The sequence below is a fragment of the Choloepus didactylus genome, chromosome 7 (genome assembly GCF_015220235.1).
Source record: "Choloepus didactylus isolate mChoDid1 chromosome 7, mChoDid1.pri, whole genome shotgun sequence".
In the NCBI taxonomy this organism is placed as follows: Eukaryota; Metazoa; Chordata; class Mammalia; order Pilosa; family Megalonychidae; genus Choloepus; species Choloepus didactylus.
This window is the reverse complement of record NC_051313.1, coordinates 124275269-124419447: the sequence shown is the minus strand read 5'-3', so window position 1 is coordinate 124419447 and position 144179 is coordinate 124275269. Positions and strand designations below refer to the sequence as shown.

Sequence of the window (144179 nt, the reverse complement as noted above, 5' to 3'; positions counted from 1 at the left end):
TAAAACTCTTAGAAGAAAATGTAGGGCAATGTCTTAAAAATCCTGTGATAGGAGGTGGTTTCTTAGACCTCACACCCAAGGCGTGAGCAACAAAAGAACAAATAGACAAATGGTATCTCCTCAAAATTAAACACTTTTGTACATCAAAGGACTTTGTCAGAAAAGTAAAAAGGCAACCTACACAATGGGAGATGATATTTGGAAACCACATATCAGATAAGGGTTTAATATCCCGAATATATAAAGGAATCCTGCATCTCAATAACAGAAAGACAAACAATCCAATTAAAAAATGGGCAAAAGACATGAACAGACATTTTTCTGAAAAGGAAATACAAATGGCTCAAAAACATATGAAAAAATGCTCAACTTCACTGGCTATTAAGGAAATGCAAATCAAAACCACAATGAGATATCATCTCACACCTACCAGAATGGCCATTATCCAAAAAACAGAAAATAACAAGTGCTGGAGAGGATGTGGAGAAAGAGGCACACTTATTCATTGTTGGTGGGAATGTAGAATGGTGCAACCACTCTGGAAGACAGTGTGGAGGTTCCTCAGGAAGCTAAATATAGATTTGCCATATGACCCAGCTATTCCATTGCTAGGTATATGCTCAGAGGAACTGAACCTTAAGACACAAACAGACATTGGTAAACCGATGTTTATTACAGCATTATTCACAATTGCCAAGAGATGGAAACAGCCCAAATGTCCATCAAACGATGAGTGGATAAACAAACTGTGGTATATACACATGATGGAATATTACGCAGCTGTAAGACAGATCAAAGACATGGATCATGTAGTAATGTGGATGAACCTTGAGGACATTATGTTGAGTGAAGTTAGCCAGAAACAAAAGGACAGATTCCGTATGGTATCACTAATATGAACAGACATTAATGAACAAACTTTGGGAGTTAAAAGCTGACAACACAGGTGACCAGGAGATAGAAAGAGGGCAGGGACCAGCCATTTGATGCCAAAGGAGTACAGAATGTTTAGGATTGATTGCATAGATCCAGAAATAGATAGCATAATACTGTGTGATGGTAGCACAGTATTGTAGGTACCCTGAACAAAGATGCCTGTGAGTAAAGCTGAAAGAGGTGGGATAGGAGAATGTATGACACCAGAGGTAAAGATAGATGATAAAGACTGGGACTGTATAACATGGCAAAAACTGGAGTGGCCAATGACTGTTACTAAATATACAAATATAAAAATGTTTTTGCATGTGGAAAAGCAAATGAATGTCAACCATGTAGAGAGTTGAAAAGGGGATGGTATTCAGGAAAAAACATAATCAAAGCAAACTGGAGTCTATGGTCAACAGTAACATTGTAATATACCTCCATTAAATGTAACAAAGGCAATATGCCAATGCTAAATGTATATGAGAGGGATATAGGGGAGGAATACGGGATTCTTGGTAGTGGTGTTATTTGCTGTCCTTACCAGTATATTGTATTGCATGATATGTTATTTTTTTAATCATTTTTTCTTATTGCTAAAAAAAAAAACTATTTTTCTTGTAGTAATCAATATGTTCAAGTGCTGATTGTGGTGATAAATGTACAACTTTATGATGATACCATGAACAACTGATTGTACACTGTGGATAAATGTATGGTATGTGAATATAACTCTATAAAATTGTAGGAAAATATATATATAGGAGTAAAAGTGTTGGAGAAAACATGGTGAGAGGGATGATGCCTCACCAATATGGACTAACTACAATGTGTAAACTCAGAATTGAATCTTAGAACATAGCCTAACGTGGACAAAATAATTGTAATAGTCCCTAGATTGTAAGCTCTTACAGCAGTTAACTCTATGCCTGAATTGTAATGCCTATCTCTAAACTTTGAGATGCTGATCCCCTAGCATATAACCTGATTGGTCTCTGGAACAATGCATATCTCTGAGACACCTGAAACTCAGAGCTAGAGCTCGGCAGATATGAATGTCAGTATTAGTGCATACAGCCACTGTCAAAAAAAAAAGCTGAAAAAGAGCCCAGACTTCAATTAGTGATATGAATGAAGCAGGTCTGGTTAAGACCAGGGCAAGCCAGGCCAAAGGGTAAAGGTTGAAACTGATTGTGTTTTAAAACTTCAAATTCCATATGAGACCAAGGGAAGAGATATCTATTTGGTATAGGATCTAAATTTTCTAAATGATACAACTCTACAGTCGATTTGTTCAAACACCACAATTGCATGGAACTTTGAATAGGAAGTGAGATATGGTAGGTTAGTTTAGGCTGGAGTGAAATAGTGACACATCCCAGAGTAATTTGGGCAGATAAAAAAATAAGTATTTACAGCCTCCCCCTCCCCAGCCCCGAGGATCTGGGGGAAGGTGCGGATGTGTTGGACATCCTCACCTGGACTGGTGTTGATGTCACAAACATTGGGACTGGTGGTTTGATGTGCTGAGCCCTCGAGCATGGGACTTGCCCTTATGAAGCTCGTTACTGCAAAGGAGAGTCTAAACTTGCATGTAATTGTGCCTAAGAGTCTCCCCCTGAGTACCTCTTTGTTGCTCAGATGTGGCCCTCTCTCTAACTGAGCCATCTTGATAGGTGAACTCGCTGCCCTCCCCCCTACGTGGGACCCAACTCCCAGGGGTGTAAATCTCCCTGGCAATGCAGAATATGACTCCCGGGGATGAATGTGGACCCGGCATCATAGGACTGAGAGTATCTTCTTGACCAAAAGAGGGATGCAAAATGAGATGAAATAGTTTCAGTGGCTGAGAGATTTCAAATGGAGTCGAGAGGTCACTCTGGTGGACATTCTTATGCACTATATAGATATATATAGATATTGGAATAGCTAGAAGTAAATACCTGAAACTACCAAACTCCAACCCAGCAGTCTGGACTCCTGAAGACAATTATGTAATAATGTAGATTACAAGGGGTGACAGTGTGATTGTGAAGACCTTGTGGATCACACCCCCTTTATCTAGTATATGGATGAGTAGAAAAATGGGGATAAAAACTAAAGGACAAATGGGGTGGATTGGGGGGATGATTTGGGTGTTCTTTTTTCACTTTCATGTTTTATTCTTGTTCTGGTTCTTTCTGATGTAAGGAAAAGGTTCAGAGATAGATTGTGGTGATGAACGCATAACTGTTATCATACCATGGACAGTGGATTGTATACCACAGATGATTGTATGGTGTGTGAATGTATTTCAATAAAACTGAATTTAATAATAATAATAATAATAAAGCAATGCTGGGGCTTCATTTTCCTGAATTTGAATGAAACGTCTCAATGGAGACTTCCCTACAATTAGAAATCTGATGAGTTCTTCGTAGGATTTATATAATGTTGGAAAAATAAGAATTCAGGGGATAATGAGAAGACTTAAGTAGATAGATTGAGAAGCTTCTTTCAAGAGTATGATTTAAATATTAAAGTAACCTTTAATTGCTTAAAGGTTTGTTTGCCTTTATATCAATCAAGTACAATTCTCCTGCATAAAATTGTGCAAATCTAAATTTGATGAAGAAGATATGAAACTTTATTTGTGAATTATTTTTAGTCAATGACTAATTTTACCTTGTGCATTTTTTGCACATTCAGTTTTGTCTTGTGTTGACTATTATGATTTCATAAGACCTATGACTTGCGTTTTTTCTGAGCTAAATAATTAGAGAATTGTGAACAATTTATTGGAGTAAGAGTCTAAGAAGACAGGGCAAGGGACGAGTGGGTGGGGTGTGAATACCAGAGCTGAGAGTGGCGGGGAGCTGATAGAGGAATAAGGAGGAGGGAGGGAGAAATAACAGATAAAAGTAGATCAATGAAACCAAGAGACCTCATAATTAAAGCTCACTATTATTGATGCTTGCTACATGTCCAACCTTGTTTTGAGCATTGTATATGTATTAGGTCATTTGGTATTCACAAGTGCACTGTAAGTCAAGAATTACTAATGTTATTGCCCCCATTTTACGATGAAAAACAGGCACAGAGAGCTCAGAAACTTGCCCTAGGTCACACAGTCAGTAAGTGGCAGTCAGCATGTGTACCTAGATAGGTATCTAGACAGACCAGCAAGAGTGAATCAGAGATTTTGTTTCTATTCATGTGTTTCAACCCCTACATGCAGTGCACTGTTAAAGTATCTTCAGGGCTTTCGGTGCTGTGGCGACTGCGCTGAGCCAGTGGCCCGACCCTCCCGGCTCTCCGTGCTTCCACCGGATCCTACCCTCGCTCTGCCACCCGCGCCGCCACCATGACGCAACAGGCCATCTTCGCCAAGGACTTCCTTGCGGGCGGTATCGCCACCGACATCTCCAAGACAACGGTGGCCCCCATCGAGCGGGTCAAGCTGCTGCTACAGGTACAACACGCCAGTAAACAGATCGCCAGTGACAAACAGTACAAAGGCATCGTGTATGTATAGTCCTCATTCCCAAGGAGCACAGCATCCTCTCCTTCTGGAGGAGTAACTTGGCAATGTCTACCGCTACTTGCCCCACCGAAGCCTTCAACTTTGCCTTTAAGAAAAAGTATAAGCAGGTTTTTCTGGGCGGTGTAGACAAGCACACGTAGTTCTGGAGGTATTTTGCTGACAACCTGGCCTCCAGTGGGGCGGCTGGAACCACTTCTCTCTGCTTCTTTGGGAAAATCTGGAGCACAAATAGAATCCAAAGGCCTGGAAGACTGGTGAATATCACAGTCTTACTGCATCCGAGGCCTGTACCAGGGCTTCAACGTCTCTGTGCAAGGCAGCATCATCTACAAGGCAGCCTATTTTGGTATGTATGATATCGCCAAAGGTATGCTCCCCGACCCCAAGAACACACACATCATGGTGAGCTGGACGATCTCCCAGACTGCGACAGCTGTGGCTAGTTTTGTTTCCTACCCCTTTGATACCGTGAGGCAGGGCTTATTATGATGCAGTCTGAGTGCAAAGGAGATGACATTATGTATAGTGGGACTGTCGATTTCTTGACAAAGATTTTCAGAGATGAAGGTAGTGAAGCCTTCTTCAAGGGTGCATGGTCCAATGTTCTCAGAGGTATAGGTGGAGCCTTTGTGCTGGTCCTGTATGACAAGTTGAAGAAAGTCATCCAAATGTGTCTGTCTTACTAGAAATGGTAACCAAGAGAATCGTGTTTCTCTCCACCATTAGGGACCATTGACCTTCAAGAAATTCCTATTGTTTTTACCCAGGCAGATGAAGTCTGTAGAGGGCTAAGGAAAGCTGTAGAGAAGGGGATCATTGTGATTGCATTTGGCTATTGGCACCTCTGATTCCATGTATTCATTATTGGGAGGAGGAGAATCATGACCATCATTGTGGGTCCACGGATGAGGCATCTCAGCTACACAGACCTAGAAACCCTTGAGTCCAAATGCTTGTAGGACCCTCAGTTGTGTGTAAGTATTTATTTAAAAAGAAATCATGTCTCCCATTTGTACTTAAGTACTATCTCCTTTTGCATAGCTGGATATTTGCAATTATGTTTTATGTTGGGCATTCTGCTGCAAAACAGTAACTAAGCAGGACACATACACACACACATTATATATATATAATCAGGATCAAGACACATCAAAGTGTCCACCAGTATTGGTTACATTGCAGTGCATCTGTGAATGAATTGAACATGACATCTGCATTTACTATTTAGTAATAAAAGACAAAGGTGTCGCTATGAGAAAAGCAAATGGAACAGTTCCTGACACCAAGCAGGTGCTTTGTAAGTGTTTTCAAGTGTAATTTTAATCATCCTCACCATTGTCATTGACACCTTTTGTCATACTTATCATTATAGGAAATGGTTTGTACCAGAGTATTGAATAAAAATAAAGCAGAATATAAAAGTACAGACTTCGTAAAATTAAAGCCATACCAAAAAAAAAAAAAAAAAAAAAAGACAGAAAGAAAGAAAAGAAAGAAGAGAAAAACTAAAAATATCCAAATGAAAACAATTCATAGAAAACAAATGCCTGGAAAAAAGCATACCAAATTTTAACTGTTTTTCTCTGAGTATAATACTCTAGATGATTTACAAATAATTAGTTTTCTTTTCACATTGCATATTCTTAGCTTTTATTAATTAGCCTGTTTTGTTTACACTTTAACAAAAATAATATTATTAAGGGCTCTTTTTCTTTTTAGCTCTCTAAATGTTTCTGCAAGTAGATTGTTTTGACACTCTAACAAGAATCTAACAAGGTTAAAGACCAAAGAGTGATCAGAGATAGTATTTACAGCAGACCAAAGATCTTTGGGTTTGTAGAGAGGGGCAGTGTGAGGAAGCAGAGTAGCTGGGAGGGAAGATCAAGAGAAGTCCCTTAATGTTCAGAAAATGCAGAAAGCAATAGAGGCAAAACACACATTCCTGAGAAGAGACTATACTGTGGAGATACACATCTTCATTTATGCCTCTCAATATCATCAATTGGTTGGTGTGTGGTCCTTGGAGAGCAGCATCTCCTTTGAATAGTATTGACCACAAGAGTTTGACCCTCACCTGCAGCAGTTTTCTTGCTTTCTGGAAGATCACAAATTCAGAAACAGAGAAGAGAAAGAAAACACAAAGTGAACTAGACTTCCCACTTCCCCACACCACAACATCTGTGAAGATGTCACTGGAAGGTGTCATACAGAGCTGAATCAGCATTCATGAAATTCTCCACCTGCCACAATGACAGACACAGGAAGCTGCTTGGCTCTGACGAGCACAGACGCAGTCTCATCTGGATCTGAAGACGCACTTCCTTGCCTGCCCAAGTTCCTCTTCTGATCAAGGTACCCAATCACGACGCCTGGAGGTGGAAAATCCTGTATGGGTCCACAGCTGTTGGGGTTTACATTTCACATGACCCCAAGGATAATGTAAACAGAGGTGAGATAAGAGGGAAGAGAAGAGGTGGGATGATTGAGAATGGGGAAAGAACATACAGAATTCAAGATAAGGCACCCTGGTAAAGCGAAAATTATCCTAAATTTCTAATTGTTGGGGTGAGAAGCTTCCATATACTATCTATTAACTTAGGAAAAGTAATTCACTTGGTTTCCTTGTGAATGTTATTTAATTCTAAAAGCTTCATGCTCTGTAAAATGAGATATCTTACAGTATTATTTAAAATATTGAACATGACAAAAATAGTTGTTCATTGATTACTAATAATGATACAAGTAGTAATAGTGAATTTATTGCTTGCTTATTATGGGTCAGGTTCTCTTTTCAGCAATTTACATGTATTTCCAAATCAAATTCTGCCATCAACTCTTCAGGCACGTTTTATTATAGCTTCCATTTTACATGTGAAAAAAGTGAGATCCAATGAGTTTAAGTGACTGTTAAGTGGCATATAATACGGGACAGGCGAGACTGAGTGAGGGGATGAGCAGCGGGGAGGTCGCACAGAGGAAGGGAGACTCGGGGACCCTTAGCAAACACAAACTGATCCCTCCTGAACTTTGGGAATGAAGACCATGAACACATTCAGCAAAAAGTAGAAGGTCTGTTTGCACAGACCTCCCTTCTACGCCTCTTACAAAAAGAAATCACACAGACACACACACCCGGACTCGAGTTCCTAGTGGGTGGGGATGGGTGCTCCTCTGTGTGTGGTTGCAACATTAAAAGTAACTTCCCTCTGCAGACCCCCAAACACAGCCACAAATCGGAGACTTCATTTGAACGTAGTTAGACCCGGAGCTTCTTCAGTTTGTGAACGACTGATTCTCCTTGAGTTTGATCCGTGTCACGCATTGGCTGCCTCTCCTTTCACCGTCGGGTATTTGGAACAGAGCACACGAGGCAGACACGGATTTCCTATCTGTAGGACAAGGAGCCATGATTATGAACCTGTTTGTAGACTTCACAGGTAGTTAGGACCATTACTGAGCAGCACCTGTAAAAATGTCTTACTAAAAAAATAATACATTGGAGACGTGTTGTGTCTTTTAAAACAGTAAGAGCACATTTTTAAGTACAACTTAGTTTGGCTGTGCCGGTTAAGACCTTGGAGTGGGGTGTCTTTTTGGTGTCATGCGTTCGAGTCCCATCGCTACCAAATTCCTGGTAAACTTAGGTTTAGCAACCACACACAGAGGAGCACCCATCCCCACCCACTAGGAAGTCGAGTCCGGGTGTGTGTGTCTGTGTGATTTCTTTTTGTGAGAGGCGTAGAAGGGAGGTCTGTGCAAACAGACCTTCTACTTTTTGCTGAATGTGTTCATGGTCTTCAGTCCCAAAATTCAGGAGGGAAAAATTTGCTAAGAAGCCTGAGTTATTGAGAAACCAATACAGGAAGAATTATTTGACTACAAGACCATCTATCACTGAAGGCATGATTGGTACCTCTAGTCATCAGACTAGGATACAATCTTGTATCCAAGGAAAAAACTTACAAATTTGTAAGTCAAAAAATGTAACGCTTTTCCGTCTTCCCCCAACCCATTCCATTCTGGCTCCTCGGGCAACCATATTGGAGTCTGGGGCTACCTTAAAGGGATAACTTTTGCATATACAAGCAGTAGATAGTGATATCCATATCAATACAGGAAGAACTTCTTTCCTCCCTGTTTTGTCTCCATAGTATTCTGTTTTATGGATAAATGAATTTATTTCACCAGCCATTTTAATGATATAAACAGTTTTGCAATAAAATAATTCATATTTGGCATTTTATAAGTTTGTAATCATTAGAGAACTTTCTAAAAGTGCAGTTACTAAGTCAAATCGTATGTGCAATGGTAATTTTGGTGATTCTTGTTTTAACCACCTTCCCTAAATGTTGCTAATTGACCTGTCCACAGCTCCCAGGGAGGGCCTGTTTCCTCCCTACTATGATCAGCACAGAGCATTATAATAAAGACAATTAATACCCATTTAGTGCCTACTAAGCCCCATGTATTGCCATAAGTTCTTTACATGTATGAAGTCATGTAATATTTTCAGCAATGTAAACCCAAAGTCAAATTATTATCCCCATTTCAGAGAAAAAAACTGAAGCTGTGGCCAGTTAACCCCTTACCTGAGGGGTTGTAGGTGGAGGAAGCCTGTGTAGACTGAAAAATGACCCCCCAAAGATATCCAAGTCCTAATTCATTGAACCTCTGAATATTATGCATGGCATAATGGCCTTAAAAAGAGGCAGTGGGGGGAGGCGGGGCAAGATGGCAGACTGGTGAGCTGTATGTTTTAGTTACTCCTCCAGGAAAGTAGGTAGAAAGCCAGGAACTGCGTGGACTGGACACCACAGAGCAATCTGCCTTTGGGCATACTTCATACAACACTCATGAAAATGTGGAACTGCTGAGATCAGCGAAATCTGTAAGTTTTTGCGGCCAGGAGACCCTTGGCTCTTTTTCACTTTAATTATTATTCTTGTTATTTTTGTATGTGGGGTAATCAAGGTGTCAGGTATTGATTTTGGTGATGAATGTACAACTATGTAATGGTACTGTGAACAATCGAATGTACGATTTGTTGTGTATGACTGTGTGGTATGTGACTATATCTCAACAAAATGAATATTAAAAAAAAAAAGAGGCAGTGGGGTTGGCATGCAGGCAGAGCTCTTTGCAGTTGTAATTAAATGAAGGCTCTTGAGAGAAGGAAATATCCTGAATTATCCAATCATGAATGTCTGTATAAGAGAGAAGCAGAGGGAGATTACACATAGAGAAAAGAGGAGGAGGCAATGTGGCACCAGAAGCTGGAGGAGGCAAGGAATGTGTTCTTCCTGAGGACCCCTGGAGAGAGTGCACCCCTGCCCAAACCTGGATTTCAGCCCAGTGGAAGTGATTTCCACCTTCTGGTCTCCAGAACTGTGAGAAAACAAAACTCTGTTGTTTTTAATATCTGAATGTGCCATTTACCCAAGTCCTATGTTGACATGAAGTTCAAGCATGAGGATACAGTGTAGTCTGCTGTGAGTTTGCAGTTCTATTTACAGCACAGTAGACTTAACTTCAAATGCATTACCAGTCCCCATTTATGTTTGCATATTATAAAAATATTTCTTGCTTTTTCAATTCTAAAAGTAAAATATGGTTGCAATCAATTTAAGCTTTTATTATTAAATTAATCACACTGTTGACCACAGATTTTGTTGTTTCTATTTTCAAAATAAACTTAGTTACTTCAGCCACCCTTAGCCCCAGGTTAGGCAACAGATCGAAATGGAAGTGACCTCTGATCTTCACCCTTGAGCTCTGTAGTTATAAATCTTTGTAAGAACTCATGTCAGCCCTAAATATATTCCCTAACCATTCCTAATCCAGAGGCACACACAAATGCAGTGCCAGGTCTTTGCAGATACAGACCAGGGAAATAAAACAGAAGCTAGGTGGTTCTGAGAGTCTGCTGAGACCAGGCCTAAAGAAAAACAAGCTCAGATGGCAAATGCTGGAGTGAGGTTCACACTGGAGGGGGGCTGATGCCGCATTATCTCAACTAGTATTTCTTGACCCTTTCTCATGTCTGAGGCACTGGGCTCACTTTTCTAGAGATGTAAGGATGATGGCTATTAACTCAAGAAACTCACCATTTTGGACAGTGGTTCTCAACCCTTATCAGGCCTAATGAAAACTTTTTCTAACAAATATTGGATAATGCTTGATACTGGTTCTTTTTAAATTTTAGAACACATAAGAATCACATCAAGAACTTTTTAAAACAGGTGTATTGGGTTCAAAACCCAGACATTCTGATTCAGTTCAGTACAAGACCAGCATTTTATACAATGTCTGGCATTTTGTAAGCACTATATACATTTTAATTGTCACTATAATACCCAGTGGTAGTAAAAGTGTGGGGAAACACAGCTTGCTGCTGGGAATGTTTTTAGACAAAATAGGTCAGAATTACCATTATACATACACTTTGCTTTATCAATACCACTTCTAGAAAGTATTCACACCCATTTGAAATATCCTTTATGCAACATTACTTATTGCAGCATTGTTAGTATTGGCAAGAGGTGATAGGTCAAATATATTGATATATCCATTCAATAGAATACTCTGTTGCCAAGCAAAAGAATGAAGAAAATTTATTGATCAGGAAATCACTACAACATACACAAAGTGAAAAAACCAAGATGCAGTGTAATGTGTTCAGAATACCCTTATTTATAATATGCATGAATTTTTTTGTATGGACAAAATAATATCCCTGGGAGGAGTCCCAAGAAACTAACATGTTGCCTGTCTATGTGTCTGTGTGTGTGTGTATGAGTGTGTGTAAGGGGGATGATAATTGGGGAGGTTGGGGGAGGGTCAAAGGATGGACTTTTTGTTTTTGAAATTTTGATCCATGTAAAAGTATTACCTATTTTAATATAAACGTAGTTTAAAATATAAACTATTGACTCTTGATTTGACATGCTCTCCTTAGATGGAAGTAACAGGAAAAAAATATGATAGTCTTATTACTTAAAAAATGGCTACCACTCTGTTCATGAGTGGGGGGAGGGGAGGGGGCAGCTGGCATGGGCGCCATTTCCAGTCATTTCCAAAGCACCTCATTGCTGATTCTCAGAGTCCAGCCTGTCAGCCTCTGCTCTGCCTTGCAGAGTAAAATGGCTAATCAGGTGAACAGTAATGTGGTAAGTTAAAACAATAGGAAGAACCAGTGGATCCTTCTAGTGTAACACACAGAACACTACAAGACACTGATAGAAATAGGCCTCCCACAGAACATGGCAGTGAGACTTGAGGAAATATTTCAGGTGGGATTGGTAGTTTATGCAGCTCTTGATGAAACAGCAATTGATGCTCTCAGGGAATTTTATGAAGTGTTGGGGACGATTAAGGTAGCATGTATAAAATCCACCCTCAGCGATGCCGGAGATATGCAACATGACCGCTAGGGCTGATGCAATAGCGGCTTAAGTTGCCCTCAGCCTTCTACGGAAGTGATAGCCGTTGGTGCCTAAGATTTGCGCCTAGAGTGCTAGCTTTACTACCTGCCTTCTACCCCAGCAACAATAGCCACCAATCCTGTGCTAGCCTTACATCTGCCATCCGCCCTAGCAACAGCAGCAGCCAATCCTAGACCGCCACCCGCCTTTGCACCACCAATCCTAGGCCACCACCCGTTCGTACTAGCCACTCCCTCTACCTTAGAGTATATATACCCTGCCTCTTCAATAAAGTTTTGCAGCTTGATCAGAAACCTGTCTTGCTGTCGTTCCTCGCGTCTCTTGTCCCATACCATTCCTCCCTCACAGGATTTGGAGCTTCCGTTGAACGTCCCGCCGGCCGGGACAAACTGGCGCCCAATGTGGGGCTCGAAGTTCTGTGAGAGACGGAACACCGCACTCAAGGAGAGAGAGGCCTCTCACACTCACCGCACCCGGGATCGCCGCGGGGAAGCGCGCTCGCGAGACAGATCCGTTCAGCAGTCGATCAGTGCCGGCGAAAGGAAAGAAGAAGAAGGAAAGAAAGCAACGAAAGGTAAGCCCCCACCCTCATCATGGGACAAGGAATTTCCCAACACGAATTATATGTTAGTCAAGTTAAGCAATCACTCAAGGCACGAGAAACACGAGTTAAGAAAAAAGATCTCACGCGCTTTTTTAATTTCCTGTTACAAACCTGCCCTTGGTTCCCTCGAGAAGGTACTATAGATCACCAGTGCTGGCTAAGAGTTGGAGATTGTTTAAAAGATTATTTTCGAACCTTTGGTCCTGAAAAGGTCCCGGTTACTGCCTTTTCTTATTGGAACCTAATTAATGAAATTCTGAAAGTCCACTCTTCAGCTCCAGACGTTCAAAACCTCTGTAAATTAGGAGAGGAAGCTTTAAGAGAGCACTCTTGCCCTGCTTCAGCATGTGGCTCAGTAATTATTAACATGCCTGAATATCCCTTAAACGAAAATTCTGACAGGGATAGGCCAAATACCCCAACCAGTCAAGTCAGTTTGTCGCCCGATCAGCATGAAATCGAACCAAAGGCTAAAATTTCTCCCTCTTTGGAGGAACCGGAGGTTAGAATTTCTCCCTCTTTAGAAAATAACTCCCTTCCTCCGTTTCGGCCACCCCCTTACGCACCCGATTTTCTCAAACCATATTCTCATTCTTATCCAGTCACGCCCTTATCTCAGTTTCGCGCTTTAGAAGAAGCCACAGAAAATCTCCGGCTACACGCCGATAATTTTAGAGAAACTTTTAAACAGGAGCAGCAGCATACCGCCGATCTGCTCGCCGACCTCCGGTCGGCAACTCAAAGCATTGCAGCCCTTTCGCTTCCAGAAAATGCCCGCTCATCACGCCTCCATTGTACTCGCCGCGCCTATGCTTTTCCGGTTACGCGTAGTCAGACTCGAGATTCTCAAAATGGCGTCGCCGGCTCCCAAAATGGCGCCGCCGGTTCTCAACATGGTGTCGCCGGCTCCAAAAATGGCGATTCTGGTAGCGATAGCGAGGAGAGTAATAAATTAGATTCCCCCGACTCTAGCGAAGGAGAGCAGGAGGAAGCTAGTTCCACCTCAACAGCTAAATATAAAAAACTTAGTCTAACATATCTAGAGAAATTAAAAAAGGCAGTGAGTGATTATGGCGCTACCGCTCCCTTCACGCTCGCCCTGCTGGAAAGCCTTAATGAAAAGGAACTTATTCCTAACGATTGGTTCCAGCTAGCCAGAGCTGCCTTGTCTGGCGGTGATTTCCTGTTATGGAAATCTGATTATGAGGAGCATTGTAAAAAATATGCCACCCGCAATGCCCGTAAGGCCACTTCTAAAACTTGGACCTTAAATAAATTTTTAGGTCAAAGTCCCTACCATCAAAGTGATAAGCAGGCTCAATTCCCCCCAGGTCTCTTAGCGCAAATACAAATGGCCGCGCTTAGAGCATGGAAAAAACTTCCGCAAAAGGGCGCCGCCACTGCCTCTCTTGCTAAATTAAGACAGGGGCCTGATGAGCCATATACCGATTTCCTTAGCCGCCTGCAAAACATGGCTGAGCGCTTATTTGGGGCTAGCAAAAACGAAAGTGATTTTATTAAACACCTGGCCTATGAGAATGCTAACACTGCCTGCCAAGCAGCAATCCGTCCCTTTCGTAATACTAATCTTAATAATTATATAAAGCTCTGTTCTGGCATCAGGCCCACTCAAACCCTTGGAATAGCTATTGGCGCCGCTCTTCAAAATTTTGCAGCGCAGCACAAAAATTTCGCGGCACAAGCAAGGTCTCCAACATGCTATAATTGTAAGCAACCTGGCCATTTCTCAAGCTAGTTTGCAAACAGGCGAAGCTTCGAAGCATGTTATTTCTCATTTACTACACTGCTTCGCTATTTTAGGCCAACCTAAAATCATTAAAACAGACAATGGGCCTGGATATACTGGAAAAAATTTTCAAACCTTCTGTCAACAATTACAAATTAAGCATATCACGGGAATACCGTATAACCCCCAGGGGCAAGGAATGGTAGAACGAGCACATCGCACCTTAAAAAATGCCCTGTGCCGTTTAGCCGAAAGTACTCTCAATCTCACCAAACAACGACCTCGAGACCTTTTACATCAGGCTCTTTTTGTTCTTAACTTCCTAACTCTGGATGATGAAGGACAATCTGCAGCTGACAGACATTGGCATCCCAAAACGCAAACGCAACAAGCCACTGTTATGTGGCGTGACCCCTTAACATCAGAATGGAATGGGCCTGACCCCGTGATTATTTGGGGATGAGGCTCTGCTTGCATATACGATCAAAAAAGGGAAGGCCCTCGCTGGCTTCCAGAACGGCTGATAAAACATATTAATTCTTCATTGCGGAAACAAACCCCTGAAACACTTCCTTCCCCTCCTCTTAATAATAACCTTTCCAGGGTAGAAGCCTCTCCCTGAGAAAAATGTCTTTCTTTTCTCTTCCAGTGCATCAATAACTCCTGCTATAACCCATCCGGAGACGACCAGCCCGCACACAACCGGAAGTGGAAAGAAATCCTGCTTACAGGTTTATTCCATCACTAATCACATGAATTACCACTTGAATTACTATTGGCTTTTCTTAATTGGTCTTCTGGCTTTGCTGTTTGCAGCCGGATTAGCAACCGTTGCCCCAAAAGATTGGAATCCGTTAGAAAGATCCCTGCTTGCTATAGCATATTTGTGCGTTGTAGGGTGTATTACTTTGCTAGCTTGTCTCCCTTAACAGGGAAGAACCTATAGCCTCTATTAGTATGGCTTTGTTATGCCTACTGCCATTTAAAGTTGCCGCCTTATATTTTCTCCTGCAAAGTGTGCATGCCACCTTCAGCAACTCCAACCCCCATCAACCTTGGAAATGGACCTTGGCACGATGGGAAGATTCCACAGTTATACAAACCCAAGTTACAGCAGGGCGACCTTCCTTTCTTGTCAACGCAACTGATCTATTTCCCACTCCTTCCGTATGCCCCACTGGTTGGAATCAAGCCCAATATTACATGTGCCCATCCTCAAACCCCGGAAAACCGTACTGTAATGCTCCCAACCAATACTACTGTGCATATTGGGGATGTGAAACATTAGCCACTCATTGGAAGCCTTACGCCACTGATCATTACCTAACTCTAAAATGGGCCCCCTTGAACTGCAAACCACCTGAAGAACCCATTACCTGGGGTATCTATGGAAGTCATCACCACATTGCACCTACAGGTAGCTGCTCACATTTAAATCTCACCGTGCAGCTCCCTGCTGATCCCTCTTGGCTCCTCGGTCGAACTTGGGGCTTTAAGATTTACATGAAAGGGACCGACCCAGGAAGCCTTATTCTAATAAAGAAGGAAGCAGTACAGCAAAAACCTTCTGCCATTGGACCAAATATAGAACCCACGCCTCCAGCTACCCCTCCTATCCCGAGCACGCCAAGCAAAAATCTTTCCAAAATTCACCCCACTACTCCCCCTTTTATTAGCATCCCAATATTATCGCCCTCAAGCCCGTCCATATCATTTGACAGCCCGCTTTGGCCACTACTCCAAGCCACCTTTCTCTCTCTAAACTCCTCCCAGCCTAATTTTACTCGTAGTTGTTGGCTGTGTTTCTCTGCCAAGCCTCCTTATTATGATGCTATAGCTCTTAATGTTACAGTTAATACTTCTAATGAAGACAATCCTTCCCAATGCCCTTGGAATGCAAGAAAAATCGGTCTCACTATGCAATCCGTTCTTCACTCTGGGCATTGTATTGGTAATATTTCTGCCTCCTTAAAAACAGTCTGTGCACAGTCGTTCTTTCCATCGCCTGGTAAATTCTATATCCCCCCAACAGGGGCAAAATGGCTGTGCTCTTCTACGGGGCTTACTCCTTGCGTATCAGCAAAAGCCCTAACTGAAACAGGGGAAATGTGCCTCTTAGTGGCTGTGTTACCCCATGTCCTCTTTCATACAGAGGAAGACCTTTATCACCACTTGGTCGCGCAATCTCCAGCCACGCTGAGAAAGAAAAGAGAACTTGTTACGGTTGTTACTATTGCTTCTCTTTTAGGTATTACTGGCCTAGGCACCGGAATTGCCTCTATCGTTCTCCAAAACCAAGGCTTCTCCCACCTAAGAGCTGCTATAGACGAAGATTTAGCCCACATTTAAACCTCCATTACCCATCTTGAAAAATCCCTTACGTCCCTATCGGAGGTTGTTCTCCAGAACAGGAGAGGCTTAGATCTGCTTTTCCTTAAGCAAGGAGGGCTTTGTGCTGTGCTAGGTGAGGAATGTTGCTTTTACGCTGACCATTCTGGCATAGTTAAGGATTCCATGACCAAACTTAGGGAAGGAATTGAAAATCGCAAACGTGAGCAAGAAGCCCAAGGGGGTATCTCCTGGGGGCTTAATGGAATCCTCCCTTACCTCCTCCCTATACTAGGCCCCTTAATAACCATAATCCTTATAATATCTTTTGCTCCTTGGGCCATAAAAAGAATAATACAGCTAGTTAAGGATCAACTTGACTCTGCCCTAAGCAAGCCTATTCAAGTGCATTATCACCGGCTTCACCTCGCTGACCAGGGTTTGGATCCAGATCATCTGACTGCTACCCACCCTTACGGGTAAGAAACCCCCTCCTACGGGAGCAGCATATAACTCGAAAATATGCTTCTAGCGTATGCTATGATTGGTACCGCTGGGTGCAAGGCAAAGCACTGCAAAGGAGGGCCAAAGCAATTAAAGGCCATTTTCGAGCTCCTTGAGAAATATGCCTCATTTGCATAGGGGTTTTGCTCTGCCAAAAACTCCCCTCCCCAGAAAAACAGAGCCACAAACAACTTGGGGAATGAGGCCTCTATTTCCCCCAGCAGGTTAATGCCAAAAGAGTGCTCGATCAGCATTCTTCCTCCATCCTTTTGAAAAACAAAGGGAGGAGATGTTGGGGACGATTAAGGTAGCATGTATAAAATCCACCCTCAGCGATGCCGGAGATATGCAACATGACCGCTAGGGCTGATGCAATAGCGGCTTAAGTTGCCCTCAGCCTTCTACGGAAGTGATAGCCGATCGCGCCTAAGATTTGCACCTAGAGTGCTAGCTTTACTACCTGCCTTCTACCCCAGCAACAGTAGCCACCAATCCTGTGCTAGCCTTACATCTGCCATCCGCCCTAGCAACAGCAGCAGCCAATCCTAGACTGCCACCCGCTTTTGCAGCCACCAATCCTAGGCCACCACCCGTTCGTACTAGCCACTCCCTCTACCTTAGAGTATATATACCCTGCCTCTTCAATAAAGTTTTGCAGCTTGATCAGAAACCTGTCTTGCTGTCATTCCTCGTGTCTCTTGTCCCATACCATTCCTCCCTCACAGGATTTGGAGCTTCCGTTGAACGTCCCGCCGGCCGGGACAAAGAAGGAGCTCAGGGAATTTTATGAAGAAGGATCTCTGTCTGTACTACAACCAGTTCAAGGAAAGTGACTTATCACATGTTCAGAACAAAAGGGTATTTTTATGTGGAGTTTTGAAGACCTCCAGGCAAAAGGAGAAAGTGGAGCAAGGTACAAGTGTCCACAAGGGGATCTGAAGAAGCAACCATCAAGGACTGGTTATACTCTGGATGTAACCACAGGACAGAGAAAGTAAGGTGGTCCTCCACCAGACAGTGTGTTCTCTGGTGTGCAACCCGGAATTAGGACAGAGGTCTTCACAGGTAAGAGACCAAGAGATTTATACTAGGGTAAGTTGGTGGGCTTTTTGTGGTCATTTGGTCCCAATTGGGATCTATATATTATGGTGGATCCACCATCTGGTCAGAAGAGAAGGTATGCATTCATCACCCTCTTTGGTAAGGAAGCTGAACAGGAAGCTGTTAAACTTGAGACAGCTATGAAATTCACCTGGTAAACACGTTGGAGTGTGTATATCTATGGCAAACAACAGGCTTTTTGTTGAGTCAGTTCCAAAGAATAATACTAAAAGCATCTGGAACAATCCAATTAAGTAATGGGGGGACACTTCAATAGCCCCCCTCATTCCACCCCTCTAAGACCTGGATTCATCATGATTCTGGAAAAGGGCTGAATTAAAGCTGTCAGAGAGTAACTATTCAGGTGAAAGAGATAATAGCCTAAAGTGCATATCTTTAAATGCTCTATACTGGGACTGACAAAATTGGGGGCTGGGGAAAGGACTTGAAAAGAGATTTTTTTTTATTTTTTTAAAATAACTATTCTAAGTAGCTCTTTACAGAAAGCCTCAGATATTTGCAACTGGCCTCTGGACCCAGGCAACAGAAAGCTAAGATAGGGCTGACAGACAAAGCAATGAATCTATTGAGGGATACAATACCCTAAAGGGCATAACTTCCACAAGAAAAGGGGGTGTGTTCCAGCTCAAGTGGCAGTTCTCCTTCAAAGAACTCAGATCCCAGGGGCTGGAAAACAGAAACCAGATTTAGTCACCCATGCCCCTGGCAGGGATAGATTCTGTGGACAATTAAAGACACCTATGGCACCTCTTTACACTGGTGGGGAGCTGTGGGCTGACAAGCACCACCTGCTGGACAGGAAAAGAAAAGCACAGGGTCAAGAGGCTTCACAGGGGGATCTCATTCTCAGGGAAACTCCATACCCTCCTCCTAAGACTTGGGATTCTCTGGACTGGGAAAACCTGATTGGGGTTGACTGTACCTGGGGAGACCCTCTCACAAAAAGGTTACATAGAGGCAGGGCAAGAACCACAAAAACAAGAGGTGAAAAATTCTGATCAAATAAAAAGAAGCTAGGTTAGAGGTCTAGAATAACTTGAACTGAACACCAAAGGATAGAGGACATAGCCAACCAACAAGAGAACCTTAGGTAAAAGAGTGAAAACAAGCTCCAGAATAAACTAATCAAGAAGATCAGCTGCATAGACAGCTTAAAATAACAAGCCATACTAGGAAATATGAAAATATGGACCAGTAAAAGGAACAGTTCAACTGAGATACAGGAATTGAAACAACCAATTAAAGATGTTCAAACAAATCCCCTAAACCAAATCAATAAGCTGAAGGAAAATGTGGCAAAAGAGATGACAGATATAGAGAAGACACTGGATGACCATAAAGAAGAATTCATAAGAATTCATAAGCTTAAAGAAGAACTTATGGGAATGAAAAGCACAATAGAAGAGATGAAAAACACAATAGAGGTATACATCAGATTTAAACAGGCAGAAGAAGGGATCAGTGAACTGGAAGACAGTATATTTGAAATCATACACAGAGAAGAACAGACAGGGAAAAGAATGGAAAAATACAAGCAGAGTCTCAGGAAGCTGAATGACAACATGAAGCACACAAATATACATGTCATGGGTGTCCGAGAAGTAGAAGAGAAGGAAAAAGGGGCAGAAAGAATAATAGAAGAAATAATCAAAGAAAATTTCCCAACCCTTATGAAAGACATAAAACCACAGATTCAAGAAGTACAGTGTATCCCAAACAGAATAGATCCCAATAGACATACTCCAGACATCTTACTGATCAGATTGTCCAATGTCAAAGAAAAAGAGAATTCTGAAAGCAGCAAGAGAAAAGTGATCCATCACATACAAGGGAAGCTTGAAAAGAGTATGTACACATTTCTGCACAGAAACCATGAAGCCAAGAAGGCAATGGTATGATATACATAAGATATTGAAAGAGAAAAACTGCCAACCAAGAAATCTGTATCTGGCAAAACTGTCCTTCAAAAGTGGGGGAAGGCAGAAGGTAGAGGGCAAGGGACCAGATCACATAGGCCTACTGCTCGGAATGAGACAGGAGTGAAAAGATCTCGCTGCTACTAAAAAAACGATCATGCTAGCTGTTGAATTAAGAATAGAATGTAAGAGGACTCGGGCAAGATGGCGGCATAGAGAGGAGTGGAAGCTAAGTAGTCCCCTGGAACAACTATAAAAAACCAGAAACAACTAGTAAATAATCCAGAATAACTGCGGGGGGACAAATGAGACCATCCATTCATCATGCACCAACCTGAATTGGGAGGAATGCCTGAGAACACAGCATAAAATCTGTAAGTAAAACCTGCGGAACCAGGTCAGGAGACCCCCTCCCCCATAGCCTGAGCTGCGGAGCCACGTGGTGCCACAGAGAAGCTCTCTCCCAGCAAGCGAATACAGCTTAGCTGAGCTCCAACTGGGGTTTTAAGTAGCGAGTGTGAACTGCTCACTACAGGTATGCAGCCCCAAAAAACAGACAGAGGCTTTGGGTGACGACTGAACTGGGAGAGCCGGAGGGATGCCTTGGACTGGGTCTGAAGGGGACTATCTGTTTCTTTTTTTGGCTCAGTGGAGAAAGCCCCAGTCATTTTCAGTTTCCAGGGCTGTGACTCTGGGAAGGGTGGAGACACCACAAGCAGAGAGCAAGACCATTGAAATGCTAATGACCTCCACCTGAGGGGTCTGTCTTCTCTAGGAGGAAAGGGGTGGGGCCCTTTCCATTCAGAACCAGACCCCAGAGCCTGGGGGAACACGGCCATTCCTCCTCACACCAGGCAAGAATTATAGGCTAACAGGCGTCACCTGCTGGGCAGAAAAGCACAGTGACCCGAGGCATCAGAGGGTGGAGCAATTTTCTAAGATACACCCGCAGGGAAACCAGATACTGAATATTTCTTCCCTCTGGGACCTGAGCCTGTTCTGGTCTGGGAAAACCTGATTTGGATAACCAAGGAAACCATGCCTAGACAACAGAAAATTACAACCTACACTAAGAAAAACAAAGTTATGGCCCAGTCAAAGGAACAAATGTACACTTCAACTGAGATACAAGAATTTAAACAACTAATGCTAAATCAATTCAAAAAGTTTAGAGAAGATATTGCAAAAGAGATAGAGGCTGTAAAGGAAGCACTGGACATGTATACGGCAGAAATCAAAAGTTCAAAAAACCTACTAGTAAATCTATGGAAATGAAAGGCACAACACAAGAGACAAAAGACACAATGGAAACATACAACAGCAGATCTCAAGAGGCAGAAGAAAACACTCAGGAACTGGAGAACAAAACACCTGAAAGCCTACATGCAAAGGAGCAGATGGAGAAAAGAATGAAAAAATATGAGCAACGTCTCCGGGAACTCAAGGATGAAACAAAGTACAATAATGTACGTATCATTGGTGTCCCAGGAGAAGAGAAGGGAAAGGGGGCAGAAGCAATAATAGAGGAAATAATTAATGAAAATTTCCCATCTCTTATGAAAGACATAAAATTACAGATCCAAGAAGCGCAGCATACTCCAAACAGAAGAGATATGAAGAGGCCTACGCCAAGACACTTAATAATCGGATTATCAAATGTCAAAGACAAAGAGAGAATCCTGAAAGCAGCAAGAGAAAAGCAATCCATTACATACAAAGGAAGTTTAATAAGACTATGTGTGGATCTCTCAGCAGAAACCATGGAGGCAAGAAGGAAGTGGTGTGATATATTTAAGATACTGAAAGAGAAAAACCACCAACCAAGAATCCTGTATCCAGCAAAGCTGTCCTTCAAATATGAGGGAGAGCTCAAAATATTTTCTGACAAACAGACGAGAGACTTTGTGAAAAAGACACCTGCCCTACAGGAAATACTAAAGGGAGCACTACAGGGTGATAGAAGACAGGAGTGTGTGGTTTGGAACACAATTTTGGGAGATGGTAGCACAACAATGTAAGTACACTGAACAAAGGTAACTATGAATATGGTTGAGAGAGAAAGATGGGGAGCATGTGAGACACCACAAGAAAGGAGGAAAAATAACGACTGGGACTGTGTAACTTGGTGAAATCTAGAGTATTCAAGAATTGTGATAAAATGTACAAATATGTTCTTTTACGAGGGAGAACAAGCAAATGTCAACCTTGCAAGGTGTTAAAAATGGGGAGGCATTGGGGGAGGGATGCAATCAGCATAAACTAGAGACTGTAACTAATAGAATCATTGTATTATGCTTCCTTTAATGTAACAAAGGTGATATACCAAGGTGAATGCAGATAAGAGGGGGGGATAGGGGAGGCATGTTAGACACTTGACATTGGTGGTATTGTCTGATTCTTTATTCTACTTTGATTTAAGGTTATTTTTCCTTTTGCTGCTTCCTAGCTGTCATTTTTTGTTTCTTCTTTCTTTTGCCTCTCTACCTTCTTTGACTCTCCCTCCTGCCTTGTGGAAGAAATGTAGATGCTCTTGCTTAGTATGAGCAGAATGTTCAATTAGGATGAACTTAAATGTTTGGAAATGAACAGGGGTGTTGGTAGCAAGATGTGAGAATAACTAACAGCGCCGAATGGTGTGTGAATGAGGTGGAAAGGGGAAGCTCAGAGTCACATATGTCACCAGAAGGAAAGTTGGAGGTCAAAAGATGGAAATGTATAAAACTGAATCCTATGGTGGGCAATGTCCATGATCAACTGTACAAATACTAGAAATCACTTCATGAACCAGAACAAATGTATGACAATACAATTAGAAGTTAATAATAGAGGGGCATATAGGGAAGAACTATATACCTATTACAAACTATATACTACAGTTAGTAGTATTTCAACATTTTTCCATAAACAGTAACAAACGTACTATATCAATACTAGGAGTCAACAATTGAGGGGGGTTGGTTAGGGATAGGGGATGTTTAGAGTTTCCTTTTCTTTTTTTCTTTTTTCATCTTTCACTTTATTTCTTGTCTGGAGTAATGAAAAGTTTCTAAAAATTGAACAAAAATTAAGTGTGATGGATGCACAGCTGTATGAGGGTACCCAGGGGCAACTGATTGTACACTTTGGATCTTTGGATAATTGTATGGTATCTGAACAATCTCAATAAAAATGAAAAAAAAAGTGGGGGAAAGATTAAAGTATTTTCAGAGAAACAGACATTGAGAGAGTTTGTGAATAAGAGACCTGCATTTTAAGAAATACTAAAGGGAGTACTACAAGCTTATAGGAAAAGATGGGAGAGAGAGGTTTGGAGAAGAGTGTAGAAATGAAGATTAGGAAGGGTAAAAGGAGAGAGATTAAAAAATAAAATAAAATATGACATATAAAATCCAAAAGACAAAATGGTAGAAGAAAGGACTGCCCTTACAGTAATAACACTAAATGTTAATATATTAAACTCCCCAATAAAAAGACATAGACTGGCAGAATAGATTAAAAAACAAGACCCATCTATATGCTGTCTACAAGAAACTCACTTTAGACACAAGGACAAATAAAACCAAAAGTGAAAGGTTAGAAAAAGATATTTCATGCAAACAACAACCAGAAAAAAGTGGAAGTAGCTATATTAATATCAGACAAATTAGATTTCAAATGTAAAACAATTAAAAGAGATAAAGAAGGACACCATATATTAATAAAAGGGTCAATTCATCAAGAAAACATAACAATCATAAATATTTATTCACCAAGCCATAGTGCCCCAAAATGCATGAGGCAAACAATGAGAACACTGAAAGGAGAAGTAGATAGCTCTACAGTAATAATTGGAGACTTTAATACACCACTCTCATCAATGGATAGAACATCTAGACAGAGGATCAATAAGGAAACGGAGATGTTGAATTGTATGATAAATGAACTAGACTTGACAGACATTTATGGAACACTACACCCCACAACAGCAAGATACATATTTTTCTCAAGTACTCATGGAACATTCTCTAGGATAGACCCCATTTGGGTCACAAAGCAAGTCTCAACAAATTTAACAATATTGATATTATAAAAAGCACTTTCTTGGATCATAATGGAATGAAGTTAGAAATAAATAACAGACAGAAAGTTGTAAAATTCACAAATATATGGAGGCTAAACAACACACTCTTAGAAAACCAGTGGGTTAAGGGAGATGGAATTAGTAAATGCCTTGAGGCAAATGACAATGAAAAGACAACATATCAAAACTTATGGGATGCAGCAAAGGCAGTGCTGAGAGGGAAATCTACTGCCCTAAACACCTATATTAAAAGAGAAGAAACAGCAGAAATTGAGGAATTTACTGTTCACCTGGAAGAACTAGAGAAAGAACAGCAAACTAACTAACCCCAAAGCAAAGAGAAGGAAAGAAATAACAAAGATTAGAACAGAAATAAATGAAATTAAGACAGGAAAACAATAGAAAGAATCAACAAAACCAGAAGTTGGATCTTTGAGAAAATCAATAAAATTGACAGACCCTTAGCTAGGCTAACAAAAAAAATAAATAAATAAGAGAGTGGGTGTAAATAAATACAATCAGAGATGGGAAAGGAGACATAACTACTGACCCTGCAGAAATAAAGGAGATAATGAGAAGATACTAGGAGTAACTATATGCAAATAAGCTAGACAACTTAGATGAAATGGACAACTTCCTAGAAAAGCATAAACAACCAACAATGACTCAAGAAAAAATAGATGACCTCAACAAACCAATCACAAGTAAAGAGATTGAGTCAGTCCTCAAAAAGCTCCCAGAAAAGAAAAGCCCAGGACCAGATGGCTTCACATATGAATTCTATCAATCATTCAAGAAAGAATTAGTACCAATCCTGCTCAAACTCTTCAAAAAAAGAGGAGGAAAAGCTACCTAACTCATTCTATGGAGCCAACATCACCCTAATATCAAAGCCAGACAAAGATACTACAAAAAAAGAAAATTATAGACCAATCTCTTAATGAATATAGATGCAAAAATCCTCACCAAAATACTCACAAATCAAATCCAGCAGCACATTAAAAGAATTATACACCATGACCAGGTGGGATTTATTCCAGGTATGCAAGGGTGGTTCAACACAAGACAATCAATTAATGTAACAGAGCACATCAATAAATCAAAGTGGAAGAACCACATGATCATCTTGATCAATGCAGAAAAGGCATTTGAAAAAATTCAACATCTTTCTTAATGAAAACACTTCAGAGAATAGGAATAGATTGGCACTTTCTCCATACGATAAAGGCAATATATGAAAAACCCACAGCTAACATCATACTCAATGGAGAAAGACTGAAAGCTTTCCCTCTAAGATCAGGAACAAGACAGGGATGCCCACTGTCACCATTGTTTTCAACATTGTGCTGGAAGTTCTAGCTAAAGCAATTAGGCAAGAAAAAAGAATAAAAGGCATCCAAACTAGAGAGTAATAAGTAAAACTTTCACTGTTTGCAGATGACATGATTGTATATGTAGAAAATCCAGAAAAATCTACAGCAAAGCTAACAGAACTAATCAGTGAATACAGCAAAGTGGCAGGCCAGAAGATCAACATGCAAAAACCTGTAGTGTTCCAATACACAAGTAATGTGCCACAGGAGGAGGAAATCAAGAAAAAAAATTCCATTTACAATAGCAACCAAAAGAATCAAATATTAAGGAATAAACTTAGCCAAGGCCATAAAAAATCTACACAGAGAAAACTACAAGAAACTGCCAAAAGAAATCAAACAGGACCTTAAAAAAATGGAAGAATACACCATATTCATGGATTGGAAGACTAAGTATAGTTAAGATGTCAATTCTACCTAAACTGATTTACAGATTCAATGCAATGCCAATTAAAATCCCAACAACTTACTTGGCAGACATAGAAAAACCAACAACCAAATTTATTTGGAAGGGCAAGTTGCCCCAAATAGCCAAAAATAACTTGAGAAAGAGGAACAAAGTGGGAGGTCTCATATTACCTGACTTTGAAACATATTGCAAAGCTGCAGTGGTCAAAACAGCATGGTACTTGCATAAGGATAGATATACTGACCAACGGAATCAAATTGAGTGTTCAGAAATAGACCCTCACATCTATGGACAATTGATCTCTGATAAGGCAGTCAAACCAAAGCAACTGGGACTGAGTGGCCTCTTCAATAAATGGTGTTTGGAAAACTGGATATCCATATCCAAAAGAACGAAAGAGGACTCCCAACTCACACCTTATGCAAAAATTAACTCGAAATGGAACAAAGACCTAAATATTAGTGCTAAGACCATAAGACCCTTAGAAGAAAATGTAAGGTAATATCTTAAAGATCTTGTGATAGGACGTGGTTTCCTAGACCTTACACCCAAAGCACTAGCAACCAAATAACAAATAGACAAATGGAATCTCCTCAAAATTAAACACTTTTGTACATCAAAGGACTTTGTCAAAAAAAGTAAAAAGGCAGCCAACACAATGGAAGACAATATTTGGAAACCACATATCAAATAAGGGTTTAATATCCCAAATATAAAAAGGAATCCTACAACTCAACAACAGAAAAGACAAACAACCCAATTAAAAAACGGGCAAAAGACATGGAGAGACACTTTTCTGAAGAGGAAATACAAATGGCTCAAAGACATATGAAAAAAGGCTCAACTTCACTGGCTATTAGGGAAATGCAAATCAAAACCACAATGAGATATCATCTCATGACTACTAGAATGGCCATTATCCAAAAATCAGAAAATTACAAGTGCTGAAGAGGATATGGAGAAAGAGGAACACTTATTCACTGTTGGTGGGAATGGAGATTGGTGCAGCCACTCTGAAGGCAGTGTGGTGGTTCCTCGAGAAGCTAAGTATAGATTTGCCATATGATCCAGCAATTCCATTACTAGGTATATACTCAGAGGAACTGAAGCTAAGACATGAACAGACATTTGTAAACTGATGTTTATAGTGACATTATTCATGATTCCCAAGATATGGAAACAGCCCAACTGTCCATAAATGGATGAGTGGATAAACAAACTGTGTTATATACACATGATGGAATATTATGCAGTTGTAAGATGGAACAATGTCACAGAACATATAACACTGTGGATGAACCTTGAAGATCTTATGTTGAGCGAAGTTAACCAGAAACAAAAGGACAAATGCTATATGGTCTCACTAATATGAACTAACATTAATGAGCAAACTTTGAGAGTTAAAAGCTGAGAACACAGGCTATCAAGAGAAAGAAAGAAGGTAGAGATTAGACATTTGATTCTGAAGTAGTATAGAATGTTCAACAGGATTGATTGTACAGATCCAGAAATGGATAGAATAATACTATGTGATGGTAGCACAATATTATAAATACACTGAACAAAGATGTCTGTTAGTAAAGCTGAAAGAGGTGGTCTAGGAGCATGTATGACAGCAGAGGTGAAGATAGATGATAGAGACTAGAACTGTGTAACTTCGTGAAAACTAAAGTGGTCAGTGATTGTAACTAAATGTACAAATATAAAAATGTTTTTACATGTGGGAGATCAAATGAATATCAACCTTGAAAAGTGTTGAAGGAGGTATGGTATTGGGGGGAAAGTATAATCAAGGCAAACTGGAGTCTGTGGCTAACAGTAAATTGTAATATGCTTCCATTTAGTGTAACAAAGGCAATATACCATAGCTAGATGTGTATATAATGGGGATATAAAAAAGGGATATGGGATTCTTGGCAGCTGTCTGACCTCATTATTATACTATATTATATGGTATTTTATTTTTTATTATCTTTTTTATAATTCTTAAAAAATGTTTTCTCACGGTTATGAATATGTTCAAGTGTTGATTGTGGTGATAAACGTGCAAGTATATGATGATACTATGAATACTTGTACACTATGGATGATTGCATGGTATGTGAATATATCTTTATAAAATTGTAAGAAAAAATATAAATAGGGATAAAGTGCTGGAGAAAACATGGGGAGGGGGATGTACCTATTTATTGTTGGTGGGGAAGTAGAATGGTGTAGCCTATCTAGAGGACAATGTGGTGGTTCCACAAGAACCTAAGTGGGTGCCATAAGGTCCTGCAACCTCATTAAGGGGTATATACTTGGAAGATCTGGGAGGGACATGAGTGGACATTTGTACACTGGTGTTTATGGAGGCAGTATTCATGATTTCCAATGGGTGGGGGTGGCCTAAGAGTACATCAACTGATGAACAGAATTGTGAACTGTGGTATATGCATACAATGGAATATTGAGCAACAGAGAAGGAGTGAAGCTGTGAAACATGCAACAAAGTGATGGATCCTGTAAACAGCATTTTGAGTGAAGTACACCAGAAACAAAAAGACAAATATTGTAACACCTCACCAATATGGACTAACTACAATGTGTAAACTCTGAGAATTGAATCTTAGAGCACAGCTTATCAGGGGAATGCTTCTTTTAATGGTCCCTAGATTGCAAGCTGTTACAGCAGCCACATCTATTCCTGAATTGTAATGGCTATCTCCAAAGTCTGAGATGCTGATTTCTTTGTGTATAACCTGGTTGGTCTCTGGAACTTTGGGTATCTGTGTGCCACGTGAAACTCAGAGCTAGACCTTGGCAGCTATGAATGTCAGTATTAGTGCATACGGCAACTGTTAAAAAAGCTGAAAGAGAGTCCAGACTTCAATTAGAGAGATGAATAAAGCAGATAGGATCTGATTAGGACTACAGCAAATCAGGCCAAAGGGTAAAGGACGATATTAATTGTGCTTTATAACTTCAACTTCTGTGTGAGACCAAGGGAAGAGACGTTTATTTGGTACAGGATATATATCTTTTACAGCACACTGAATAATTTAACTTATATGGTCAATTTCTTTAAACACCATAATTACATGGAACTTTGAATAGGAAGTGAGATCTGGTGGGGTTGTACAAGTTAGTGTGAAATAGCAATACATTCCAATGTAATTTGGTCAGAGAATAAAAATATATTTGTATGGCCCCCTTGAGGAACAGAGGGAAAATGAAGAAATGTTGGACGTCCCCACCCTGGGTTATAACTGATATTCTCATAAACATTGGGGACTGATGGTGTGGTATGCCAAGCCCTCTATCTTGGGGCTTGCCCTTATGAAGCTTGTTACTGCAAAGGAGAGACTAAACCTGCATATAATTGTGCCTAAGATTTTCCCCCCGAGTACCTCTTTGTTGCTCAGATATGGCCCTCTCTCTAGCTAAGACAACTCAGCAGGTGAACTCATTGTCCTCCCCTCTATGTGGGACCTGACTCCCAGGGGTGTAAATCTCCCTAGCAATGCAGGATTTAACTCCTGGGGATGAGCCTGGATCTGGCATCATGGGATTGTGAAAATCTTCTTGATCAAAAGGGGGAAGTGAAATGAAACAACATAAAGTTTCAGTGGCTGAGAGATTTCAAATGGAGTTGAGAGTTCACTCCAAAGGGCATTCTTATGCAATATATCAATATCCCCTTTTAGTTTTTAGTGTATTGGAATAGCTAGAAGGAAATACCTGAAACTCAAACTGCAACCCAGTAGCCTTGATTTCTGAAGATGATTGTATAGCTATGTAGCTTACATGGTGTGATGGTGTGATTGTGAAAATCTTGTGGCTCACACTCCCTTTATCCAGTATATGGATGGGCGAGTAGAAAAATGGGGACAAAAACTAAATGAAAAATAGGGTGGGATGGGGGGATGGAATGATTTGGGAGTTCCTTTTTACTTTTATCTTTTATTCTTATTTTTATTCGTTTTGGTGTAAGGAAAATGTTCAAAAATTGATTGGGCTGGTGAATGCACAACTATATGATGGTACTGTGAAAAGTTGATTGTACACCATGGATGACTGTATGGTATGTGAATATACCTCAATAAAACTAAATTTAAAAAACAAAACAAACAAAAAAAAACAAAGCAAAGAAAAGTAAATGATTAATAGGGAAGGATGGGGTATGGGATGCTTTGGGTGTTCTTTTCTACTTTAACTTTATTCTAATTGTTTTTTGTGTGTGATAATGAAAATGTTCAAAACTTGATGGTGGTGATGAATGCACAACCATATTATGGTACTGTGAACAACTGATTGTACACTGTGGATGACTGTATGGTATTTGAATATATCTCAGTAAAATTGAATCATTAAAAAAAAAGTAAAATCATGGGAAAATATGGTTAGTGTTGAATGGGCTGACCCTGTGGAAAAACCAGATCCAGAAGTCATGGCTAGGATGAAAGTTTTATTTCTGAGAAATTTGGCTACTACAGTGACAGAAGAAATATTGGAGAAGTCATTTTCTGAATTTTGAAAACTTAAAAGAGTGAAAAAGTTGAAAGATTATGCATTTGTTCATTTTGAAGACAGAGGAGTAGCTGTAGATGAAATGAATGGCAAAGAAATGGTATGGGAAGAAATTGAAATAGTCTTAGCCAAGCCATTAGATGAGGAAAGAAAAGATTGCCAAGCTGTTGGGCAGGCCTTGAGAAGCTCTACATATGAAGATTATTACTATCAGCCTCCTCCTCACATGTCACCTCCAGTTAGAGGCTGGGGTTGTGGTGGGGGTAGGAGGGAGAGGTGGACATGGCAACCCTCCAGATAACAATGGCTATGGTGATTACAATGCTGATTACTATGGTGATGGGTATCACAACTTTCATGGAGGCCATGAAGATCCCTACTATGGCTATGATGATGGTTAGGCAGGAAGGGGAAAAGAAGGAGTAAGGGGAGGGTGAGGTACTACACTACCATCAAGGGGGCAGGCAGCACCACCTCCAAGGGGGTGGTGAGCACAACCTCCAAGAGGTAGAGCTGGCTATTATTAGAGGAGGGCACCTATAGACAACCAAGAGTCTCTCAGGGTAGCACAGGGGCTCCTGCACACAGCATAAGGGCTGTGGTTCCCATGGAGCTTTGGCAGTCATGGGAGCAATGTAGGAGGCAAGAGTAAGGCAGACTATTCTGGTGACTATGGTTACAGTAATGACAACCAGGAATTTTATCAGAATACTTATGGGCAACAGTGGTAATAGGCCAGAGAGGGCTTGAAAATGATATTGGCAGGATACCTTTGGCTCTAGATCTACATTATTTGTTTTTAATGGCTTAACCCTTTCATGTTAGCAACTTGCTGCCATTTGTATTGGGCTGAAGAGTCACTATCGTGTATGTACTCAAGTCTTTTCCTTTTTTTATAAGTGCTCTTGGACATTCCTTGGCTGGCAGAATTCCCTTATCCTGGGAGTGAAATCACATTCTAATTCACTAGAATAGCCTCTCTTTTACCAACTTGTTGAAGTTTTTTTTACTCTTTTTTTCTTCTAAGCCCACTGCCTTGTATTTTTAATAAGAGATTACATCACTGGTGGGACAAGTTCCTGCTTTCTTTTTCCTTCACTGAATTGACTGACACTAGTTTTAACTATTGAATCATATAACTTAAATTGACCCCAGAACATAAAATACCCTGAGAACAGAATTAAAATTAGCAGGAGCAAAAGGAAAGAGAAACACCAGATCCTAAAAGAAAGCAAGAGGTCCCACCAGCAACATCACAAACCCACTCCTCAAAATAGAGAACCAATCAGCAATAATGACCAACTTAAAATCCTCAATTTGAATGTTAAATGGCTAGTTACAATGTACCAAGTTCCTATCCCTTTTTCCCTTTATTTAACCCAATAAAAATCCCTCATCCCTCCAGCTCAGGAAAGTGGATCTGAGGATTTTCCTCCTGTCTCTTCTGGGCTAGGCTTTGCTAATAAACTTTCTCAAAATCCTGGTGTCACTGAATTGGCTTTTGTGTGCAATGGCAAGAACAAACACGAGTATTATCATTTTGGCAACCCAGATGGGGCAGAGGATTTAAAGACCCCTGCCTGAGGCTCCACGGTCCCTGCAGGATGAGGATTTCCAGCTGCTGACTGTACATGGACACTTATATCAATTAGTCTAGAGGCTATGACTGGGACTCACTCTCATTCCTGCTGGCATCATCAGCTCTATGGCACAGTTTGATTTTGAGAAGAGAAAAGTACTGGGAACAGATATTTTCTGGGTGAGTGACTTTATATACTATGCCTACTCTTTTGCCAATGTCTGTTAATTTGGTTTCTGGTTGTGGACTAGAACAGGAACTATTGATTAAGATTTTGTGTTTGAGGCCCACCTTAGTCAAGCCCCTCCTGTCTATTGGGTGCAGACACTGAGGCTAATAAATGTTAGTCACAAAAGTACTCATACTGAGTTGGTTTCCTGTTCAGTTTTCTTAGAAGTTATCAGTTTTCCTGGAATTTGGCTTGTTAGTTATTTTTTATTTTTTTGAGGCTCCAGAAAGAGAAATTATAAATACAGAAAATGTTGATAGTACTCCCAATAATAGCTGCAACCCCCTGAAATGTATTCTTGATAATTGGTCAATGTTCAAATATGATCTCAGAAAAAGAAAGGACTGATATTCCTCTATACTAATGTCTGGCCTCAGTATAAATCAGAATATGGAAAACAATGGCCAAAGGATGGTTCCCTTTACCACAAAACCATTTTTCAGTTAGAATGGTTTTGTAAAAAATGGGGAGAAATGGGATTAAATTCTGTAGGTTCGAGGAGGCGGGGCAAGATGGCGGACTGGTGAGCTGTATGTTTTAGTTACTCCTCCAGGAAAGTAGGTAGAAAGCCAGGAACTGCGTGGACTGGACACCACAGAACAACCTGACTTTGGGCATACTTCATACAACACTCATGAAAACGTCGAACTGCTGAGATCAGTGAAATCTGTAAGTTTTTGTGGCCAGGGGACCCGCACCCCTCCCTGCCAGGCTCAGTCCTGTGGGAGGAGGGGCTGTCAGCTCTGGGAAGGAGAAGGGAGAACTGCAGTGGCAGCCCTTATCACAAACTCATTCTACTGATCCAAACTCCAACCATAGATAGACTGAGACCAGACACCAGAGAATCTGAGAGCAGCCAGCCCAGCAGAGAGGAGACAGGCATAGAAAAAAACAACACGAAAAACTCCAAAATAAAAGTGGAGGATTTTTGGAGTTCTGGTGAACATAGAAAGGCAAAGGGCAGAGCTCAGGCCCTCAGGCTCATATGCAAATCCTGAAGAAAAGCTGATCTCTCTGCCCTGTGGAGCTTTCCTTAATGGCCCTAATTGCTTTGTCTCTTAGCATTTCAATAACCCATTAGATCTCTGAGGAGGGCCCTTTTTTTTTTTTTAATCCTTTTTTCTTTTTCTAAAACAATTACTCTAAGAAGCCCAATACAGAAAGCTTCAAAGACTTGCAATTTGGGCAGATCAAGACAAGAGCAGAACTAAGAGAGCTCTGAGACAAAAGGCAATAATCCAGTGGCTGAGAAAATTCACTAAACACCACAACTTCCCAAGAAAAGGGGGGTGTCCGATCACAGCCATCATCCTGGTGGACAGGAAACACTCCTGCCCATCGCCACCCCATACCCCAGAGCTGCCCCAGACAACCCAGTGTGACAGAAGTGCTTCAAATAACAGGCACATACCACAAAACTGGGCGTGGACATTAGCCTTCCCTGCAACCTCAGCTGATCATCCCAGAGTTGGGAAGGTGGAGCAGTATGAATTAACAAAGCCCCATTCAGCCATCATTTCAGCAGACTGGGAGCCTCCCTACACAGCCCAGCAGCCCAGAACCTCCATGGGGGGATGGCACTCACCTGTGACATAGCACAGAAATCCCTCAACAGAGGACCAGGGGGTGCACGGCCTGGAAGAGGGACCCACTTTCAAGTCTCAGGAGCCATACTCCAATACCAAGGACTTGTGGGTCAGTGGCAGAGACAAACTGTGGCAGGACTGAACTGAAGGATTAGAATATTGCAGCAGCTTTAAAACTCCAGGATCACCAGGGAGATTTGATTGTTAGAGCCACCCCCACTCCCTGACTGCCCAGAAACACACTCCATATACACGGCAGGCAACACCAACTACACACGCAAGCTTGGTACACCAATTGGACCCCACAAGACTCACTCCCCCACTCACCAAAAAGGCTAAGCAGCGGAGAACTGGCTTGTGGAGAACAGGTGGCTCGTGGATGCCACCTGCAGGCTAGTTAGAGAAAGTGTACTCCACGAAGCTGTAGATCTGATAAATTAGAGATAAGGACTTCAATTGGTCTACACATCCTAAAAGAACCCTATCAAGTTCAGCAAATGCCAAGAGGCCAAAAACAACAGAAAATTATAAAGCATATGAAAAAACAGACGATATGGATAACCCAAGCCCAAGCACCCAAATCAAAAGATCAGAAGAGACACAGCACCTAGAGCAGCTACTCAAAGAACTAAAGATGAACAATGAGACCATAGTACAGGATACAAAGGAAATCAAGAAGACCCTAGAAGAGCATAAAGAAGACATTGCAAGACTAAATAAAAAAATGGATGATCTTATGGAAATTAAAGAAACTGTTGACCAAATTAAAAAGATTCTGGACAATCATAGTACAAGACTAGAGGAAGTTGAACAATGAATCAGTGACCTGGAAGATGACAGAATGGAAAATGAAAGCATAAAAGAAAGAATGGGGAAAAAAATTGAAAAAATCGAAATGGACCTCAGGGATATGATAGATAATATGAAACGTCCGAATATAAGACTCATTGGTGTTCCAGAAGGGGAAGAAAAGGGTAAAGGTCTAGGAAGAGTATTCAAAGAAATTGTTGGGGAAAACTTCCCAAATCTTCTAAACAACATAAATACAGAAATCATAAATGCTCAGCGAGCTCCAAATAGAATAAATCCAAATAAACCCACTCCAAGACATATTCTGATCACACTGCCAAACACGGAAGAGAAGGAGCAAGTTCTGAAAGTAGCAAGAGAAAAGCAATTCACCACATACAAAGGAAACAGCATAAGACTAAGTAGTGACTACTCAGCAGCCACCATGGAGGTGAGAAGGCAGTGGCACGATATATTTAAAATTCTGAGTGAGAAAAATTTCCAGCCAAGAATACTTTATCCAGCAAAGCTCTCCTTCAAATTTGAGGGAGAGCTTAAATTTTTCACAGACAAACAAATGCTGAGAGAATTTGCTAAGAAGAGACCTGCCCTACTGGAGATACTAAAGGGAGCCCTACAGACAGAGAAACAAAGAAAGGACAGAGAGACTTGGAGAAAGGTTCAGTACTAAAGAGATTCGGTATGGGTACAATAAAGGATATTAATAGACAGAGGGGAAAAATATGACAAACATAAACCAAAGGATAAGATGGCTGAATCAAGAAATGCCTTCACTGTTATAACGTTGAATGTAAATGGATTAAACTCCCCAATTAAAAGATATAGATTCGCAGAATGGATCAAAAAAAATGAACCATCAATATGTTGCATACAAGAGACTCATCTTAGACACAGGGACACAAAGAAACTGAAAGTGAAAGGATGCAAAAAAATATTTCATGCAAGCTACAGCCAAAAGAAAGCAGGTGTAGCAATATTAATCTCAGATAAAATAAACTTCAAATGCAGGGATGTTTTGAGAGACAAAGAAGGCCACTACATACTAATAAAAGGGGCAATTCAACAAGAAGAAATAACAATCGTAAATGTCTATGCACCCAATCAAGGTGCCACAAAATACATGAGAGAAACACTGGCAAAACTAAAGGAAGCAATTGATGTTTCCACAATAATTGTGGGAGACTTCAACACATCACTCTCTCCTATAGATAGATCAACCAGACAGAAGACCAATAAGGAAATTGAAAACCTAAACAATCTGATAAATGAATTAGATTTAACAGACATATACAGGACATTACATCCCAAATCACCAGGGTACACATACTTTTCTAGTGCTCATGGAACTTTCTCCAGAATAGATCATATGCTGGGACATAAAACAAGCCTCAATAAATTTAAAAAGATTGAAATTATTCAAAGCACATTCTCTGACCACAATGGAATACAATTAGAAGTCAATAACCATCAGAGACTTAGAAAATTCACAAATACCTGGAGGTTAAACAACACACTCCTAAACAATCAGTGGGTTAAAGAAGAAATAGCAAGAGAAATTGCTAAATATATAGAGATGAATGAAAATGAGAACACAACATACCAAAACCTATGGGATGCAGCAAAAGCAGTGCTAAGGGGGAAATTTATAGCACTAAATGCATATATTTAAAAGGAAGAAAGAGCCCAAATCAAAGAACTAATGGATCAACTGAAGAAGCTAGAAAATGAACAGCAAACCAATCCTAAACCAAGTAGAAGAAAAGAAATAACAAGGATTAAAGCAGAAATAAATGACATAGAGAACAAAAAAAACAATAGAGAGGGTAAATATCACTAAAAGTTGGTTCTTTGAGAAGATCAACAAGATTGACAAGCCCCTAGCTAGACTGACAAAATCAAAAAGAGAGAAGACCCATATAAACAAAATAATGAATGAAAAAGGTGACATAACTACAGATCCTGAAGAAATTAAAAAAATTATAAGAGTATACTATGAACAACTGTATGGCAACAAACTGGATAATGTAGAGGAAATGGACAATTTCCTGGAAACATATGAACAACCTAGACTGACCACAGAAGAAATAGAAGACCTCAACCAACCAATCACAAACAAAGAGATCCAATCAGTCATCAAAAATCTTCCCACAAATAAATGCCCAGGGCCAGATGGCTTCACAGGGGATTTCTACCAAACTTTCCAGAAAGAACTGACACCAATCTTACTTAAACTCTTTCAAAACATTGAAGAAAATGGAACACTACCTAACTCATTTTATGAAGCTAACATCAATCTAATACCAAAACCAGGCAAAGATGCTACAAAAAAGGAAAACTACCAGCCAATCTCCCTAATGAATATACATGCAAAAATCCTCAACAAAATACTTACAAATCGAATCCAAAGACACATTAAAAAAATCATACACCATGACCAAGTGGGATTCATTCCACGCATGCAAGGATGGTTCAACATAACAAAATCAATCAATGTATTACAACACATTAACAATTCGAAAGGGAAAAATCAAATGATCATCTCAATAGATGCTGAAAAAGCATTTGACAAATCCAACATCCCTTTTTGACAAAAACACTTCAAAAGGTAGGAATTGAAGGAAACTTCCTCAATATGATAAAGAGCATATATGAAAAACCCACAGCCAGCATAGTACTCAATGGTGAGAGACTGAAAGCCTTCCCTCTAAGATCAGGAACAAGACAAGGATGCCCGCTGTCACCACTGTTATTCAACATTGTGCTGGAAGTGCCAGCCAGGGCAATCTGGCAAGACAAAGAAATAAAAGGCATCCAAATTGGAAAAGAAGAAGTAAAACTGTCATTGTTTGCAGATGATATGATCTTATATCTGGAAAACCCTGAGAAATCGACGATACAGCTACTAGAGCTAATAAACAAGTTTAGCAAAGTAGTGGGATACAAAATTAATGCACATAAGTCAGTAATGTTTCTATATGCTAGAAATGAACAAACTGAAGAGATAATCAAGAAGAAGATACCATTTTCAATAGCAACTAAAAAAATCAAGTACCTAGGAATAAACTTAACGAAAGATGTAAAAGACCTATACAAAGAAAACTACATAACTCTACTAAAAGAAATAGAAGGGGACCTTAAAAGATGGAAAAATATTCCATGTTCATGGATAGGAAGACTAAATGTCATTAAGATGTCAATTCTACCCAAACTCATCTACAGATTCAATGCAATCCCAATCAAAATTCCAACAACCTACTTTGCAGACTTGGAAAAGCTATTTATCAAATTTATTTGGAAAGCGAAGATGCCTCAAATTGCTAAAGACACTCTAAAAAAGAAAAACGAAGTGGGAGGACTTACACTCCCTGACTTTGAAGCTTATTATAAAGCCACAGTTGCCAAAACAGCATGGTACTGGCACAAAGATAGACATATAGATCAATGGAATCGAATTGAAAATTCAGAGATAGACCCTCAGATCTATGGCCGACTGATCTTTGATAAGGCCCCCAAAGTCACTGAACTGAGCCATAATGGTCTTTTCAACAAATGGGGCTGGCAGAGTTGGATATCCATATCCAAAAGAATTAAAGAGGACCCCTACCTCACACCCTACACAAAAATTAACTCAAAATGGATGAAAGATCTCAATATAAAAGAAAGTACCATAAAACTCCTAGAAGATAATGTAGGAAAACGTCTTCAAGACCTTGTATTAGGCGCCCACTTCCTAGACTTTACACGCAAAGCACATGCAACAAAAGAAAAAATAGATAAATGGGAACTCCTCAAGCTTAGAAGTTTCTGCACCTCAAAGGAATTTCTCAAAAAGGTAAACAGGCAGCCAACTCAATGGGAAAAAATTTTTGGAAACCATGTATCTGACAAAAGACTGATATCTTGCATATACAAAGAAATCCTACAACTCAATGACAATAGTACAGACAGCCCAATTATACAATAGGCAAAAGATATGAAAAGACAGTTCTCTGAAGAGCAAATACAAATGGCCAAGAAACACAAGAAAAAATGTTCAGCTTCACTAGCTATTAGAGAGATGCAAATTAAGACCACAGTGAGATACCATCTCACACCGATTAGAATGGCTGCCATTAAACAAACAGGAAACTACAAATGCTGGAGAGGATGTGAAGAAATTGGAACTCTTATTCACTGTTGGTGGGACTGTATAATGGTTCAGCCACTCTGGAAGTCAGTCTGGCAGTTCCTTAGAAAACTAGATATAGAGTTACCGCTCGATCCAGCGATTGCACTTCTCGGTATATACCCGGAAGATCGGAAAGCAGTGACACAAACAGATATCTGCACGCCAATGTTCATAGCAGCATTATTCACAATTGCCAAGAGATGGAAACAACCCAAATGTCCTTCAACAGATGAGTGGATAAATAAAATGTGGTATATACACACGATGGAATACTACACGGCAGTAAGAAGGAACGATCTCGTGAAGCATATGACAACATGGATGAGCCTTGAAGACATAATGCTGAGCGAAATAAGCCAGGCACAAAAAGAGAAATATTATATGCTACCACTAATGTGAACTTTGAAAAATGTAAAACAAATGGTTTATAATGTAGAATGTAGGGGAACTAGCAATAGAGAGCAATTAAGGAAGGGGGAACAATAATCCAAGAAGAACAGATAAGCTATTTAACTTTCTGGGGATGCTCAGGAATGACTATGGTCTGTTAACTTCTGATGGATATAGTAGGAACAAGTTCACAGAAATGTTGCTATATTAGGTAACTTTCTTGGGGTAAAGTAGGAACAGGTTGGAAGTAAAGCAGTTATCTTAGGTTAGTTCTTTTTCTTACTCCCTTGTTATGGTCTCTTTGAAATGTTCTTTTATTGTATGTTTTTTTCTTAATTTTTTTTTCATACAGTTGATTTAAAAAAGAAAGGAAAGTTAAAAAAAAAAAAAAGAAAAACAAGGAAAAAAAATATGCAGTGCCCCCTTTAGGAGCCTGTGGAGAATGCAGGGGTATTGGCCTACCCCACCTCGATGGTTGCTAACATGACCACAGACATAGGGGACTGGTGGTTTGATGGGTTGAGCCCTGTACCATAGGTTTTACCCTTGGGAAGATAGTTGCTGCAAAGGAGAGGCTAGGCCTCCCTATAATTGTGCCTAAGAGCCTCCTCCTGAATGCCTCTTTGTTGCTCAGATGTGGCCCTCTCTCTCTGGCTAAGCCAACTTGAAAGGTGAAATCACTGCCCTCCCCGCTATGTGCGATCAGACACCCAGGGAAGTGAATCTCCCTGGCAACGTGGAATATGACTCCCGGGGAGGAATGTAGACCTGGCACCATGGGACGGAGAACATCTTCTTGACCAAAAGGGGGATGTGAAAGGAAATGAAATAAGCTTCAGTAGCAGAGAGATTCCAAAAGGAGCCGAGAGGTCACTCTGGTGGGCACTCTTACACACACTTTAGACAACCCTTTTTAGGTTCTAAAGAATTGGGGTAGCTGGTGGTGGATACCTGAAACTATCAAACTACAACCCAGAACCCATGAATCTCGAAGACAATTGTATAAAAATGTAGCTTATGAGGGGTGACAATGGGATTGGGAAAGCCATAAGGACGACACTCCACTTTGTCTAGTTTATGGATGGATGAGTAGAAAAATGGGGGAAGGAAACAAACAAACAAACAGACAAAGGTACCCAGTGTTCTTTTTTACTTCAATTGCTCTTTTTCACTTTAATTATTATTCTTGTTATTTTTGTGTGTGTGCTAATGAAGGTGTCAGGGATTGATTTAGGTGATGAATGTACAACTATGTAATGGTACTGTGAACAATCGAATGTACAATTTGTTTTGTATGACTGCATGGTATGTGAATATATCTCAATAAAATGAAGATTAAAAAATAAATAAATAAATTCTGTAGGTTCAAAGTTTTATGTATCTGTGCCAGAATAAGAATCTACAGAAATGTCATTATGTTTCAGAAAGACAACAATTCTTATGATCCATCTGTCAAGAAAAAATATATTAAAATCTCAGGATAAACAAGTGTTGCCTAATTCCTATCAAGAAGAAGACATTTCACTGTTAACATTTAGAGTATCCCTTTGCTCCTCCACCTCCCTATGCAGAAGAATAAGAGTAGGAAGAGGACCCCTTGCCTCAGAGCAGGATTTCATCAAGTCCCTCATCACCTCATCAGAAGGAACTGTTCTCCCCACCCCATACCTATCAAAGCACTCAACTTGGCTGGGGGCCTATCCAATCCCTAGCAGGGCAATTCCCATCAAGACAAGTTCCAGCTGGGATTGATGACCAAGGTAATCCAAGAGGATTTATATATGTACATTCTCCCTTCTCCAATTGGAAGAAGAATATGACTTCCTATTGGGAGAATCCCAAAAAGATGGAGGATCTCTTTGCTTCTTCCTTTCCAATTTGGATTCCTTTTATTTCTTTTTCTTGCTTAATTGCTATGGCTAGAACTTCCAGTACAGTGTTGAAGGTGGATACCCTTGTCTTGTTCCTGATCTTAGGAGAAAGTTTTCAGTCCTTCACCATTCATTATCATGTTAGCTATAGGTTTTCCATATATGTTCTTTATCATGTTGATTCCTAGTTTTCTGAAATTTTTTTTATCAAGAAACAGTGCTGGATTTAGTCAAATGCTTTTTCTGTGTCAATTGAAATGATCATGTGATAATGTAATATATTAAATTAATTGAGTTTCTTATATTGTACTACCTTTACAATCTTGGGCTAAATCCCACTTGATCATGGTGTATTGTTCTTTAACTGTGCTGTTGGGTTCTGTTTGCTGGTATTTTTGTTGAGGATTGACTTTTTGCATCTATATTCATAAGGGATATTGGTCTGTAATTTAGTTTTCTTCTGATACCTTTATCTAGCTTTGCTAGCATCATTGATTGAGTTAGGAAATGTTCCCAACTATTCAATTTCTTGGAAGAGTTTGAAGAGGACTGGTGTTGATTCTTCTTTGAATGTTTGGTAAAATTCAACAGTGAAGCTATCTGGTCCTTGGCTTTTCTTTGTGGAGGGGGTTTTGATTACTGATTCAATCTCTTTACTTGCTATTGGTCTGTCAAGGTCTTTTATTTCTTCTTGAATCAGTTTAAGAAATTTGTGTGTTTTTAGGAATTTGTCCATTCCATCTATGTTGTCTGATTTGTTGGCATACAATTGTTCATAATATCCTCTTATAGTCCCTTTTATTTCTGTAGGGATGATAGTAATGTCCCCCTTTTCATTTTCTGAAATCAGTTATTTGTGGTCTCTCACTCTTTTTTTTTTCTTTGCCAGTCTACCTGAAGTTTTGTCAATTTTATTGATGAATACCAAGAACCAACATTTGGTTTTGTTTAATCTATTTTTTTATTCTCTACTTCATTTATCTCCATTCTAATCTTTGCTATTTTCCTCCTTCTGCTTACTTTGGGTATAGTTTGTCCTTTTATTTCTGTTTCTTCCAGTTTTGAATTTAGGTCTCTGAGTTAAGTCTTTCTTATCTTTTAAAGTAAGCATTTAGACCTATAAATTTACCTCTCAGCACTGCCTTTACTGCATCCCATAAATTTTATTATGCTGTATTTTCATTTTTGTTTGCTTCAAGAAATTTCCTAATTTCTCTTATGATTTCCTCTTTAATCCATTGGTTATTTAAGAGCATGTCATTTAATTTCCACCTATTTATGAATTTTACATTTCTCCCTCTGTTATTGATTTCTAGCTTCATTCCACTGCAGTTGGAACAGCTATATTGTATGATTTCTATATTTTTTAATTTATTGAGACTTGTTTTGTGACCTAAGATATGGTCTATCTTGGAGAATGATGCATGTGCACTCAAGAATAATTTGTATTCTGTTGTTGTTGATTGAAGTGTTCTATATTTATTTCTGTTAAGTCTAGTTGGTTTTGAGCAGCATTCAAGTCTTGTATTTCCTTATTGATCTTCTGACTAGATGTTCTATCCATTATCGAGAATGGTGTATTAATGTTCCCTACTATTAATGTAGAACTGACAATTTCTCCCCTCAAACTATCAGTATTTGCTTCATATATTTTGGGCTCTGCTGTTAGGTGAATATATATTTATAATTGTTACATTTTCTTGTTGAATTGACCCCTTTATCAACATATAATGACTCTTTTCCCTTGTAAATGTTTTTTACTTTAAGTCTATTTTATCTGATATTAATATAGCTTCTCCAGCTCTCTTGCATGGAATATTTTTTCCATCCTTTCACTTTCAGCCTACTTGTGTCTTTGAATTTAAGGTAAGTTTCTTGCAGACAGCATATAGTTACATCAGGCTTTTTTATCCATTCTGCCAATGTCTGCCTTTTGACTGGAGAGTTTAATCCATATATATATATATTTTTTTTTTTTTTACCATTTTGACCATTTTTAATTGTACAATTCAGTGGCATTAATTACATATACAGTGTTGTACCATCACCATCATCCATTACCAAAATTTTTTCATCACTCCAAACAGAAACTCTGCACCCACTGAGCAATAGCTCCCCATGGTAGAATGGATTATGTACCCCATCAAAGGCATGTTTTTAATCCACGTTAAAGGCATGTGGAGCCTTTTGAAGATTTTATTTTTAGTTACGGTGTGGCCCAACTGAATCAGCATAAGTCTTAATCCATATTATTGGGGACCTTATGTTCCAGTTTGCTAGAGCTGCCATTATGCAAAATACCAGAAATGGATTGGCTTTTATAAAGGGGGTTTATTTGGTCACAAATTTATAGTCCTAAGGCCATAAAAGTGTCCAAATTAAGGCATCAACAAAAGGGTACCTTCACTGAAGAAAGGCAGATGACGTCCAGAACACCTCTGTCAGCTGGGAAGGCATGTGGTTGGCATCTGCTGGTCCTTTGCTCCTGGGTTGTGTTTCAGTTCCTCTCTCCCAGCTCCTGTGAATCATTGCTTCTCTCTCCCAGGGTGTTTCTCTGTAAGTATCTGGGGTTCCTCTCTTAGATTCTCTGAGGCAAACTCTGGGCTTTATCTCTTAGCTTAACATCTCCAAGAATCCTTCTGTCCATATCTCCAAGCATCTCTAAGCATCAGCAAGCACCTGGGTCTGTGTTGGCTCTTAGCTTCTCTCACATACTCCAGTGAATTAATCAAGACCCACCCTGAATAGGCAGGGCCACATCGCCATGGAAATAATTCAATCAGAGTTATCACCCACAGTTGGGTGAGTCACATCTCCATGGAAACACTCAATCAAAGGTTCCACCCTAATCAACAGACTAATAAATCTGCCCCCACAGATTGCATTAAAGAACATGGCTTTTGTGGGGGAAATAATATATCCAAACCAGAATACCTTATAAAGAGAAGCATCCAGAAGTCATAGGCAGTCACACAGAAAGAAGCCTGAAGTCAGTGGAAACCCGAAAAGCAGACACCATGTGACAGGAGGCAGAGGTACAAGCCAAGGAACCCCAAGGATTGAGGCAAGCCAATACCAGAAGGCTACAGACTTGCCAATGTCTTAATTTTGGCATTCTAACCCCTGAAACTATGAACCAGTAAATTCCTATTTAAGCCAACCCATAATCCATTTATATTTAAAATCACTACTGATAAAGCAGGACTTTCTTCTGCCATTTTTTTATTTAACCTTTGTAAACGTTACACTTTTTTGGCTCTCAATTCTTCCATTAATGCCTACTTTTATATTTAATTTTTTGTGGTGTATCATTTTGAGTTCCTTTTTTCTGTCTGGATATATTTTTTTTATATATTTTCCTTGTGATTACCTTGGGGTTAAAATAAAATTAACATCCTAAATATATAACAATCATATCTGGTTTGACACCAACTTGACTTCAATAGCATACACATACACTTTCCCTATACTCCTCCATCCCCCCATCTTTTTTTGTGCTGGTTATTACTTATAACTTTGTACATTGTATGTCCAAAACCATAGATTTATCATTACTTTTTTATGCATTTTCATTTTAGCACCTGTAGAAAGTAAGAAGTGGTGTTACACAAGAAACAATACAATACAATAATACTGGCATTTACAATGACCCACATGGTTTTATTTACCAGAGGCCTTTATTTTTTTTTTTAATGCTGCTTTGAAACACTGTCTAGCATCTTTTCCTTTCAGTCTGAAGAACTCCTAGCATCACTTGTAGGTCAGGTCTAGTGATGATGAACTCCCTCAGCTTTTGTTTATCTGGGAATGTCTTAATCTCTTCCTCATTTTTGAAAGATAGTCTAGCCAGATATAAAATTCTTGGCTGGCAGTTGTTTTCTTTCAGCAATTTAAGTATTTCAGCCCACTGCCTTCTTGCCTCCGTGGTTTCTGTTGAGAAATCAGCCCTCAATCTAATTGGTATTCCCTTGTACATAACACGTTGCTTGTCTCTTGCAGCCCTCAGAATTCTTTCATGGTCCTTTGCATTCAATAGTGTGATCAATATATTACAGGATGTATTTTTCTTCATGTTTATCCTGTTTGGTATTCTCTGGGCTTCTCAGATGTGCATATTTACATTTGGTAACTTCTCTTTTATTATTTCTTTGCATACTACTTCTACCCTTTTCTCTCTTTCTTCTCCTTCTGGGACTCCCATAATGCATATATTGGTATGCTTGATGGTGTCTGTGCTAATTTGAATCTATTATGTCTCCCCACAAAAGTCATATTCTTTAATGCAGTCTTGTGGGGGCAGTTTTATTAGTCTATTGATCAGGGTGGAACATTTTGATTGTTTCCATGGAGATGTGACTGACCCAACTGTGGGTGATACATTTGATTAGATTATTTCCATGGGGGTTATCACTGCCCATTCGGCATGGGTCTTGGTCAGTTCACTGGAGTATTTAAGAGAGAAACTAAGAGCTAACACAGACCCAGACACTTGCTGATGCTTAGAGATGATTGGAGATGCGACAGAAAGACGTTTGGAGATGCTAAGCTAAAGAGATTAAGCCCAGAGTTTGCCCCGGAGAAGCTAAGAGAGGACCACCAGATGCTTAGAGAAAAATGCCCTGGGAGAAAGAAGCAAGGACACATAGGAGCTGAGAGAGAGAAGCTGAAACACAACCCAGGACCAGCAGACACCAGCCACATGCCTTCCCAAATGACAGGTGTTCTGGACATCATTGGCCTTTCTTTGATGAAGGTATCCTCTTGTTGACGCCTTAGTTTGGACATTTTTATGGCCATAGAACTGTAAATTTTTAGCCAAATAAACCTCCTTTATAAAATACAATCCATTTCTGGTATTTTGCATAATGGCAGCCTTAGCAAACCAGAACAGTGTCCCAGAGGTGTCTTAGGCAAATTTCACTTTTATAATTAAATGTTTTTTCTGGTCCTCAGCCTGACTCATTTCAATTGTCCTGTCTTGCCTTTGAGTTCACTGATTCTTTCTTCTGCCAGCTCCAAAATGCTCTTGAAACACTCGTGGGGATTTTTTATTTCAGTTATTGTGGTCTTCAACTCCAGTAGTTCTGTTTGGTTCCTTTTTAAAACTTTTAAAATTTCTATGTGTTTATTGAAATTCTCTCATTGTTCATTCATTGTTTTCCCTGATATCCTTTAGTTCTTTCTCTGTATTTTCCTTCATCTCCTTGAGCACTTAAAGGAACATTTTAAGATCTTTTTTTAAAAGTCTTTGGTATGTCCATATTCTGGTCTTCCTCATGGGTATTTTCTGGATTTTTATCTTCTTCCTTTAGATGGACCATCATTTCCTGTTTCTTTGTCTTGTACACTTTTCTTGCACAGATATTAATAATATATTAATTATATAATATAATTATATAATATAATTAATTATAATTATATATATATTAATATTATATATATTAATATATTAAAATGTTAACTTTGGGATTTATTTCCTGAGGTCTTGATTTTGTAATTAGCTGGTGATAAGACTGTGATTCTTTTGAGCTTCAGCCCTCCTATCAGAAAGGTGTACTCAAGGCAAAGTCTCCCTGTCTTTTCTGGGCCTGTGTCTTGGCCTGAGCTTGTGCTTGTTAGTTGTTTTGGAGTTCCCCTATTTACAGGAGTTAGAGTGCTCCTTCTATTTCCCAAGAGATAGACCTCCTTCTCCAGGATGTCTAGAGCAGACACACCTTTGCCCAGGCTGTCCACCTCTAGTTTCTTATACTTCTTTCATTGTCTCAAGCTGCTTTTGCCTGGAGGACAAATTCTTGGAGGGGGGCATGCCGGAGAGGAATTTCCCAAGTCAATATTCCCCAGCCACATGAGGGCCATGGACTCACAAAGAAGTTGCAGACTGGATCCAAACTGTCCTGGGGACGGGATCAGGAAGGGTGCCAGGAGTTTCTTCCATGGCTCTCCAAAGCTGAGCTTTCTTGACCTGGTCAGCAAATGCAGCCCTTGAACTTATCCCCCACAGCCCTGAGGAAATGTAGCATCTTTAGGTCTCCCATGCTTTGCCTTTGTCCTTGGTCTGGGGCAGGTTGAGATAATGACCACCCTCAGAGCCAGGACCCCAGTGATCTGAAGTTGCTAATCAAGTGATCAGTGATTGGCCATGCCCACCCCTGGTCTTTGGGAAGAGGATTTTTATGTCCTTTTCTGTCACAGTGAGCTAGCCAGGAGCTAGACCTCATGGAGGCTTGCTGTGAGCATTGAGATGGGTACCAGTAATACCACACTGATAGAGAACCTTACTGGTCTTTACCATAATTTACCATCTTCTTCTTTGCTCTTACCCAGATGCTGAACAGTGCCCTAATGTCCTCCAGAGTTTCCAAATAGTTGTTTCAGACAGTTTCTGTATGTCTAATAGTTGTTCTGCTGGAAGAACTGTATCCTGGCACTCCCTACTTTGTCAGTTCCCACAATCCTCTTGTTGGAAGGCTTCTGAGAAATACTTTTCCTTACCAGTGGAAGAGACTTTGAAAAGGCGATTCTTTTGCCTCTTTACTCTCCCACTTTTTTTTTTTTTTTTGGTAGGGAACTGATACTAGGAGTGGCCAGCTTGTGATCATGATATGACAAGATGGAGGGTAAAGGCCAACAAACTGGGGAAAGAAAAGAAAACCTGAAAAAGCCCTAGACCCCTGATAACATTCCTGAGTCCTTGAAATAATCTTCAGGTCACTACCACCAGACTACTTGTTATATAGAAAATCAATCTGCTTATAGCTTCAAATACTGTTAGTTGGGTATTGTTTTTTGCTGCCAAATACATTTTAATAAATATGGGGGGGTGTTTTGCTAGTCCAACTAGTGAAACATATCATTTAATTACTATTTCCATGGTCATTTCCTCAATTTAAATTTTTCCTTATCTTTGTTTACTTTTTGTACTTATTTTCTAGAAAGGTGTTATAACATCAACATTTTTGTATGCTGCATTGGTATCCATCTTTGGCTAAGCCGCTTGTCTCAACACTGATCTTTGGCCTAATTAGTGACGTTTTCCAGCCTTTGGACATAAACTCCCCTGGATCCCAAACCTGCATCTATGTCCACCACCAACAATGCCCACATGCCTTACTGGCTATACACAGTTGGTCACAATAAGCTAACATTTCCCACCACTTTCAGACCCCAGTACCTTTCCCTTTTCATGTGCATTTGCTTTAAACTAATCAATCCTTGAATCCCATGGGAAACCTACTAACTTCCACCCTGGACTACAATAAAGGCAGAAATCCAGTTTCCTCTGGCTCTGCCTGTGTGCTCCCCTCCTGCTTGTTGGGCCACCCAGGCCAACTGCCCTTCCTGTTGCCTCTTTATGGTCCCCTCCTCTCTCTCAGGGACCCATAAGTAACAAACTGTCTTTTCTTATGCATTATGGCCTTGGTTTTCCATTGTGTCACACCATCTGATCTCCACCTGGACCCAATTTGAAATCCAACTTAATTTGGAGCAAGGGGTATATGTTCATATTGCTGTTGTATATTATTTTTCATAATCTGTCTTTCTCTCTCTGCCCTTGCTATGTCTTCTCTATGGATAAAGTATTTCCCCATCCCACCCTTGCATTACACCATGAGAGGAGCATACTAGGGCAGCTGCTGGTCCAGAATGAGGAGACACATAGAGACATATAGATAACACAACAAAGGTCCAGCCAATTCCAGATGAGTCTATGACAGCCTAGCCAAATGAGGGACCCATAAGTGAGAAATAAATGTTTGTTACTTTATGCCACTGAAATTCTTGGCTTATTATTTTTCTTTTAGACTGGTCAACACTTATTATTTTAAAGAGCACTACAAAATTTATATTATATAAATATAATAAACAAAGTGTATTATCCATTAATTATTCAAAATATTTTCCTAATACTTATACTTTGTCTTGTTAATTTTTTAATATAGAATTATAAAATTTCAAAGGAGTTAAATCCAACAATCCAGAAGTTACACTTTTATAGTAACTTTCCTAGGAGTCATCCTTTGTTTTCTTTTCCCACCTCCTGTTTGCATAAATATGCATCTAAATTTATTCCAACATTTAAAAGTACATTTAAACAATAATATATAATGGCTTCATTTTGGTGAAAAAGGTGAGATAAGGATGTTAATTTTGTTCAAAGAGCTAGACTATTCTCCCATAAGAATTTTTTACTTACTGTTTGAAATACCAGCTTTATAATGCAATCTTCCCTTCACATATGAAGGCAATTTGTGCAAGGAAAAGTATCTTATAGGGCAAATTATCCCAAGTGGAATTAATACTATCATTCATTGCAATGGAAAAAACATTAAGACATTCCTAAGCCCCAAAATTGACACCTACTTATTCATTTACGCACCAAATATTGGGCATTACCCTGTCCCAGGCACTTTTCTAGGCTGTGGGGAAACAATAATAAACAAAATAGATTCAAAACCCACACTCTCATGTGTACTATATTCTAGTGGGAAAACAGAAAAATTAATGATAGATCAATGGAGAAAAATAAAGCAAGGAAAGAGAAAAAGGGAAGGTAGGGAAGGCTAGTATAAGGCATTCCAAGCTAATGCAATGACATTGGTTTTTACTTGGAATGAGATGGGAAGCCACTGGAGGGTTTTAAGTAGAAGAGTGACATGATTTAACTTATATTTTAAGAGAATCTCTCTGACTGCTGTGTTGAAAACAGACTGAAGGGGAGCAAGGGCAAATGCAGTGAGATCAGTTAGGAGCCTATTGTAATGATACAGAAACCATGAAAAGAAGATGGTTGTCTCAAGTGCTTTTGATAATACAAAGTCATTACTCTTTATTATAAAGAAAGGGGAGAATATTGGGAAATATTTATATACAAGTTACTACATAGATTTTAATAGCAATTGCCATTAGAACTCGTCAATGAAATTAGTACTTGCCCATGAAGGAACTGTCAATTGTTATTAGGACTTGTCATAGGAAACTGCTTTTGTTAGGATATATGTTACAATAAATTGGGTTTGTTCCTCATAATTTTTTTAAAAAAATTATTTAAAAATTCTCCTCACCCTCCTTTTCCCAGCTTGTTATTTTTGTCTAGTGTTTTAAGTCCCTTCTTGGTGTTTCACTCTTGATAATTACCCATTATTACTAATGTTTTTATAGCAATTGCTTATCACTTTGCTTATCATTCCTTCTTGCAGCTCAGTTTTTCCCTCAAGGTTTAATTTTTTACTTCCTTAATTGTGCCCTTTAATAATTCCTACAATGAAAGTTTGGTAGTCAAGTATTACATGAAATTTCTGAAATTATTTTTATCCCACTGACATCCTTAAACACCACAGTGATCAGTGGGTTGACATATACTAGATTGATAGTTATTTTTTCTCAACTCCTTTAAAATATTATTTCACATTTTCTGGCTTCTGTTGTGACTGTTGAAAAACCTGTTGTGAACTATAACTTTTATTTATTTGCTATTTATTTTTTCTCCAGTTGCTTTTAATATATTTTTCCAACAATATGGATTTATGAACAAATTCAGTTTTATTTATCTTGCTTTGGACTGTTTTTGCTGCTTGAATTTGAGGACTCATAACTTTTAGCAATTCTAAAAAATTCTTATCCTTTATCTCTTTGAAGATTATGGATCACTGGTTTTCTCTATTCTCTCCTTATAAACAAATGTTGGAATTTCTCAGTCTCTCCATAGTTTCAGTTCTTTCATAATTTTCTTATTTTTATCTTTTTATTCTGCCTTCACCATAATTTTTTCAGATTTATATTCTATTTAATTAATTTTGATTTTTTAACATTGAAAATAAATAAATGAATATAACATGTATTTTTAAAAAAAACTAAATTAAATACCCTTGTATTTACCACCCACATTAAGGAACAGAATTCAACCTCAGAGTGGTGCCACCAAAATCACAATTCTCTCTATCCTTCCACACTCAACAGAGGTAACCGCTGTCCAAAATTGTGTTCATATTTTATGGGTTTTCTGTATATTTTTACAACATAGTATGTCTAATTTACATTGTTTTGTTTTTCACACTTTTAAAAACTTTTTGTAAGGCACTGAAAAATAAATAGGACAAAAGCAACTAGTAACTAGCTAGGAACAACTTATAAATAGTCCAGAACAACTGTTGGGGGACATCTGTGCCTGAATACACATTGTACACCAGCCTGGAATGGGTGGAATGACTGAGATTGCAGCGTAGAACTGTAGTAAAGCTCTGCAAAGTGCAGAGCTGGCACCCCTCCCCCACCAGCATGGCAGGCTGAGGTGAAACACTTCCCTGTGGAAAAAAGAAGCAGGTTACCTGGAGTGAGGGAAAGTAACTCAATCAAGCTCCAATTGAAGTTTTAGTTAACAAATTTGGACTACTGAATACAAGCTACAAACACAGATAAACCAGGAACAAGCAGGAAAAAAACCTGAGGTTCCTCCTAGAAGAGAGGAGGCAGCACTAACAGAAAAAAATACATAAATAAGTAAAAACAGAGGCTTTTGGAGACAGCTGAGCTCAGAATACTGGAATACAGCTGTGACCCAGGAAAATGGGTACAGAGAACCGGGTACCAACATGGGTTGACTGGTGAGACTGGAGGGCTGAGTAGTAGATTGATAAAGGTACTTTCTCTCTTTCTCCTTTTTTTTTTTTTTTTTTTTTTTTTTTTTGCCTCTCATTCTAAGTAGCTCATTAGAGAAAGCCCCAGGCATTTTCAATTGTCAGCACTAACCCAGGCAAGGGTGGAGTTAACAAAGTCAGAGAGACAAAGGAGGAATTCAAGAGTAGAAAATAACTCCCTAAAGGGTGTATCTTCCCTAAGAAAAGGGGGACAGGGTCCAGCTGAAATGGCTGACCTCCCTCAGAGAATTCAGACCCCAGGGTATAAACAACTTAAGCTTGGCTTCTGACACCCTCAGCCCCTGGCTAAGACATGGTCCACTAATAATAAAAGAGACCACACCTTTTTACACCACTGGGGAGCTGCAGGTTGACAATCACCATCTGCTGGGCAGGAAGAAAAAGCACAGAGTCTAAAGGCCTCAGAGGAAAGTCTGACAATCTGTGGAGGCTCATCCTCAGGGAAACCTGATACTGAATACAGCCTCCTCCTCTAAGACCTGGGCCTGTCTGGTCTGGGAAAATCTGATTGGGGTAATCAAGGAAACCAGATGCCTAGACAACAAAAAGTTACAAACCACACTAGGAAAAATGAAGATATGGCCCAATCAAAGGAACTTACACTTCAAATGAGATACAGGAGTTGAAACAATTAATTATTAATCAAACAAATCTTCTAAATCAATTCAAAAATCAAATCAATGAGTTGATGGAAGATATGGCAAAAGAGATGAAGGATATAAAGAAGACATTGGGCAAACATAAGGATTCTTATGTTTGAAAAACATAAGTTTGAAAAAAAATCAGCAAAACTTATGGGAATGAAAGGCACAATAGAAAAGATGAAAAACGTAATGGAGACATACAACAGCAGATTTGAAGAGGCAGAAGAAAGGATTTATGAATTGGAGAACAGGACATCTGAAATCCTACATGCAAAAGAACAGATAGGGGAAAAAATGGAAAAGTATGAGCAGCATCTTGAGGAATTGAATGACAGTATGAGACACATAAATGTATGTGTCATGGGTGTCTGAGAAGGAGAAGGGAAAAAGGCAGAAAAAATAGTGGAGGAAATAATCACTGAAAATTTCCCATCTCTTATGAAAGACATAAAATTACAGATCCAAGAAGCACAGCATACCCCAAACAGAATACATCCCAACAGACATACTCCAAGACACTTACTGATCAGATTGTCCACTGTCAAAGAAAAAGACAGAATCCTGAATGTAGCAAGAGAAAAGAGATCCATCACATACACAGGAAGTTCAATAAGACTATGTGTGGATTTCTCAGTAGAAACAATGGAATTGAGAAGGCAGTGCTATGCTATATTTGGGCAGTGGTATGTTATATTTAAGATACTGAAAGAAAAAAACTGCCAACCAAGAATTCTATATCCAGCAAAACTGTCCTTCAAAAATGAGGGGGAGTTTACCTGAGTACCTCTTTGTTGCTCAGATGTGGCCCTCTCTCTCTCTCACTGAGCCATCTTGACAGGTAAACTTGCTGCCCTCCCCACTACGTGGGACCTGACTCCCAGGGTTGTAAATCTCCCTGGCAATGCAGAATATGACTCCCAGGGATGAATGTGGACCCGGCATCGTAGGACTGAGAGTATCTTCTTGACCAAAAAGGGGATGCAAAATGAAACAAAATAAAGTTTCAGTGGCTGAGAGATTTCAAATGGAGTTGAGAGGTCACTCTGGTGGACATTCTTATGCACTATATAGATAACACCTCTTAGGTTTTAATGTATTGGAATAGCTAGAAGTAAATACCTGAAACTACCAAACTCCAACCCAGCAGTCTGGACTCCTGAAGACAATTATATAATAATGTAGATTACAAGGGGTGACAGTGTGATTGTGAAGACCTTGTGGATCACACCCCCTTTATCTAGTGTATGGATGAGTAGAAAAATGGGGATAAAAACTAAAGGACAAATGGGGTGGGATGGGGGGATGATTTGGGTGTTCTTTTTTCACTTTTATTTTTATTCTTGTTCTGGTTCTTTCTGATGTAAGGAAAATGTTCAGAGATAGATTGTGGTGATGAACGCATAACTATGTTATCATACTGTGGACAGTGGATTGTATACCATGGATGATTGTATGGTGTGTGAATGTATTTCAATAAAACTGAATTTAATAAAAAAAAAAGTGAGGGGGAGTTTAAAATATTCTCAAACAGACACTGACAGAGTTTGTGAACAAGATACCTGCTCTACAGAAATACTAAAGGGAGCACTATAGACATATAGGAAAAGACAGGAGAGAGGGATTTGGAGCACAATATTGGATGATGGTAGCACAATAATGTAAGTAAACTGAACAAAGATGACTGTGAGTATGGTTAAAAGAGGAAAGTTAGGAGCATGCAGGACACCAGAAGGAAAGATAGAAGATAAAGACTGGGACTGCATAACTTAGTGAAACCTAGAATGGTTAATGATTGTGATTAAATGTACAAATATGTTTTTACATGGGGGAAAACAAATGAATGTCAACTTTGCAAGGTGTTAAAAATGGTATGGTATTGGGGAAATAATACAATCAAAACAAACTAGAATATATAGTTAACAGTAATATTGTAATATGTTTCCACTTTTGTAACAAAGGCAGTATACCAAAGGTAAATGTCTATAAGAGGGGGATATAAGGGAGGGGTATGGGATTCTTGGCATTGGTGTTGTCTGACTTTTTAATTGTATTTTATTTTTTCTTTTGTTGCTTTTTCTTTTTTCTTTTTACTTTTTTACCTTTTCCTCTTTCTTTGTGGAAGAAATGGAAAAGTCCTTATATAGATAGTGGTGATGAATGCACAACTATGTAATTATACAGGGAACCACTGATTGTTTACTTAGGATGAAATGTATGGTGTGTGAATAAAACCATCTAAAAAATAAACAGAGGGACACAAGTGCTGGAGAAAATGTGGAGAAAGAGATGTACCTACTCACCGTTGTTGGGGAAGTAGAATGGTGCAGCCCATCTGGAGGGCAGTGTGGTGGTTCCACAGGTAGCTTAGCATGGGGTTGCCGTATGATCCTGCAACTCAGTTATTGGGTATATATACACTTGGAAGAACTGAAGAGGGGCAGGAATGAACATTTGCACAGTGGGGTTTATGGTGTCAGTATTCACAATTTGCAGTGGATACAGGTGGCCTAAGGGTACATCAACTGATGAACAGAATGGGGAACTGTGGTATATACATACAATGGAGTATTGAGCTGCTACAGGAAGGAATGAAGAGGACAGTATGTTGAGTGAAATAAACCAGAAATAAAAAGAAAAACATTACAATGCTTCACTAATATGGACTAAACATAATGCGCAAACTCTTTAGAACTGAATCTGAGAGCATAGGTTATCAGGGAAGGCTTATTGTAAAGTTCCTACATTGTAAGCTCTTACAGCAGTTACATCTATTCCTGAGTTGTAATGGTTATTTTTAAATTCTGAGATGCTGAGCTCTTGTGTACAACCTGGTCAGTCCCTGGAACTTTGGGTATCTGTGTGACACCTGAGATTCAGAGCCAGAGTCTGGCAGCTATGAATATCAGCATTACCCTATACAGCAACTGTTAAAGGAGTCTGAAAAAAAGAGATCAGACTTCAATTAGAGATACAAACAAAATGGACTTGGTCAGGATTAAGATAAATCAGACTAAAGGGTAAAGGATGATATTGATGGTGTTTTTCAAACTTCAACTTCTGTGTGAGATCAAGGGAAGAGATATTTATCAGGTGTAAAATCTATATTTTTTGTAACACACTATATAATTTAACTTGTATGATCAGTTTATTCAAACAACATAATTACATGGAACACTGAATAGGGAGTGAAATCTGGCTGGTTTGTACAGGTTAGTGTGAAACCCCAATACATCCCAGAGTAATCTGGGCAGAGAATAAACTGTATTTACAAAGCCCCCTTGAGGGACTGGGTGAAAATGTGGAAATATTAAATTTCCCCACCTGGGGAATTAATGATATTCTCACAAGCTTTGAGGGCTACCAATTTAGAAGGCCAAGCCTTTGATCATGGAGCTTGCCCTTATGAAGTCTGTTACTGCAAAGGAGATGCTAAGCCTGCTTAAAATGATGCCTAAGAGTCACCCCCAGAGAACCTCTTGTTGCTCAGATGTGGCCTCTCTCTCTAAGCCAACTCTGCAGGTAAACTCACTGTTCTCCCCACTATGTGGGACATGACTCCCATGGGTGTAAATCTCCCTGGCAATGTGGGATATGACTCGTGTGGATGATGTTGGCCCTGCCATCACGGGATTGAGAAAGCCTTCTTGGACCAAAAGGGGGAAGAGAAAGAAAACAAAGTTTTAGCAACTGAGAAATCTCAAATAGAAGTGAGAGATCATTCTGGAGGTTATTCTTATGCATTATATAGATATCCCTTTTTAGTTTTTAGTGTATTGGAAAAGCTAGAAGGAAATGTCTGAAACTGTTGAACTGTAAGTTTGTTTATATAGCTTACACGATATGACTGCGTGATTGTGAAAACTTTGAGGCTCTCACTCCCTTTATATGGTGTATAGACAGATGAATAGAAAAATGAAGATGAAAAGTAAATGAATAATAGGGGAGGGATGGGAAGATGGGATGTTTTGGGTATTCTTTTTTTGTTTAATTTTTTTGTTTGTGTGGTAATGAAAATGTTCAAAAATTGATTGTGACGAATGCACAACTATATAATGATACAGTGAACAACTGACTGTACACTGTGGATGACTGTATGGTATGTGAATTTATATCAATAAAATTGAATTTAAAAAATGAAGGACAATACTTGCACATTCTTCTGCAAACAGGCTTTTCTCAATGTTATGTTCTTAAAATTAATCCATGTTGATGTGTCTAATTGTAGGTCACTCATTTTTAAAGTCAATTTTATTGAGGTATAGCTTATATACAATAAAATATACCCATTTTATTTATACAATTCTATGAGTTCTCTCTCTTCTCTCTCTCTCTCACACACACACACACACACACACACACACACACGTGGAACCACAATCAAGACATAGAAGATTTCCATCACTCCCCAAAGTTCTCTCAGCAGTCACTTATTTTTACCTACAGTATTCTAGTTGCTGAATAAATATAATACAAATTATCTAGCCATTCTCATATGAATAAATATTTGGATTGTTTTCTATTGGGCTTTTACAAACATTGATGTATAAACCTCAAATACATGGCTCCTAGAGATGCCTGGCATGTAACTAAGAATGGAGCTGTACGATTGTAGGGCAAGGACATCTTCCACTTAACTAGAAAATGTCAAACTGTTTTCCAAAGCAATTGTACCATCATGTATTTAAAATCCACAGCATAGGAGTTTTCGGTGATCCACATTATTGCCAATACTCAATATTCAATTTGGGCCAACCTGTTGAGCATAAACAAGTATTTCAATTTAAATATGCATATCCATATGCATATGGAAATGTTTACATCTTTTAATGTATCCGTTGACTATTCTGTTTTTCTCTACTTTGAAGTGTCTATTTATAATTTTTCTGTTTGGTTGCTTGTTTTTTTCCTCATTGATTTGCTGTAATTCTTCACACTCTGGATAATACTCCTTTGTCTAAATAATAAACCTTTGTCAAGTATATTTGTTGCAGATAAATGCTCCCAGTTTTTGTTTAGTAATTTCACATTATATTGTGTCATGATAAACAGAAGTTAGTAATTTTAATATAGGTACATTTATTAATTTTTATGGTTTGTATTTTTGCATCTTAAAAATCATTTCCTTCTTCAAGTTCAAAAAGGAATCTCCCGATTCAGGGCAAGATGGTGGACTGGTAAGCTGTATGTTTTAGTTACTCCTCCAGGAAAGTAGGTAGAAAGCCAGGAACTGCGTGGACTGGACACCACAGAGCAATCTGACTTTGGGCATACTTCATACAACACTCATGAAAATGTGGAACTGCTGAGATCGCGAAATCTGTAAGTTTTTGCAGCCAGGGGACCCGTGCCCCTCCCTGCCAGGCTCAGTCCCGTGGGAGGACGGGTTGTCAGCTCTGGGAAGGAGAAGGGAGAACTGCAGTGGCAGCCCTTATCGGAAACTCATTCTACTGATCCAAACTCCAACCATAGATAGACTGAGACCAGACACCAGAGAATCTGAGAACAGCCATCCCAGCAGAGAGGAGACAGACATAGAAAAAAACAGAACGAAAAACTCCAAAATAAAAGCGGAGGATTTTTGGAGTTCTGGTGAACATAGAAAGGGGAAGGGCAGAGCTCAGGCCCTCAGGCTCATATGCAAATCCCGAAGAAAAGCTGATCTCTCTGCCCTGTGGACCTTTCCTTAATGGCCCTAATTGCTTTGTCTCTTAGCATTTCAAAACCCATTAGATCTCTGAGGAGGGCCCTTTTTTTAAAAAAAAAATCCTTTTTTCTTTTTCTAAAACAATTACTCTAAGAAGCCCAATACAGAAAGCTTCAAAGACTTGCAATTTGGGCAGGTCAAGACAAGAGCAGAACTAAGAGAGCTCTGAGACAAAAGGCAATAATCCAGTGGCTGAGAAATTTTGCTAAACACCACAACTTCCCAAGAAAAGGGGGGTGTCCACTCACAGCTATCATCCTGGTGGACAGGAAACACTCCTGCCCATCGCCAGCCCCATAGCCCAGAGCTGCCCCAGACAACCCAGTGTGATGGAAGTGCTTCAAATAACAGGCACACTCCACAAAACTGGGCGTGGACATTAGCCTTCCCTGCAAACTCAGCGGATTGTCCCAGAGTTGGGAAGGTGGAGCAGTGTGAATTAACAAAGCCCCATTCAGCCACCATTTCAGCAGACTGGGAGCCTCCCTACACAGCTCAGCAGCCCAGAACCACCCTGGAGGGACGACACTCACCTGTGACATAGCACAGTCATCCCTCAACAGAGGACCAGGGGGTGCACGGCCTGGAAGAGGGACCCACTTGCAAGTCTCAGGAGCCATACACCAATACCAAGGACTTGTGGGTCAGTGGCAGAGACAAAGTGTGGCAGGACTGAACTGAAGGATTAGACTATTGCAGCAGCTTTAAATCTCCAGGATCACCAGGGAGATTTGATTGTTAGAGCCACCCCCACTCCCTGACTGCCCAGAAACACACCCCGTATACATGGCGGGCAACACCAACTACACACGCAAGCTTGGTACATCAATTGGACCCCACAAGACTCACTCCCCCACTCACCACAAAGGCAAAGCAGGGGAGAACTGGCTTGTGGAGAACAGATGGCTCCTGGACGCCACCTGCTGGCTAGTTAGAGAAAGTGTACTCCACGAAGCTGCAGATCTGATAAATTAGAGATAAGGACTTCAATTGGTCTACACATCCTAAAAGAACCCTATCAAGTTCAGCAAATGCCAAGAGGCCAAAAACAACAGAAAATTATAAAGCATATGAAAAAAACAGACGATATGGATAACCCAAGCCCAAGCACCCAAATCAAAAGTTCAGAGGAGACACAGCACCTAGAGCAGCTACTCAAAGAACTAAAGATGAACATTGAGACCATAGTACAGAATACAAAGGATATCAAGAAGACCCTAGAAGAGCATAAAGAAGACATTGCAAGACTAAATAAAAAAATAGATGATCTTATGGAAATTAAAGAAACTGTTGACCAAATTAAAAAGATTCTGGACACTCATAGTACAAGACTAGGGGAAGTTGAACAACGAATCAGTGACCTGGAAGATGGCAGAATGGAAAATGAAAGGATAAATGAAAGAATGGGGAAAAAATTGAAAAAATCAAAACGGACCTCAGGGATATGATAGATAATATAAAACGTCCTAATATAAGACTCATTGGTGTTCCAGATGGGGAAGAAAAGGGTAAAGGTCTAGGAAGAGTATTCAAAGAAATTGTTGGGGAAAACTTCCCAAATCTTCTAAACAACATAAATAAACAAATCATACATCCTCAGTGAACTCCAAATAGAATAAATCCAAATAAACCCACTCTGAGACATATTCTGATCACACTGTCAAACACGGAAGAGAAGGAGCAAGTTCTGAAAGCAGCAAGAGAAAAGCAATTCACCACATACAAAGGAAACAGCATAATACTAAGTAGTGACTACTCAGCAGCCACCATGGAGGTGAGAAGGCAGTGGCACGATATATTTAAAATTCTGAGTGAGGAAAATTTCCAACCAAGAATACTTTATCCAGCAAAGCTCTCCTTCAAATTTGAGGGAGAGCTTAAATTTTTCACAGACAAACAAATGCTGAGAGAATTTGCTAACAAGAGACCTGCCCTACTGGAGATACTAAAGGGAGCCCTACAGACCGAGAAACAAAGAAAGGACAGAGAGACTTGGAGAAAGGTTCAGTACTAAAGAGATTCGGTATGGGTACAATAAAGGATATTAATAGAGAGAGGGGAAAAATATATATGACAAACATAAACCAAAGGATAAGATGGCTGATTCAAGAAATGCCTTCACGGTTATAACGTTGAATGTAAATGGATTAAACTCCCCAATTAAAAGATATAGATTTGCAGAATGGATCAAAAAAAATGAACCATCAATATGTTGCATACAAGAGACTCATCTTAGACACAGGGACACAAAGAAACTGAAAGTGAAAGGATGGAAAAAAATATTTCATGCAAGCTACAGCCAAAAGAAAGCAGGTGTAGCAATATTTATCTCAGATAAAATAGACTTTAAATGCAGGGATGTTTTGAGAGACAAAGAAGGCCACTACATACTAATAAAAGGGGCAATTCAACAAGAAGAAATAACAATCGTAAATGTCTATGCACCCAATCAAGGTGCCACAAAATACATGAGAGAAACACTGGCAAAACTAAAGGAAGCAATTGATGTTTCCACAATAATTGTGGGAGACTTCAACACATCACTCTCTCCTATAGATAGATCAACCAGACAGAGGACCAATAAGGAAATTGAAAACCTAAACAATCTGATAAATGAATTAGATTTAACAGACATCTACAGGACATTACATCCCAAATCACCAGGATACACATACTTTTCTAGTGCTCACAGAACTTTCTCCAGAATAGATCATATGCTGGGACATAAAACAAGCCTCAGTAAATTTAAAAAGATTGAAATTATTCAAAGCACATTCTCTGACCACAATGGAATACAATTACAAGTCAATAACCATCAGAGACTTAGAAAATTCACAAATACCTGGAGGTTAAACAACACACTCCTAAACAATCAGTGGGTTAAAGAAGAAATAGCAAGAGAAATTGCTAAATATATAGAGACGAATGAAAATGAGAACACAACATACCAAAACCTATGGGATGCAGCAAAAGCAGTGCTAAGGGGGAAATTTATAGCACTAAATGCATATATTAGAAAGGAAGAAAGAGCCAAAATCAAAGAACTAATGGATCAACTGAAGAAGCTAGAAAATGAACAGCAAACCAATCCTAAACCAAGTAGAAGAAAAGAAATAACAAGGATTAAAGCAGAAATAAATGGCATAGAGAACAAAAAAACAATAGAGAGGATAAATATCACCAAAAGTTGGTTCTTTGAGAAGATCAACAAGATTGACAAGCCCCTAGCTAGACTGACAAAATCAAAAAGAGAGAAGACCCATATAAACAAAATAATGAATGAAAAAGGTGGCATAACTGCAGATCCTGAAAAAATTAAAAAAACTATAAGAGGATACTATGAACAACTGTATGGCAACAAACTGGATAATGTAGAGGAAATGGACAATTTCCTGGAAACATATGAACAACCTAGACTGACCAGAGAAGAAATAGAAGACCTCAATCAACCCATCACAAGCAAAGAGATCCAATCAGTCATCAAAAATCTTCCCACAAATAAATGCCCAGGGCCAGATGGCTTCACAGGGGAATTCTACCAAACTTTCCAGAAAGAACTGACACCAATCTTACTCAAACTCTTTCAAAACATTGAAGAAAATGGAATACTACCTGACTCATTTTATGAAGCTAACATCAATCTAATACCAAAACCAGGCAAAGATGCTACAAAAAAGGAAAACTACCGGCCAATCTCCCTAATGAATATACATGCAAAAATCCTCAACAAAATACTTGCAAATCGAATTCAAAGACACATTAAAAAAATCATACACCATGACCAAGTGGGGTTCATTCCAGGCATGCAAGGATGGTTCAACATAGGAAAATCAATCAATGTATTACAACACAGTAAAAATTGAAAAGGGAAAAATCAAATGATCATCTCAATAGATGCTGAAAAAGCATTTGACAAAATCCAACATCCCTTTTTGATAAAAACACTTCAAAAGGTAGGAATTGAAGGAAACTTCCTCAATATGAGAAAGAGCATATATGAAAAACCCACAGCCAGCATAGTACTCAATGGTGAGAGACTGAAAGCCTTCCCTCTAAGATCAGGAACAAGACAAGGATGCCCGCTGTCACCACTGTTATTCAACATTGTGCTGGAAGTGCTAGCCAGGGCAATCCGGCAAGACAAAGAAATAAAAGGCATCCAAATTGGAAAAGAAGAAGTAAAACTGTCATTGTTTGCAGATGATATGATCTTATATCTAGAAAACCCTGAGAAATCGACGATACAGCTACTAGAGCTAATAAACAAATTTAGCAAAGTAGCGGGATACAAGATTAATGCGCATAAGTCAGTAATGTTTCTATATGCTAGAAATGAACAAACTGAAGAGACACTCAAGAAAAAGATACCATTTTCAATAGCAACTAAAAAAATCAAGTACCTAGGAATAAACTTAACCAAAGATGTAAAAGACCTATACAAAGAAAACTATGTAACTCTACTAAAAGAAATAGAAGTGGACCTTAAAAGATGGAAAAATATTCCATGTTCATGGATAGGAAGGCTAAATGTCATTAAGATGTCAATTCTACCCAAACTCATCTACAGATTCAATGCAATCCCAATCAAAATTCCAACAACCTACTTTGCAGACTTGGAAAAGCTAGTTATCAAATTTATTTGGAAAGGGAAGATGCCTAGAATTGCTAAAGACACTCTAAAAAAGAAAAACCAAGTGGGAGGACTCACACTCCCTGACTTTGAAGCTTATTATAAAGCCACAGTTGCCAAAACAGCATGGTACTGGCACAAAGATAGACATATAGATCAATGGAATCGAATTGAGAATTCAGAGATAGACCCTCAGATCTATGGCCAACTCATCTTTGATAAGGCCCTCAAAGTCACTGAACTGAGTCATAATGGTCTATTCAACAAATGGGGCTGGGAGAGTTGGATATCCATATCCAAAAGAATGAAAGAGGACCCCTACCTCACACCCTACACAAAAATTAACTCAAAATGGATGAAAGATCTCAATATAAAAGAAAGTACCATAAAACTCCTAGAAGATAATGTAGGAAAACATCTTCAAGACCTTATGTTAGGCGGCCACTTCCTAGACTTTACACCCAAAGCACAAGCAACAAAAGAAAAAATAGATAAATGGGAACTCCTCAAGCTTAGAAATTTCTGCACCTCAAAGGAATTTCTCAAAAAGGTAAAGAGGCAGCCAACTCAATGGGAAAAAATTTTTGGAAACCATGTATCTGACAAAAGACTGATATCTTGCATATATAAAGAAATCCTACAACTCAATAACAATAGTACAGACAGCCCAATTATGAAATGGGCAAAAGATATGAAAAGACAGTTCTCTGAAGAGCAAATACAAATGGCCAAGAAACACATGAAAAAATGTTCAGCTTCACTAGCTATTAGAGAGATGCAAATTAAGACCACAATGAGATACCATCTAACACCGATTAGAATGGCTGCCATTAAACAAACAGGAAACTACAAATGCTGGAGGGGATGTGGAGAAATTGGAACTCTTATTCATTGTTGGTGGGACTGTATAATGGTTCAGCCACTCTGGAAGTCAGTCTGGCAGTTCCTTAGAAAACTAGAAATAAAGTTACCTTTCGATCCAGCGATTGCACTTCTCAGTATATACCCGGAAGATCGGAAAGCAGTGACACGAACAGATATTTGCACGCCAATGTTCATAGCAGCATTATTCACAATTGCCAAGAGATGGAAACAACCCAAATGTCCTTCAACAGATGAGTGGATAAATAAAATGTGGTATATACACACGATGGAATACTACGCGGCAGTAAGAAGGAACAACCTCGTGAAACATATGACAACATGGATGAACCTTGAAGACATAATGCTGAGCGAAATAAGCCAGGCACAGAAAGAGAAATATTATGTGCTACCACTAATGTGAACTTTGAAAAATGTAAAACGAATGGTTTATAATGTAGAATGTAGGGGAACTAGCAATAGAGAGCAATTAAGGAAGGGGGAACAGTAATCCAAGAAGAACAGATATGCTATTTAACGTTCTGGGGATGCCCAGGAATGATTATGGTCTGTTAATTTCTGATGGATATAGTAGGACCAACTTCACAGAAATGTTGCTGTATTAGATAACTTTCTTGGGGTAAAGTAGGAACAGGTTGGAAGTAAAGCAGTTATCTTAGGTTAGTTGTCTTTTTCTTACTCCCTTGTTACGGTCTCTTTGAAATGTTCTTTTATTGCATGTTTTTCTTTTTTGTTTTTTTGTTTTTTGTTTTTTTTTTTCCATACAGTTGATTTAAAAAGGAAGAAAAGGTTAAAAGGAGGAAAAGAAAAAAAGGAAAAAAATATGTAGTGCCCCTTTGAGGAGCCTGTGGAGAACGCAGGGGTATTGGCCTACCCCATCTCAATGGTTGCTCACATGACCACAGACATAGGGAACTGGTGGTTTGATGGGTTGAGCCCTCTACCATAGGTTTTACCCTTGGGAAGACGGTTGCTGCAAAGGAGAGGCTAGGCCTCCCTATAATTGTGCCTAAGAGCCTCCTCCCGAATGCCTCTTTGTTGCTCAGATGTGGCCCTCTCTCTCTAGCTAAGCCAACTTGAAAGGTGAAATCACTGCCCTGCCCCCCTATGTGGGATCAGACACCCAGGGGAGCGAATCTCCCTGGCAACGTGGAATATGACTCCCGGGGAGGAATGTAGACCTGGCACCGTGGGACGGAGAACATCTTCTTGACCAAAAGGGGGATGTGAAAGGAAATGAAATAAGCTTCAGTAGCAGAGAGATTCCAAAAGAAGCCGAGACGTCACTCTGGTGGGCACTCTTACGCACAATTTAGACAACCCTTTTTAGGTTCTAAAGAATTGGGGTAGCTGGTGGTAGATACCTGAAACTATCAAACTACAACCCAGAACCCATGAATCTCGAAGACAATTGTATAAAAATGTAGCTTATGAGGGGTGACAATGGGATTGGGAAAACTGTAAGGACCACACTCCCCTTTGTCTAGTTTATGGATGGATGAGTAGAAAAATAGGGGAAGGAAACAAACAAACAAACAGACAAAGGTACCCAGTGTTCTTTTTTACTTCAATTGCTCTTTTTTACTTTATTATTCTTGTTATTTTTGTGTGTGTGCTAATGAAGGTGTCAGGGATCGATTTAGGTGATGAATGTACAAGTACGTAATGGTACTGTGAACAATCGAATGTACGATTTGTTTTGTATGACTGCATGGTATGTGAATATATCTCAATAAAATGAAGATTAAGAAAAAAAAAAAAAAAAGGAATCTCCCTGTCTTAGTTTGCCAGGCCTGCTATAACAAATACCACAGACTGATTGGCTTATTCAATAGGGATTTGTTGTGTCACAGTTCTGGAGGCTAGAAGCCCAAAATCCAGGTCCTGACAGGATCATGCTTTCTCTCAAGTCAAGCAGTGGCTTGTTCTGGTACTAGCTTGCAAGCAATCCATAACTCAGTCTCTGCCTCCATCACATGGCCATTTCTCTCCTCATCTGTCTCCTACTGTCTCCAAATGTCATCTATTTATAAAGTCTCCAGTAATACTGGATTAAGACCCATCCTGGTTGAGTTTGGCCTCACCTTAACTAATAACCTCTTCAAAGATCCTATTTACAAATGAGTTCATATCCACAGGACTGGGAGTTAGGACTTGATTTCTTTGTGGGGGACATGATTCGACCCATAACACTCTCATATTTTCTTCAAAATATTGTATAGCTTTGCCTTTCACATTTTAAGTCTTTAATATATCTAGAATGCAGGGATCCAATTTCATTTTTCTTAAAAATGGATAATCATTTTTTTTCTTTTCCCCACTGGTCAGCAACAGAAGTTCTGTCATATATCAAATTTCCATATATCCACAGGATTGTTCTTGGGCTCCCTATTCTTTTTTGATGGTTGATTTGTCTATTGCTATCTTAATACCACCCTGTCTTAAACACTATAGCCTTAAAATAAGTTTTGATATCTGATAGTGCAAGTTGTCTCACTTGTTTTTGTTTGTATGTATGTTTTTTCTTAGCCAGTCTTGTCCATTTCTTCTTCTATATAAATTTTAGAGACAGGTGTAACAGTGCATGAGATCTCCATTGGCATTTTCAATAGAATTGCAATCTGATACCCTTATATTATTTAACCTTTCAAATATGTCTACTTCATTTTATCCTTTTACCATTTCTCCAGCTCAGGTATTCCAGTATAAAATCCATGTTGGTCTCCTTGCCTCCAGCAAGCCATTCTATTTTCCATATTGTAGCAAGAGAAAAATTGCTAAACTGTAAAGTCACCTGCTGCTTATCATCCCTTTAGTGCCTTCCAAATGTCTCCAAAATTAACACTAAATTCCCCAATTTGGTTCATTTTTATGAACTGGCTTCTGTTCATCTGCATCCTCACTTCTAGCCACCTTTTCCCAACCTACAGCACCCTGCATTCCTCTGTGCTTCTGCCATTCTGAGTTCCCTTTTGTTTCTTCAAATTATCTAAGAGAAAAGTTTTTAAGATACAAAAATGGTAATTAGGAAAATTTGCCCTCCCAAAGATGCAAAAGAGATTTCAGCCAGAGATTAAATTTTCATTTAAATTCTAAAGTAAAGCACAATGTTGTAAACTAACTTTGCATTCTTTCAAAGTCCAAGCTTCTGAGGCAGAGACGCAGTAGAATCACAGACTCTTAAAAGTCAGAGTTCATAAACAACCTCATGATCTTTCTCTTTTTACATTTTTTAATGAGCCCAAGGTTTAATTGAAAAAACTGTAATTCTAATAATAACAATGACTACAAATACAATTTCACACAAGCATATCAGAATACAAAGCACATACAAGTATGTTCTCTGAACCAATAAATAATTGTCTTATTTCCTAATCATAATAATTTCTAATTTTATAGTATTTGGAACTTTGACAATAATCTTTCTATCTTGATGAACATTGGAAAAGACATACTGGAAGTTATTGTTCCAACCCAGATTAGCCCCAAGACCAAAGAACATGCCTGGCACAGTTACCCATGAGTTTAATTAGTGACTTACACACAGGAGATGAATCTTCCCAATTGTGGCAGTTTGGGAAGTCAACATACCCACAAAGAGAGAAAAGAGTGCCAAGGGGGGCCTTTTAAAGGTTTGTGGCAAGAGTCTCTCAAGGGATTTGGTTACAACAGGATTTCACAAGATTTGGTTACTAACAGTGATTAGGGGAGGGAAGTTTTAATGCTTTGGCGGGGGTAGGATATAGTGGCAGTTTCTGGTGCTAATCACTGTAGATTTCTTCAGTATAAGAGGCACTTAGCATCTCGCTGACCCATCTTTGGCCCCTCCCTAGTCACTATTCTCTGGGTAATAGGAAAAGTTCAATACAACATCCTGTTATACAAAAATAACTAAAAATACAATTTAAAAGCCAGCATATATTAAAAGCCAGCATATATGTACATGATATATAGAAATAAACACACTGCATACAGTATTCATGTGTAAACAAATACGCAATTACCTTTGCAGTCTATTCATATACCACATGTCTACAGACATGCAAACTCATTGCAGAACAAGCACAAAATAGGAAGAGAAAGATGAGGTGATCTACAAAAGTACAAGTCATTAATTTCATGTTAAGAATATACATTAAGATTTCATGGTATGAAAATTATTATCTCAATAAAGCTGTTGAATTAAAAAAAAGAGAGAATGTACAATAAGACAATAAAACAAACAGAGAAGGGAAGGGAGGGAAACAAATATTTCTAAGCCTAAAAATGATAAAGCAATTCCCAGTACTGAATCATTAGCAGGAAAAATAGGCAGTCACCTAATACAAATGTTTGAGAAGGCATCACACCAAAAATCTTGTCCAGATGACTTTAATTCTGCTCTCAGATATCCAATACTTTAGAATTCTTAGAGAGAAAATAAGGAAATTTAATTCTCTTTTAAAATACACTCTTAATATCTGTCCCGGCCGGCGGGACGTTCAACGGAAGCTCCAAATCCTGTGAGGGAGGAATGGTATGGGACAAGAGACGCGAGGAATGACAGCAAGACAGGTTTCTGATCAAGCTGCAAAACTTTATTGAAGAGGCAGGGTATATATACCCTAAGGTAGAGGGAGTGGCTAGTACGAACGGGTGGCGGCCTAGGATTGGCTGCTGCTGTTGCTAGGGCGGATGGCAGATGTAAGGCTAGCACAGGATTGGTAGATGCTGTTGCCGGGTAGAAGGCAGGTAGTAAAGCTAGCACCCTAGATGTGAATCTTAGGCGCAAACGGCTATCACTTCCATAGAAGGCTGAGGGCAACTTAAACTGTTGTTACATTAGCCCCAGCTATTATGTTGCATATCTCCAGCATCGCTGAGGGTGGATTTTATACATGCTACCTTAATCGTCCCCAACAAATATCCTCATTTTTTTCCCTCCCAGACCACTTTAAGTATCTACAGAAATAAATATAAAATCATCACATTGTTTAAAATAAAAATGGGAAATACAATATTTTATTCAATCAATAAAGCAAACATCAAGAGAGAGAAAATGTTCTAAATCAGTTAGTTTCAAAACATGGTCATATAGGAGAGAGGACACAAGTTGCAGGCGTATCTTCTAAATCTACCCACCACAGATTGGTAAAATTGAAAAGCTTTAAGATTTTGTCAAAACACGTGATAAAACATAATACAACTGAGGTTTCAGTACTAATGTGAAAAACGGTTCCTCTACTTTTAAAGATTTGGGAGATCCAGCCCCTTCAAATGCCTTATTTTTTAATCAAAAGCTTAAACTGTAAGTGACATTTTGTATCACTAAATATCTGTACATTCTTCAACTTTCAATTTTTTTTTAATTAAAGACACACTTACTGATTGCATCTCTATCTAGGAAAAGACTATCATTTTCTTCAAGGATTCTGGCATGTTTTACTCTAAAGAACTTGCCTTCTGCTAATAGTCTATTTCCAGTCATTCTAAGTGGGTACACAGACACAAGAGCAAATACGTGTGGCATATTTCTAAATCACCTCCAAAGAACAATAAAGGTTGTTAAACCTACCTGAGGTGCTAACAATATCTGACTTTTCCCAGAGAACCTTAAATGCAGTCAACTCAAGTAAAGTCTAAAATCTTCAACTGATATACACTTTTCAATATGGTTCAACCTCCCAGCCATATGAACTCAGGATTTATCAATATGAATCCAAAGCTATAACACCATTACAAGAAATGTGCCCTTCCCACTTCACCCATTCACACACTTTGTCTAAAAATGCACCTACCAAACCAACTTAACATCAACTTCCAACTTACACACTCTCTCTCAGCTTAACAAGCTTAACCTATTACTGCGCCCCTCCCTAGTATTTGAATTCTAATTCCACCCTCTAAACTCACTTCTCTTCACTGATCTAGTCTGCCATTTCAAAGAAATCATTCCCCATCTCGAAGTCATCCTACATCTTAATGCCCTAATGAAATTCAATAATTTTTTAAAAATACAAAATCCAAGACCAAATTTTTAATATTAGAATCAACAGATGTAAAATTCCATTTAAATAAATATAACATAAGGAAAAATAAAAGAATGATAAAAACTGTACACATTCTTCATTGAAAGAATGCACATTTTAGGCAATGTTTATATAGAATTGCTATTATACACACAACTTTTCTTGGTTCCATAATTTTAACTAAACAGAAAGTTAAGAGTGAAATAGCAAATTCCTCACACTAAAATGCCTAGATGCATACCCTGAACAAAAAAAAAAATCAATATTTAAAGTTTTTAATGTGATAAATGAGCTTGCTTCTTGCTTGTTAATTTATCTAATCTAGGTTGGATTGAGGACAATGCTACTCGCAAGGGATAATGTATATTTAAACTATTTCTATGTTTTGTTTTAATAACACTTAAAGTAGAGAAACCAGTCTCACAGAGGTATGTTGAGGGGAATAGAAGAAGAGATTTTAAAGCAATCTCAGAAAGCTCAGGATATTCATTTTTAACTTTTATCCAAAATGAAGCAAGTGATGCTGTATTTTCAAAATTAATCTTTAATCCTTCATCAGTGGCCAACTTCAACAACTTGTTCTGCAGGGATAAAGTTAAATTTACATTACCTTTTGATGAAAGAAATGGATTTTGGATCCATGAATTTCCTATTCGTAGATCTTCCTTTGAAGGAAAATAAAATTCAAAACATTCTAACAAATTTGTAAGATGTTCATTGACTACATTTTGCAGATGTGCAATATCAAGATCATTACCTACTTCACTGATAACTGTTGTTAAATTATGGAACATGTCATAACAATCTGTAGAAACTCTCTTTTTCCAGGCTTCTAACTTTTGTTTTTGTCCTTCAATTTTATCTGCCATTGAAAAACATGTTGCATTCTTTCCTTGCATGGAATCATTAAGATCATTAAAAATACTGAAGATATCAGACAAATAAGCAAGTCTGGCTGTCCAATTCACATCTTTAAAAAGTTGGGACCAAACTGGTTTCTTACCTTGCAGAAACACTAAGAGTTCATTTCGTATTTCAAACATTCTTGACAGAACTTTTCCCCTTGATAACCACCGTATCTCAGCATGCAGTAACAATTGCTTATGATCAGCTTCCATATTATCACATAATAAAGAGAATAATCTTGAATTTAATGCATTAGCTTTTACATAATTCACGATTTTTACTATGTCAGTAAGCACACTATTTAGTTCAGCTGATATTTTTTTCATAGCAAGACTTTCTCGATGAATAAAGCAGTGTGTTGTTTTACATTCTGGTGCAAGCTCCTTAATCTGAGTAATCACTTCTGAATGTTTTCCTATCATTGAAGCTGCACCATCAGAACATACTCCTACACAAAACTTAAATTCCAAACCACATTTGTTGACAATGTAATTCTTCACAGCTTCATACAGTTCTGAGCTAGTTGTGTTTGTTGGCAAAGAGGCTGAAAAAAAGAATTCTTCCTTTATATCATCATCATATTCAAACCTCACATATACTAAAAGAATTATCATGTTAGCAATATCTCTGCATTCATCAAGTTGCAATGAAAAATACTTTGCTAGCTTTATTTGTTCTATGAGTTGATCTTCCATATCATTAGCCAGTTCCTGAATACGTCGAGCTATGGTGTCATTGGAAAGTGGTACTTGAGCTACCTTCCTTGCTGCAGATTCACCCAACATTTCCAAACAAACTTCTTTGATGCAGTCTTTCACTAATGTCTCAGCAATGGTGTATGGTGTTTTAGACTTAGCAACAGGAAGTGCTACTTTATAAGAAGCCCTCAAAGCACTAATATTTATATGTGAAACACTGAGCACCTGCTTTGGTTGCTTTTTTAATTCATTACTCTTTCTTTCAAAGAATTCTTTTGGTTGTGAACTTATTTCTTTATGTTTTGAATATAAATGTCGCTTAAGTTTTGAGGGTTTCATTGCTTCATTAGCCAGTACATCACCGCAAATAATACACTGTGGTTTTAGCACGTCACCGTCAACGACAGCTACAAAACCAAACTCAATATATGAGGGATCATACTTCCGAGTAAAACTAGTATGAATTCTCTTGGTTTTCATTCTGTCAAAATGACTTCCAACATTACCATTTCTTTTCCTACTTCTGCTATATTCAGAAAAGGGCTGTCTTTTCTTGACAAAAAAGTCCAGTGAAGCTTGTTTCATCATCCGTAAATCAGAATCTTGTTTTGCCATCTGTAAATCAGAATTCAAAGTAAATAATAAAAATTTTATTTCTCTCCATAGGCTAATAATAGTAAACTACAAATTTAAAACTAGGCTTCATGAAAAATAAAAATGATTTCCAAATTAAGTTATAAAAATAAATAATTGCTTACATTTTCTGAGTTTTATATACTTTTGGGATAGAGCTGACTAACTATACAGCATCACATATTGTAAGGTGATTCTACTGAGCATGAATAGTATGTAACTCCTACTACATGTGACTTGCTTTGAGAATTAACACCCAAATTGGTCTATACTCTATTTAGTAAAACAAATCCAAGTCCACTAATCATGTGCTTGAATATTGCAGCAATGTCAAACAAACTGTTATAAACATTTCTAAATACTTACTCTCAATTTTTATATTTATCTCATTATTGTCTGTTACAAATAGTTCACAGATCAGCATTAGTCTGAGTAGAACTGTCCCAAATCATGTATAGCCTCCATATTTCAAAACTCTAACCTGAACACACATTGATCCTGCTTATCTCATGCTCTCTATTTAAATGCCAAAACTGAACTCTCCCACCATAAACCCAAATCTCCTAACCAAATTTATCACTCCCCACCCCCTCCTAAATATTTCTTCATTTAACCCAAAATACCCTTTCTTCACTTACCTCCCTACCCAAACTCACATACAATTGAAACAAAGTAATACTAAATTCATCTGGTCCCAAATTCACCCTTCTGTAGAAAAATGCCATCATATATACCATTCATCTTCTGGATCCTAGCTTTCTCATTTTCCTCCAAAGATCCCTGATATCAGAAAGGAGTAAAGGAGCTACTGTTCATCATTCCAGACCAATAAATAAGACAGCACTCAAGGATACAACTTTCAAATTAAAAAAAAAAAAAAAGGCATCTAAAATAATTAGCCTTTCTTTGGAGAAAATATATAAAGAATCCATAATTGTGCTTTAGTATACCATATCACACTAGTACAAGTAATTCTCACTCATGATCACAGCATAATGCAATGAGGCTCTTACCATACTTTGGTCTACGGCAGATACTTAAACTCTTACCCAATCTACTTGGTCTGATTGAAATGGTGTCTCTAATGGCTTTAGCATTTTGGATGGTTGAATAGCCAAATTTCTTTGAGTCTCATCATGTTTCCTTTTCATTCTAGTGGTCTTATAGCAAAGACTACAAATTATTCTGTGGCCATAGCCCTCAGTCTCATGTTGAGAGTACATGCCACAGATTGCATGGACATTTCCATCACACGATATGCAACTATTAGCACTTGTGCATTCTTTTTCACAAACTACACAAGATAAAAATCTTAGTCTGCTTTCAGGAGGGTTTTTTTCAGCCACCTTAGGAGTAATAGTAAGATTATCTTCAATATCACTATCTGTTCCAGTCTCAATGTTTTCTTCATACTGGCCTCTTAAAGTATTTTCTAAGTCTTTGTCAGCTTCTTCTAATTCATTTTCTGTGTTCAGGCTGGCAACAAGTTCCTCAGTTAGTTTATAATGAGACAGGCCCAGTTTAGATTCAGAGCTAAATGTACCTTCACATGGAGTCTGTTGCATGCCTCTGTGATAGGGTCGATTTTGGGTCATCTGAATGAACCACAAAAGTTCAGCCCAGTGTGATGAGTTGTTAGTTTGCATCCAGGAGATAATTCTGTTTTGGATATCCTCATTAGTCCATTCTAGATAACTTTGGCTCTGGCATGTCTGAGGCTTCCCATGGACAATTTTCAATTCTGGCCAAATATTACTGAGTTCTTGGACAATCTGGCTTGAAAATTCCCTCCCATTGTCAGATTGTAAGACATTGGGTGCTCCAATAATTGTAAAAATATCTACAAGAGCATGTGCTACTTCATTGGGCCTTTTAGATTTTAATGACCGCAAAAAACTTAACTTTGTACGGAGATCCTGATAATGCATAATAAATTTATATTCCCCATCAGGATTCAATCGCATGTCTATAAGATCCACTTGGCATCTTGAGTTAATTTCCTTAGTTGACTGGGATGTTAGAACTTTCCTGGGTTTTGAATTCTTTTGTTGGCATGGTTTGCAGAGTGTCAGGTATAACATTATAACTTCTTTTGTGATGTTCTTGTATTTCGCTTGTAACTCTTTTTCCATGCGGGTACGTCCACCATGTCCAATACTGAGATGTGTATCGTGCAGAATGTCAAATAAGTCCTCACTGTGTAAATAATACCGTATTTTATCTGTTTCCCCATTTATAGCTTCAATCAGCTTCTCATTTCCTTGTACAAGAATCACATCAAATCTAGCCAAGCGACGGTAGTCAACTGATTCCTTTTTTGCTTTAGCTTTAGCCTCCTTCACTTCCCTTATTAATTGACAGTACTTTGCTTTAGAAAATATCTTAGTGTTATTACTTTTGTTTTCTATTAACACAGCTAGGTTCCTGAAGAAGTTTTCTCTCATGTTTTCTGGTTCAATTTCTGCTTCATCAGCATCTAAGTTACTGAGATTATCATCTCCCACACATTGAGACATCACGGAAAGCCACAAACATGACCCTAAAATATAAAGGAAAAAGTCAGTAAGGATATTTGGTAATATAATTTAAAATACAGGTATTGCCCAAGCAATCACTGGAGCTTGGAGTGGAAGTAAAGGGTCATGGACACATAAAAGGCAGATATAATTTTGGTTATGGAGGAATGAACGAGAGTGAGTGAGGAACTCCAGCTAGGAACAAAATGTTCTGATATAGAAAAGAGTAGAAAGCTAGGAGATGACTTTCCAGGGCTACATCTAGGCTTAGCCTTAAAGTAAAGCACTGTTTTATGCAAAACAGGAAGCAATATAATGTTATTACTATTATTTTATTTATTAACCACAGAAGAACATTTTTTGGCTAAAGAAGCCTTGGCAATGCAGTAATAGCAAATGCCCCAGACTGCACTATATTTTCTGTTTTATTCAGTCAGGTTAGCTGTTATATTAATATTTGGGGTTTAAGTTCTAACATACTGTATTTCTATCAGTTCTCTTTTGGGGCTTTTGAAACCACAAATGCAAGACAAATACCCACATTACTAACTTTAATAAGGCAAGAGTAGGAGATGAACCTGGACCACTGAAAACCTCTGACTTAATAAAGCACATTAAAACATTTAGACTATTCATGATAACAGAAACAGAATAATTCAAACTTGGATTACTAGATATATAGAAAATGCTTAGGGAAACTAATTTGAAAAACATATAAGAATAATTTAGAATTAGCATATAACCTCCAGACAGTCTTACAGCTGCTTGGAAAAAATACTTTCTCTCAAATCAACATTGCTTACATTACCAAATTTGATGTCAAATACTGAATTAGCAAATTTAAATCATTCTCAAATGTTATAATTTTCAAAACCAGATTCCAATTAATGATATGTTGCTATGTGTTTTGGCCTCAATTAACTCTCAGTTATTCTAATAAGACTTCCTTTATCATTTAATTCAAGATCACAGTGAGTTCTCCTTTCCTGATAAACAAAATCTATTCATAAAACAAGTAAGCACTGTAGAACTTTCTTCTGTTTCATACATAGATCTAACAATATTGTACATTACTAAAGAAACAAGGTATGATGGTTTGAAGCTGTTACATATCCCCAGAAAAGGCTATATTCTTTTAATCCATTTCTATGGTGGAGCCTTTTGATTAGGTTATTTAAACTGAGATGTGACCCGCCTCATTCAAGGTGAGTCTTATCCTTTTACTGGAGTCATTTATAAGAGGATAATAAACAGAAAAAATCTCCAGAGAAGCTGAGAGAAAGCCCCAGAGGAGCTGAGAGAGGATACAGAAAACAGAGAGGAAGCCACTAAAGCCAGAGGTTGAAAGCAACGAAACCTGGGAGAGAAGGACCAGCAAATACCGCCACATGCCTTCCCATGTGACAGAGGAGCCCCAGATCGCCAGCAACCTTTCTTCAGGAAGAAAGTATCATCCTGTTGATATCTTAATTTGGACATTTTCACAGCCTTAGAATTGTAAACTTGTAAGCTAATAAACCCCCATTATTAAAAGCCAGTCCATTTCTAGTATATTGGATTTTGTGAATTCTAGCAAATCAAAACACAGGGTTTACTTATTTCTCTAGTACCTTTCACATTATGTAACATACAGAAAGGTGTTCAATAAAAATCTGTTGACTAACTTCACAATTGGTGATGACAATACTCACGGTTCCTATCTCAAAATGTGACTAAAAATACAATTATGTGAATAACATGTATTTCTTTTCACATTGATCCATTTTGTGCCATGGCTGTTTTAATCAACGTTCAATGGATTATTTGCATTTTTACACCCTTCACTGTTGCTTCTCATAGATTGTAAATGCCTAGGGAGCAGGGAATGTATTTGCATAACTCCTTCAATTGCCTAGTATAGAAAATGCTTTTGAGAGTGATGAGTTAAAAGAGTTTGAGAAACAGACACAGGGGACTGGTGGTTTGATGGGTTGAGCCCTCTACCACAGGATTTGCCCTTGGGAAGACTGTTGCTGCAAAGGAGAGGCTAAGCCTCCCTATAATTGTGCCTAAGAGCCTCCTCCCAAATGCCTCTTTGTTGCTCAGATGCGGCCCTCTCTCTCTAGCTAAGCCAACTTGAAAGGTGAAGTCACTGCCCTCCTCCCTACGTGGGATCAGACACCCAGGGGAGTGAATCTCCCTGGCAACGTGGAATATGACTCCCGGGGAAGAATGCAGACCCAGCATCATGGGATGGAGAACGTCTTCTTGACCAAAAGGGGGATGTGAAAGGAAATGAAATAAACTTCAGTGGCAGAGAGATTCCAAAAGGAGCCGAGAGGTCACTCTGGTGGGCACTCTTACACACAATATAGACAACCCTTTTTAGGTTCTAATGAATTGGGGTAGCTGGCAATAGATACCTGAAACTATCAAACTACAACCCAGAACCCATGAATCTTGAAGAGAATTGTGTAAAAATGTAGCTTATGAGGGGTGACAATGGGATTGGGAAAGCAATAAGGACCACACTCCCCTTTGTCTAGGTTATGGATGGATGAGTAGAAAAATAGGGGAAGGAAACACACAAACAAAGAAACAGACAAAGGCACCCAGTGTTCTTTTTTACTTTAATTGCTCTTTTTCACTTTAATTATTCTTCTTGTTATTTTTGTGTGTGTGGTAATGAAGGTGTCAGGTATTGATTTTGGTGATGAATGTACAACTATGTAATGGTACTGTGAACAATAGAATGTATGATTTGTTTTGTATGACTACATGGTATGTGAATATATCTCAATAAAATGAATATAAAAAAAAAGAGTTTGAGGAGACAGAAGAAGATGGCACATAGAGAGGAGTGGAAGCTAGTTTGTCCCCCTAGAACAACTAATAAACAACCAGAAACAACTAGTAAATAATCTGGAAGAACTGCGGGGGAATAAACGTGACTGTCCACTCATCATACACCAACCTGAATGGGGAGGAACGCCCAAGATCACAGCATAAAATCTGTAAGTAAAAACTGTGGATCCAACCCAGGAGGCCCCCTCACACACAGCCTGAACTGCAAAGCCTCACGGTGCTAGAGAGCAGCACTCTTCAAGCAAGGACTATGGCTCAGCTGAGCTCCAACTGGGGTTTTAATTAACAAATGTGGACTGCTCAATACAAAATATGAATCTCCAACAAGCAGACAGAGGCTTTTGGTGACGACTGACCTTGGATAGCCGGAAGGTGGCAGCAGACTGACCCTGAAGGGGGCTTTCTGTCCCTTTTTCGGCTCAGTGGAGAAAGTCTCAGCCATTTTCAGTTTCCAGTGCTCTGACCCAGACAAGAGTGGAGATAGCACAGGGGGACTATTCAAATGCTAATGACCTCTCCCTAGGGGGTGTATTTTCCTTAAGAGGAAGAAGGTAGTGCCAAGCTCTACTACCTGCCTTCCATTCAGAACCAGACCCCAGAGCCTCGGGGAAAACAGTCACGGGCCACACCTCCTTACAGCAGCCTGGAGCCTGGAGAAAAGCACAGTGACTTGAGGCCTCACAGAGTGTACCAATCTTCTAAGACACACCCTCAGGGAGACACGATACTATTGTCTCCTTCTGAGACCTGAGTCCATTCTGGTCTGGGAAAACTTGATTGGGGTAACGAAGGAAATCAGATGCTAGACAACAGAAAACTACAACCTACACTAAGAAAAACGAAGTTATGGCCCAATCAAAGGAACAAACTTACACTTCAACTGAGATGCAGGAATTTAAATCAATTCAAAAAGTTTAGGGAAGATATGGCAAAAGAGATGAGGCATATAATGAAAACACTGGGCGTACATAAGGCAGAAATTGAAAGTTCAAAGAAACAACTGGCAGAATCTACAGAAATGAAAGGCACAACACAAGAGATGAAAGACACACTGGAAACACACAGCAGCAGATCTCAAGAGGCAGAAAAAAACACTCAGGAACTGGAGAACAAGGCACCTGAAAGCCTACACACAAAAGAACAGATAGAGAAAAGAACGGAAAATATTGAGCAATGTCTCTGGGAACTTACAGACAAAATGAAATGCAGAAATATATGTGTCATTGATGTCCCAGAAGGAGAAGAGCAGGGAAAGGCGGAAGAAGCAATAATAGAGGAAATAACCAACAAAAATTTCCCATCTCTTATGAAAGACATAAAATTACAGATCCAAGAAGTACAGCATACCCCAAATAGAATGGATCTGAATAGGCCTACACCAAGACACTTAATAATCAGATTATCAAACATCAAAGATAAAGAGAGAACCCTGAAAGCAGCAAGAGAAAAGCAATCCATCATATACAAAGGAAGCTTGATAAGACTATGTGTGGATTTCTCAATAGAAACCATGGAGGCAAGAAGGAAGTGGGGTGATATATGCAAGATACTGAAAGAGAAAAACCACCAACCAAGAATCCTATATCCAGCAAAACTGTCCTTCAAATATGACGGGGAGCTTAAAATATTCTCTGACAGACAATGACAGAGTTTGTGAACAAAATACCTGCTCTACAGGAAACACTAAAGGAAGCACTGCAGACAGAAAGGAAAAGACAGGAGTAAGAGGTTTAGGACACAATTTGGGGAGATGGTAACACAGCAATGTAAGTACACTGAACAAAGATGACTGTGAGTATGGTTGAAAGAGGAAGGTTGGGACCATGTGGGACACCAGAATGAAAGAAAAAAGATAAAGACTTGAACTGTATAATTCAGTGAAACCTAGGGTGCCCAACAATTCTACTAAGAGGTACAAATATATTTTTATATGAGGTAGAACAAATGAATGTCAACATTGCAAGGTGTTAAAAATAGGGTGGGATTGGGGGGGAAATACAATCAATGCAAACTAGAGACTATAATTAACAGAAACATTGCATTATGCTTCCTTTAATATAACAAAGGCAATACATCAAAACTAAATGCATATGGGGGGGGACATAGGGCAAGGGTATGGGACTCCTGGCATTGGTGATGTTGTCTGACTCTTTAGTTTAATGCTATCTTTCCTTTTGTTGCTTTCTAGCTGTCATGGTTTTTTTTTCTCTCTTTCTTTTTTCTTTTTCTTGTCTCTCTACCTTCTTTGACTCTTCCTTCTTTGTGGAAGAAATGGAGATGTCCTTATATAGATAGTGGTGATGGTGCTGAATACATAAGTACGTGACTATACAGGGAACCAATGATTGTTTACTTAGGACAGAATGTATGGTGTGTGAACAAAACTATCTTTAAAAAAAATGGGTTGATGAAGAACCCTTGAGGGCACTATATTGAGTGAAATAAGTCAGACACATAAGGACAAATATTCCATGGGCTCACTGATACGAACTAATTGTAATATGTAAACTCATAAACGTGAAATATAAGTTACCAGGATATAGAATGAGGCTAAAGAATGGGGAGCAGTTGCTTATTATGAGCAGAACATTCAACTAGGGTGAACTTAAACATTTGGAAATGGACAGAGGCAATGGAAGCATGTTGTGAGAATAACTAACAGTGCCGAATGGTGTGTGAAGGTGGTGGAAAGGGTAAGCTCAGAGACACGTACATCACCAGAAGGAAAGTTGGAGGTTAAAATATGGGAATGTATAAAACAGTGAATCTTGTGGTGGACAGTGTCCATGATTAACTGTACAAATATTAGAAATCCCTCTCATGAACTAGAACAAATGTATGACACTATAACTAGAAGGTAAAATAATAGAGGGGCATATAAGAAAAACAATATGCCTATTGCAAACTATATACCTCAGTTAGTAGTATTTTAACATTCTTTCATCAACAGTAACAAATGTACTATACCAGAACTATGAATCAATAATGGAGGGGGGCATGGTTAGGGGTATGGGAGGACTGGAGGAGTTTCCTTTTTTCGTGTCTTTATTTCTTTTCTGGAGTAATGAAAATGTTCTAAAAATTGAGAAAAAAAATAATTGTGGTGATGGATGCACTGCTGTATGATGCTACCATGGGCAACTGATTGTACACTTTGGATCTTTGGATAGCTGTATGGTATGTGAGCAATCGCAATAAAAAAAAAGTTTGAGTGCAGAATGATGGATGAAAGGGGAAGTGTTGGAAAGTAGCAATAAGAAGCTATGAGCAAAAGAGAAGGGTAAACAAGAATGAATTTAGGTGAGAAAGAGATGCAGGGGGAATGGTAAATGAGAATTTAAGCTCCAGAAGTTAGTTGAATCAATATTAATAAGTCCCAGATGAGCAGGGAATAGGGAGTTGCTATGGGTATAAGAAGAAAAGAAAATTGTATCCATTATACTTAAGCCTTTTTTGGAAATGATAGCTACTCCAGGACAAGGCCAGCCTATATGTCTGCCTCTACTATAGAAGAGTATACCATTAACAGATCTTATAACTCTAATGAACTTAGACATCAGAAATTCCATTTTCTCCAGAAGAATTTCCAATTCTTAATCAGTCATTTTGTGACAAAAATTGGGGGTAGAGGCTAAGAAATGGGGCCTATGGCTAGACTGGCAAGAGCTCAACATTTACATCTCTAATTTATTCACAGGTACTTACCTTCATTGCAAAGTATCCATAGGAAATATTGTGTTCACCCATGTTAGACATTATTACTTGACTGCTTATTCAACTCCTATAATAACATTACCCTACTCTGGTTGACCTTCCCTTAAGCTATATTCAGTTGAAGATGAACTGGGATGAGGCTTGATACTATTTCAATAACTAGACCCTTCCCTCCCCCAATTCTCACCCTCTCTGGGGATTAAATTATCTTCACCATTATCTTGAAGTGGATGTGACTCTGGAGATTCACATTCCATTCTGTCCTCCAAAGGCTGGAGCTGGGTATCTAAGGACTCCTTTGCAGTATCCAGCAAGGTCATTTCTTCCACAGGAACTTCCTGCCTAAATGTGTCTGGTAGGACCTGGGAACAAAAAGGTACATTTGGGAATCAATATAAGTAACCACTGCACTAACCATAGCTAAACCTCAAAATATTCTTCCACTGAAATAGAATGCAAGAAGGGAAAAAAAGTTGTCATTGATTTCTCAAGAGGTACACAAGACAAAATAAGAAGATATGAGAAAAACCAGATCCATGCAATGGTCTTATGTTCAAGTTCTCTGATTCCTTCTGCTGCCAACTCCAATCTGTTGATAAACTTCTCTAGGGAATTTTTAATTTCTGTTACTTTGGCCTTAAGCTCTGTTTGGTTCCTTTTCATAACTTCCATCTCTATATTGATATTCTCTTTGTGTTCAACTGTTGTTTTCCTGATCTTTAATTCTTTGTTCATGTTTTCCTTTAACTCCTTGAGCACATTTAGGATCTTTTTTTTTGTAAGTCTTTGTCTAGTATGGCCCAAGTTTGGCCCTCCTCATTGATGGTGTCTAATGTTATAATCTTCTCCTTTGCCTGGGTCATCACTTATTGTTTCTTTGTATATTTTGTAACCTTTAGTTGAAACCTGGACAGTTGACATTTTCAGGTGTTATTGTTGGAATTTATACTCTGAGGTGTCTGTTCCTTAAGCACATATCCAGCTAGTGTTATGACAGAGCTTCCCTTGAATGCCAGGGGCTAACAAAAAAGAAGAAGGAAAAAAAGAAAACACCTTTTCCAGTCTTTGCAGATTTGCAGATTGACCTGTGCAGGTGCCTTCATTTAGGGCCTACACATACAATGAGTTTAGCAAGTATCTCCAGCCCAAAGAGTAGGGGCCTCCCTGGTCCTTTCTGTACATGCCTCTTGTCTTGGGCATGAGTTCATAGCCCTAGGAATTCCCATTTACACAGGTCCAAATATCCCCCTCTTCCCTAGCAAACAGTTCCCTCAGTCCCAGACACTGCTCTGTATATATTACAACCAGCAATTCTTTGCTTCAGATATTCAGTTGACTGTTCTCCCACAGTGGTCTACAGAAGACCACAGTGAGCTGCCTTCTATACACAGGGCAAGTTCTGGATAGTGAGTTCATCAGGCCACCACCAGACAGGTTGGGCCAGAAATATATGTTCTCAGTATATGAATGAACATTAGTATGTTCCCTCCAGAACCAGAACCAGGTATTTGCATTGGGAATGCAAGCTCACTCCAAAGCCAGTGAGGGGTACGGGTGGGGCCACCCAGGGTACCACAAGATTCTCCTGCTTTTAACTAACCTTTTTCTTGATTTCATGCTCACGCTGTTACTGCGGTCCTTTAACTGTTTTATAGAGCTTTGAGAAAGATGTTTCTGGCAGTTTTTGCTAGTCATTCAAAGCTTCTTTTGGGAGGTAGAGGGACAATGAAGCATCTCACTCTACCATCTTCATCCACAGCACTGCTCAGATACGAACATTTTGTAAATACAATTTTTATTGAAGTTTCATAAACTTATTACAAAGTGCACAACTCTTCAGTGTAGAGCTTGATGGCATCACAAAATGAATCACCCAAGTCAAGAAACAGAACATTACCAGCATCTCAGCTAGTACCAGCTACCTTGGGGCCCACCCTCTTCCCCAAAAGTAATCACTACTCTGACTTTTATCACTTTAGATTCATTTTGCTGCCTGAAACTTTATATAAGCAGAATCATACAATATGCATTCATTTTTGTCTGGCTTCTTTTGCTCAATACTATGTTTGTGAGAGTCATCCATATTGTTGCATGTAGTTGTTTCAATGTCATACAGTACTTAATTGTATAAATATACTACAATATATTTACCCATTCCACTCTTAATGAGCATTTGTTTCCACTTTAGGGTTATTATAAATAATGCTTCTATGAATATTCTTTTACATGCCTTTGGAGGTATTTGTGTTAGGTATATGCCTGGGATTAGGTTGGATGGATCATGGTATATAGTTACATATGGTAGATATGTCCAAAGTGGTAGTAATAATTTACTCCTACCAGTAGTACTACATAAGAGTTCCAATAACTCAAACATCCTCATGAAAATTTGGTCATGTTAGCATTTTTAATATTATCCATTCAGATTAGAATAAACATGGCACCATACTGTTTTAATTTGCCTTTTTCTGATTACTAATATGATTGAGTGATTATTTTATAATATTATTGGCCAATTGGTTATCTTCTTTTGAAAAGTACATGTTCAAGTCTTTTGTTGATTTTTCTATATGGGGTATCTGTCTTTTTTCTAACCTATCTGTAGTACCTTCTACATTCAGATATGCTCTTTTGGTATGTAGTTTTTCTGGAGATGACACAGGGAAAATATAATAGGTCTGGAAAAGCTTATTGTTTGAAAGTAATGAAACTTCCACTGGTAACTGAGCTAGTGCTGATATTTTCAATGCCAAGCAGTGACAAACTAAGCAATGGAAAACAATTATTATGGCAAATTAAAACAAGTCACACCTGTTTAAAAAAAAAAAAAAGCTTTTGTGGTCCATAATGATACTAGAAAAAAGGAAGTTACCATGAAATTAGTGCAAAATTCAATTATAATGCATATATAAGTTCTCAATACTACCTTGGAGATGTTATTCATTGATCAATCTAAATTACAAGAGTCTTGCAATGAAACTGTGACAAAATCCAAATTATCAAAAAATACCATTGATCTGTAAGTCTTGATTTTTTTAAGCTGCTTGTCTAAGGTTTATTAATTCCCCATTTGTGTACATTGAAAAGAAATGCTAAGTCAAGTAAGCAAGACTTATCCTATAATTGACAATAAAATATAGAATTATCTCAATTTTGCTGGATTGGTAAAGTTCATATAAATTCTTAGCTTGCACATCAGTGATTTTCTATGCTAAATGCTGTTGTGGCTTCTCTACCAAAGATAAAAAAAAAAAAGAAAAACAGAGGTCATGCCAATATTTAGGTTTCAGGTAGTGAAAATGTTCTACTTTAAAGTGTATAGTAGATCAGAGATAATTATAATATTCATCAGCAATATCAATGAAGAGAAATTATTTAGTTTCTAGTATTGTCATCCTAGTATCCCAAAATTTATCCTTAACTGAGTGTGTGCCAGTTTGAATATATTGGGTTCCCCCAAAGCCATTATCTTTGATGCAATCTTGTGTGGGCAGATGTTATCAGTGTTGATTAGACTGTAATTCTTTGAGTGTTTCTTTGGACTGTGCCTCACCCAGCTGTGGGTGATGACTCTGACTGGCTTATTTCCATGGAGGTGTTGCTCCGCCCATTCGGGGTGGGTCTAAGTTGAGTCACTGGAGCCATATAAATAAGCTGACTGACAGAGGGAACTCAATGCAGCTGTGAGTGACATTTTGAAGAGAAGCTACAGCCAAGAGGGACACTTTGAAGAAAGCACAGGAGCTGCAGATGAGAGACAGTTTGAAGACGGCTGTTGAAAGCAGACTCTTGCTCCAGAGAAGCTAAGAAAGGACAAATACCCCAAGTGCAACTAAGAGTAACATTTTTGAGGAACTGCTGCCTAGAGAGGAACATCCTGGGAGAAAGTCATTTTGAAACCAGAACTTTGGAGCAGATGCCAGTCACGTGCCTTCCCAGCTAACAGAGGTTTCTGGACACCACTGGCCATCTTCCACTGAAGGTACTCAATTGCTGATATGTTACCTTGGACACTTTACAGCCTTAAGACTGTAACTGTGTAACCAAGTAAACCCCCTTTTATAAAAGCCAATCCATCTCTGGTGTTTTGCATTCCGGCAGCATTAGCAAACTAGAACACTGAGTAAAGAAGTTTCTGAAATGATTTTGGTGTGCATAGAGATTAGTATTAAAAACATAATACATTGTGAAGAAAAATTTCCTGGCCCACCTAAAAAGATATTAAGCTGTGAGTATTTTAGGTAATATGACAGCAACAATGTTAATTATTTTCCTCAATTTCATAAACCAATCATCAGTGGATTATAAATACTGTTAGAATCAGGAACTCTAATAATACAGATTGAACAGGCAGAACAAGATGTTCAAATGGTTAAAAGATTCCAAAAGTGTCAATGGTGGAATTTGTTCTGCTGCATAACTAGAAAATGTCCACGGATATTGAACCAAAAATGTTACATAAACCAGAGTGGTAGTATTCAAATTGCTATCTCCCAAAAGGGAATACCCAATGACACATGAATAAATGAAAGCCAAGGTGTATAACATCATGCTAGAATTCAAGGGAAATCTGATTTATGTGTATGTTCCTTTCCCCCACTGGACCCTCTTCTTAGACTGTACAAATAAATTTTCCTTTAAAACAAGGTTCATAAAATGGTTGAACTAGTTCCTTTGGTAAGATTTCCCCCTCTCTGAACTGAAGAATAAGACATCTTATGTAGATTGTTTTGTATAATATAATAGCATGTGCTCCTGTTTGCCCAAATGTTTCCGTAACCAAGGAAAAACAGTATTCTGGAGTGAGAGATATAAGTCATCAGGGAGAGAGGGTAACCTGTTGTTTATATTATACAATTATAACAATTCTGTAAAGTTAGATTAAGCACTCCCAGATCTTAGAACAATTAAGATAAAAAATAAAGTAGGGTATGGGACTCATTGTGGTGCATTTGCCACTGTTCTTTCCTTTCCCAGCGCACCTACATGCACACACATACCTACACACATCTATCCTGTTGATTCCTTTACTTTTCTACCAAAGAAACTAGTTCAAGGTAGGTGATCCTGGTATTGAAAGGAATATGAAGAACTCAACTTCTATCTATGGCACAGAAGTTTAAAAGGTGATTTGGAGATGGCAGTAACAAATTACAAAAATGAAATTACTTCAAACTGGTTATGATAGTCATCTTTCTTTCACTATATAATTCCTGGGTTTGAGTAGCTTAAACAAATAGGCATTTATTTTACGCCACATAACAAGTTCAGAGAAAGGTAGTTGCTGGCATAGGGTCACTAACCTAACAGTTTTGTCAGAGAGTCTAGCTTTCTTTAAATTTTTTCTCTGCCATTGTTAACATATTTTACACACTCTCATGCTTATGATCACCTCATGAGCACAAAATGTCTATCACAGCTCCAGATATCACATTCATGTTCAAGGCAGGAAGTGGCAAAAGGTGGAACTAACTACATTTGTCCCATTTTATCAAGAAAGTAAAAGCTTCCCCCAGAATTCCCCAGAAAATAAGCTAATTTTTCCCTGTCCGAAACTATGCTGCATATCCTATTGCAGTGCAAGGGAGGCTGGAAAAGTATTTGGTTAGTTACATTACCATCATGAACAAAACCAACTTTCTGTTAGGAAGAAAGGACGGCAGAATAGACACTGGGTTGACAGTTCAAATCAAAAAGCAAAAAACATGAGAAATTTTTATGTAAACCGGATGTTCAACAAGAGTAGGAGATATTTATAACCCTGAACTACTTGAGAAACTATCAAATATGATCAAGATGTAAATCAGGGAATTTGACAGAACACCAAGACCCACCAGTGGCTATATTTCTCAATAAAGCTAGAAGAGGAAATTCTAAAGTAGCAGCCGTGTCTTAAAGAAAAAAAAAAAAGATTGTTTATTTGAAGCAAAGGGAAAAAATATGGCTGGCTCGAGGTAAGAGACTGTTTGTACAAACATCTTGCTATAATGTAATATAGTTATCCCTTCCACTTTGCGGGTGTCAGGGGCACACCTCCCACCACCCATCCCCAAGATCTGGAAAATCTGTGTAAAACATTTTGGCCCTCTCTTGTTACCAGAGAAGTAGTCTGAATTTTTTCTGTCCTTTTTTTTCTTATAGAGTGTTTAACTTATTGTAAAATTTGGGTTAAGTATTTGGTCATAGGCTATATGTGTCATCTGCTGGCCTTTGTGTGTCGCCTGCAGCTTCTACAAAACTCCCCCAGAATTCCCATTTAATTTCTTATGCCAACCCACAATATATTGAAGCACAACGGGGAAAAGTCATGCTGTGGGAAGGATAACTGTATATGAAAACATGAAAAAGTATGTTTTCTGTAAAACTGTACCCCAAAAAACTAGGGTTTATGGGGAAAATAAGGTAAACTATTTAAAACCTACTCAAGTTTGTCACCAGAGCACTAATAAAACTCTTCTAGTAAACTATAAGTTGAGTCAAAAAAAATTAAATTTCTAATAGATAAAGAAATATTACATTAAGTACAGGATTTTACCTTAGAAAGGTGATGGCATCTTGTTGGAAAAAGGTGAAAGGAAAGACTGAGGCAATGGTAGAGGGACATCATCCTCAGAAGTTCAGGTGGAGAAGCATTTGCACAATTTCCACGAAATGTAGTGATGCTATAAGAAATGTAGTGATAGTTCTGGCTGGTCTTTTATTTGTGTCTTCGACTTTGGACTATAAAAAGATAGCAGATTTTTGTTCTGTTTCGATTTGTTTTGTTTGTTTTTCTGTTTTAACAATTTCCTTCTTTCATACAGAAGCTGCTTATATGGCTTCAAAGAGGATATTATGCCATGAAGTGCAATCCTGCTGCATTCTGCATTGTAGTCATTATTTTCTATCCACTGCAAATGCTTTTCTTTTTTACTAAAAAGAGACAGTAACTCAGAAGTGAAAGGCTCTTATGGGGCAGTTTGTTGAACTTCATCATCTTCTTCCACACTTTTCTTTTGTGCCTCAGCATCTAGCTGTTAAAGGTCTTGTGTAGAAAGAGCCTCTGCATGAGGGTGCAGCAGTCCCTTAATATCCTCACTCTCACCTTCAAATCCAGCTCCTTTCCAAGAGCAAATCAGCTTGCCTTGAATTGTGGGAGCTCTTCTGAAGGTTCAAAACCCTCAGAGTCATTAATTAAATCAGGAAAAATTTTATGCCACAGCCTGTAAGCAGGCTTTTGTGACATCATTCCCAGCCTCCATAATTATATCAATCACAAGATTAATGTTGAATTGATTCCAGAATTCAAAAACTGTTTTGGCACTATCACCCCTGTAGCTGCCATCTCAAGCTCTAAAGACTGCCACCACATCTTGATCAAGGGGCTGCAGTAAAGAAGTTGTATTCGGAGGTAAAAAGAGGATTTTGGTATTTGAAGAAAGCCAAATATTCTTGCAGGATGGCTTGATGTATTACTGAAAATTAAAAGAATTTTAAATTTTTCCCCATGAGATTTTTTTTTTTAAAATCTATAAAAACATCATCTAGAAGATCAGTAAATATCTGTCATCCAGCCTCTCTTGCTAAACCTATAATAGACACCAAGGCTAGTCTTTACCATTTCTTTTTTTTTTTCTTTATTAGAAAAGTTGTGGATTTACAGAACAATCATGCATAAAACACAGGATTCCCATTTACCACCACACCACTACCACCTTGCATTGGTGTGGAACATTTGTTACAACTGATAACACATTCTTTTAATTATACTATTAATTAAAGTCCATGGTTTAATGTAGTGTAGTGTAATGCAATTCCTTAGGTTTACATTCCCTATTAAAGCTTATGGTTTGGCAGAGTGATAAATCACAACAGGCTTCAGCTTTAAATCTCCACTGGCATTTGCACCCAGTATCACAGTCAGTTGATACTTTGTGGCCTTAAACCTTCAAACTGTAGGGCCTGATGGGGCATTTGCTTCAAGTAGAGACTGGTTTCATCGAAATTAAAAATATGATCCAGAATTTAGCCTTCTTCATCAATCAAATTTCTTAACTAGGGGAAATGCCTTTGCAATTTCTTCATCTGCACTCACAGCTTCAACAGAGAGCTTAACATTGTGGAAAGCATAGTGGTTCTTGAAGCCACTAAACCAGCCACTACTTGCACTAAATAAAGGCACTTTCTGGAGGATTTTCAGCTTTATTCTTAAGGTCTTCATATATTGCTAAACTTTCTTTTTAATTTTGAGAAAGGTTGCCCCCAATTACTTCTTTGTTTGGTACTCAATATACACTTAACAAACGTTCCATTTCTTCCACTTCCTTACACTTTGTTCTAATAGATTGTGTAGCACTAGCACTTGTTTCAGCTGGATAAAATTTCTTTTATTTTCCCAAAATTGTCTCTAATTGTACACAATGTTGACTCCTCTATGCCAATCACATGACCAATGTCACAGCTTCTTTCATCTCTTTCAAAACATTTTATAATTTCAAGCTTTTCTTCAATTGTTAAAGCTTTTCTTTTATGCGCAATAGCAGAAATTTTGTCACCAGTACACTTCTGTGGCATTTGCAAACCCCTTTGCTTGCTCATTTTCTGGAATACAAAAAAGTTTAGCAAAACATATACAAAGATGGAAGGCAATCATGCTAAAAAGCACTTCCAAGACAGCTCTTGGGGCCAAACTGAGCCAAGAGGTAGGATGTGGCTATGAATGGACATTACGTATAGTACTATATGTCTCTCCACAACTTGCTGCATTCAGCTATAATCATGTACTTTGCCTTCAGTTGCTACTATTTGTTGGCACAAAGCATCAACTTGCTGGGAAAAATCATGTATAGGCCAGCACAATTTCAGCATTACATTGACTTATTTTCCTATTTACCAATCTCATATTAGAGATTTTACATTCCAGAAACATGTATTCTAGTAGACCAGTCTGTATACTTAAAACTTTTCATTCTCAAAAAGAGTTCAGATATATGAATAGTATTATTATAGAACTATGAGTGTGTTTAGCAATATCCGTAATGTTCTAAAATTACTATCACAGAAAGCAACCATACTCTCTTAAAAAATAACCGCTAGTATAATGGTAAAAGATAGAATACTGAGTTGAATACACCTCAGATACCAATGATTCTAGGTACTGAGAAGTGCCTAGAAAACCACGGAGTTAATCTCTTCCTTATACAGATGATGTTAAAGCACCGAGAAGGTGTGACATGCCCAAAGTTACGCAGTTAATTAGTGGCAGAGTCTATCACAGAACCCAGATCCCATGATTTACTGTTTCCTAATATTTCCACTAATATAGCCTTCTCTATTTGTCTCTCCTAAAAGATATTTCTTAAATTATTAAACTGATTTATTTTCAGACATGTTAAAAGTAGTGGGCATTATCTTCAGGACCTTGTGTTAAGTAATGGTTTAGACTTTACACCAAAAGCACAAGCAACAAAAGAAAAAAAACACGTAAATGGAACGTCATCAAAATTTAAAAACGTTAGTGCATCAAAGACTTCATGATGAAAATAAAAAAGACAACCCACAGAATGGAAAAAATATTTGGAAATCATGTATCTGATAAGGGTTTAATACCCAGAATATATAAAGAAATCCTACAACTCAACAACAAAAAGATAAACAACCCATTTTAAAAACAGGCAAAAGGCATGACTAGACATTTCTCATTTCTCCAAAGAAGACAGACAAAAGCCCAATAAGCAGTAATGAGAAGATGGCAGACTGGTGAGCTGTATGTTTTAGTTACTCCTCCAGGAAAGTAGGTAAAAAGCCAGGAACTGCGTGGACTGGACACCACAGAGCAATCTGTCTTTGGGCATACTTCATACAACACTCATGAAAACGTGGAACTGCTGAGATCAGCGAAATCTGTAAGTTTTTGCGGCCAGGGGACCCGCGCCCCTCCCTGCCAGGCTCAGTCCCGGGGGAGGAGGGGCTGTCAGCTCCAGGAAGGAGAAGGGAGAATTGCAGTGGCTGCTCTTACCGGAAACTCATTCTACTGATTCAAACTCCAACCATAGATAGACTGAGGCCAGACACCAGAGACTCTGAGAGCAGCCAGCCCAGCAGAGAGGAGACAGGCATAGAAAAAAAACAACACGAAAAACTCCAAAATAAAAGCAGAGGATTTTTGGAGTTCTGGTGAACACAGAAAGGGGAAGGGCGGAGATCAGGCCTTGAGGCGCATATGCAAATCCCGAAGCAAGGCTGATCTCTCTGCCCTGGGCACTTTTCCTTAATGGCCCTGGTTGCTTTGTCTATTAGCATTTCAATAACCCATTAGATCTCTGAGGAGGGCCGTTTTTTTTTTTTTTTTTTTTTTTAAATCCTTTTTGCTTTTTCTAAAACAATTACTCTAAGAAGCTCAATACAGAAAGCTTCAAAGAATTGAAATTTGGGCACGTCAAGTCAAGAGCAGAACTAAGAGAGCTCTGAGACAAAAGGCAATAATCCAGTGGCTGAGAAAATTCACTAAACAACACAACTTCCCAAGAAAAGGGGGGTGTCCGCTCACAGCCACCATCCTGGTGGACAGGAAACACTCCTGCCCATCGCCAGCCCCATAGCCCAGAGCTGCCCCAGACAACCCAGTGTGACGGAAGTGCTTCAAATAACAGGCACACACCACAAAACTGGGCGTGGACATTAGCCTTCCCTGCAACCTCAGCTGAATGTCCCAGAGCTGGGAAGGGGGAGCAGTGTGAATTAACAGAGCCCCATTCAGCCATCATTTGAGCAGACTGGGAGCCTCCCAACACAGCCCAGCAGCCCAGAACTGCCCTGGGGGGACGGCACTCACCTGCGACATAGCACAGTCATCCCTCAACAGAGGACCCGGGGTGCACAGCCTGGAAGAGGGGCCCACTTGCAAGTCTCAGGAGCCATACGCCAATACCAAAGACTTGTGGGTCAGTGGCAGAGACAAACTGTGGCAGGACTGAACTGAAGGATTAGACTATTGCAGTAGCTTTAAAACTCTAGGATCATCAGGGAGATTTGATTGTTAGGGCCACCCCCCCTACCCGACTGCCCAGAAACACGCCCCACATACAGGGCAGGCAACACCAACTACACACGCAAGCTTGGGACACCAATTGGGCCCCACAAGACTCACTCCCCCACTCACCAAAAAGGCTAAGCAGGGGAGATCTGGCTTGTGGAGAACAGGTGGCTCGTGGACGCCACCTGCTGGTTACTTAGAGAAAGTGTACTCCACGAAGCTGTAGATCTGATAAATTAGAGATAAGGACTTCAACTGGTCTACAAACCCTAAAAGAACCCTATCAAGGTCAGCAAATGCCACGAGGCCAAAAACAACAGAAAATTATAAAGCATATGAAAAAACCAGACGATATGGATAACCCAAGCCCAAGCACCCAAATCAAAAGACCAGAAGAGACACACCTAGAGCAGCTACTCAAAGAACTAAAGATGAACAATGAGACCCTAGTACGGGATATGAAGGAAATCAAGAAGACCCTAGAAGAGCATAAAGAAGACATTGCAAGACTAAATAAAAAAATGGATGATCTTATGGAAATTAAAGAAACTGTTGACCAAATTAAAAAGATTCTGGACACTCATAGTACAAGACTAGAGGAAGTTGAACAACGAATCAGTGACCTGGAAGATGACAGAATGGAAAATGAAAACATAAAAGAAAGAATGGGGAAAAAAATTGAAAAACTCGAAATGGACCTCAGGGATATGATAGATAATATGAAACGTCCGAATATAAGACTCATTGGTGTCCCAGAAGGGGAAGAAAAGGGTAAAGGTCTAGGAAGAGTATTCAAAGAAATTGTTGGGGAAAACTTCCCAAATCTTCTAAACAACATAAATACACAAATCATAAATGCTCAGCGAACTCCAAATAGAATAAATCCAAAAAAACCCACTCCGAGACATATACTGATCACACTGTCAAACATAGAAGAGAAGGAGCAAGTTCTGAAAGCAGCAAGAGAAAAGCAATTCACCACATACAAAGGAAACAGCATAAGACTAAGTAGTGACTACTCAGCAGCCACCATGGAGGCGAGAAGGCAGTGGCACGATATATTTAAAATTCTGAGTGAGAGGAATTTCCAGCCAAGAATACTTTATCCAGCAAAGCTCTCCTTCAAATTTGAGGGAGAGCTTAAATTTTTCACAGACAAAGAAATGCTGAGAGAATTTGCTAACAAGAGACCTGCCCTACTGGAGATACTAAAGGGAGCCCTACAGACAGACAAACAAAGACAGGACAGAGAGACTTGGAGAAAGGTTCAGTACTAAAGAGATTCGGTATGGGTACAATAAAGGATATTAATAGAGAGAGGGAAAAATATGGCAAACATAATCCAAAGGATAAGATGGCCGATTCAAGAAATGCCTTCACGGTTTTAACGTTGAATGTAAATGGATTAAACTCCCCAATTAAAAGATATAGATTCGCAGAATGGATCAAAAAAAATGAACCATCAATATGTTGCATACAAGAGACTCATCTTAGACACAGGGACACAAAGAAACTGAAAGTGAAAGGATGGAAAAAAATATTTCATGCAAGCTACAGTCAAAAGAAAGCAGGTGTAGCAATATTAATCTCAGATAAAATAGACTTCAAATGCAGGGATGTTTTGAGAGACAAAGAAGGCCACTACATACTAATAAAAGGGGCAATTCAGCAAGAAGAAATAACAATCGTAAATGTCTATGCACCCAATCAAGGTGCCACAAAATACATGAGAGAAACTTTGGCAAAACTAAAGGAAGCAATTGATGTTTCCACAATAATTGTGGGAGACTTCAACACATCACTCTCTCCTATAGATAGATCAACCAGACAGAAGATCAATAAGGAAATTGAAAACCTAAACAATCTGATAAATGAATTAGATTTAACAGACATCTACAGGACATTACATCCCAAATCAACAGGATACACATACTTTTCTAGTGCTCACGGAACTTTCTCCAGAATAGATCATATGCTGGGACATAAAACAAGCCTCAATAAATTTAAAAAGATTGAAATTATTCAAAGCACATTCTCTGACCACAATGGAATACAATTAGAAGTCAATAACCATCAGAGACTTAGAAAATTCACAAATACCTGGAGGTTAAACAACACACTCCTAAACAATCAGTGGGTTAAAGAAGAAATAGCAAGAGAAATTGCTAAATATATAGAAACGAATGAAAATGAGAACACAACATACCAAAACCTATGGGATGCAGCAAAAGCAGTGCTAAGGGGGAAATTTATAGCACTAAACGCATATATTAAAAAGGAAGAAAGAGCCAAAATCAAAGAACTAATGGATCAACTGAAGAAGCTAGAAAATGAACAGCAAACCAATCCTAAACCAAGTACAAGAAAAGAAATAACAAGGATTAAAGCAGAAATAAATGACATAGAGAACAAAAAAACAATAGAAAGGATAAATATCACCAAAAGTTGGTTCTTTGAGAAGATCAACAAGATTGACAAGCCCCTAGCTAGACTGACAAAATCAAAAAGAGAGAAGACCCATATAAACAAAATAATGAATGAAAAAGGTGACATAACTGCAGATCCTGAAGAAATTAAAAAAATTATAAGAGGATATTATGAACAACTGTATGGCAACAAACTGGATAATGTAGAAGAAATGGACAATTTCCTGGAAACATATGAACAACCTAGACTGACCAGAGAAGAAATAGAAGACCTCAACCAACCCATCACAAGCAAAGAGATCCAATCAGTCATCAAAAATCTTCCCACAAATAAATGCCCAGGGCCAGATGGCTTCACAGGGGAATTCTACCAAACTTTCCAGAAAGAACTGACACCAATCTTACTCAAACTCTTTCAAAACATTGAAAAAAATGGAACACTACCTAATTCATTTTATGAAGCTAACATCAATCTAATACCAAAACCAGGCAAAGATGCTACAAAAAAGGAAAACTACCGGCCAATCTCCCTAATGAATATAGATGCAAAAATCCTCAACAAAATACTTGCAAATCGAATCCAAAGACACATTAAAAAAATCATACACCATGACCAAGTGGGGTTCATTCCAGGCATGCAAGGATGGTTCAACATAAGAAAAACAATCAATGTATTACAACACATTAAAAACTCGAAAGGGAAAAATCAATTGATCATCTCAATAGATGCTGAAAAAGCATTTGACAAAATCCAACATCCCTTTTTGATAAAAACACTTCAAAAGGTAGGAATTGAAGGAAACTTCCTCAACATGATAAAGAGCATATATGAAAAACCCACAGCCAGCATAGTACTCAATGGTGAGAGACTGAAAGCCTTCCCTCTAAGATCAGGAACAAGACAAGGATGCCCACTGTCACCACTGTTATTCAACATTGTGCTGGAAGTGCTAGCCAGGGCAATCCGGCAAGACAAAGAAATAAAAGGCATCCAAATTGGAAAAGAAGAAGTAAAACTGTCATTGTTTGCAGATGATATGATCTTATATCTAGAAAACCCTGAGAAATCAACGATACACCTACTAGAGCTAATAAACAAATTTAGCAAAGTAGCGGGATACAAGATTAATGCGCATAAGTCAGTAATGTTTCTATATGCTAGAAATGAACAAACTGAAGAGACACTCAAGAAAAAGATACCATTTTCAATAGCAACTAAAAAAATCAAGTACCTAGGAATAAACTTAACCAAAGATGTAAAAGACCTATACAAAGAAAACTACATAACTCTACTAAAAGAAATAGAAGGGGACCTTAAAAGATGGAAAAATATTCCATGTTCATGGATAGGAAGGCTAAATGTCATTAAGATGTCAATTCTACCCAAACTCATCTACAGATTCAATGCAATCCCAATCAAAATTCCAACAACCTACTTTGCAGACTTGGAAAAGCTAGTTATCAAATTTATTTGGAAAGGGAAGATGCCTCGAATTGCTAAAGACACTTTAAAAAAGAAAAACGAAGTGGGAGGACTTACACTCCCTGACTTTGAAGCTTATTATAAAGCCACAGTTGCCAAAACAGCATGGTACTGGCACAAAGATAGACATATAGATCAATGGAATCGAATTGAGAATTCAGAGATAGACCCTCAGATCTATGGCCGACTGATCTTTGATAAGGCCCCCAAAGTCACCGAACTGAGCCATAATGGTCTTTTCAACAAATGGGGCTGGGAGAGTTGGATATCCATATCCAAAAGAATGAAAGAGGACCCCTACCTCACCCCCTACACAAAAATTAACTCAAAATGGACCAAAGATCTCAATATAAAAGAAAGTACCATAAAACTCCTAGAAGATAATGTAGGAAAACATCTTCAAGACCTTGTATTAGGAGGCCACTTCCTAGACTTTACACCCAAAGCACAAGCAACAAAAGAGAAAATAGATAAATGGGAACTCCTCAAGCTTAGAAGTTTCTGCACCTCAAAGGAATTTCTCAAAAAGGTAAAGAGGCAGCCAACTCAATGGGAAAAAATTTTTGGAAACCATGTATCTGACAAAAGACTGATATCTTGCATATACAAAGAAATCCTACAACTCAATGACAATAGTACAGACAGCCCAATTATAAAATGGGCAAAAGATATGAAAAGACAGTTCTCTGAAGAGGAAATACAAATGGCCAAGAAACACATGAAAAAATGTTCAGCTTCACTAGCTATTAGAGAGATGCAAATTAAGACCACAATGAGATACCATCTAACACCGCTTAGAATGGCTGCCATTAAACAAACAGGAAACTACAAATGCTGGAGGGGATGTGGAGAAATTGGAACTCTTATTCATTGTTGGTGGGACTGTATAATGGTTCAGCCACTCTGGAAGTCAGTCTGGCAGTTCCTTAGAAAACTAGAGATAGAGCTACCATTCGATCCAGCGATTGCACTTCTCGGGATATACCCGGAAGATCGGAAAGCAGTGACACGAACAGATATCTGCACGCCAATGTTCATAGCAGCATTATTCACAATTGCCAAGAGATGGAAACAACCCAAATGTCCATCAACAGATGAGTGGATAAATAAAATGTGGTATATACACACGATGGAATACTACGCGGCAGTAAGAAAGAACGATCTGGTGAAACATATGACAACATGGATGAACCTTGAAGACATAATGCTGAGCGAAATAAGCCAGGCACAAAAAGAGAAATATTATATGCTACCACTAATGTGAACTTTGAAAAATGTAAAACAAATGGTTTATAATGTAGAATGTAGGGGATCTAGCAGTAGAGAGCAATTAAGGAAGGGGGAACAATAATCCAAGAAGAACAGATAAGCTATTTAACGTTCTGGGGATGCCCAGAAATGACTATGGTCTGTTAATTTCTGATGGATGTAGTAGGAACAAGTTCACTGAAATGTTGCTATAGTATGTAACTTTCTTGGGGTAAAGTAGGAACATGTTGGAAGTTAAGCAGTTATCTTAGGTTAGTTGTCTTTTTCTTACTCCCTTGCTATGGTCTCTTTGAAATGTTCTTTTATTGTATGTTTGTTTTCTTTTTAACTTTTTTTTTCATACAGTTGATTTGAAAAAAGAAGGGAAAGTTAAAAAAAAAAAAAAAGAAAAAAGACAAACAAGGAAAAAAAAAAAAAAACAAACAAACAAACAAACAAAAAAAACGATGTAGTGCCCCCTTGAGGAGCCTGTGGAGAATGCAGGGGTATTCGCCTACCCCACCTCCATGGTTGCTAACATGACCACAGACATAGGGGACTGGTGGTTTGATGGGTTGAGCCCTCTACCATAGGTTTCACCCTTGGGAAGACGGTTGCTGCAAAGGAGAGGCTAGGCCTCCCTGTATTTGTGCCTAAGAGTCTCCTCCTGAATGCCTCTTTGTTGCTCAGATGTGGCCCTCTCTCTCTGGCTAAGCCAACTTGAAAGGTGAAATCACTGCCCTCCCCCCTACGTGGGATCAGACACCCAGGGAAGTGAATCTCCCTGGCAACGTGGAATATGACTCCCGGGGAGGAATGTAGACCCGGCATCGTGGGATGGAGAACATCTTCTTGACCAAAAGGGGGATGTGAAAGGAAATGAAATAAGCTTCAGTGGCAGAGAGATTCCAAAACGAGCCGAGAGATCACTCTGGTGGGCACTCTTACGCACACTTTAGACAACCTTTTTTAGGTTCTAAAGAATTGGGGTAGCTGGTGGTCGATACCTGAAACTATTAAACTACAACCCAGAACCCATGAATCTCGAAGACAGTTGTATAAAAATGTAGCTTATGAGGGGTGACAGTGGGATTGGGAATGCCATAAGGACCAAACTCCACTTTGTCTAGTTTATGGATCGATCTGTAGAAAAGTAGGGGAAGCAAACAAACAGACAAAGGTACCTAGTGTTCTTTTTTACTTCAATTGCTCTTTTTCACTCTAATTATTATTCTTGTTATTTTTGTGTGTGTGCTAATGAAGGTGTCAGGGATTGATTTAGGTGATGAATGTACAACTATGTAATGGTACTGTAAACAATCGAAAGTACAATTTGTTTTGTATGACTGCGTGGTATGTGAATATATCTCAATAAAATGATGATTAAAAAAAAAAAAAAAAAAAAAAAAAAAAAGCCCAATAAGCACATGAAAAGATGTACAATATCATTAGCCATTAGGGAAATGCAAATCAAAACCACAACAAAATACCATTTCACATCCATTAGAATGGATATTATTTTTTTTTAATGGAGAGTTAAGTGTTGGAGAGGATGTGGAGAATAGGAACACTCATTCATTGTTGGTGAGAATGTAAAATGGTGCAGCTGCTGTGGAAAACTGTTTAGCAGTTCCTCAGAAAGTTGAGTATAGAATCACCATATGATCCAGAAATCCTACTTGATTTACCCCAAAGAATTGAAAGCAGGGACTCAAACAGGTATTTGCACACAGTGGCATTATTCACAATTGCCAAAAGATGAAAGCAATCCAATGTCCATCAATCAATGAATGGATAAGCCAACTGTGGTATATACATACAATGGAATATTATTCAGTCAAAAGAAGTAATGAAGTTCTGATACCACAACAACACAGATGAACCCTGAAAATACCACACTGAGTGAATAAGCAGACACAAAAGGACAAATATTATATGATCTCAAGGATATGAAATAACTAAAATAAGCAAATTCATAGAGTCAGAAACTGTAATTCAGGTTCCAAGGGGCTGTGGTGGGAGTAGGGAATAGGGAGATTATGCTCAATCTCCTATGGTAGCACAACATTATGAATGTAATTAACACCACTGAATTATATATTTGAATATGGTTTAAGGTAGAAATTTTAAGTTGTATATTGTTACTAAATAAAAATGTTTTAAAAACCATAGGACTGTATAGCACAGTTGTACATACAGTCCATGTAAACTATGGACAATAATTAATAGTATAATGGCAACACTATGTTTCATCAATTGCAACAAAGGTACTACACTAATGCAAATTGTTAATAATAGGTAAAACTGTGTGGGAGGAGTATATGGGAACTCTGTATTTTCCGCAAGATTTTTTTGTAAACCTACAAATTCTCTAATAGAAAAGAAATAGTGGACCTTATAAGAAGACATTAATAATTTTTTTACAGTTACACCTAATATATTTCTTTAATCTCAAAATAACTAAATAAACCATTACCTACTGGTAAGCAATAGATCAAGGTTTCCAATTTGATTAAATCATCTGCTTATTTGGATCCGGTGTTACTTACACAAAGACTGTTGTCCTATAAGCATGAATCTATTCATCTACATCAGTGATCAAATAAGAAATACTGCCATAAACCAGAGCTTGCAGCTACAAAGACAATCCCATTTACCCCGGACATCCATGCACCCAAATTTTCCACATAAGATTCAACCTCCAATTTCTCACCTGTCTGGGTTCATCAAGCTCCCTCTCCAAATCTTCCAGCACAGTCACCACCTCCTCTGCACTCTCAGGATTATGCTCCCGCACCCAAGCCTGGAGTTCTTCAGGCAGAATGGTCAAGAACTGCTCTAGCACCAACAATTCCAGGATCTGCTCCTTGGTATGCATCTCTGGGCTCAACCATTGATAACAAAATTCCCGGAGTTGGCTCAGAGCCTCCCTGGGCCCAGGTGTATCCTGATAGGAGAAATGCCTGAAGCGCTGACGAGACAATTCCTTGGTATAAGACAAATTCCTCTGTAGGCACGATTCCTGATCCCAGTCATGGTGTTCTTCCTCAACCTTTACTTTGATAATCTCTTGTTCCTCTGAAGCCCGGCCAGCCAAGTCTGGGAGAGCTCTAGAAGCCGCCGCCATCCCGAGCTTAGCTCAGAGGAAGGTTTTCTCCAATTGGGTGCGGTCTAGGCAGTTGGGTGATTTTACAAGTTTTTTTGTTTGTTCGGGTTTTTTTTTTTTTTTTTTTTTTTGGGGGGGGGGGATAGGGAAGAATTTCTATAAAAGAAAATACTGTTACAGAAAAACTACAGACGCAGTTAAAATGAGCTAGTTTCCATGCCAACAAGGCAGTTACTTGAGCAATCCCACTGAAATTTGAAGACACCCTCTGACAAGAAGATGGCAAATATCAATCACTAAGGCTGTAACGTCATAAATTAAGCGGCAGTTAACTTGCGAGAGAAAACCCTGAAGTTATCAAGGACACGTTAACTCTAAAGAAAGTCCAAGCAAGTAAACGAGAGGGTCGCTCCTAGGACCGGAGGTCCCTGCAGCCTGGGCCGGGGCAAAGCGAGAGACAAGCTCTTCCCACTCCACGAGCTTTCTGGGGTGGAGGCCTGTTGTCGCTGCGCAGCCGCCCCTTTCCTTGGCTGCAGCTTCCGCCGCTGAGAAACTCAAACCCTCTCTCACGAAATCTGAGAAGCGGGCCGAAAGCAACAATCACCGACTGAGGCGGCGGATTAGCCCACAAACCCGCCGCTATCTTCGGCACGTTCCGGCCGGGCTCGCTGAGCCTCACTCACTTCCGGTCCGCTCTAGGATTCCGGGTGGTGCAGTTATCTCGGTGGTCTTGGTACCGAGGGCTAGTAAAAGTGCGGTGGCGAGTACGCTGTAGTCTGTACTGACAATTAACTCCCGAGTTACCCCGTTATCTGTAATCCCTGTGAAAAGAGTTTCACGCTGCGAATAGTGGTGATGTGGAGGCTCCTGTAGGTTCTCCTGTCACCGTGATGAACCGCCGCTGGCACTCAGGCGCGAGGTACTTAACGCGGCGTCCTAAAATATGACCTGAAGAGCCCCCTGGGCTGACTACCGAGTCAGTTGATCGGTAGGCTCCCCCCTGACCTTTTCTCTATAGTTTCGGGCTTCCCTCTTCTTTCCCAGTCAGAATTTAAAAAGAACTATAGGATCTAGTTCAATCTTTTCCATTTTACGAATGGGAAAACGAAGACGCCTAGAGAGTGAGCTTCCTTCTGATGGGTAGCAGTAGCCATTTCTGCTATTTCTGGCTCTGTGTGTTCTGACTGTGAGCAATTGTGGGAAACTGGCCCCAGAAAACTAACAGGCAAAATCTGGAAGGGTTTGCCGAGCCGAGCAAGTTTGGATCAGCTCAGAATGGAGTAACCAGAAAATTCCGACTTTCTTCAAGCACTGTGCTCTACCAAGCAGAGTATTTTGAACATGCACGGAGCTGGAGGTGCTAGAAGTTACCAGGGAGAGAAGGTCGTTGCAAGAGCGACAGGTTGCGGCCACCGGATTCTGCCAGTGGTCTGGGGGCGCAAGAAACATCCCCAGTCCAAGCCTTGGACTTCTCGCCGGAATCCCTCACCCCAGCCAGGCCCACAGCCTTGTTAAGAGCGCTCAATATGTAATAGATGCCCCAGTAATATTTATTGAATTGCTGAATGCCTCCCCTCCCCCATTCTCTCTTTGCCTCTACTTTGATGCCAACTGATCGCTTACATTTTGACATGTCTAATTTGAGGGGCTTTGTCTTCAGAACACTTCTTTTGGAAGTCTCTAAATCAAAATGTGATGCATTTGGGGGCTGCGAATGGTCTCGAGTGAATCGCTAAATCCAATAAAATCGCATATAAAATTTTTGTCTGTGTCCAAGAATGATCAGATCTTCAAAGGACCAAGATGGACCCTCCCAATTCATTTTCCTAGTCACCATTGACGTGCTACACTTATCTTTTGTGTTCTTCCCCTTAGGAACTGTTACTTATTTGCAATCAGTGATTCTACCTCCTATCACTTTCATATTCTGCATCGGATGATCTCGATCACGCTCAACTCAGTAGGTGGTGAACATGGGTAAATATGACTTCTAGGGGCATTTTTTGAATGGCATTAATTTTTTTAACTTTGCATTTTTAAATACAAAAGTGATATACACTTGTAAAAAAATTCAAATATCACAAAAGTGACTTTGATAAAAAGTGAAAACCTCCTTTATTCCCAATTCCATTTCTCAGAAAAATTCACACCAAGAGTTTGGTATATATTCCCCCTAACCTATTTGGAAATTATTATATAAATTCACAAATTATAGCTTACGAAAATTATATTATGCTATTCATTACAATTCAGCTTTTTGTTTGTTTTAAACTTACCAACATTCATTTAGCCCACCTTTTTAGTGACTATGTATTAATTCAGTCAAACAGATGGGCACATTTCCAAGCTTCTGAGGCTGCCAAATATTGCAATGAACATCCTTAGACATATATTTTGGTATTTTTTTTTCTTTTATTTCTGTAGGATGGCTTTTTAGAAGAGAAACTGATGAGGCATTATTTTGAAAAATATTGCCAGATTATGACTGTGTGTCAGGACCCCCACTTTCACAGGGCCCTTTTCAAGGCCCTGAGGAGAATCACCCTATGTGAAACACACACGTTTTGGTAAAATTTGCAAAAGTATGGTATTACAATGGAAATCAGTTAAACTGGTGCCTCTTTCTACTTCAGCATATCCTCAAATATATCTTATATGGATATATCTTTTATATATATATATATATATATCTTATATCTATATATCTAATTTTGTGTTGATAATTTCTATTTGTGTAAGCTTCAGGCCTCACAGATCTGGATCTTCCTGTTGCCTTCCAAAAGCTTGTATATATTCTCAAAGAAGCGAGAGCGGTTGCCTTAATATTTGCCCCTTGCCTCTTCAGCAAAAACAAAGCATCACATTTCATTTTCAGCATGGTCTCAGTGACGCCTTAGTTTTTCCAAATTAGTGTTCCCACAGTTCATTATCAAGGGGACATTTAAGCACAACTGTAGAAATATATTTACTCTCTGACCTGGTCTTGTGGTGTAAGGGGTTGCACACTAAACTAAACATGAGTTCCAGTCTTGGTGAGACGTCTCAAATGAGCCTTTTTATGGTGTCTAGGATGGTATCTGAACGTGGAAAAATTCTGAGGCTTATTTCTAAGTGTAACATCTTTGTGGCCGTATGCATCATTATTTGACTCCCATAACGACTTCCTTTAAATCCCGTTTTTGAAAGTGAAGGAAATCACGGTCAAAGGAGACACAAAAATGGGCGCCTCCCCTACGAATCTCGGGGATCTGGCGGAAAAGTCAAACAGTAACGTTGACACCACCACCCACCCACCCCCTTTCCCGTGGTGTAGGCAACCTCATCCCCCAAATCTCCAAGGTGCGAAGTCCTTCTCGCCGTCCCGCCCACTCTGAAGCCTGTAGCAAACAGGCCGAGTCGCCGAACCTCGGGCCCGGGGCGCGCTTTCTTCTCTGTGTCACTTCTCAGAAACTCCCTCTTTCCCACTCCAATTCACCAAGACCGTCACCCACGTCGGCCTTCTCACTACCCACCCCAACTCCAAAGCCAGCATGCATGTCCAGGCGGTCCAAGCTGCCCCCCGCTCCAGCAGGCGGAAAGCTCAGCTCAGGATCGATCCCCCGACCACGTCGCCCCGGGAGCTGGGATTCTCAATTCATTGCCAGTCGCCCGCATTTGTTATGAATAAAGCGCCCAAAAAGGACTACACAGCCTGGGGGGGGGGGGGCAGCGAGGAATCCACGACCTGTGAGGGGGAGGGAGGGGTACAACGCCCTCTACCTTAGGCCATTCTCGCGGCGCTTCCTGTCTTCCGCCCCTTGAACCTGGGTGAAATGCGAACCTCTGCCCCCATCCGAAGCTGAGGCTCAGGGACAGGTGATGTCTCCCTGAACAATAACCCTCCGTGTGTAGACGGCCCTCAAGGAGATTACCGTCTAGCTGGGGAAAGGAAAGGAAAACAATAACCAAACGATCAGAGTGCTAAATGCGTGCTGAAGAAAGAGCAATAGCTGTGGCCAGACACCTCGACACAGAACACGGAATTCTCTTGTTAAATTACTTTTCACTGTCGACGAGGATGGGATTCGAACCCACGCGTGCAAAGCACAATGGATTAGCAGTCCATCGCCTTAACCACTCGGCCACCTCGTCACGGACCCGTCCGGAGGAATCATTTTCTCTGTCCTCATAGCTCTTCCAGTTGTTCTGTAGTACATTTGACTGCCCTTTCTCTGGTTTAATTGTAACTCAATCCCCAGAATTACACCTGAAATCAGGTTTCTAGACACTTTTCATAACAACCACAAAACTGATAAACGTGGCTTAGAGTGGTTCAGTTTCTTGGAACATATAAAATCAATACCCCTAGGTACTAAATAAATTCTTGTCGAACGCATGAATAATTGAACACAGCCAGGACTTCGACCCTGGCTTGCTGACCCCGCGCAGCCAGCCACGCGGTGTTTGCCCAGAAACGTACACCAGGGAGGACCACGCTGCATTCAAGAGGCCGATTACCCTGTCTCGTGGTCAGAACTTCTCCCGGGATTTCTGTTTTCTGAGAGATAACAGCGAACAAGGAAACCCGACTCTGCGATTCCCTTTCATTTGCTTCGGCAGTAGGCACGACAGCCAGGAGACTGCTTTCATTTCTCTCTTCTTTGCTTCTCTTGGTAGGGCTTGGCGTTGATCAGTCTGCAAGGTGTCAGCAACGGGTGAGAATGTGGTTGTAAAAAAGTTAAAAAAACAAAACAAAAACAAAAACAAAAAAACACAAGAGTCCTGCTGGGGTGGTTGTGGTTCTAGAGTAGATTTCAGTCTTAGAGCGCCAGGTTGATTTAGCCTGACTAAATCAAGGTAACCCACACCGGGAAGGGCTTTGTGGGCTGAGGGTGGAGGAATCCCAGTTGTGGTCCTGTCCCAGGCACCTTGTGACCTTCACAGACCACTTCACCTTCACAGACCACTTCAACAATCCCCACGCCCTCCCGCCGCCCCCACAAGTTTCATCCTCTTTCCAGGAAGAAGTTGAACTTGACAACCTCTAATAAAACCACTATCAAGAAACTCCTTCCACTCGCCAGTGTGTCTCCTTGAAAAGCAGAGATTTGGAGAGAAAAGATTCTTTCTTGCCAAAATATTGTTGTTTTTTCTTCTTATGAAGTCTCTACTTCTGTTCTCAGTTTTGGCAGGAGGCACCCTCCTTTTTCTCTCTAATGTTCCTTTACTGAATTTCATATACTCACTTTCAGTGTACTACCTACCATGGGAAACTCACCTATAATACCTGAGTTAGAGAACTAAGGATTTATCCATTTAGTGTGTCAAACAATCATATTTATTTCTTTGAAGGAGGCCAGTTGTTATGGTTTTCTTTAAGCCTTGAGTTAGGACCGCCAGTCTGCTGCTCAAATCATTTATGGTTCTCTTCTTTTGTCCTTCTTTCAGAGTTCCAAGGAAAATCTAATTTTATACCAGTGACTTCAAAACTTTTTCTCAGTACAAACTTTGAGGGAGAAGTTTCCCCTATTAGATTAATAAAATTTTTCATCAAATATTTGACTTAGACAATTTTCTCTCTAACTAAAATACAAGGACTGTATTTCTTTAATTATCATATTACACCCAGTACATTAGCATTTAGTAGGCACACATTAATTATTGTTGAATGAATGAATGAGTGAATGAAAATCTAGATTTATAATAAAAGAACCCCAAGCACCAAAAAGAAAGACAACTTAGAGAGATTATCCTCAATTATTTAAATCTCTTGGGCTGATAAATAACACCCCTAGGGTTGCTGGGAAGATTAAATGAACTATGAAGATTAAATAAACATGTAAAGTACTTTTAAACATGTCTGGCAGTTAGCTAATCACTATGTAAGTGGGTTTTTTTTTTTTTTTTTTGGTCTCATAAGTTTTATTGGTCCATATATCCAAATTCATTGTACAAATCTTTCAAAATAACTAGACATTTCAAGAATAGCTTACAATTCCACTCTGATTGTACAAATACTTGACACAGGAAACCATTTTTACAAGTACATGTTTCCTTAAAAGAATAATTTAATAAAGAAAATAAGTCTCTGTATCTCTTACAGCAAATTTTATGCAATTTTTTTTATCCCATTCAGTCATCCATCATTTCAGGTTTCTATTATAGTGTGTCCATCATATCCAATAAATCAAATTACAATCTGCTGCTTCTAATTTTCTATTACTATTGAGATTTACACTGTTAAGAGTTGTTAAGCCTTTTTCTGATTTTCTGATGGTCTGAAAGAATTCATGTATTCAGGCTAGAAGAGGTTGCTTAAACAACATTCCTTTTGGAATACAACTTGGATTAGGTTAATCGCTGTGTTTGGTGAATGATTTTTTTTACTTCTCACCTGTTCTAGATCAGCTGGTAGTTTTACCTTCACCATATCAAGCAGAACGAGTAAAGTCAGTACATTCTTAATAGTTTCTAAACTGCAAAAATAAAATGCTAGAAAACAAGAGTTAAACAGAAACATTAAGAAAGCTAGAACATTTGCTACCAATTAGAGTAGGGGACATTTTTAAAGTCAGGGTCTCTCCCACATTGAAGAGATAAAGTATAAGGATGTGGCAGTAGTTTTATAAAACACTGAAAAACTGTAAAAGGTTAATTACTTATGTCAGTGGTGTATCATTTTCAAAATGCCAGATGATCCAAAATCTTGGACTCAGTGGCCAACTTAACTCAACACTTGAGATTCTTATGTTGTGGCTTTGAAACAGCCTTATAAACATCTACTTGCCCAGAGCAAGTAATCCCTTAGGCCAGCGACCTTCCAGAATACTGACCACATTTACCTGAAAGAGTGGTAACAAGGAGAGACATGCAGCATTCACTCCGCTCCTGTTTTTGAAAAGTGTGTCCACTTGGCAAAGCTTGTTGTCTTACTTTTCAAGTAGCATGAACTAAAACCTAGAGACTAGCGGTATTCTACAGTCAAATTCAAGTTCCTGAGGACTCAGCTCCAACTATCCAATATTCCTAAAAGGATTCTTTAATCAGACCCTTGTCCAGTAAGAGGTTTACCCTGTGTCCCATTCCTCTTCTCTTTTATTTCTCTTGATTTCTGTTTTTCACCCCAGTGTAACAAGTTGCTACAGGTTTTTACCAAAATGCTGCACAATAAATTATGGTGCATTACTAAAAGTGTTCACATTATAAGGGTTCACGTTTGCCTGTAACTACAAGAAAACCAAATAGCGTCTACTGCAGTGATTTTGCAAATTCAGCATAGTCAATGTATCCATCATGGTTCTTATCATCATCTCTCAAAACCCCGTCTAAGTTAATCAGATCATCTTAGTTCTTTGGTAGTGTCTGTTCACTCCCTTCCTCCTTATGGACATGAGTGATGGCTGTGGAGAGTTCTAAGCCACCAAGTAAATTATTGCCATCATAATCATGCATTCTGAAATAATGGAGCTGCAGTTCTTGGGGGACATCTCCGCCTCTGGTTTGTTGATGACACCTTCTAGATGCTCCATGATATGCTCTTGGTCGTGAACTGTGTTTTATCCAGGCCTGCGTGCAGGGATGTGAGAAGCTGGCCCCAGGCTCCTCAGCCCTGGCACCTGGGGTGCAAAAGGCCAAAAACAGGCTACACAGGAAATTTAAACCAAATGCTCTAAAACTAAGCAATATGATGATTGAGATATTTCCATTTGATACAACAACAACTTTTTTTTGGCATGTAAGTGATTAGAGATGAATACCGCCCATCTTCGAAGTCAAGCTGGTAGCCACCATTGTGAGAGAGTAACCCTCTAAATACCCTCATAACAGAAGCTTTCCAGGATGAGCCTTGCCAGCCCCCATCCTCAGCTCTTTCTCTCTGCCCTGCTCCTGGCCCTCCAATCATCATCTCCCCAGCGCCACCCCCCACTATGTAAGTGTTTTGCATCATTATCATCATCCACAAGACAAGACAATCTAAGAGGAAAAGGAAAAAGAAAAAAGAACCAAAGAACTTGAAAAGACAATTCACAGAAGTAGAAACTCAAGTGGCTAATAAACATGTAAAATAATCTCCACCTCACTTATATTTAAAGATGTGCCAATTAAAACAATAATATATAATTATGTCCCCCATTGGACTGATAGATATTTATAAGATTGATAAAATATGTGTGGATAATAGTGTTGGAAAACGCGTTTATGAAACACTGTTGGTGGGAAAGTTAATTGGCATAACCATATTGAAGGATAATTTTATAATTGCTATTAAAATTTAAAGATTTATATCCTTAATCCCTTCCTTAAACCCAACTATTAAGTGGGAAAAAAAGAGCAAGTTAAAGTGTGGTACATATTGTTTTATTATTATTATTATTACTATTTAAAATAGAGCGGTATACTGCTAGAAAGTTTTACATTGTATCCATGAGGGCCATTCAGCCTCAATTTTATGAAGACCCCAAATTTTATACTTTTCTTGATACCTCCAAAGGACATAAAACTATTGTATATTTATTTGATGTCAAAAGAGTACACCTTTAAATATAATCATTTCAAGGATATCCTGATTTTTATAATCTCCCTTTAGCATTTCTTCATGTGAAAAAACCTCAAAAAAGTGGAAATTGCATAGACCCTTTGCAATGTATGAGAAGCCCTTATCAATACTGACATTAAAAATATCTACAAGAATACATATCAATTGTCAAAAATGGTATCTCTAAGGCTGGAATTATGGGGTTCTTGCACTTTCTATACCATTTTTTACATTTTATATCATTTCTATATCATCTTTCCAAAAGATAAAAATAAATTTAAACAAAAATCAAGCAATATAATGATTGAGAAATGCCCATTTGAAACAACAAATTTTTGTGTGTGTGACAAATTAGAGATGAATACCACCCTTCTTAGAAGGCAAGCTGGCAGCCACCATTGAGAGAGAGTAATCCTCTAAGCACCTTCAGAAAAGAGGGAAATCACCTTCCAGAGATGTTCTATAGGACAGCAGTTATCACTAGCGTTTTATACTCCCAGTTACTCCAGGGCTTTCTTTCTATCAAAGCTTCCCAACCACACTTCTTACTTCTCAAAAGGATACATGAAATCTGGGGATTCACTTTCCCACCTCTTCTCAACAGCGATATGAGCTACATTTTCCATTTCCCCAAAGGGGATAAATGACCTCCAGGAGAAGCTATTCCATTACAAACCCTTCTGAAACTGAGCACTAGCAAGCTGAGAATTGCTACCAGATGCCCTGCATTGGCTTCCTGTGTTTTCCATTCAGCCTCTTCCTCTCACAACCAGTTCATCTTCCTGACCCCTTCAGGTATAAAGTCTCTCAGTTTATCTTGTTATTTTCTGTACTTGTTATTCCAGTTTTGATTTTCTACCCTACACATAGACTGCAGCAAAATATCTGAGTGGAGGTTTTAATATATAGAACACCCCTGTTTACATTGCTTTGTATTTATGTAGTTGCAGAAAAAAAGAAAAATGCAACAAATCCACCAATCCTCAACCAATCTCTTCAGTAGTTCTTTAAGGAGTGCCTTTTATGTTCAGGGTGCAGAGATAAGCAAATTGTTGATAATTGTTGAAGGTGGGAGATGAGTACATGATGGAGAGTGGTATGTTTTCTTTATAATTGAAATTTTTCATCATAAAAAGTTGTTAAAAGTCCATCTTTGGCATTCCCACAAAGAGATAATATTGTGCTCTTCGAAATGGTTAAGGAAGCACTAATCTTTCCTGATAAAAGAGGAATATAAGTATTTTTATTTACATTTTATTATAATGATTTATTTCACACAAGTTTATTTCATTGTATGTACTCTCTTCATAAGTTGGTGAACAATAACATGAGATCCCTGTCCCAATGAAATTAGTAACATAATTGGAGACAGACAATAAGTAAGTAGACAAACAAATACAGGTATAATTCATGAAGAATTGAAGGAGAGGCTGAACACCCCATTTATCAGATAATCCTTCTAGACAGCCTGGGTGTTTGAGAAGGCACGTGGATAAAACTAGGAAATTGGACATCATCACAGCTGGCAGGCCACAGCCTTTACCGCTGGATGCTGAATACTCCTGGTTAGCAAATCCCCAGGCTCTCAACTTCGGTTTCTACCTTTTCCAATGAAAGTCCAAAAGGTCGTGAAGCACAATTAGTGGCGATACCACTAAACCTAACCTGCTCCTGGAGGTCTTGGGGGCTTTCTGTAGGTCCACGTAATTTCTGGTTTCTGTCTTCTCAAAGCCCTCATATTAATAATAATAATGAGCAATAGTAATCATGACAAACACAACACAGCGCGGACTCTGTAAGGGGCACTGTCTTCAACACTTTACACGCATTAATACACGGAATCCCGGAACCGCCCCTACAAGGTGGGTGCTCTTATTCTTCTTCCGTCCTGGGTCACAGGGCGAAGAGTTTAACCCGGGAATCTGGATCTACAGCGCATACCCTTAACCACTACGCAGTATTTCAGTCCCAGAAACCTGACATTGCTTTTTTTTTTTTTTTTTTTCCCCCAGCGTTCAATGAGGACGCAATACTGTTTGGTTGACTGGTTGGTTTGAGGCTTAGGGGAGAAAACTATCCGTGGTGTCAAAAAAGAGTTAAAGCCAAACATGGACGCATGAAAGACCAGAAGCCAGGAGTGGACCCAATTTGCCAAAAAACAAACCGAGAGCTGTAAAACCAAAGCTTTCGGTGCGCAGGTAAGGTAGCTTTTGATGGACAATCTAGACTTCAGTTCTTTTGGTGGGGAAAGCTGTGGTTATAACTTGCTCTATAAAGTGGCTTTTCATCCTCTAGTCACAATTCCTCGGTGCGTCCGAATCGACTGCCGGGAGTCGGAGCCTTTCACACGCGAGGGAGAATCTTATCTATAGCTCCCAAACTGCCCGTGTTTCCAGACGCGAAGGAGTCAAGGACCAGGTCCCGTCCACCCTCTCCTAGAGAAGTGCGTGTTAAGAAAATCAAGGAAGATTAACTGGTGAAACGCCGGGAATTCCAGCGGTGACGGCATCCTTCACACCTTCCTCGCCCTCTCTGAGATGTGCAAATGAGGTTGTGAATTTAACAGTGGTGCGTCCTCGAGTGTAATTCACCACCAACAGCAGCGACTCTGAAACTGGGGGCTCTTCCCGCCTTCGTTTGCTGGGGGGTAAGTCGAGGACGGGCTTCGGATTTGCAAAGACTGAGGCTATGCGGATTGATACTGAGGAATCAGCACGGAAGTCTTCCAACAATTTTAATTCGTATCCTCCCAGGCGGAAAGAACTAACGTCTCAGGAAATGCCCTTAGAAACCTAGGGGAAATTTTTGAAAATTATTGGAATTGCCGCCTTTGTTGTTTCATGTCTTATTTTATATAAACAAAAAAATTACGTCAACAGAATTTCCTTAGAGGGAGATAGATGCCTTGGCAGCTCTTCTACAGCGCTCGATTAAGGCTCCAGTCCCTTGGAGGAAATGGGTTTGAATCTTACCGTTGCAATACTTTTTGTTTCAAATTCCTGAAAGATTGTTTTTCATTCTTTGTTACCGTTTCTCTTTCGTATTTTTGTATTTGGAAGTTGTAACCTTGGAAATGAAGGTGTGGTCGGGGATGATTTGCGAGACATTCTCAGAGTTTGTGTTCATGTGTAAGATCCCAGGAAAGCTGCTCGAATTCTTCCCTTCGCTGCATACCCTTGTGTTGTTTAAGTAGGTAAACGAACCTCTAGACTGATTTGGGATTTCCGAAATGTCAGCGATACACCCACACAGCCGTGGGCGGCGTTAGGGTGGACCAGTGCGCAGGCTCCAACCTTTTCTCGTGTGAAAGTCCTGATCCTAGCAGGACCATTGAAGCTCTACCCACTCGTGATCGGTGCTAAGTAGCTGTCAAACGTCCCCTAGACCACAGATACTTCTCTCAAACTGACCCCGTCCTCTTTATCTCAGGAACAGGTAAAGAGCGTAACTAAGATGTCCTCTTAACCAAGGCTGCCAATAAACCTGATGCAGGAGAAGCTTGGCAGAAATCGGTCCCGCTCTGTTGCACTCCCTCAGTATTGGGTGCATGTTGAGATAAAGACTCCTGAGCCTCTGAGAAGCGAGGTCCTTCTGTAGCTGAAGGAGATGTCCTCCTTGAACCTCTGGTGAACAAATGCAAGTTTATTATTTTGCCCGTTTCCTTAGTTTAAAAATTGTATATGTATTATTATGATGTATATATTTTTACATGAAAATATATTTTCCTTATTTAAAAATTATATATGTATAATTATATATACATACGAATTTTAGAAGGACATAAAACGTCTCTACAACTCTTTCTCTTACATATATCATAGTTAAGAGAAAACAAGTTAAGGAAAAGAATTCTCAAATGTCCTTTCGTTGCACTTAGTGAAAGAATTCTGTGGCCTTTGTTGAGGATCTTCAAAATTGCTTTCTAGATTTTTCTGTCTATAGGTCAGGATGTTCATTAGCAAAGGCTTGTACTGATTTTAAAGTCAAGTTAAATGAGAACAGGAAACAAGAAAAATAAAAGTGGAAAGGATAAAAATTAATGGAAAAAAAATTTAAATCGAGTTTAACCCAAATCTGAAGGTTAGAAGAGATCATTTCCACTAAGAAAAAAAAAAATTGAAGCTCCTGTAAGAAATTACTTTAAGTTCTGACCCCGTCCCATTTACGTTATTTGTGTGTGGTTTGATATTTGAAGATAACTGTCAGAGAAGATTTTCTGTTTCTAAGACCTAAAGGAATATGGAAGGAACTGGTCAAGCATTCAAGTTGATGCTCTTCCAATGATGAATCATAAGATATTTCCCAAGGATATTTGAGGATTCTGTTTTTCAACTTGCTTTCTCTTATATGTTTCCCAAACTATTTTTTGCCTGTTCTAATTTCCTCCAACGTGTTCTTCTTTTTCAGGAGTTTGAATTCAAGGATTTTTAGATTGTGGATGGAAATTGTTATTCAAAGGCAAAAAATAACTGGTCTTTTCCTGACCTCCACAGATTTGGCAAGGCATGGTTTGGTGATGTTCTTAAGTGTTGATTTTTCTTAATGTCTTGAAAAGTTACAACAAATGAAACAGTCATTAAACGAGAGTGCAAGCTGGTTCGTCCAAAGGAAAATGTGGCCCAACATTCCAAGCTGCATTCAGTTCAAAGAAAATATACAATTAAAGTTTCCCAAGCCTCAAATGCCCTGTTAGTTTAATTCAAATTTGGGATATTAGCCTCATTTTTCTGAAAAGGGCTGACAATGGTAACATTAGGCACTTTCTGTAATGTTTGCGTTATCTGAATCTTATAGTGGGTTCCCTGGAAACGAACTGTGAGATGGAGATTTACTGGGGTTGGGGATGTGTGCTTTCAAGAGCATCCATGAGGAAGTGAGAATGGACTGGGCAGACAGAGCAGCTGACCCACAATGCAGTGGCAATGAGGCTGCAGCCTATCCGACCAGGAACTCTGGGACTGATCCAAAACTGGGAAAATAAAACAATAAATAAAATTTAGGTTCACATCTGCATTGAATTATGCTAGACGTCTCTTGCTCATAAAAGACATCTGCAAAATATTTTCTTTCTCTTTTAAGATAAACTCTACACTGGGGACAAAATGCAGTAAAACTCACTACCCCAAGTTCAGATGATTCAATAAAGAAAAGTAAGAACAAAGAAAGAAACCAGAAAAGTCTGCCTAGAAGACTGATTAGTTTGCTCTCAAAATGTCTGTTAATAACATCAGGTCATAGATCACTCAGGATTGACTGGCTTTATTAGCTTTTGTCTATACTGGTGATGTAGTTTTATTTCGATCCCTACATTAACCCAGGGTGGGGTTAGATCAAGCCTGTATGCACCAGGGGGCGGGGGGTGGGTGAAAACTCCGCATCCTTGTTCTCAGGGTTTTCTCATGGCTGCCCTAGTATCATGACTCTTGACCATAATTGAAATTGATCTGCAGACCCAGACACTTTTACAGTCCTAGGCTAACCTAAAATATCTTCTGCTTATCCTCATGTGGATGGAGATTTCCAGTATTCACTTCTATGTGAAGATTTGATAACAGAAAATAAGGTTATCAACACTCCTTTTCTCTAAGCCATTTAAGGGTCCTTCTTTAAAACCCTATATCCATTTGCCTCAAAATTTTATTTTATTTGCTTTGAGATATTGTGACTTACCCCATTACATTCAGTGGTAAATTGTACCAGGAATTCAAACTGTTCCCAGGAATTCAAATTGATAAGAAATCAGGGGAGGGGAGTGGAAACATCCCAAACTGGATTATTCTAGCTATGATTTCTATTGTGAAGAAATAGATAATATTTCATCTAATCTCCTACATATATGCTCCTCCAAATTAATTTCAGAATCAGTTTATCAAATTCCACGGAAACTGTTGTCGGGATTTTGTTGGGCGTTGCATTGTATCTATTAATTATTTGAGTGTAGAATCGACATTTTCATAACAAGCCTGTGGTCATAAATATGGGATAATTACTGTATGTTTCTGCATACCAGTCTTGCATGTCTTTTATCAAATTAAATAGTATGCACACTTTATTTCTTTGAAATAGGAAATGATGTTTTAATTACATTCTCAAATTGTTTGCTAATGGTGTACAGAATGCAATTACTTTTGTATACTTAAATCATGTTACTAATCTCTATTATTTCTAAAACTTCTCTATTGTATTTGTTTAACTGTGCACAAAAATCATAAAAACTTCAGCTAATTTCTGTTTTATTTCCTTTTTGATACTTATGCTTTTAATTCCTGATTCTTGTTTTATCACGCTGGCAGTACTAAAGTACAAGGTTAATAGAAATGACAATAGTGGGAAACCTTGCTTTCTTTATGATTATAAAAGGAATTCAAATATTTTCCCATTTAGAATAATATTTGTTTTTGGCATTTTTGTAAACCCTAGTTTTCAGATTAAAGATGGTTGTTCCCAGTCCTAGTTTTTTTTATAAATTTTTATTACAGTAGGAGTTGAAATTTATTAAAACTTTTTCTGCATCTATTGAGCTGATCCTATGTCTTCTTTCCTTTAATGTATATATTTTTTTATGATGATTGACCTTTATAGATTTTCTAATATTAAGCAATTTTGGATTTGGTTTACTAATGTTTTGTGTCATTGTCTGACATTGGCATCAGGGTTATACAGGTCTCTCTATTTCTATCTTCTGGTAAATTTTGTAGAAGATAGGAATTATCTGTTCCTTCTTACTTTTGTGGTATTCATCTCTAAAATTGTTTGTGATTGATGTTTCATTGTGGGAAGATTTTTAACTACTGCTTAAATATCTTTAAAAACTACAGAACATTTCAGTATTTCATACTCTTCTTAAGTTAGTGTGTTTTCCTTTTCTAAGAATGTCATCATTTCATCCATGATTTCAAATGTATTGGCAGAAGTTTTTGTTAGTATTTACTGCATTTACTATGTTTTTAACCTCTGCTGTGCCTATGGTTTTGTCCTTTTTTAAATTCTATGTTTATTCATATCCTTTTTTTCCTTTGATCAGTCTCACTAGAGATTTGTGTAATTTATTAGTTTTCTCAAAGAATCCATTTTTTCTTTTCTATTGTATCTTTATTTTTTGTTTAATTGCTTTCTATTCTTATCTTCATGTTTTTATTCCTCCTGTTACTTTAGAATTAATTCTGTCTCTCTTTTTCTAACTTTGTTGGCCTATACATTTGTGTAAAATAAATATTTAAAAGTATAAATTTCTCTAAAAATTCTCTTTTACTGCATTGTACATGCGTATTTTTTCTTTTTATTTTCATTCACTTCTAAGTATTTTTAACTTTCCATTATTATTTCTTCTTTGACTTATAAGTTACTTAAAATTGTGTTTGTTATTTATAAAGTATATGGAAATTTTTCATTAATATCTTAATTAAAATCTTACTTGAATTGTATTGTGAACATACAACATGATCTGTATAATACCTGAAATTTGAAATGTATCAAGATTTACTTTATGGATTAGCATAAGTTTTAAAAAATAATATATGCTTTAAAATATATGTATAATCTTTAAATATTAATGAAAATTTACCTATATCCATTATGTCAAGCTAGATCATGGTGAACTTCAAATCTTCTTAATCTTTGCTTATTTTTTGTGTGTGCCAGTTCAAAATATCAATAATTGACAGAGGTGGTTTAAATATCTCCCACAATGACAGTAGATTAATCACTTTCTCTAAAGTAATACTATGAAATTTATCTTTATATATGTTCAGCCTATTTTAGCAGATGGACATACATTTTATTTTGTCTTCTGAGTATATTAAGTCTTTAATCATCATATAATAACTCTTTTAATACCTAATGATGCTTTATGTCTGAAAGCCTATTTCATCTGATATTAACAGCAACCTCAATATCTTTGGTTAACATAGCAGGTGAACTCACTGCCCTCCCCGCTATGTGGGACATGACTCCCAGAGGTAACAATCTCCCTGGCAACGTGGGACACGACTCCCAGGAATGAGCCTGGACCCAGCATTGAGAAAATCTTCTTGACCAAAAGGGGGAAGCAAAATGAAACAAAATAAAGTTTCAGTGGCTGAGAGATTTCAAATGGAGTCGAGAAATCACTCTGGAGGGCATTCTTATGTGCTATATAGATATCCCTTTTTAGTTTGTAGTGTATTGAAATAGCTAGAAGGGAATACCTGAAACTGCCAAACTGCAACCCAGTAGCCTTGATTCTTGAAGACAATTGCATAACTATATAGCTTACATGGTGTGTCTGTGTGATTGTGAAAACCTTGTGGCTCACACTTCTTTGATCCAGTGTCTCGACAGATAAGTAAGAAAATGGGGACAAAAACTAAATGAAAAACAGGGTGTGATGGGGGGATGGAATGTTTAAGGTGTTCTTTTTTACTTTAACTTTTTTTTTTGGAGTAAGGAAAATGTTCAAAAATTGATTCTGGTGATGAATGCATACTATATGATGGTACTGTGAATAATTGCTTGTGGATGATTGTAGGATATGTGAATATATTTCAATAAAACTATATTTAAAAAGAAAAAATTACCTTTTGTTAGTATTTACCTGATGTAAATGTCTTCATTCTTTTATTTTCATTCTTTCTGAATGCATCAGCAACCCCAAAAGGAAAGATGTTTTATTAAAAATAAATAAATAAAAATGACATTGTTCTTCAAAAATGCCAATGTCACAAAGACAAAGAAAGGCTGTAGAAATGTTCCAGATTATAGGAGACTGAAAAGACATGCCAACTAAATGCAATTACGTGACTCTAGACGGGATCTTACACTAGAGGGGAATTCGCTATAATGGATATTATCAGGTCAGTTGGTCAAATTGGAAAGCAGACTGTAGATTAGATACTATTGTATCAGTATTTAATTTACTAAAGTTCATAGTGGTGCTGTGGTTATGCCCTCAAATATTTAGGGGGAAACGGGCTTGATGTATGCGACTTACTCTTAAATAGGAGAGAATGAGCAAATAAACGATAAAACAAATGGAGTAAAATATTGGGAATAGCTAAATCTGAGTACAGAATATACGGGTATTTTTGTACTATTCTTATTCTTTCAACTTTTTAGTATGAAATTATTCAGAGAAAAAGAGAGAGAGAGGGAGAGAGAGAGAGCGTGGAGGCGCCCGAACAGGGACAGCTTTTCAAAATATGGGAAGTTTGATAAAACAAACAAACAGCAACAACAAAAAGAAACAAACAAACAAAAAAACTTTCCAAAGAACCAATAATCTTTCATAGCTCCCGGATAGCTCCCGGAATACTTAAGTACTGGTGGCCGAAAAACAGAAGCCTTCTTGCCCTACTAGCTCACCTCCAAGTAACTCACTCCTGCTGGTACCGCAGAGGAGGCGACCGCGAGGAGTTTGCGGCAGGTGGTAAAAGCTGCTCAGGATACCGATCTGGGTCCCAAAGTGGTGCCTCTCACTAGAGCTCGTCTTTTCAGTTTGTCCTTGTGATCGATCCAGGACTTAGTGAGCTCGCAGGGACGTTCCATGTCATCACCTCGAAACCTTCAGTGAACATTTTTTGACTTCCAGAGACGAGGATGATTTGAGGATTTTTGTTCCAAAGGAGAAGGTGCTGGGCTCGGGAACTTGAGAGCGTCGGGCGAGGACTCCGCTGGACTCCCCGGTCCCTCTTACCGACGCTGTGGTCTCAGCCGGTAAGGAGGCTGGCCCTCTACCTGCTGCAGCAACCTGGGACCTTACACAAGGAGAGAGCAGGAAGTGAGATTAGAGAAAGCGACAGACTCACGAATTGTTTCCCTTCAGCCTCTTTCCTTTGCAATTTCAATCTGTTGCTTTCATCTGAGGCTGCTGCTCAGAACCCAGTTTAGCTGTTTCACAAATGAAATTTATAGACACGATTCCGCTGCAGCTCCCTGAAACTTTGGGGTGAAGAAATCGAAGACTAGGTCGCAGAAAGAACGGGGGTGTAGCTCAGTGGTAGAGCGCGTGCTTAGCATGCACGAGGCCCCGGGTTCAATTCCTGGCACCTCCAATAATCCTAAGAGGGGGGAGTGTTTTTGATTTCTTACCAGTACAGGAACTGACAGCCTTTGTGATACTTTCTTTTATGATACCCAATTTCTACCTCGAGGGCATTACCTCCACCAGGAATGCCACTGGTTCACATGGGAATACCCTGACTCTCTATAACAAGTTTATTGACCTGGTTTGTTTGGATTCAGTACCATGGGATTACTGAGGAACAGAAAAGAACATAGAAGAAAACAATAGAGAGCATTTTAAAAAAGACAGACCCTTAGTATCATTCACATTCTTTTGAATTCTGAAGAGTTCTTGGAGCAAAGGATACCCTGGAGGTACAATAGCAAGAAAAGTCATTGAATTCCTCCTGCTGAGCTTACAACCACCCCATACAAAGTTTTCTTTAATCACCAGATACATAAGCAGTGGGCCCCAGTTATTACTGTGGGATAGCATGCATATAGAGGACAATAAAGTGCTTTCTGTACGTGGTGCCTTCCACAGTGCTTGAACTGTGAATGATACGTTGAATGAAGATTGGTTGGTTAAATGAATCCAGAATCACTGCAGTTCAACTGAAAATTAAATAGCTCATTGGGAGTGTAAGACCAAGTTTCAAAATATCTTTTCTTCAAGAAAATTTCAATCAAAATAAAGGACATGCAGGCTCCTTTTAGAAATAAATTTAACTGGATGACAAATTCCACTCCCGCCAACACATCCAAGCCCCCCCACAAACACCCTCATGTGCTAGCCAAAACTAAAAACTGGCTTGTCTATGCCAGAAAATAGTCTGGAGCAACAGTAGAATATATAATATTAGAGGAATAAAAGGTGTCTATGTTTAACTTATTAATTTTTAGGAATTGTTTTTTATTCTGGAAAATAATTCTATGCAACATGTATTTTTAACAGGTTGTTATGGTCTGTGCCACCTGTTTATATACCTCTTTAAGTTATTTTGTGGCCAAATAGAAGCCTTAAATTTTTTCATGGCAAGTCAAGGATGCCCATTATCTTCACTACTGTTAAATATTGTAAGGGCGGTATTAATCAAGGCATTTAGATATGATAAAGAAATTAGAGGATTAATATTGGATAGGAAAGGATCAATCTATCTCTACAACTTGGTAGGGTTATCTATCTGGAAATCAGCCCTGAAAATGTAAAAGCTAGTGCAAATAAAGAATTTAGTAAAGTACTTGTGCTTCCGTTTGCTAAAGCTGCCAGAATGCAATATACCAGAAATGTGTTGGCTTTTACAGTGGGGATTTATTAGTTCACAAATTACAATTCTAAGTCCATGAGAATGTCCCAATTAAGGCATCAACAGGACAATACCTTCTTTGAAGAAAGGCTGCTGGCATCCAGGGTTCCTCTGCCAGATAGCAAGGCACATGGCTGGTGTCTGCTAGTCCTTGCTTTCAGCTCCTGGTTCCAGTGGCCTCCTCTCTGAGCTTCTGTGGATCGTCTCTTAGCATCTCTGGGGCTTTTCTCTCAGCTTCTCTGGGTGTTTCTCTCTGAGTTCTCTCGGCGTTGTCTGTCCTTTATCCTCTCATAAAGGACTCTAGTAAAAAGGATTAAGATCCATCTTGAATGGGGTGGGTCACATCTCAAATGAAGTAACCTAACCAAAAGGTCCCACCCACAGTAGGTCTGCACCCATAGGAATGGAGTAAAAGACCATGCCTTTTCTGGGCTTCATAACAACTTCAAACCAGTATAACCTAATTGTAAATTTAACGTATACATTACCATATTCAACCTTTGGAGAATACTTGGCTATCAACCACTTCTGAAAATTGACAAAGGGAGGAAAAACAATCAAGGATTTATCCTACCTCTTCTGAATAGACGGTACTTCAGGGCAAACATATAATTGATGAGAAGAAGATCTTCTGGATAGAAGAATCACAACTAATAAATGTAGGAGAAAAGATAAAATTAGAGTCAGCATTTTGCACCTGGTATTGCTATAATGCATCCAGGCCACAATCATAAATGGCTGCCATAGCCATGTGGGAGAATTGTATGGGGAACTATAGAATGATGAGTCAGACTGACGTCACCTGAAACCAAGGATCATTTTCATATCACTAAAAGTGAGAAAACTATACTTCATGTGCCTTGATGCAGTTAAATAGAACATGTCCAGCACCAACTGATGAAATATTTGTGTCAAAAATTGAAGTTGTGTCTAATCAAACAGATGGAACTATCTGTTTACAGTAAATACTGGGAATGGAGGAATATGTCTAGTGATGCCATGAGGATGCAATTAGCCAGATCCAGAATGTGGGAAATTTTCTTGGACAATCTGACCCTCAACAAGTAAATATCATGGTAAAAAGGGAACTGGAACTAATACAGATTAAATTACACATAAGGGAATAACAGACAAATAAAACATGTCTGGGTCCTAATTCAAGCAAATTAACTGAAAAATGACTTCTTTAAACAATTGAACATGGACTGAACATTAAATGAAGAAAGATTTGTTAATTTATCTGGTTGTAATATTACTATGGTAATGTTAAAAAAAATTTATATCTATTAGTTACACATGCTAAAATGCTTATGGGATAAATTAATATAATTCCTGGAATATGATTTATACTCCAAAGGGAAAAAGCACAAATAAAAAGTATAAGTGAATAAAGATGAAACAAGAAAGACAAAATGATGATAAATGCTGAAGCTGTTTGATTGGTACATGGGTATTCATTATACTATGCTCTCTACCTTTGTATATGCCTGAAAATTTCCAAAACAGTACTTTAAAAAATTCCTGACCAAATGCATCAGCATTTTCCTTTAAGTCATTAGGTCCTTGTGTTCTTTAAGAAGGCCTCATTGACCAGGAAAAAGCAAACCTTTTTTCTATAGTCTTTAAAAATTTTTATTTTTATTTTATCAAAGAATGGCTTTTGTTTCTTGAAAATCACTGTAGAGTATCAAATTTTAACTCTATATTTTATGTCACATGCAGAGCTTTGAGATAATCACACTCTTTTCTTAACTGCACATTATCCTCATTAGCTTGTGGAAGTCTCCTCTCATATTTACATATGTGTTTTTTTATCCCACTCTCCTTTTTTATCTCAGGTTCCTTCAATCATATGCAATAATATAAATGTATTTAATGTGCCTTTTTATTGTATGTCTCCTAGCCTACATTGATTTTGTGCATGGTGTGATTTATTGAGTTCAATATGTTTCTTGCCCTTCAAAATAAGCGTGGTGTTTTTAAGATCCTGTGTGTGTATCTTGTGAAATGCTTCTAATGGATGCACAGTAGTTCATGGTATATGTCTACCACATTTTACCTTCCCATTCCTCCAGGGATAGACACCAGATTGCCTCTGAATTCCTCTTGTTATAATAAATGTTGCAATAAAAATCCTCCCACATGTCACTGTACAGAACTGTGTGAGAATTTTCCTAGGATATATAAACAGGGGCATAGTGACTTGATGTCAGATTAGATTATTTGGGAAGCAGACCTTGAGATGGTGTTTTAATGTGCAGGATGTTTATTAGGGAGTTCCTTTGGGATCAGATAGGATAAGACACAGGTTGCAGACACAAAATTGGGTAGAGGGAGAAGTCAGGCTGTGATGCAGCCAACCCCATGGGGAGTTCTGAAGCTAAAATGGCCTATCTGATTCCTTCCACATTGACCCTAAATGGTAAAGGCTTCACACTCCTTCAGTCATGGAAGTGAGCTGCTCCCAAAAGGGCATAACCTTTTACAGCTAAGACAATTCCCAATGGAGTTGACAGCTGAAATTTGTCTGCTTACTGCACTCCCATCAGATGGAGCAACAAGTCCTTCCTTGAAGGCAGAGCATTTTTGTGTCTCTCACATTTGGTCCTAGAAATCACTTTTTTCTTAATTACCTTAGTGGCAGATTTCTCTGTGGAATGGCTGCATTTTCTGTACTTTAACCAGCAGTGCAAACAAACAGGAAAGAAGTAAAATAATGAGATGGTTAAAAGAGATAAACAGGAATTTCCAAATGAAAAGACATGAGAGGCTAACAAGGATGCTCAAACTCATTGGTAATCAGAGAAATATAAAATCAAATAATGATGAATTTTCCCATTACACCACTAAGACTGCAAAATTTAGAAATCTGAATAATGTCGAGTTGGCAGGTTCGTTATTAATTTTCAGTTGTTTTGTGAATATTCTAGAATTGATGTCATAGTTGCTTTTAAATATTGCAAGAAAAGCTTCTCCTAATCTGTCATTTATGTGTTAATATTTTCTAAAATATCTTTTATTGAAAATAAGTCTTTAATTTTTATTTAATTAAATTTATCTCATTTTTTTTCTTGGCCTTGTGTATTGTCCTTGGGACCCCCTGTCCTAGTGCTGGAATGCAAAACACCAGAGATGGATTGGCTTTTATAAAAGGGGGTTTATTTGGTTACACAGTTACAGTCTTAAGACCATAAAGTGTCCAAGGTAACACATCAGCAATCGGCTACCTTCACTGGAGGATGGCCAACGGTGTCCGGAAAACCTCTGTTAGTTGGGAAGGTACGTGGCTGGTGTCTGCTCCAGAGTTCTGGTTTCAAAATGACTTTCTCCCAGGACGTTCCTCTCTAGGCTGCAGTTCCTCAAAAATGTCACTCTTAGTTGCACTTGGGATATATGTCCTCTCTCAGCTTCTCCGGAGCATGAGTCTGCTTGCAATGGCCGTCTTCAAACTGTCTCTTGTTTGCAGCTCCTGTGCTTTCTTCAAAGTGTCCCTCTTGGCTGTAGCTCCTCTTCAAAACATCACTCACAGCAGCACTGAGTTCCTTCTACTATGTCAGCTCATTTATATGGCTCCACTGATCAGCCCAGACCCACCCTAATGGACAGAGCAACACCCCCATGGAACTTATCCAATCAGAGTCATCACCCACAGCTGGGTGGGGCACATTCCAAAGAAACACTCAAAGAATTACAATCTAATCAACACTGATAACATCTGTCCACACAAGATTACATCAAAGATAATGGCGTTTGGGGGACACAATATATTCAAACTGGCACATCCCCCTAGATGGTCATGATAATGAAAATTGTCATGATGATAAAGATTTTGGAGTAATGAAAATGTTCAAAAATTGATTGTGATGATGATTACACAACTATATGATGATATAGTGAACAACTGTTTGTACACTTTGGATTATTGTATGGTATGTGCATATATCTCAATGAAGTCACATTTAAAAAGTATGTTATGTTTAGTTAATCAATAATGCCATAAATGATAAAGTCCTAAATAATATGATAGCCTCAGGGGCTGCCTTGTATTTGAAACATGCTTTCTATCATGCATTGACGGTATGCATTTTGTTATGCATATTTTCTTTGTTTAAATAAGGTGTGTAATGTACATACCTTTCCAGATGAAACTATATGTGCCACACTTTGCACTACTCATAACATAATGATAAACTCAAGACTATGAGAGAAATATTTAAATTTCCATTTTATGAAGAAAGGAACCAAATTATCAGTTACACTTTTTAAAAAATTATCAGTTTACATATTTAATCTGGGTGCATTTTAAGTTCTAACTTTTTTTGTTTATTGTTTGATGCATCATTTGAAAATACAAAGGAAATATCCTTCTGTTTTTAATGATGCATGAGTGGAAGTAATGCTAGTTGGCACTATTTGTAAGAAAACAATAAAATAATTGTGTTTAAATATATATATATATAACAACAACTCCTGATTTGCCTACTGATAGGGCAAACAGAGCAGAGAAAATTCAGAGAACAAGTTTACATATCCTGCTACCTCCTGCATAAGAAGCAGGCACTTTTCCTTCAGAATCAGTTCCCCTTATTAGAAGAAAGCCTTTCATAACCTCTTTTGAGAATCCATCCTGTCTGAGCTCATGTATAGTCTATGTTTTACATTATTGTCCAGCATTTAACTTCAAATGGACACAGGGAAGAGGAAAGAATGTTACAGTAAAGGCCTTTCCTGTGGCAAAGATCATAGTATAGTTGCAAGGTAAATGACCATAGTGGGATACAACTGTTTCCTCTCCCACTAAAGAGTTGATGGAACAGCCTCCAAGAGTCCTAGCACTGGAAACCGTGTGGCTTCATTTCAAGGTCTGCACTTCTTTTTCAAGCTAAGATGAATAAAGTTGGTACCGACTTAGTTATTTTAAGTTTATGTTACTTGGAAGTTTTTGGTGTGATTAAATCTACATGTCACAGAGCAAGTGTGATGTATTGAGAAGAAAATTACAGGAAAATAATTGGAAATAGGGGCATTTCTTTTCTGGAACTAAAAGGGAGAAAACACTCATTATGTGTTATTAGACAGGACATAGAGCAAATATTTGTTAAAAGATAAATTAAATTTACTACTAAAAAAGGAGGCCCTTACAGGAATCAAAAGTCTACTAATACCAACATCTAACCAACTGAACCAGCTGGCACGTATAATGATGTATCAGTAAAAACAAATAAACATATACATCTGCATTTAATCGTCTATACCTCTGGTGCTTTAATGTATTTTCAGATTTGCTAAAGTGACAAAGCTAAAAGCATTGTTTTGTTTACAGAATTCAGGCCATGTCATGCCCTTTAAAAAGGCAGGTGAAAAGATAGAATTCTAGAGATAGAATCTGCGTCTTCTAAGAGAGAATTCCTGCACTCCATCACTGACCCACTTCCTCACTACAGGTATTATTGACTCCTCTAATCATTGGCCAAAAATGCCTCCCAAATAGCGTCTTTATGTAGCTTCTTATAAAATAACTACCAGCAAGTGGGAAAAAAGGGTTGAGCATAAAGGCCAGCAAGAACATGGCAAGGAGAATGAAATAAGTCATGAAAGAACAGACAGAATGAGCACGTAAGAGTTTTGCCCTGCATTGTCCCTTAGTACAGAAGACACAAAATAGAGATACAAGGATAGAACTCGGGACTCCACGCATGCAAATCATAAGCTCTACCACTTATTATATACTCTTGCACCTATCTCTGTTCTCTTCCCAGACTTCGGTTAAAAAAAAATTATTTGACTGGCATAGTTGTTCAAGACTGTGTCAACAATTCTTGCTGATGAAAAGAAATTGAATCCAATTTGAACCAGACTAGGCCTCATTCAACAACCATTTGAAAAACTGGCTTACAATTGATTGTATATGTGACATTCAGAAAAAAATATATTGGTAAAAACACCAGAGTAATAAAAAAGAAGTATCGTAGAGTAAATAACTCAGTTCCTACTATAAAATGCAAAATCTAACTCATAAGATCTAGCACTGATTTGCCTACTGATAGGGCAAACAGAGCAGAGAAAATTCAGAGAACAAGTTCGATCATGTTATGATCGAAATGACTAAGAGAAGAGAGTAGAATCATCTTGAAATGTGTTCCAAAGAATTATATTTCTGGTCACAAATCATCCACCTTCAGTCAACCAGTGTCTGCCTGCACAACAGTGTAAACTTGACTATGTAAATTGGATAACTGAAACAGTATCTATGGGATGAAGAGCAGAAAAAGAAACAAATGTATTCCAAAGAATCATCACTCCTAACTTGAGAGGAAGGTTTGATAATCATTTCATTAATGTGTGATGGCATTTAAAGGCGGGTTGAAGTATTTACAAAGTTTTAATATATTTAATTTATAATTTTAAAAAACTGTTTTAAAGAGTTTGGTTATCTTTAAAATGTTCGAAGTAATTTCCTACAGCTGTCATAAAAGTCCTCAGTAGCCTATTTAAGTAATGAGTGAAGATATAAGAACCACCGATTGCAAGACGAATGAGTGCAAGTTTTCCTCTTCAAAAGACCTCAACTCAGCTGGAGATGCCGGGGATCGAACCCGGGACCTCATACATGCAAAGCATGCGCTCTACCACTGAGCTACATCCCCAACCACAAAATTGGCTTTTTCCCTTTAATTTTTCAGCAATAGTCATCCCAAAATAGCATGGTGCAAATCCGCAGAAACCCATGAAATTTTTTTCCGTTACGTATCCATAGAAACATAATCAGGTCGATTTAACAAATAAATACTTATTTTAAAATACCATCCTTAAATTCCCTGTACTTATTCTTAATATCATTTAGCACGGTTTATAATTGTAGATCTGTGTGATTTGATAAGTCTATTTCCTTCTCTAGTGAGGTAGCTTCAGGACAGCTGAAGCCATGACTCCCTAGCCCCTAACTTAGAGGCTGGCATTTAGCAGTCACTCACTAAAGTGAAACGATAACAGGTGTACTCTGCTCAGAGTATACATTACAGTGCAGAGAATCTTGCAGTGAAGTATGTGGGAGAAGGGTGAACCATATATATATATGTAAACAAATAATTTCAAAACCATATGACAAGGGCCCTAACCCCCCTGCCAAAAAAAATTTATATGTGACTACAGTAGCAGGCAGGAAAAATACCACATCGGTGTTCAGAAAGAAGCTGACGCCTCCAGAAGTCCTAAAGATCAAGATTTGACAACGTGAAGAAAGGCCAAGGGTTACGTTGGGTTGGAGGACTAACTTGAGCTTGCAGCCGTGGGTGTCTGTTTCTTGGATTTCGGACAAGTTCTGGGCGGCGGTAGAGCATGGATGCCCCCAGGAAGCACCCTACAGAGATTTGATCAGACGCATAATGCGGGCTGTCTTCACCAGCAGGCCAAGTCAGGAGCTGCGGACCTGAAATACATTTGTTTGTTTTATCGAATTTAAGATTGGCAGAAATCCAGCAATCCCTGGGTGGGACTGCTGCAGCCTTCTGCTAACACTGTGATATGGAAACGGGGCTGGCATGGCATATCTGGTAACTGTGCTGGCGACAGGAAGGATAAGGGCTACCAATATTCTGCTGCTGACACCAGAGCTCCCGACCTGCCTCTCCCAGGTGCCGATCTTCACTGTGCTCACTAGAGCGGACTGTTGGGTATCTCCGGTAACCATTCACAGTCACTACGTCTATCCTCCTACACTTTCAGCTACAAAACATGGTCCTCCCTCTCGGCTCGTAGGGGTTTAATTTCAGCCTTCAGACCATGGGTTTGGCGGGTTAACGTTGCTCGCAGGCCAAGCTGCTTCTTTGCTATTGGATTCAGCTTGAGATGCTCGGTTGACTCCCCGATGTAGCTCGAAGACTTTCCAGGTTGTGCCCGGCCCTGCCTCTCACTCCTGCTCTCTTCCTTGCCCTGGCACGTGTGGAAAGCAGGAGTGCTATTCCTCGTCTCCATCCGGTCCTTTCCTCCTTGTTGCAGACTGTTTGGCCTCTCCCGGTTTACCTCCCCGTAGAGGCCACTTCTCTACCGTTGGAACAAGGCTTGCTCTGTCGCCAGGCTGGCCGTCCCGGGTTTCTGTGCAGATGGTGGAAAAGCCCTGGATGCCGCGCTGTTAACCCGGAGGTCCATTCGGGATCATGGGGAAATCCTTCCAAGTCCCTTGCTTTAGGATTCTATGTACCGTGGAGCGAGGGTCCTCTCTCTGACTCCCCGGCCGCTCACGAATCGTTGGTCCCCACCGGGGTTCAGCTGTGGCTTAGAAGGCGTTCGTCGCGCTGCCCAAACTAACTTGCAGATGCGCCGACTTTGCGCGCCCGCCCTGCGAGCATCCAGGTGTGTTCCTGAGCGCGTCGAGCATCCCTGCAGCGTGCGTGGGCCGCATTCAGACCACAGCTGCCTCCTCCTCTTCGTCCCAATTCCATCTTTCCCCCTCTCGCAGCCACGGAAGAAAACTTGTAGCAGAAACCCGAAGAGCGAAGGAATGCCGGGGTTTGGTAAACCCATTACCCAGAGGCTGTACGACTGCTCTTCTCAGTTGGCGGGAAGAGGACCTAAGGACACTGCACATGCCCTGGGTGCTGTAATCTCGTGTCCAAGAGAGTCATCGCTTCCCTTCCTGTTTTCCTCTTGCTTCAGTCCCTGCTCGCCAGTTGGGTTCTTGGAGTTTCTCTCAGTGTAGTCAGCTCCAGTATCTCTCATGGGCTTGTGCCTGAGGTCTCAGTGGTTGGAAGGGTTGGTTCCAATAAGCTCTGTCCAGGTGGAACCCACCTATCGGGGGTGGGGGTGGGAGTGCAATAGTGTTTTTGTTTTGTTTTAACAGAAAGAAATCAACTTGATGGATGTAACCCAATGTTAACGATTCCCTTCTCTTGTATCCTCACTTTTCAAGACCTTGGGAGGGCCCCAAGCAATGTGTTTGCCTGTACACTTTTGTAAAATTTGTGTCAGTGAAATTTTAACCACAATCAAGATTCAATTCCGGAAAAGGAGTGCCACATCCAAGGAAGCCAGCGGGCGCTCAAAGGACCCACTCCCCACTCCCGGCAGGGAAAAATAGGAGGCGGTGCTCTCTGTTGGCCCCAAAGAGCAGGGAGGCAGGAAGGACACTTAAAGAGCTTTACGAGCCACTGGAGGGCACATCTGGTGCTAGCAGCCGCAGTAATTGTAGTTTTACTATTGTGTGTTAAATAAGCTACAGCTAAACTCTTGGTTGGATCTTGGGAGGTATTCCAAACAGGCGGCAGCAGTCTGGATGGTACAGTTAGGAATAATGGAGTGGAACTGGATTCCGCCTTATTAATTTTTGTATTTGAGGCCATGATTAAGAAGAGCTGCGGGTGGTGTTCCTATAACGCTGCCGGAGGTGAAATTCTTGGATCAAGGCAAGACAGATTAGAAGAAAAGCCAAGAACGCTTTCATTAATCAAGAAAAAAGGTCAGAATCAAAGACCATTAGATCTCTTAGAAGCCGTCGTAAGTGAAGTCTACTAGTGTGCTGAGGCCCCATTCCTTTGCCTGCTCTGGGAAACTAAAGTCTTTGGGTTTGGATAAGACAAAAGTTTCAGCTTTGGCTTTCAGCTTTGGAAAGGGAAAAACTAAAAGAATTGACCAAAGAACTTCATTGGGAGCTGAACCTGTGGCTTTGTTGGGAAACCTGCCAGAGCCGGGAGGAAAAAATGATGGACGCTTTGGTAGCTCTTTCTCCAATCCGTGAGTGATGGAGCTTAGCCATTTTTAGTAGTGGAACGATTTGTCTGGTGAAGTAAGATAACGAATGAGATTTAGACATGATACATTCCATGAGCCCCGAATGCTCAGCATCCCCAGATTCTTAGATGTTCAGCCACCAGAGGTTGAACACTGCCAACTCTAAATGCAGCCCACGATTGCACTGACCCGCCCGGCAGTTGCCTACTTTTAACAAATCTTTCAATCCCGTTGGTCTTAGAAATCAGATTATAATTACTTCTCACGGACGACGAATTCTTAGTAAGTGTGGGATATAAACTTGTTGAGTAAGACCATGCCCTTTGTGCCAGTGGTTTCTAACGACTGGGTGGTAGAGTGAGGCCCTGAAGTGGGCAGTTCTAATTTGGCTCAGGGGCCACAAGCGGCACGGGAAAGACGGTAGAAAACTGGGCTAAGTTACCAACCTGTGGTTGGTAGACTTCACAGGTATTTCTGAAATTAAACTGATTGTTGGGCTAAGAAATGTGTCCCGGAATTAAGCCACCTTTAATCTTAGAATTTTGAGAGATACTCTAGTTAAAGATTAGAGAACAGTCTTCTCTTCCCCCACATTTCTCCCTCAGCCCGGTGATACATTTTTCCTTTTTCTTCGGTTTGGCTCAGTGGTAGTGCTTTGCATATGCTACATCTGTGGTTCGATCCCTGCCATGTCCAGCTGTGTCCCATCATAGGACAGTGCATACCTGTTGATCTAACCTCTATCTCTTGCTTTGTTTGGTGAAAGCCTGCACTTCTATTTGCATTTCTCCCTTGCCTGAGGAAGAATTAAATTAAGCTTTTATTGTTAAGATTCAATAATTGTGCTTTAGTTAACATTTTGAATATAGAAGATAAAAATGGACATTGTGAAGTTAAGACCCTAAGAAACACAGCTGGTCTTTCATAAAAATAAAATTAAAGTTCCTGAACTTAGTATAAAGCCTATTTAAGACCAAAAAAACCCACCACATATATAAAAATTTTAATTCACTTGCATAGGTCAAAATTTTTTATTTTTTAAATTTTTATTAGAAAAGAAGTAGGCTTACAGAAAAATCATGCATATATTCCCCATGATTAACACTTTGCATTAGTGTATTACTTTTGTTACAAATAATGCAAGAATATTATTATAATTGTACTATAAAATATAGTCTGTAGTTTACATTAGAGTTTACTGAGCTGAAAAGTTGTCACAGCCGAAGAGTGCCATGCCAATCCAAAGGCCAAAGAAGACAACAAGCATTTTCTGATACATGAACTTTTATTCAGGGCTTACTTACAGGGTGAGAAGTCGTGGAGAGATTATGACGGCTCTCTCAGGCTGTGCAGGCATCACGTTCACAGGGAAAACTACCCAGCCAAGCAAAAAGGGCAGAAAGCCTTTTATAAGGGTTTAAGACAAAGGCCCTCCTAAGGGTGGGGGGAGCATAGATGCAGGAACAGGTCACTCTGACCTGGGGGGTGGTGCAGGAAGGACTAGAATAACACTTCAACAATTACATTTTGCTCTTTTTGTGAGACTAAGAGCCTTTAACTTCCTGCCTGCTTGCATAAAGTTACATTTTAAGGTCAATTTTACCCTTTTTCTCTTTACTGGCTTAGAAAGACAATAGGTTAAACATTTAGCTGCCTAGGTCATGCAGACTGCTGTGCACCAAAGATCTGCAGGCCTCTTTTGCCCAGGCCACGGGTTGCCACAATCTACCCCTGCACAACAGTTTGCATTGACCATAAGACAGACTTTACATCCATAATTCACAACAACATAATAAATAACAAAGTAATAATACACTGATACAGAGAGATAATAAACCCATTAGCAAGTGGTGCTATGGCCAGGTTAATGAGTTTTACCATTTAGCACAAGTACCACCTGGGCTAAAATAGCTAAAGGATAACACTACCAGGCATTCTGCTTTCTTCTGTACCTAGTTTTTACCATTTTTCAACCTTGATCACAGAAATAAATTTCCCTTTCCACCAAATTTCTGCAACTTTCTATATTCATTCAGGTTTTGTTCCATATCCCCCTTTTTTTTATTCTGATACAACCAGTCATTTAGGGAAAACACGACTGTTTTTTTCCTTCAATAATTAAAAAAAAAGACATCCCTCATACCTTCTTCATTCAAGTTACCAAAATAATTTTGGAAATTGTTCTTAAGCATTTCACAACATATTGTTACCAATAACATTACACTTGTTAGAAGGCTAAATACTAAAACATTTTAGTAGCACTTTTTTATAACAAGAATTAACAATACATATAAGCCTTAAATTGGATAGCTCAGTGGTTTAACAATATATATAAACTGAGTCTTCATAGTGGGTAGAAGAGTTCCAGGTGAGGGGGTTTTACATACCATGTTTTCTCCCCCTGCAGGGAGCCCTTCAGTGTCAGATCTACAGTTAGTTTCCTATGTAATTCTAATACCCATGGACTTAGGATTCTCAACCAGCATGGCTGCATGGGCCAGAACCAGAGCCAATTGACCTTATTTTCCCCAATTTCTAGTGTTTGTGGCACAGGCAAGAGAGAGTTATTATCATTGCCCTGTTGTGGCTTAAAGGCAGCCAGCCCGTTTATCTGGAGTTAATGCTGATATAGTCCTCAAGTCCATTATTTCTATCATCCTTTAAGTGTTCAGATGTATCCATGGCAGTGAAAGCATATTTTGTCCCTTTGGACAGAGGAAAGGGGCCAATATAGTTTACTTGCCACCAGGTGACATGAATCTGGTGTCCTCAGTACCCGGTCTTCCAGCACAGCCATTCAGCCACTTCATGTGTCACTGGTGTTAGGCTGTGGATTTTCACTAGGGCATCAGCTTCTATGTCACCTGGTAATGAACTGGTGTTGTGGGCAGAGACATGACAAATGGTTACCTGACATTTGTGGCAGGGAGTCCAGATGTCTTCTTACCAGATGGTATCAGTACTGGGCTGGACAGTCATGGCTGTCTAGGTAGCAGGTTGTCCGTGTGCCAATCCATGCAGAGTCAGGTGTATTTCCTTGTCTGTCAATGGTGGGCATGGGAGGAGCCACCTCAGGAGGATCAACAGGAAACAGGGCATGCTGCTCTTTCAATAGGAGGCCAGTCCTAAAATTTCATGCATCTCTGTACTCAAAGAGCCATTGTTAAAAAATGTCACATCTTAGGATGTAGACTTTCCATTCTGTCAGTGTGCTCACCTGAGCACTCCACAAATGGGGCTCATTTATAGTCTCCTGTATCTGCATAACTGTATGGGTATGCTCTTCTGTAAGGTCACTGGGCACCTGAGTTAGACCTTCAACACTTGCAACAGAGGATTACAAACTGTGCACAATTGCTCTTTCAAGGGGCTATATCTGCGTCCTGTGCCCTTCCATAGTTGGGACCAGAATCTAACAGGTACACATCTAGCTTGTTGCCTTTGCCACAAACCCCACCCAAAGCCAATATTGGCACTGGCCACATCCAAATCACAGGGTATATTGAGGTCCACCCCCCTTAAAGTCTGTGCTTGCATAATAGTTCACTTAGTCTTTTTAAACACAGCCTGCTGTGGAAAATCCCATTCCCACACTTTTCCTTTTCTAATTAGGGTATACAAAGGTTTTAAAATTCGTACGACATAGAGTATAGACACTTTACAATAACTTAACAAGCCAAGAAAAGCCATCAACTGTTCAGAAGTAAGCAATGGGTAGCTTTGCATTTTAACAACAACAGCTGAAGGAATAGCCTTAGTTTTACCTAACCGAAATACCCAAGTGTTGCTGACAGGGCAGCGCAGGAATGAGACACAGACACAAAGTTAAGAATTAAGGGAGCAGGGGGCCCACTGCATCTCGTGCTAAGTGGACCATAATGCACCTTTGCTCCAGTTATTTATTTCAGAAGATCAGGGAGTATATGCTAAATGTCCTCAGGCTCGGGAGAGCCCACCAGATACCTATGTTTACATCCTGTTGCATATCAGAAGGAACAATCTAGGTTTAGGACAATGGTAAACGTTGTCATCATAGTCACAAGACACATATCTTTACAGGGCGGGCCTGCATGGCGTTCCATGCAGGCCTGTGGGTTAACGTTCCAAGCCACCACCCTAGATATGCCTCAGGCAACATGGAAGACTCGGTTTCCCACACCCAAGAACTTGATAGAGTAGTCAGACTCTTCTGGAGGTTTCCACATTTGAAGGTATCCTTGTGGAAGCACAGAAAATGTCCATTATTGTTGTCCCTGTGTGAAGCCTAACACAGGTTGACTGGAAAAAATCTAAAAATATTCTAAATAACTTATTAGCAAGGTTTAACACAAAATGAAACAGGAGGAACCAGTTTGCTAATGGCTGTCTAGGTTTCTGTCAATACTGGTTACTAATATCTCTTAATTCTGCTGGGGAAAAAACTCCCAGGATGAAATGAGCACCCTCTGATCAGAAGCTGCTGCCACTGCTCCACCTTCCTCCCTCCATGGGGGATCAGGGTGCTGAACTTCCTCTGCTTTAACCCTTTGTTGCAACAGAGGTCAAGTACACCTACTTTCCTTAGTATCAATTTCCCAGTTAGACAGGGGCACATCATCTTTTGATGAGGAATCAACAGGGTCCTACACTTTACAGTCCCAGTCAGGGGAAGCCAGGATACGCCTAACTTGCCCTTTGGGTAGCTTATGCCCTCTTACTCTAGTGTGCTGGTATGCCAATACTTCTAAACATTTATCCAGAGCATCTTTCTATTCCACTTGTGCTAGCCTCGTATCTTTTTCTAGCTTTAATTTACCTCCAAGGTGGTTTATGGCCATCTTAGCTGCTAAAGCTTCCTCAGCAGCGGCGCATACAGCCTCTAACAATGGCCAGCCCACTGCAGCTGCAATCTGATGGCTCTTTTTTTCTTTCTGAATCCCCAGTAGTCCTGTGGCCTGATACAGGATGGCTATTTGTCCAGCCGGAGAGTTAGAAACATTTCTATACTCCCTCGGCAGATTCCACTCATTTAGGAAGGTAGCCACCCCTCCCCACATAGACATCCATTCCATGGGGGGGGGGGCAGCCCTTCCCACATAGACATCACAGGCCTCCCCGATATCCTGCCCGGGGCCTTCTCCATTCTCCTCCCCAAGTTCATGTCATCAGTGCTCGGGATCTCCTTAGTCTCTGGCTGGTGGCTATTTAATTCTCCAGGCTGGCTCTGCCAATTGTCGCAGCTGAAAAGGGCCATGCTAGTCCAAAGGCCAAAGAAGACAACGAGCATTTTCCGATACATGAACTTTTATTCAGAGCTTACTTACAGGTTGAGAAGTCATGGAGAGATCATGATGGCTCTCTCAGGCCAGGCAGACATTGCGTTCACAGGGAAGACGACTGAGCCATGCAAAAAGGTCAGAAAGACATTTATAAGTGGTTAAGACAAAGGCTTTCCTAAGGGTGGGGGGAGCATAGATGCAGGAATAGGTCATTTTGACCTGGGGGGTGGTGCAGGAAGGACTAGAATAACACCTGAACAATTACATTTTGCTCTTTTTGTGAGACTAAGAGCCTCTCACTTCCTGCCTGCTTGCACGAAGTTACATTTTAAGGTCAATTTACCTTTTTTTTCTTTACTGGCTTAGAAAGACAGTAGGTTAAACATTTAGCTGCCTAGGTCATGCAGACTGCTGTGCACCAAAGATCTGCAGGCCTGTTTTGCTCAGGCCATGGGTTGCCACAAGAGTCCTATGGTTTTTTAAAAAACACTTATTCTAGTAACATGTATACAATCTAAAATTTCCCTTTTTAATCATATTCAAATATATTATTCAGCAGTGTTAATTACATTCATAATGTTGTGTCATCATCACCATCTATTACCAAAAATTTTCATCCCCACAAACAGAAATTCTGTAACCTAGGTCAAATTTAATATGACCTTTTGATAAACTGAAAAACAAGGAGTAAAAGTTGTACCAGTTTGTATATATTATATCCCCCAGAAAAAAGCCATATTCTTTAATCCAATCTTGTGTGCACAGACATATTGGTGTTGATTAGATTTTAATTCTTTGATTGAGTGTTTCCATGGAGATGTGACCCACCCAACTGTAGGTGATAAGTCTGACTGGATAAGTTCCATGGATGTGTGGCCCTGCCCACTCAGCATGGGCGTTGATTAGTTTACTGGAGCACTATATAAGCTCAGAGAGAAGTAGCGAGCTAGCTGTAGCTGAAACAGACATTTCGAAGACAGCTATTGGAAGCTGATGGAGACATTTTGGAGAATGCCATTTTGAAAGCAACCTAGGAGCAAGCAGACACCAGCCATGTGCCTTTCCAGCTATCAGAGGTTTTCCAGACACCAATGGCTATCCTTCAGTGAAGGAACCCAATTGTTGATGCATTACCTTGGACACTTTATGGCCTTGAGACTGTAACTTTGTAACCAAATAAACCCCCTTTATAAAAGCCAATCCTTTCTGATGTTTTGCATTCTTGCAGTGTTAGCAAACTGGAACAAAGGGTAAAGATATTTTAGCACATATAAAGAAAAAAGTACATTTAAAATAAATAAGCGCTTCTACAAATCAATTTCCAAATGAAACCAATTAGAATAAAAAGCAAAATAGTGTATTCTTTTCATTTAACCAACAATGTTTATAAAGGTGGACCTTATGTAAGGCAACTCTGATTGTTGAATAGATTAATCTACAAAAGAAGTATATAGTTAATGGTATGTGCTAGTGTAGCAGGTAGTGTTTTAGTCTACAATGAGCTACATGTCATTTATTTTGATTTAAAATATTTTGAATGAGAGAACTTCATATATTTTGTCTGAAATTCTCCCATAGCCAATAAGTGCTTGTTTTGAATTCAGACAACTTATAGTATCATTTATAGTTTTATACTTTAAGTAGGAAGGAAGGAAGGGAGGAAAGGAGGGAGGGAGGGAGGAAGGTGGCAAATATGTTGCAAACCTCTGAGGCAGAGAAGAGCTGTCCTTTCTCTAATAAATGTTCTGGCTTCCTACTCTGTAATGTCAGCTATATAATCAGTGTTTTACTCTGTATTTTCCACTGGGAAACTCCAAGTGAAATTTCTCTGTTATGACGCTTTCTTAAATTGTGCTTCTGAAACATAATTCTCCCCTTCTAGTTTACTAAAATATTTTATTGGGATTATTAGAAGCTCAAATCTTCATTGAAGTTTCTGATAAATGAAAGCTAAAATGTATATTTCCTAGACTCCATTGCAGCCAAGGATCATGATGTAAAAGGGCTTAGACTTATATTAGAGGCACTTCTCTGAGATTTAGAAGGTGAAATATCATTCTGCTGATTTGGGCTATTTTCTCTTAGCAAGCAAAATGGCGGATCCACTTTTTCTCAGGGATAGTGTTATTAGTCTCTAATTTACAGATCTAGAGAGAAAATAGTGGCAGAGGCAGTGAACAAGTCCATATTCCAATGTTCAGGCACCAGCTTCATGGGTTTGGAAAATAGTTATAGAAGAAGCGGTCTTCTAACCCTAACTTTGTGTTTCCTGTATTGCAGCTAAAGTGGTATGTTTTGAGTTTCAGTAATTTTATTACTAGCTTCCCTTGAAGATTGTTCTGTAGATATTTTTTCATACTTGAAGTTCTAGTCTAAATTCTGTTTCTCAACCTCGTCTAATGATTTCATAATAATCTGTGGTAAATTGAATCATGTACCCAAACAAAAGACTTGTTGTTAATCTTAGTCTGCGTTCCTTGCTGCAACCCATTTGTAAATTGGACATTTTGAAGAGGTTTTTATTAGTTAGGGTATGGCCAAACTGAATGAGGGTGAGTCTTAATTCATATTACTAGAGACCTTATAAAGAGAGAAAATTCAGTTGCAGTCAGTCAGTAGAAACCAGAAACAAGTCAGGAGTCAGAGGAGGCCACAGGAAGAAACCAGAAGTCAGTGGAAACCAGAAAGGCAGACACAAGGAGAGAGAAAACGCCATGTGACAGAAGACTGCCATCTCCAGAACATGACAAACTTTGGAGAAAGCATGGCCTTACTGACATTTTGATTTTGGACTTCCAGCCTTCAAAACTATCAGACAATAGATGCTTGTTGTTTAAGCCAACCCATTATATGATATTTGTCATGGCAGATCTGGCAAACTAAGACATAATCCAATTACCTATATCTAATTCCTTTTTGCTTAAAATATTTAAAATGCTCATTGTTTCCTACACTGGACTCTGAAATATTTTTCAGCCTAATAGGTATCAAAATAAATAATAATAGCAATGAGTTATAACTTATTAAATAAAATAAAGAAACCATGAGTCTAAATAAATGAACAAATAAATGTAGGATGTAGAATGGATGATGGATTTAGAAAATCACCACAGGATAACCATCATATTAATAATAATAATAAGGATCATCACTGGGTACTAAAATAAGTGGTTATAACTTAAATGAGCAGAGGGTATTAGCATCATTTCAAAGTCTCTCCTCAGAAGATGCTTATTAATTACAAACAAAAAAGTAGTAATTTTACAGTGGAGAAACCCTGCAGACACCACCATAACCAAGTGATCAAAGTTGACATCACCGGTAATGGGAAAATTGATATCTTGTGTCCCCTGATATGATGTACTGAAAAAAACACAATATCAATTCTCTGGCATTACTGTCCAAAATGCATATTCTGAATCTAATTATGAGGACATAGAAAAAAACAACAACAAGAACCCTAACTGAGGGGAGTTCTACAAAATAACTGGCCTTTAAAAATGAACTTATTTCATTCATTGGTATTCTTTAAAAATTCCAATATCATAAAAGAAAAAGAAAGACTACAAATTAAAGGAAAGACATGACAACTGAATTCAACACGTGTTCAAAGATTTCCTTTTGCTAAAAAGTACAATTAGCATATTATAGGTAAAATTAGCAAAATCTGGATAGAACCTGGATGTTAGATAATAAGCATTAAATCAATGTTAATTTCCTGAGTTTGATCATTGTATTGTGATTATATAAGAGGGTGTTAAAGTTATTAGAAAGCACACACTGAAAGATTTAGGAGAAAAGGGCATTATATCTACAACTTATTTTCAGATGGTTCAGAAAAAAAGGTAATAAACCAAATGAGGTAAAATGTTCATATTTGAGAAATTTGGGTGAAGGATATATAGAAACGTTTTGTCCTATTTTTGCAATTTTCTGTAAAAATGAAATTATTTCAAAATTAAATGTTAAAAGAACAACAATGCTTTGGACTCTTTCTTTCCAACCTGGTCCCTGGAGAATGGTTCCCACGAAGAAGGATGGTGAGAAGGACATTCTGCCATCAATGAGGTGGTTACCAGGGAGTACATTGTCAACACTCCCAAGCACATCTATGGAGTGGGCTTTAAGAAGCATATCTCATTGGGCACTTAAAGAGATCGGGAAACTTGCTATGAAGGAGAAGGGAACACCAGATGTATACATTGACATCAGGGTCAACAAAGCTGTCTGGGCCAAAGTAACATCCCATATCATATACCCATGTATGGTAGTTCAGAAAATTAATGAAGATGAAAGATTTACCAAACAAGCTGAATACATTGGTTACCTATGTACTTGTCACCACTTTCAAAAACCTACAGATAGTCAATGTGGATTGATTAACTAACAACAAATTATTTAGTGAATTGTTAAATAAAATTATAAAACACTGCAAAAAAAAAAAAAAAAGAAAAAAGAAAAAAGAAAAAGAAAAGGATGAAAATAGTCCAGAATAGTCAAGGCACTTAACAAAGTTCCCATTTGGTTAATGGCAAATCCAAGACATGCAAACAGACTTTGAAACTTAAAATGCCATTCTCCTTTTCCTCCTGTGCATGGTCATTTTATTGTCAACTTTTTCTATGCACTTATATATCCACAGATTATTGACAATAACAATTTGATCCATTGAACGAGTGTATTGGTTTCTCCAGAGTGGAAATCATCCCCGATTGAATCAAAAACCACTTCATTTTTCAATCTGTGCTGCAGTGCAGAATCTTAGGAATTCTTTGCTGAGTTTGCACTTTGAGGAGACTGCCTCAGCTCTTTGCCATTTGAGGAAACTGCAGGGCTCCTCTAAGTCACTTTAGATAATCCCTCTTGAGACTCAAAAGAACTTAGAGAATTTGACCTCTAATTTCTTCTTATTTTTTGCCAAGGTTTTACTCTTAAAATGCCTTGAAAAGGAGTCACTCTTGAGTAGTACCTCCCTTTGGACTGCAGAAATAGGCTCTTTCTCAATCTTATGGGGTTTCCTCTTACAACTTGATAACAATTCCCTTTCTTTACCTCTGGTCATGTTGCTTGAAATCTGCTCTTTTCTTTTCTGATTTTAAATGTACTTGCCAAAATGAAAACAATAAATAAGTTAGGAGAATAAACTCCAAACTTCAAAATTGCATTTCTTGGCTAGCATTGAAATGAGTATGTACTCATGTTCACTTCCACATGGATTCTAGTTGCTCTTAAGATAAAATTAAAACTCCCCAACATGGCCAATAAAAGTCTTGGTCCTATCCTCCTCCAGTCTCATTTCTAATTCTGCTTGCCCATGTCCTTTCCCCCAGTCTAATTGGCTTTCCTTCAGTCCTATGCCCATTTCTTGACTCCCTCTGCCAGAATTATCCTGTACTCTGCCTCTCTTTCCTATACTTTTCTTCCCTTTCTTTGCAACTCAAGGATCTGCTTTGACCTCCCTGACCAAACCAAATCCCTCCTCAGTGTTCTACATCTCAAAGTCATTCCAGTCATTCTCTTTCACAGTACTTACCATGGCCACAATATTAAATTTATGCTTGCAATTATGTAATTAATTTCTGTCTCTCCCACTAAGTTCTTATCTCTTCTGGGGTAGAGACCAGGCCTGTTTAGCTCACCTTTTCACAAACTGGTGCTAGGAGGCATCCAATACATAAGTTTTGGAATGAATACATGGATAAATGAATGACCTACATAAATCAACTAAAATGTATAAAGCAGACCTTTCACTTCTTGATACCAGCTTTGAAAGGGGGTTGTGTACCACATAGAATTCCTTCAAAAATTCATTTCAGTAGTTTCACATCCAGAAACAAAGAAATATAACTTCTTGGAAGTTACATTGGTCCAGAATAACGACCCCCTAGGCCCCCAATCTGCCTCTATGGCCAGGTTTAAATCAACTGAGGAGAGGAAATTACATGCTATAAAAATCAATGTCAAGAAGTAAAATATATCCTTTAAATCAGCTTACTGTTTCTTAAAACCCATTTGTGATATGAAGTCAAGAACTATTTTTCAGTGTTTAATGCACATTCAAGGGCTTCGGGACATCAGTGAACACCTTGAAAGAATAAACAAAATTTATTCACATCTTTTTTTTTTTTCTTTTTGGTAGTCATAGGCCAAAGTTTTCATCAGATGATCAAATGACTTCGTGTGACACACAATTTTAAGAACTAATATCCTAAACCATACTAGGCACTCTTTGTTTTTTATAAATACGTTTGTTTAATATTTAAGAGAAAGGCTTCCAACTGAGAAATATTAGGTTTAAATCCTAGTTTGATTATTTACTAGTTGTGAGATTAGGGAAAGTTACTTCACTTCTCTCTGATTTACAGTTTTCTCATCTGTAAAGTGTGCATAATAATGCTTATTTTGGAGAGCATTTCTAGGGATCAAAAGGTATGAGGGAAAATACACAAAACTCAGCACAGTAAGTGTTCAATAAATGATAACCATTTTTCATCTATGTATGATTTAAGTAAGAAGGGCTTGGACTTTGAGAAACCAGAAGGATATATTTGTAAATGATTTATATAAAATGTTTTCCAATTTTATTCAGAAATTCTCTATTCTCTATCTTGAATCCCCCAAAAGAGTTAAATCCCAATATATCCATGTGATAGATAGATCATCAATAGAGTACCTAAATACCCATGAGAATGCAAGTGGAATGAGGGGAGATTCGAAAGCTCGAAGCTTAAAGCAATGGGTTTGATACTGTGATTAAAACTTGCTAAACAATTGAAGAGCACTTAGGCCCTGCTGGGGCTCGAACCCAGGATCTCCTGTTTACAAGACAGGTGCTTTGGCCACATAAGCCACAGAACCAGGGATAATATAAGGAAAGTTCTCTTTTCTGATGAAATTGTATTCGAGTAGGCAAAAGGTGGTAGTTTTAATTAAGATCACTGAACACGCACTTTTAAAACCGATCGTAGACCCCTGAAAGAATCCCCTGGAATTTAGACTCCCTTCAAACGTAACAAAACACACACACACATACATGCATTCACACAATCACTTCGAAAATTTACTAGAGCAATGCCGGCGGGCCCCAGATGGCAGATGAAACCTGTAATGGGAGCCGAGACAAGCCTAGTGTTCATTGCGGAGGAAGGGGCCTCTCTGAGTGAGACCAGAGCAGTTTTTATATTCCCTCTGATTGTAGAAATTTAGAATGGTCAAATAATTGGATGATTCTAAAAGTGGGAGTGAAAGGCTTTTCTAGAAAAATAGATCAGTTAGAAATCTATGACACTCCTAGCTGTTAGGAGGTGGTACGCTCCAATAAACAAACCTCCTAACATATAAACAAATAAACAAATAAAGCAAAAACTCCTGAAGCCTCCGGACTCTTCTAACAGCTGTCAGATCTTACTCCGCTTGAGAAAGGAGGAGACACCAAGGTGATGGCTTGGTTAGGGTTCACTTAACGGTTTTATGATTTCAATCTCAAGACCCTTTCCTTGACCGAGCCCGTGAGTCATGTAAATGACCTCTCGTAACTGTGGCTCTTTGGAAGGTGCAAAAATGGAAACCTCAACTTAACAGGGGTTGGGGAGGCTTCACCCGACCGGGAATTGCCTTATTCTCTGTTCTGCTTTCCTGGTTCTGATTCTTTTAGAGGATGTTCTTTAGTAGCGTCCTCCGTGGATCTTCACCTTGTAGAAGTTAAATACACGTTAAGTGATCGATTATAAAATTAAGAATATTATTAACATTTGTGCCCTAGTTTACTGCTTTTAATTGAATTGAATTAGAACTGAGGATGGTGCTGAAAGGAAGAAGAGTGAGTTCACTGAATAAACAATAAGGTCTACCCAGCTTCCATAGTCTTGTTAAAAAGACAATAAGGAAGGCTCTAGAATTCTTTTTTTAACCAAGCAAATGCTGGAAGGATCTCTCTAATTCCAAAGGCTTCCTAAATTCCTTTCTTGAATCTTGAGACAATTGCCATTGTCTATCCCACTCAGAATGTTTTGTGGTGAACATAAATTATTTTCTCATTAACCAGGTTAGTCATTTTTTAGTCTTTATTAACAAATTTTATGTTCAGGACTTCCACCGCTGGTCCACTTACAGTCACTGCATATTTACTGAGTCTGGAAAGCAACAGCCCCCAAATCAAAATGGACCAGGCAATCATGTCATTTCTGAATTCTGTTTAGCGGAATTGTGTAAGATCATTTATGTATAAATTTCAGTCACAAAAGTACAATTAAGATGACAACATTTACAGAGAATTGTTCACATATTGTTCAACAAGATGACATTACTAAGTACCTACTATGTATTAGGTGCCAAAATAATTTCTGTGGCTATAACTAGGTACAAGAGGGCCACAGATGAGAGAAAATCAAATAAGAAATTTTAGTAAATTGTATAAATACTACAGTAAAAGAAGTGCAAGGTTATAGATGCACACATAGCAGGGGATGATCAAATGCATTTAGGCATATTTCTAACACTATCTTTTTCTTTTTCTTTTTTTTTTACTGTTTTGACATTTCTTTTTTTGACAATTTTTTAATTATTTGACATTAGCTGGAAAAGGGCATAATAATGTTTTAATTGAACACATAATATTTGAATACATCTGGAATGTGTTTTTATGCAATTTTATTGAGATATATTCACATACCATACAATTATCCAAAGTATATAATCAGTTGTTCACAGTATCATCATATAGTTGTGCATTCATCACCATGACCAATATTTTTAACATTTTCATTACTCCAAAAAATAAAAGTAAAAATAAAAATAAAAGTAAAAAAAAGCCTCAAAACATCTCATAATCCTCCCCCTCCCTCCCATTACTCATTTGCTTTTTGTCCTGCTTTTTTTCTACTCATCTGTCCATACACTGGATAAAGGGAGTGAGAGCCACAAGATTTTCACAATCACATGGTCACACCATATAAGCAATATAGTTATAAGATCATCTTCAAGAATCAAGGATTCTGGATTGCATTTCAACAGTTTCAGGCATTTCCTTCCAGCTATTCTAATACCCTAAAAAGTAAAAAAGGATATCTATATAATGCATAAGAATAACCCCCAGAATGACTGCTCTACTCCATTTGAAATCTCTCAGCCACTGAAACTTTATTTTATTTCATTTCTTTTCCCCATTTTGGTCAGGAAGGCTTTCTCAATCCCA

The 144179-nt window shown here is 38.9% G+C and overlaps 1 protein-coding gene, 4 non-coding genes and 2 pseudogenes across 10 annotated transcripts; 3 read left to right on the top strand and 4 right to left on the bottom strand.

The window, feature by feature from the left end:
• The first annotated feature begins 4246 nt into the window (after positions 1-4246).
• LOC119540781 lies at positions 4247-5130 on the top strand (annotated as a pseudogene).
• Positions 5131-11583: 6453 nt separating this feature from the next.
• Positions 11584-31051, top strand: LOC119540779 (annotated as a pseudogene).
• Positions 31052-68496: 37445 nt separating this feature from the next.
• On the bottom strand, positions 68497-100802 carry ZBED9 (zinc finger BED-type containing 9). 6 transcript variants are annotated; one of them, XM_037843903.1, is made up of 4 exons: positions 99810-100802; positions 81113-81287; positions 72901-74390; positions 68497-71833 (listed from the first exon to the last, which is right to left on the bottom strand). In XM_037843903.1, exons 1-4 carry the CDS (start codon positions 100221-100223, stop codon positions 69890-69892), a joined length of 4023 nt encoding a protein of 1340 aa, XP_037699831.1. In that variant the 5' UTR covers positions 100224-100802; the 3' UTR covers positions 68497-69889. The 6 variants fall into 6 exon arrangements, with proteins under 6 accessions (XP_037699831.1, XP_037699832.1, XP_037699833.1 ...); XM_037843904.1 differs by having other exon boundaries at positions 81140-81287; XM_037843905.1 differs by lacking the exon at positions 99810-100802 and adding an exon at positions 87461-87682.
• A 3449-nt stretch (positions 100803-104251) lies between these two features.
• TRNAS-GCU lies at positions 104252-104333 on the bottom strand. The gene has a single exon. It is a non-coding gene; the product is annotated as a tRNA-Ser (tRNA).
• Positions 104334-118673: 14340 nt separating this feature from the next.
• TRNAA-AGC lies at positions 118674-118745 on the top strand. The gene has a single exon. It is a non-coding gene; the product is annotated as a tRNA-Ala (tRNA).
• Positions 118746-126577: 7832 nt separating this feature from the next.
• On the bottom strand, positions 126578-126649 carry TRNAA-UGC. The gene has a single exon. It is a non-coding gene; the product is annotated as a tRNA-Ala (tRNA).
• A 15121-nt stretch (positions 126650-141770) lies between these two features.
• TRNAT-UGU lies at positions 141771-141844 on the bottom strand. The gene has a single exon. It is a non-coding gene; the product is annotated as a tRNA-Thr (tRNA).
• Positions 141845-144179: the final 2335 nt, after the last annotated feature.

What these genes read in the sequence shown, in the direction of transcription:
- ZBED9 (XM_037843903.1), bottom strand. Translation starts at nt 100,223, where the DNA reads ATGGCGGCGGCTTCTAGAGCTCTCCCAGACTTGGCTGGCCGGGCTTCA. An exon ending in AGCTTGATGAACCCAGACAG is followed by an intron (nt 81,288 to 99,809) that starts GTGAGAAATTGG and finishes TTTTGTTCCCAG; the next exon opens with GTCCTACCAGACACATTTAG. An exon ending in TAATTTAATCCCCAGAGAGG is followed by an intron (nt 74,391 to 81,112) that starts GTGAGAATTGGG and finishes TTTATATTTTAG; the next exon opens with GGTCATGTTTGTGGCTTTCC.